Here is a 120,328-nt window from a genome sequence, read left to right on the forward strand (position 1 = left end):
CAAAGCATAGGTAACACTCAGGGGTAACAATGGGCAGACCTCAGAGACCCCAGTGGGCACAGTGATATCCTATGACCAACGGAGACCCCACTTCCCCCCCCCCCCCACAGATAAGCCCCAACACACACACACACACACACACACACACACAGTCTCCTTTAATTAACACCTTGTTTGTGCCTTCTCCTCCTCCCCAGTTTAACCAAAAATTAAGCAGCCCCTGGGCTCCTTGGGCCTCAGAGCTGGAGGTGTGTGTCTGGGGAGTGGGGGTGGGGAGATGGCCTTGGTCACTGCGGAGCCACCTCCCCCTGCTGCCCTGGCCCCACTGCTGCGGGGGCTGCTATCTGTGAGCAAACTGTCCTTGGGGTCAGGGACAGTAAAGAGCCAAAGGTCAGGTCGATGCCTCCCCCAGCCCTTCCCCCAGAGGCAGCCAGCTCTTAGGGGCAGGAAGGAGAGGGGACAGGGACACAGCAATTCAGGCGTTCAAGCCCCACAGGGCCCACCCGCCAAGGAAAAGAGACATTCAGCAAGAGGCAGAAACAGTGCCTTTAATGGTCAAACACAGCCAGTATCCCGCTTCCCAGGCAAGAACCAGACTTCAGTAGAAATTCCTCACACCCTAGACAGTCCATTCTGGTTTCTCCTGGACCAGAGGGGGGAATGGGCTCCAGAAAAAACCAAGGAGTATTCTCACCTCCATCCCTCACTCAACTCACACCAAAGAGACAGGGATGACAATGGCCAACCCAGGGGCTGTGGGAGCTGTCACAGTGCACAACAGTATACTGGTTATGTCAGTCAACCAAGATGGTGGCCATCATAGCACCCAATGTGCCAAAAGGAGATGTTATGCAGGATGGTGGCCAACTTGGTGTCTGGTACACCAAGAAGTCCACCCAAAAGGAAGTGATTGCAGCACCCAGTGGGCCAGAGAAGATGTCATTGAAATGATATCACCATCGCATCCAAAGGGTCAGTCAAGAGGATGTCAATCGCCATGTCCAAAGGGCCTACTAAGATGTCATCCCAGATGGCGGCCATCAGAGTGCCCAATGGATGGATTAATCACATCAATCAACATGGCAGTCTTTGTAGTGCCCAGTGGGCACACCAAGACGTCAACGGCAGTTATCACAGTACCCAAAGGATTGACACGATGCTCACAGAGACAGCAGTCACCACAGTAATAGACCAACCAAGATGTTAACTGATGGGACAAGCAAAGTGTCACCAGGAGGATGAACCAGGCCCCAAGCGCCTGATGGTGTGAGCTACAGCCATACCCCGCCCACCATGCTCCCACACCCCTGCTAGGATGCGTTAAGCAGAGAGCGGGAATAGACACCCTGGTAGTACACCCCAGGCTCCCCACCCTCTGCCCCATAGCCCCCAAACCCCACGTCCAGTTTAGGAGGTGCTGGTGTCTGTTCTGACATCAGATTGTTGATGGAGAAAGGGTGGTTGAAGTTGTAGGGTGCATCCAGCTTCAGCTCCCCCGGGAGCTCCAGGCCAGTGAAATAGGGTGTGGAGGAAGGGGGTGAGCCACAGTCCAGAGCCCCCACATCTTCCCCGCCAGGGGCCTCCGGCTCAGGTGGTGGAGGCTGGGGCTGCGGGGGAGAGGTGACCTGGGCAGCAGGGGTGGTGGCCGAGGCGGCAGCCCCCGCACTGTTCTTGGAGGTGGAGGTCCCGCCAGCCCCTTTCTTCACCTTCTCTTCCAGCTTGAAGCGCTTCTGGCGGCGCAGGTAGCAGCCGTTCTCAAACATGTTACCTGAGCTGGGGTGCAGGGCCCAGTAGGAGCCCTTGCCCGGCTTGTCTGGGGAGCGCGCCACCTTGACAAAGCAGTCGTTGAAAGACAGAGAGTGGCGGATGGAGTTCTGCCAGCGTTGCTGGTTCTCCCGGTAGTAGGGGAAGAGGTCCATGATCCACTGGTAGATCTCGCTCAGGGTCAGCATCTTGCCTGGCGCCTGCTGGATGGCCATGGTGATGAGCGAGATGTAGGAATATGGCGGCTTGGCGTGGGCCAGTGGCCGCCGGTAGCCTTTGGGCATCTCCTTCCCCGGCACCAGCCCCGCTCCCGGGCCCCCATACCCCGAGCTGCTGCCCCCACCACTGCTGGCACCCAGGCCCGGGAAGGTGGGCCCCAGGGGTGCCGCAGGGGCTGGGGGCGCCAGGGGTCCTGAGGGCAGTGGAGAGGCAGGGAGCCCCCCGGGGGGGTAGGGAGAGCTCAGAGGGTTCAGGGTCATGTAAGAGTTAAGGGGGGCCATGCTGGGCACTGGGGTCACCGGTGAGTAGACCTGCAAGGAAAGAGAGATGGGGAGAGGTCAGTGAGCTGCCGCTTTGCTGGTCAGCAAAGGGTTACCGGCCTCCCTGCTATGTGTCCATCTGTCTGTCTGCCTTGCCTCTTCTTTTTTTTTTTTTAAGATTTTATTTATTCATGAAAGACGCAGAGAGAAAGGCAGAGACATAGGCAGAGGGAGAAGCAGGCTCCCTGTGGGGAGCCTGATGAGGGATTTGATCCGAGTACTCTGAGATCATGACCCGAGCCAAATGCACATGTTCAGCCACTGAGCCTTCCAGGCATCCCTGTCTTCTACAAGTCCCTCCCATCCTTACCTCTGTCTGTAGATGGCTGTCTCTGGAAGTCTCTCTCTCTCTCTTCCCCATCCTCGTGTACCCCATCCCTGACTTCATCCTTCATCCCCTATGTTCCCATATATTGGAGCTCATGCTTCAAGTGGTTCTCAAAGTGTGGTCCAGGATGTCTTGGGGAATCTCCAAGACCCTTTTAGGGTGTCCAGGAGGTCAAAATTATTTGCATATAATGCTAAGAAATTATTAGCTTTTTCATTCTCTTTTTCTCAGGAGTGTACAAGTGAGGCCACCGGACATGTGACATTGCAACAGACCAAATGTAGAAGCAGCCACAAGAATCCAGCTGTCTCCTATCGAACCAGACACTGAAAAAATTTGCCAAAAATATAACAGTGCCACTCTTCTTGTTAAATGTTTTGAAATGTAGTTATTTTATTTTATTTTAATTTTTAAAAATAGGCTCCATGCCCAACATGGGGCTTGAACTCACAACCCTGAGATCAAGACTTGCATGCTCTACTAGCTGAGACAGCCAGGTGCCCTGAAATATAGTTATTAATAAAACAAAATATTTATGCAAAAAATTGTTATTTTATTTTATTTTTTTTTAATTTTTATTTTTTATTTATGATAGTCACAGAGAGAGAAAGAGAGAGAGGCAGAGACACAGGCAGAGGGAGAAGCAGGCTCCATGCATCGGGAGCCCGATGTGGAATTGGATCCCGGGTCTCCAGGATCGCGCCCTGGGCCAAAGGCAGGCGCCAAACTGCTGCGCCACCCAGGGATCCCAAAATTGTTAGTTTAAAATTACTTGGTTAGTTTTAAATTAGTTTAAATTATTAGTTTAAAATTAAGAATCTGCCTTCGGCTCAGATCATGATCCTGGGGGTACCAGAATAGAGCCCCACTCCTCCTGCTCAGCAAGGAGCCTGCTTCTCCCTCTCCCTCTGTCTGCTCCCCCTGCTTGTCTTCTCTGTCAAATAAATGAATAAAATCTTTTTTTTTTAAAGATTTTATTTATTTATTCATGAGAGACACACAGAAAGAAGCAGAGACATAGGCAGAGGGAGAAGCAGGCTCCATGCAGGGAGCCCGATGTGGGACTCGATCCTGGAACTCGGGGATCACACCCTGAGCCAAAGGCAGACACTCAACCACTGAGCCACCTAGGCGTCCCAAATGAATAAAATCTTAAAAAAAAAAAAATCAATCCATATTTTAAAAATTTCTCAGTTTTAATTTCTAATGCGGTAACTTTTTTTAAACGCAATAACGATGGATAGACATAATTTACATGAAAAAAACTGTTTGGGGTCCTCAATAATTTTTAAGCATGTAAAGAGATCCTAAAAGTGAAAAAATTGAAAACTCCTGATTTATCTAACCATCTCATCTACACGGGTACTCTCTATCACTTTTCGGACTATAGAATTACAGTTGTTTTAGATCAGAAATGTTTCAGGATATGGGGACACCTGGCTGGCTCAGTCAGAAGAGCATGAGACTCCCGATCTCCGGGATCGTGAGTTCGAGCCCTATACTGGGTGTACAGCTTACTTAAATAAATAAAAGTCTAAAAACTTTTTAAAAAATGTTTCAGTTTGAAAAAATTACATTTCAACCTAATATATATCATCTCGTTACTATGTATCACTGAATCTAAGACATCACTATTTATTTTTTTGAATTTATTTATTTATTTATTTATTTATTTATTTATTTATTTATTCATGAGAGACAGAGAGAGAGAGAGAGGCAGAGACACAGGCAGAGGGAGAAGCAGGCTCCATGCAGGGAGCCCGATGTGGGACTCGATCCTGGGTCTCCAGGATCACACCCTGGGCCAAAGGCAGGCACTAAACCACTGAGTCGCCCAGGGATCTGACATCGCTATTTGTAAGCTGCGGTGTTAATTTTAAGTACCAGTAAGCAAGGGGAAAAAAACATTCTCAATCCCTGGACACTGTTGACTGTAAAACCCATCCCATTTTCAGAAACGTTCAAATGAAAAACATGCATCTTAGCTCAGTGAAATACAGAGGCATTGCTAGGTCTAAGTAACCCTCTCTTCTTTCATCCATTGAACAAATATCTATTGGCCACCTACTTTGTGCCAGGCCCTGCTCCAAGCACTTCACAGGAAAGGTCTCCCTTTCAACCTTTACAACCAACCGAACCACAGGGGAGGTGCTATATGACACCCATTGTATAGCTGACCAAGCTGAGGCCCAGAGAGGTCGTCCAGGGTCAGACAGTAAGGAAGGAGCAGGACTCTGAATTTAGGCAGTCTGGCTCTCTGGATCGCGCTATAAAAGCAGTGACCAAGACAGACTTCAAGACCTGCCTTTACAGACCTGACAGTCTAGCAAGAAATGAACAAGATAAACACGGAAAACAGAAAGCATGGTGGGTGGTGTGTATTTACCCCTCGCTGTGTGTATTTACCCCTTCCATCCACTGTCCACCATCCTCTCTCCCCTAGTCCACCAACTGTCCTGCTCCCTTCCCATGAGGGGCTCTTGTAGCACTGCAGGGGGGAGGGGGGGAAGGTGCTGCTATATTTCCAGTAGGAGCCACCTTTGCTGTGAGTCAGTGGGTCCTGTCTCGTCCCCTGTCACTGTAAGGGTCTGCGGCTCCCAAGGTCCTGAGAGAGAAGGGAAGTGCCAGGGTCACGCAGAGTCAGGGACAGGTGACAACCAACTCTAGTCTGAATGCAGACAGAGAATCTCTCTCTCTCTCTCTCTCTCTCTCTCTCTCTCTCTCTCACACACACACACACACACACACACACACACACACACACTTCCAGGGAGTTCTTTTGTCTCTGGTCTCGAGGCTCCCAGCTGGCTCCATGTGTATCTGTCCATCTCTTTCCCCGTCTCAGTACCTCTCCGCTCCTCCCCTCTACTCCCCAGTCTCCTTCCAAGCTGCTTTTCCCAGCCCTGTCTCTCCCCATCTCTTTCTCGCCCCTCTGCCTTCCCTCCTTCTCCTGTCTCTCTTATCTCTCCCCAAACCCCTGCCGTTCCCTCCTTATGACTCTCTCCAACCCCATCTTTCTCCCCCGCACCTTATCTCTCCCTGTCTCTCTCTGCCCCACTCCCCTGCCATGTCTCTTTCTTTCCGGCACTTCTCTGTATCCCTGTCTCCTGGCCTCAGCATCACTGTCTCCCCAGAAGCCTCCCACTAAAACTGGAGTCACAGCTACCCCTCCTCTGTGCACTGGTATCCCCACCACCACCGTGGCGGATTGCACCCCCTCCCCAGTATAAGGGAAGCGGGTCTTTCAGAGCTGAGGAGAGGCAATGCACTCAGGGGCATCCACAGAGAGTTCCTAAATCACTCTGTGACCCACACTCCAATGCTCCAACCCCATCAGGCTCTTTTGTATCACAGAGGAAGGATGATTGGGACCCCATGGCTGTCCTTTTCTGGGTCCCCACCCACCCGGAAGTCCTCCTTGAGGTCTGACCTTAAGCACTCCAGCAGCCCTAATCCACCCTAGGCTTTCCCACGCCCCAGGGCTGGGATGAACCCCCAGTGTCCGGGTGTAAGCCGGATCTCCCCTGCCAGGGCGGGGCTGAGATTGGGGGGGAAGCCCTCAGGGGATCTGCACCCCCATACCAGGAGGCTGGACTTTCTCTCCTTTCATTTCCTTATTGTTTCTGGGGGAGGGTGTGACAGAGAGTCCGGGAAGGCAGTGTGAAGCCAGAAGCCTCCTCCCAGTCCCAGTCCAGATCCTGCAGCAGCCCCTAACACTCTGAGAGGCTTCAGAGTTCCCATTTCTAAAAGGGGGGAGCTCTTGGACCAGCTGATCTGTGAGGACTGGAGCCCAGTGGGGACACCCCAGGGTGCTAACTTTCCAATTTCCTTCCTGACAGGGAGCCTGACGGGGGTGTCAATCACCCCAGCAGGAGGGTGCTGTGAGCAAGAAGCAGTTTGGGGACCCTCTCAGTTCTTAGTTGCTGAGCGAGTGCAAATGTTTCTCTCCCTATTGTTCAGACTCAGGGGGAGAGGAGGTGGCTCAGCTGGTGGGAAGGCTGGGGATACCCTATTTCCATTTCCGACACCTCATATGTTAACTTTTTCTGAAATATGCCCCCAAATGCTAATCAACTCTAGACAGTCCCTCAATTTATGACACAATTTCCGTGCAAATTATTAAATTTCAGCCTGTGCCCAGATAGTGACTCCTCCGTCCTAGACCCGCACAACTTACTTCTTAAAGATGTACCCCAACCTCAGCAACACAGATTTGTAGCTGGTCTTTTAAAATCATGGCCCCAGGCTCTAACTCTCTAGGGGTTCAGCTAGGATTCCCCCCCCTCAACTCCACTACCTGGGAGCCTCCAGTTCCAACCAGGTCTCTGCCTTCCCCACCATACAAATGACACCTTCAGCAGTTCCAGCTCCAGCTCTCAGCACTCTCAATCCCTTCCCTGGTCGGCCTGCCCCACCCCACGTGCACCTCACACCTCCACAGCCCCAGGACTGGCCCCTCCCGGGCACTTTGCCAAGCCCCGCAGGCCTGGGGAACCAGGAGTCCCACCCCGAGCTTCAAACCCCAGCCCCAGAACTCAGGCACAGTGGGGGCCCCTGTAAACACCCAGATCTCAGAATCCGTGGAGATCTCAGACATTCCAGTCTCCTTCTGACTTGAAAGAAGCCCAAAGTCTCTTTCTAAGTTAGGAACCTAAATGTCTGGACCCCCCTAACCCTCCTACCCTCCCCTGCCATTTCATTATATTGACGCTTGAAAGAACCAGCTAAGGGGGAGCCCTTGCAGCAATAGGAATGGGAGTTAGACTTGGGGAAGGACTTTCCGTCTGCTGAGGTGAGGGGATTAAGATCCACTCCGCCCCCTACTCCAAGGCTGGCCTTGTCATAGATGGGACAAGAGAGGACATTAGCAATTACTGGAGATTACTGGAATGGGGGTGGTGGTGGTGTGAAATCTGAAACCCTCCAGTCTCCAACAGGGAGTGTCCCTGCTGAGGGTCTCTAAAAACAATTAAACCACTGAAGTTCAGTCGGGAGGGCTAAGGGTCATGAATAAGGACGGGGGGTGGAAATTGACCTCTCTCCTGACAATGCTGTTGCTCACATCTGCTCTCAGGCTCCCAACTCTGATCCCATCTGGGCCCCCATCTATCTGAGCCCCAACTCTTACCCACCTGTTATTACAGGTTCCCAAGCCATGTTTCATCTCTGAGTGCCTCTATCTCTTAACTCTGAGCACCAATACCTTTTTCTGACTCTTAGATTGCCACCCTCAAGATGCTTATGCCCCAACCCCAATTCTGATTTCTGCCCCCAGGACCCCTCATCTTTAACTATATTCAACCCCTGGGCTCCCACCTCGGACTTTCCTTAAGGGTGACCTTTCTTTTCTCATCTCCTTGTTCCAGGTCTTCCCTCTTCCACCCCTCTGCTTTTGGACCCCATTTCCCAATGCCCCAGCTCTGTCCCTTATCCTGGAACTCCGATTACTATCTTTGATTTTTTCACTTTAATCTCTTGGGTTTGGGGTCCCCAACACCCAAGCTTCACGTTTAAACTATGACCTGACCCTTGCCTAAATTTTTCCGTTTGAGCCCTCGCTCCAACCAGCCGAAACCGCACTCCCATGCCTCCTTCCCCCATCCCTGACTCCTACACCTGGTCTCCGTGTCTCTGGTTCCTCTGCTCCTCAACAGTAGTCGGAACCCCCATTCGATCCCACACCCCATCCTCACCCCCATTCACGCTCGCACCCTGATTCCTGCCCCCCACTTCCCGCTCCGCCATCCCCGAGGACACACCTCGCCCGCCTCCGGGTAGTAGCTCCACTCGGCCAGGTCATGGGCCTCCATCTTCACCGAGCCCAGCATCCCCCGGGCCTGCGCCCCCTCCCGCCCTCGCTCCGGCCCGGGGGGGAACCGAGCGCTTCAGATCTCTCAGCCGGCACGGCCCGAGTTCCGACCGCTGCCCGCCCGTCCGACCGCCCGGGGTCCCAGCCGTCCTGGGCGCCGCGGGAGGCGGCCACGCTTTATAGCTGGGACACCCCCACCCCCCCCCACCCCCCGCCCTTGCCCGCCCCGGGCTCCCCTCCCGCCTCCCCGAGGGCGGCGCGCTCGGCCTGGGGCGCCCCCTGCGGGATTGCGCGGAGACAGACCTCAGGCGCCGGGAGCCGCAGCCCGAGGCCGTGAGAGCTGGAGGTGGTGGAAGAGCAAGCGAGCCACGGGTGGGCGACACTGCCCATGCTAAAGTTCTCCCCAAGGGCAGAACCCTGGGGCTCTTCTGCCCCAGCGGGTTTCATTATTTGGACAGGAGTGGGCGAACAGCCAGAGCCCGGCATGACCGAGACGGAGGAAAGGGGCCTCAGAGCGCAGGCGACTCCACAGGTCCGTATGCTACGGTGAGGACCATAAGAGACCCTCGGCCCCACATTCCGATTGGACGGACTGGAAGACTGAAGCTTCCGACAGCTGGAAATGCTCCAGACCGCGTAAATGGCCAGGACCTAAGGTGGAGGGAATCGGGGACTCTGCTTAGACTCCACTGGGGCAGCAGGCCACCTCCAGGACCTCGGAGCTTCGCTGCCCGGACTCTCCGCTCGCTCTAACACCAGCCGTCCAGGGACTCAGAACCACCGTGTACTCCATTTCCCAGAAGCCTCTACCTCCCTTTCCGTCCAGTGCCTCTGCTAAGGGACTACATTTCCCTTAAGGCTTGGCGTTCATAGGCCGGAAATGAAAAGCTCCCGGGCCTCGTCGGGTAGGGGCGGGGGGGAGGCGGAAGGCCTCTCGCGCCGCAGGAGGTAGGGGAGGGGGCGGGCCTCAGTGTGGACTCCATTTCCCAGCGGCCCTGTGCGCGCGGCGCGTGCGCAGTGTCCCGGCGGCGAACGGAAGATGGCGACGGCGGCGTCTGTGAAGAGGCGCTGCTGAGGGGGCGCGAGGGGGACGGAGGTCGGCGCCGCGGTGAGCGGGGGGCGGCGTGGGGGCCCGGGAACGAAGGGAGGAGGGACCCTGACGCGGCAGGGGCGCTGGCCGGCGGGTTAGGGCGCTGCGAGGAAAGGGGAGCAGTGACGTTCGGGACCCCAGTTTCTTCCCCAGCTCAGGACCCTCCCGTGGCTCCCCAATGCCCTCGGGGCAAAGTTCCAACGTGGCCCCCAAGGCGCGTCCGCCCCGCCGGCCCCGGCTCGGCCTTTCTGCTCGTTCCTCACTCCTCACAGCTGCACTAGCCTTCCGGTTCCTCAAACTCGCCACGCGCCTTCCCGCCTCAGGATTTTTGCACATGCTGTCCCCTCTGCCCGCAACATCCTTTTACCCATTCTGCCTGGCTAACTCCCATTCATCTTTCGGGTCTCGGCATCAACGTCACTTCCCCTGCAAAGCCCTCCTTTCCCGCCCTCCGTCCCGAAATTCGCCTCTTAAACGCTCTCATAGGTCCGTGTGCCTTTCCTTCATGTCACATGTGGTCTGATTTATCACTGGACCTTTATCTGTGGGGTTTTTTGATTAGGTCCTTGATCGTGAGCTCCACGGGGACAGGGGCTTAGAGTATGTGTTGGTTATCGCTGTGTTCCCAGCACAGCGCTGGTCACACTGAAGACACCCGGTTGATGTTCGTAGAATGAATGAAAGATACTTCTGGGGTTATTTCGTGTATGGGGGGAGTCGTCATACTCCCAGGTGGGATTGGGGTAGTGGTACTCCGTAAGGAGTACATGGGGAGACAAGGGGAAACAATGGTAGTTGGTAATAGCAAAAATGCTATAGACACCCCAAATGTTCTTTAATCGAGAGACTGGCAGGAAAAAAGCTGATAACATCTACATAATAAAATATGCAACTGTGAAAGGAAATGCGGGGTTTCAGGGAGGGAATCACGAAAATACCTATACACTGTGATAGAGTGGGTTCCAGAATATATTCAGTGAAGACAAATGAAATAGAAGGTAGTGCCTATTATATGCTCCCTTTTTTACAAAAGAAAAGGGAAATGTGGATATACTTTTTTTTTTTTTTTTTTTTTTTAAGGATAAACCAAAAAGAAGAAGGGGAAGGACACAGGGTTTTTTTTTTTTTTAAATAGGTAGATCTCAATGTATGATTGTCATGGAGAGAGTGGAAAGGTTGATCATGAAAAGGTTCATTATGTTCTGATAAGGGACAGCAGAATGCTGGTTGTCAGGTGACCATGCCTCTTGGCTTGCACAATAGATCTGGGATAGAGAAGGAATTCCTTTCAGAGAGGCGGTCCTGCACAGTGATGAGGAGGATAGATTCTGCAGTCCTACTGCTGCATCTGTATCTTAGAGGCTCTGAGCCTTCAGTCAAGTGACTTTACCTCCCTTGCCTTCAAATTTCCTCATCTGTAAAATGAAGCTTAAAAACCATACCTGCCTCAAAGAGTGGGTGTTGTGAAGTTTAAATAAGTTAACATGTGGGGTGCCTGGGTGGCTCAGTTGGTTAAGTGTCTGTCATGGGCTCAGATCATGATTCCAGGGTCCTGGGATCGAGCCCTGCATCAGGCTCCCTGTTCAGTGGGGAGCCTACTTTATCCTCTCCTCTCTGCTCGTGCTTTCCTCTCCCTACCTTTGTCTCTTTCAAATAAATAAATAAATAAATAAATAAATAAATAAATAAATAAAATCTAAAAAAAAAAAAAGTCAGCATGTGTATTAGAATTGTGCCCAGCACATATTCTTAAATATTAGCTATTATTTTTCAAGCATTCTAGAGCCAAAGGGGAGGGGAGGGATCCTGAGTCCAGTAATTGGGGAGGCCCTTTGGCATTCACTCAGATATTTATTGAGTACTTACTAGGTGCTAAGCACTGTTCACATGATGGAGATCTTGAAAGTGAACAAACACACACAAGTCCTGGCCTTCGTGGAGCTTATATGTTGATGATAATAAATACTGTGTAGAAAAACAGAGTAATAGATGGAGAGGGAGACGGAATAGATGGAGAGGGAGACTGCCCAGTTAGGGCAGACGTGGAGCAGAGACCCTAGAAGAAAGTGAGGGAGCCCTCGTACAAAGTACTAGGCCTTGGTGAGGATGATGTCTTTGACTCTAAGCAAGGTGTGGTTGTGACAGGTGACAAGGAGACTAGGAAGAACACTGTTGGATACTCATTCAGCAGACATTTGTTGAATACTGTGTACAATATATTGCATTCCTTTTTTTTTTTTTAAGATTTTATTCATTTATTCATGAGAGACACAGAGAGAGAGGCAGAGACACAGGCAGAGGGAGAAGCAGGCTCCATGCGGGGAGCCTGATGTGGGACTTGAGCCCGGGACTCCAGGATCATGCCCTGAGCCGAAGGCAGACGCTTAACCACTGAGCCACCCAGGTGTACCCAATATATTGCATTCCTTTTAAAAGGTACATCTTTTTCACCCTCCTCAAATTGTCTTTAACAGTTTAAGCAACACCCTTCAGATATTTTTCAGGAGTATGTACATAAAAATAGTAGCTGTATTGATCTTGTGTTTATTTTGGTATACTAACTCATCTATTCTTCAGAATAGTCCTGGGAGGTAAACACTGTTGCCATCCCTGTTTCACAAAAAAGGAAACGGACCCAGTTCATTCTGTGTATACATACACAAACTTGACAAAAATGGATTGAGTTGCTGTATTCTGTGATGCTATAGGCTGTCACAGACATCTTTTAATTAATTAATTTATTTTATTTTATTTAGACATCTTTTTATGATAATACATTGACACTCGCCAGATTTTTTTTTATTTTTCCCCCCCTCTTCTGCTTTTTGCTTTGTCTTTTCAGGGTCTTTAAAAAATACGTGTGTATGTATATATCCCTTTATTAAGGGAGCATGTGGCAAACGTCTTCATTTTGCGTGTTTTTACTTAATAGATGCTGGAATCCACTGTTCGAGCAATGTATAGAGATTTTCCTTCTTTTTTCATCCCTCATTTCTTTTTACAGTTGCAGTCTTTTATTATGTGGATTTAACATGGTTTTTCAGCCAGTCTGCCTGTTTGAGAATGCTTGAGTTGTTAATAGTCTTTTGCTGTTAGGAATAATGCTGTAATGGATCCTTATTAAATAGTTTTGCCAAATGTGACTTTGGGGACAGATGCCCTAAAGTCTCTCCTTCCCCCATCCCCTTTTTAAAAAAACAACTCCATAGTATTCCAGAAAATGGCTGAAATGTGATTTAACTAGCCTTTTCTGTTGTGTTGAATACTTAGCGTGTGGAACTCTGTACTTGGTATTTCTCAGAGCTATGTTTTAGAAAGCTTGATGTCCTGACTGGTCCAGAGTACAGTCCAGAGGGCAATATGAGGCACTGAAACCAGCGAGGTGGCTCCTGTGTGTTCATTTGTTCAGTCATTCAGCAGTTGTCTGTAGTCAGCCTGCTATGTGTAAAGTACTAGAGGTGAAGCCTGGTACTCCACGAGGTACTGCCTCTGACCTGGGAGACATCAGTCTCTCCCAAATTATAACCCCTACATATACAGTCTAAGACAGACTCTGGGATGGGAGAGGGGCTTCAGAAGATCCCACAGGACAGGACAGAATGGAAAGGAGAGTTGCGACCTTTGTGGATGGCAGAGTGAAGGTCCACCCTATCCACAGGGTCCCAGAGCTTGGTCTATCCTCTTTTTCTCCAGGAAGTACCGGACAACAGCCATGGCAGGCAGCAGTGGAGATAGTGTCACTCGGCGGAGCGTGGCATCACAGTTCTTCACACAGGAGGAGGGGCCGGGCATCGATGGCATGACCACCTCAGAAAGAGTGAGCATAGAGAGAAGGGCTTAGGGATGCCTGGGTGGTTCAGTGGTTGAGCATCTGTCTGTGGTTCAGGGCATGATCCTGGGGGTTCTGGGATCAGGTCCTACATTGGGCTCCCTACAGGGAGCCTGCTTCTCTCTCTGCCTATGTCTCTGCCTTTCTCTGTGTGTCTCTCATGAATAAATAAATAAATAAAATCATTAAAAAAAGAGAAAGAGGGGATCCCTGGGTGGCTCGGCGGTTTAGCGCCTGCTTTGGCCCAGGGTGTGATTCTGGAGTCCTGGGATTGAGTTCCACATCTGGCTCCCTGCATGGAGCCTGCTTCTCCCTTTGCCTGTGTCTCTGCCTCTCTCTCTCTCCCTCTCTCTCTCTCTCTCTCTCTCTCTGTATGTCTCTCATGAATAAATAAATAAAATCTTTAAAAAAGTGAGAGAGAGAGAGAGAGAGAGAGAGAGAAGGGCTTAGATGGTGAGGCACAGCCCCGGTCTTTGGGCATTCCGCCCTCAGCTGCAGGGCCCACAGGGTGCCAAATTGGGTGGGCTGGCAAAACTAGCACCATCACCTGCCTCTCCCCCTCCTTCCAGGTGGTGGATCTCCTGAACCAGGCAGCACTGATTACCAATGATTCAAAGATCACAGTACTCAAACAGGTGAGGGGATGGGGTGATGCTGGGCTAAGCAACACAAGGGTAGGGGTGGGAACATGTGAAAAAGAAGATATTGCTATAACACTAGTGTCCACATTTAAGATATGCTTACTGTGGTGTCTGGTGCCGTACAAGCATGCTGTCATTTAATTCTCACAAAAGTGGGGCACCTGAGTGGCTCAGTGATTAAGTGTCTCCCTTTGGCTCAGGTCATAATCTCAGGGTCTGGGGATTAGTCCCACATCAGGCTTCCTGCGGAGAGCCTGCTTCTCCTTCTGACTTTGTCTCTGCCTCTCTGTGTCTCTCATGAATAAATAAATAAAATCTTTAAAAAAATAAAAATAATTCTCACAAAAGCTCTGTGAAGCAGGGTAATTTAGGGCCCAATTTCTACAGAAAGCAGCAGAGTCTCAGAACTTAGAATAATGAGCCTCAGGTCAGTATGCCAGAAGCTAGTTGAACTAGGACTTGAATGCTGGATTCCAGCTCCAAATCCTATGCTCTTCATCCTTATATCTTCTCTCTGCCAGGTTTCTGTCTAGTGGGAAAGACATGCAGGTTACCACACAGTGGGAACAAAGTGGACAGGGCTGGGATGTAGGAACCCAGTTTTGCTGTGGGAGCCTCGAGGGGACTGTTGACCCAGCCTAGAGCTGGGGAGTCAGGGAAGGGCTTTCTGGAAGAGCTGGAGAATAAGGAGAAAAGCAGGCTAAGTAAGAAACGGAGAGTGTCTTGAGAGGAGCTTATGCAAAGGCAAAAGAAGACATGAAGACTTAGAGGGGAGGGGCCAGGTATGGTTCAGACCAGGACGCAGGTGCAATTCAGAGGTCAGATTGCCTGGGTGAGAACCCTAGTTCTGCTCCTTGCTCATCGTGTGGCCTTGGGTAGCTGACCTGACCTCTCAGCAGTTGGAGCTGGGCATGTGCTGGCACCGGGCTTCTCTGAGGACATCTGTTGGAAGAGTTTATTCCAAAGAGCCTGGCAAGTCCAAGGACATCAGGAGATGGGTTCTCTCTGTCATGAAACGCCTGCTGAATTGTGGCAGTGTGAATGGGGAATAGAAACAGAGGAGAGTGGAGAGAATTGATGGATGAGTCTCAGGAAGGAATTCGTACAGCATTTCCCTCTTCTTTAGCCCCCTGGTGTATCATGTGCTCACTACCGATTAGGGCCCTGCACCTTATAGGGTCTTCTTATTAAAGCCTCACAAGAGCCCCATGAGTTGGTGTTTAAGATCCCTCATTTTATAGAAGAGCAGACAAACTCAGGGCAAACCACTTGCCAGGGCCATGGTTGGGAGTGGCAAAGCCAGGATTTGAACTGAATTTCTCTGCTGCCTACCTCTATGCTGTTTTTTCCTACATGCTCCTATCTGTACTGATTGGAGCCTGGTTTTATATGTGTGGCTCTCCTCCTCATCCCCAGTGTCCTTCCAGGTCCAGGAACTGATCATCAACAAAGATCCTACACTACTGGACAACTTTCTGGACGTGAGTGACCAATGGGGGAGAGAGGGTGTGAGTATAGGGGTAACGGGATGGATCCTGGTGCAGTCCTGACCCACCTTCCTGATGTTGGCAGGAGATCATCGCTTTCCAAGCGGACAAGTCGATCGAAGTGCGCAAATTTGTCATCGGCTTCATCGAGGAGGCATGGTACGGGGTGGCTCAAAGGGAGCCCCTGGGAGTGCTCCTGGTGGAGACAGCCTCTTCAGCTCCCTTCCTGGCCCTGCCCTCTGCTTCTCGGACCCATTTTCTCTCCCATGCATACTGATTGCTCAGCAAATATTTAATAAGGTCAAAATCTTGGAATCATTCATGATTCTTCTAGCTCCCCCACACTTCATATCAGTCCTTACTTCATATCAGTCTATACAGTCTTTACTGAGGACGTCCTCATATCTGTGTCCTCAGTAAGGACTGTTGGCTCTACCTTCTAAATTTAAACAGCATCTGACCATTTTTCAACCACTTCCTTGGCTGTTAAGGTGCTCCAGGCCACCATTACCTCCCACCTAGATGGCTCCAGTGGCCTTCCATCTGCTTACCTAACCCCCTCTCTTCTATTTAATTGAAGAGAAATGCACATAACACAGAATTAACTATTTTTAAATGAACAATTCAGTGGCATTTAGCACATTCACCCATCTAGTTCCAAAACATTTTTATCCTCCCCAAAGGAAATAGCAGACCCATGCCCTACTTCCTCTCTCACAGTAGCCAGAGTGAGCCTGCTAAAATGTGAATCATCTCTGCACTCAGAATTCCACTGGCCCACTGTCTCACTTAGTTTGAAACCCAGACTCCTCCTCACTGTCACCTCATCTTCTGGTGCCCTCCCTGATCTTCACTTACATCCTCCGTCCTCCCTCTTCCTCCTCCAAAAACACTGTTCTCTCAGCTTGCTGTACCCGCTCAAGGGATGCTCACCCCAGGGAGCCACCTGGCTCACTCCTTCACTTCACTCTGGTCTTCCTCAGCAAGCTTTTCCTGGCTTTGCACTATTCTTTCCAGTGTTCTCACTAGTTGAGATTACCTTGATGCTTCCCTTCCTCACAAAAATGTCCGCTCCACGAGAACAGGCCTTCTCCATATCATAGACCACTGTATCCCCGCACCAGAATGGTGTTGGCACACAGGAGGAACTTAACACATATTTGTTGAACAAGAATTTTAACGATAGTAGTGACCACATGGAAAGCTTACTCTGCTATGTGCTGTGTTAAATCCCTTCCTCTGTTTTCACCTGTAATCTTCACAGCAGCCTTGGCAATGGAGGGTTTGCTCTCCTTTTAAGGAAGGAGAAACTGAGGCTCAGAATGATAAAGTGACCTGTTCAAGCTGAGTCATTTGTTCATTCAACATTTTTTGGATGTTTTGTGACTCAGAAAAAGTAAAATATTTTGTTTTCTCTTTGTCAGGCACTGTACTAAATGCTTCACCTAGTTTGTTACATACTTCAGTCTTCAAAAATAACACCATGGGTTAGTTATGTGACCCGTTTATCTAAAGACAACACTGTGATTCAGAGAGGCGAAGTGAGATTCTTAAGGCCACACAGCCAGTATGTGGCAGGGCTGGGATTTTGACCCATGTCTGTAATGCCATTGCCACAATTTGTAATCTCCACCTTTAACTGGGAGAATTTGTGATAAATTTCCTGAGTTTGAAAATAAAATAAAATGTTCAACAGGTATGTGCCAGACATTTATGTCAGGCTTAGGAAGACAACAGTGAGTAAATACAGATATTGTTTCTGACTTCATGTAGCTGGCAGTTAAGGTTCTTTTTTTTTTTTTCCTTAAGATTTATTTATTTGAGAAAGCACATGCACACAAGCAGGAGGAGGGGCAGAGGGAGAGGAAGGAAGAGAATCTCAAGCAGATTCCTTGCTGAGTGCAGAGCCTGACTCTGGACTCAGTCCCGTGATCCTGAGATGACCTGAGCTGAAATCCAGCATCAGTCGCTTAACCGACTGAGCCACCCAGCTGCCTCGAGTTTCATTTTTTTGGCTGATCAGCTTAGTATTTAACTTCAGATTGTAGACTGTTGTAAAAATTATATTCATGATCTGAGTTCTAGGTGTGGACTTCTTGAATTTTTTTATCCATTGAACAAATATGTATTTCATTCTGCAACAAAAAATTGAGACTCTGCTCGTATGACTAGAAAGGGTCCCCCACTTGCAGAGCCCTCAGACTGAGGTAAACGAGCGAACAAAACTCACAATTGCATAAAGCGAAGTGCTTGAAAGTGATGACAGCTAGTATTTATGAATGCTTTTTGTACCATTCCAAGTACTTTACAAGTATTGATTCAGTGTTCACAGCAAGCTACAAGGGAAGTACTCTCCTAAATGAGACAGTGGGTTTGTCTGCATTCACACAATTGGCTGGCAGTCCTGCCCCTGATGTGAATAGCAGGACCCTACTGGAGTGAAAGTGGGCATTGCAGGACAAACTCAAGAGAGGCTTCATGGGTGGCTGTGAAAGTGCCAAGCATTCTCAGTTTCTGGATGTGCTGACCAACGAAACAGATGCAGTCCCTGACTCCGCCCACCTCCACTCATCTGACACACTGACCCCGATTTCCCTTTCCTTGTGGACCGCAAGCTCCCATCACATATCCAAAGACCACCTTGACCTTGGCCTTTTTTCTCTATTCCCCCAGCAAACGAGACATTGAGTTACTGCTGAAACTGATTGCAAACCTCAACATGCTCTTGAGGGATGAGAATGTGAATGTGGTGAAGAAGGCCATCCTCACCATGACCCAGCTCTACAAGGTGGCCCTACAGGTAAGCAGTCCCTCCCACCTGGGGGTATCCCAGTCTGACAGGTCTCTCTTTTTTTTTAAGATTGTAGATTTTATTTATTGAGAGAGAGCATGCACATGTGGAGCACAAGTGGAGGGCAAGGGAGGGAGAGGGAGAAGAAGACTCCCCGCTTAGCAAGGAGCCCAATGTAGGGCTCTATCCCAGGACCCTGAGATCATGACCTGAGCTGATGCTTAACCCATTGAGCCACCCAGGCGCCCCTGACAGGTCTTACTTATAGCCTTTTCAGTTATATGGGGACAAGTCTGTTAAACCAGGGACAGATCAAATTCTTTATGGGCAAAATGTGCTATTGATCTTTGGGAACAGACAACAAAGGGATCTAATATCCTGATGGTCAGGGAATTGCCATTAATCTATCCTTCCATCCATTTATCCATTCCCCAAATACTTCCTTTGTGACTCAGATGTGCTGGGTCCTACCTTTGTAGGTGCTCACAGCCCAGTGAGAGAGGCAGATGCTTATCAAAGAAGCATAGAAGCTTCAGTATTGCACTGTAGTGAGTACTATACGGAAAAGCACACACTGTGGTATGGTGTTCATTAGCATTAATGAAATGAATCCTTTTAATCCCTGCCACCATGTTGTGACGTCAGTATTGTTATTCCTTTGTCTTAAGATCTGAGCTTCTTCACTCTGGATTGTCACTGTCTGTGAACCTCGTAAAGGCAGAACCAGACCTGTCTTGCTTACCCCTGGGTCTTGTCCCGAGTATCATCTAGCATAGGGCTTCAGGCAGAGTTGTAGCTCAGTACATGTTTCCCAAATGAATTTATTCATCAGTATTATGGGTCTTCTGCGTAGTGATAGAGTTGGCCATTGATGTCTTGTCCCCTTCTCTCTATCTCCATTCCTCCTTGGCTCCCTCACAGTGGATGGTAAAGTCACGAGTCATCAGTGAGCTCCAAGAGGCCTGCTGGGACATGGTGTCTGCCATGGCTGGGGACATCATTCTGCTGCTGGATTCTGACAATGACGGCATCCGCACCCATGCCATCAAGTTTGTGGAAGGCCTCATTGTCACCTTGTCACCCCGCATGGCTGACTCAGAAGTGCCCCGACGCCAGGAGCATGACATAAGCCTAGACCGCATCCCTCGTGACCACCCCTATATCCAGTACAGTGAGTGCCACTCATCAACTCGTCCCATTTGTCAGTCACTAACTATGCTGACTCCCTCCCCCTCCTCTCCCTTTCCTTTCTTGGTTTTTCATTTCTGAAGACAGTATATATAAGACATTGATTAAGAGGGCACCTAGGGGGACGCCTGGGTGGCTCAGCGGTTGGGCGTCTACCTTTGGCTCAGGGCGTGATCCTGGAGTACCAGGATCCAGTCCCATATCAGGCTTCCTGCATGGAGCCTGTTTCTCCCTCTGCCTATGTCTCTGCCTCTCTCTCTGTGTCTCTGTCATGAATAAATAAATAAAATCTTAAAAAAAAAAAAAAAAAGAGCACCTGGGTGGTGCAGTCAGTTGAACATCTAACTTGGTTTTGGCTCAGGTTATGATCGATTGAGCCCATCAGGCTCCATGTTCAGCTGAGTCGGCTTGAGATTCTTTCTCCTTCCTCTCTCTCCCCCTTTACTCCTCCGAGTATTTTTTTTTAGAGACAGAGCATGTGCATGTGTAAGTGGGGGTGGGCAGAGGAAGAGAGAGAGTCTTAAGCAGGCTCAGTACCCAGTGCGGAGCCCAAGACAGGGCTCAATCTCACAACCCTGAGATCATGATGCAAACCAAAGTCAAGAGTTACCCAGGCACCCCTTAACAGTTTTCTTAGTTGCAATTTATAAACATATATATGTGTATACTGAAGTGTCAAGCAAAACATACAGGGGGGTGTAAAGGGAAAATACCACCCCCCAGTTCTGCTTCCCAGAGTTAAATACCATTAAGAGTGTATATGTCTTTCCAGACCTTTTCTATGCAGGGATGGATATTTTATATATGTTCATAGACCCTGTGATTATTGGCTTTTTTATTATGAAAAATAGGATCCTGCTTTATATTTTCTGTGGAGAAGTTTAGAGTGGCTTATGTTTGAATCCCTGCTCTAACCTTGGGCAAGCCACCTGTTCTCCCTGAGCCTGTGTCTCCATTGGTAAATTGGGATTCATGATTCTGGCATCTACATGGTGGTATAGGTATGAGCATTTGGTAAGTCAACATGGTTGGCATGGTCAGCTATAAACGTTAGCTATTCTTATATATTGTCTTTTCCACTGAGTAGTAGTATCTTTTTTTTTTTTTTTTTTAAGATTTATTCATGAAAGACACAGAGGCAGAGACACCGGCAGAGGGAGAAGCAGGCTCCCTCCCTGCAAGGAGCCTGATATGGGACTTGATCAGAGATCCCAGGATCACGCCCTGAGCCGTAGGCAGACGCTCAACCGCTGAGCCACCCAGGCATCCCTTTTCCACTGAGCAGTATTATCTTAAGTGACATCTTCACTTATCAAAGTCATGTTCAGTTGCCCTACAGTGTTCCATAGTGCGGTCATATCTCAGCCTGTTTTTTATTTGCTATTTTAAATAACATGGTATCCAGTATGTTTTTGCATAGAAATCCTCAAGAAAGATATCCACCAAAGTTGTTAAGCATTAACCTTTGGGGGCCAGATCAAGGAGAGTGGTGGTACAAAAGACTTTGAGTGCTTTGTCCATGTGTGTGTATGCATATCTTTGTATTCAGAGTTTCACCTCAACATCATTTGGATGATCAGATTCCTATAGTTCGATATTTAAAATCATTTTTAGTCTTTTCATTGGAATCCCATGCTTTGAGCATCATCTCTATATTTTATACTTTTTTTTTTTTTAATAAGCTCCACCACACCCAATGTGGGGCTTGAACTCATGACCCTAAGATTAGGCTTCGCATACTCTTCCTACTGAGCCAGCCAAACACCTCTAAATATTTATACTCATTACTGGACCATCTCATAGGACTCAATCACTAAGTTTTCTGTTTTCCCAGCCCTTCCCAACCATCCCAGCCCTTCCCAACCAGAAAGGTCTTTCTCCTCTTGGCCTCAGCACTGCTCTCTCCAGAGTTTAGTGAAGAAATACCCCCTGCTAACTGGTACTCTTCTGTCCCTCATTAGATGTGCTGTGGGAGGAAGGCAAGGCGGCCTTGGAGCAGCTGCTCAAGTTCATGGTCCACCCCGCCATCTCCTCCATCAACCTGACCACAGCTCTGGGCTCACTCGCCAATATCGCCCGCCAGAGGCCCATGTTCATGTCAGAGGTGATCCAGGCCTATGAAACCCTGCATGGTAGGTTGGTCCCCTCCCTGCCCTTTGTCCGCTGGGCAGTCTGTTCTTTCCTGAGAAAACGTGAGCCAGGTAGTGGGTTCCTGAGGGGTTCATCAGTCTAGTCTGGATGCAGGAGGCATTGTTTCGGCTAGATGGGAATCTTTTGGAGGCATGGAACAGAAACCTGGTTCAAAGTTGGCTTTAATATTAAGGTATGTGTGGAGGAAATGGCATGACGTCTGCAAAATACTTTAAAATATTCTAGCCTTCCCTCACCCCAACAACAACAAAAAAGAGCAGGAAGGATAAGTATCCCAAAATAAGCAAAGTGTTGATGGGTACCTGGTTATTTCTTAGTCTTTTGTGCATGTATGATGACTGAAGTGTATGGGGTTTAGGTGTGAATGTGTGCAGATCAGAGATCTGTCTCCATTTCTTGGCTCTTATTTTCTCCTTACAGGCTTTATTCTGTTCTGTGTCTCTTTCCTTGGGGTAGCAAAGATGGCCCCCGATAGCTCTAGGCTTCCATTCCATCCACTTGGTAACCCCAAGGGACAGAGTGTTTCCTTCCCAGTCATTCCAGCAAAAGTCCAGATACTGATGCCTATTGTTCCTGATTGGCTGAGAAGACATTGGCACCTTATCTCTGAGCCAATCACAAGGGATTGCTAAGGGATTGCATTGTTCTTACTGGCCCTGAGTCTCTTGCCCACTTGAACTGAGAATGGAGCCTGGGTGGTTCCCTCAAAGGAAAATGGAAGCATTGTTGGCCGAGGAAGGAGGGAAGGATGCCGGGCAGGCGAAAATACAGGCATCCTCTTTCTCTGTGGAACAGGGAAGGCTTGTTCATCAAGGTGACTGTTAGACATTGGAAAATCATTCTGGTGGCAAGACCAACGAGGCGCACTGTTGTAGCTGTTCATTTGGGGCATTGCAGAGGTGAAGGTGGTGATGATAGCTGTCCCCAGGGGAGGCATGCTGGAATTTCCAGACCAGAGATGTGGGGGAGGGGAGGCTTCATGTTTAATAAAGGGTGGGTGGGTGAGCTTCTTCTTTGTTCTAAGGTTGACTAATCCTGATGGAGACCTCTTGAGGTTAAAACCCTCAAGCATCAGCCCATACACGGGGAAGGCTACACATTAGACCTAAGAGCAAAGGAACTTTTCTAGGAGACCCTGCAACTACTGCCCAAGGGCAGTAGTACCTGCAGGGCCCCATGAGCTGTGTCCACAGAACAAAGCTCCTGCTTCTTTCCTTGTAGCCAACCTGCCCCCGACGCTGGCCAAATCTCAGGTGAGCAGTGTGCGCAAGAACCTGAAGCTGCACCTGCTGAGCGTTCTGAAGCACCCAGCCTCCTTGGAGTTTCAGGCCCAGATCACCACCCTGCTGGTGGACCTGGGCACACCTCAGGCAGAGATCGCCCGCAACATGCCCAGTGGCAAGGATGCCCGCAAGCGGCCCCGAGATGACTCGGATTCCACACTCAAGAAGATGAAACTAGGTGAGCTAAGGAGCTCGTCCAGGTGTCCCAAGAGATGGTGTCAGGGACTGACTACATTTACGATGTTCAGTTATTTACACTAAACTATGAACTTGACCTGTATTGTATTAGTTAATATTGTGTTGTAAATTAAAGTGTATAAATATGACATAGTAGGTATCAGAATAGCATCACTGAAGTGTGTGATATACATGGAAGTAATTATGAAGTACTACACTTAAGTTTTCTTTCAGAAGTACCAGAGTTCTCAGAAATATCCTCTGTTTTCTTTATAATTGGATTTTCTTTCTGAAGTAATTTCTTCTTTTTAAGTTTTATTTTATTTTATTTTATTTTTAATTTTTATTTATTTATGATAGTCACAGAGAGAGAGAGAGAGGCAGAGGCACAGGCGGAGGGAGAAGCAGGCTCCATGCACCGGGAGCCTGATGTGGGATTCGATCCCGGGTCTCCAGGATCGCGCCCTGGGCCAAAGGCAGGCGCCAAACCGCTGCGCCACCCAGGGATCCCCCAGATTTATTTATTTTAGAGAGCATACGTAGAGGATTGGAAGAGGGGCAGAGGGAGATGGAAAGAGAGAATCTCAAGCAGACTCCCCATTAAGTGCAGAGCCTGACTCAGGGCTCGATATTATGACCTGAGCCGAAACCAAGAGCCAGACACTTAACCGACTGAGCACCCAGACGCCCCTGAAGTGATTTCTTAATGGTTGCATTATTTTGTCAATAGTATCAACCATGGCAGCCTTCCTTACTCCACAACTTTCTAAATCACTGATACTTGTTTCTAGAATATTTATGAGAGAATTGTTTTTTTTAATTATTATTTTTTAAAATAAGGAATTTATTTTTATATAAGGAGTGAGGTGGAGATCTATCTCTCCCATAATTAAGTATGCAAAGCAGAGTGTTCCATACCTTAATATATTTAGTACTCATCTTAGGGCTTCTTTCATATCGGCACTTAGGAATCTACTGCATCCTCTTAATGGTGGTATAATAGTCTGTAGTGCATGTAGATCACTTTAACCAGTCCTCCTGTTGATGGACATTTCGTCTGTGTCTTTTTTTTTAAGTGTAAAGGTTGCTATAGTATGAGAGTCTTGAGTGTATGTCCAGTTATAGGACAGATTGCTAGTAGTGAGATTGGTGAAGCAAAAGGTTTGTGCATTTAAAGCTGTTTTTTGCCCACCAATTTTATTGCTGTATTTCTTTAAACTTTCTATTTTGAAGTAATTTTGAATGTGCAGACATGTCACAAGAATAGTACTGAAAGCTCCTACATACCTTTGACAAAGTGAGGCTCACAAGTCACATTCATCACTCCCCCTTAGCTTCACTAATCAGTTCCTCAGCCTTCTGCTTCATGACCTTGCAATTGCAAAGAGTCCAGGACTACTGTTCAGTAAAATGTCCCTCTGTGTGGGTTCATCTGCTCTGGCTTCCTGACTGGATCTAGGCTCTGCACTTGGAGCTGGAACACTGCCAAACTGATGCCCTGACTGCTGCCTCTGTGTGGTTTCAAGGGGGCACATGATACCAGTTTGTCCCCTTATTGGTGATGGGAGCTTTGATTGCTTGGTCAAAATAGTGTCTATCAGGTTTCTCCAGTATTAAATGCACTTTTCCCTATCATAAATACTAAGTGGGGAGAGATACCTATACTGTGTAAAAATACCTGATCCCCTTCAAATTGTGACCCAGTGTTTTTAACATCTGTTATTGCTCTAACGATCATGAGAAGCTTTCCTTCTGCATTTATTAGTTGGCATTCTGTAAGGAAGAGCTTTCTTCTCTCTACTTTATTATCAGTTAGACTTGTGGATTCTTATTCTTTGGGTTGTTCCATTACTCTTGTTACTCATTTGGTGCTCACATTGCCTCATGTATAGCTAGGGGGAGCCTTTGAGCTGGCTGATCTGACCCTTTGATTTGTCCTGTAAGTTTTTTTGCGCATTTCTAATTTTCTAGCATAACAAGATACTCTGGACTCATCTTGTACTTTCTTACTCCAGTCTTGGAATCAGCCTTTTCTCTAAGGAGCCCTGGTTGCATTTATTTATTTATTTATTTATTTATTTATTTATTTATTTATTTACTTACTTATTTATTTGTTTACTTTTTAAGATTTTATTTATTCATGAGAGACACAGAAAGAGAGGCAGAGACACAGGAGACACAGGCAGAGGAAGAAGCAGGAAGCCTGCGGGGAGTCTGATATGGGACTTGATCCCAGGACCCTGGGATCATGCCCTGAGCCAAAGGCAGATACTCAACCACTGAGCAAACCAGGTGCCCCAGCCCTGGTTGCTTTTAAGCATGAAGTAGTTTCAGAAACCAAGATCTGAGCACCGGATGTGCCCATTGCTACTGGGTACATAGAAATTCTTGATAGCCATTGCCAAACTGTTTTGCAAAAAAAAAAAAAAAAAGCCACACCACTGTATATAACCCCAGAGGTGTGTGAATGCCAGTTACCCCATTCTTACCAGTTCCTGGATGTACAGTATCCTAGGTTTAAATTCCTTTTCTTGTACATGTTGGAGTCAGGCTGCGCATCACTTTACATTTATTAGTCATTTGGGTGTCTGTGAAGTGCCCATTCTGTTCAACCTTTTGTAACTGAATTATATATGCCCTTGCTCTTGGTTGATGCTGGGTATCAACTTTTTATTACATGCACTGCAATTTTTTTTTTATTTTTTTATTATTTATTTATGATAGTCATACAGAGAGAGAGAGAGAGGCAGAGACACAGGCAGAGGGAGAAGCAGGCTCCATGCACCGGGAGCCCGACATGGGATTCGATCCCGGGACATGGGATTCGATCCCGGGTCTCCAGGATCGCGCCCTGGGCCAAAGGCAGGCGCCAAACCGCTGCGCCACCCAGGGATCCCTGCAATTTTTTTTTTTAAGAGACTGTATAACAACGGCGCCTGACTGGCTTAGGCAGTAGAGCATGAGACTCTTGATAATGGGGCTGTGAGTTGAAGCTCTACTTCAGGCCCTCCAAGCTGGGCATGGAGCCTACTTTAAAAAAAATAAAATTTGGGCAGCCCGGATGGCTCAGCAGTTTAGCGCCGCCCTCAGCTCAGGGCCTGATCCTGGAGACCCAGGATCGAGTCCCACGTCAGGCTCCCTGCATGGAGCCTGCTTCTCCATCCGCCTGTGTCTCTGCCTCTCTCTCTCTCTCTCTCTCTCTCTCTCTCTCTCTGTCTCTGATGAATAAATAAATAAAATCTTAAAAAAAAATGTATAACATTAGATCATATTTTTGCCGTTATCTACTTAAATTATCACCCTATTAAACATTCCAGCTTCAAAAAACATCTTTGTACGTAAAGCTTTTTCTCTGTATATTATACCTTTGATGTATATTTATGAGTGGAGTGTTTAGGGTCAATATCTAGAAGTTGTCAAAAAGGTGTGCACATTTAAAAGTTTGCACTATGGTCAAATTACACTTCCAGAAGGCCATACCAGTTATATTTCCATAGTCTGTACCCCTACTAACAATTGTCACTACCAGCCTATTAATTTTTTTGTCAATCCCGTGGGCTTACTGGGTTGTCTTTACATTTTCGTGATTCCTGGTGAGGTTGAGTAGTATTTCAAAGATAGAGGTTTTTCAGCAGTAAAGCTTAGTGAAATTGTTAGGTAACCTTTTCATCTTCTTGGAGTTTAGTTTGAGCAGCAAGGCTGGTGTGGCTTATTTCCATTTCCCAGATGAGAAAAGCAAAGCCTGGAGAGGCAGGTCATTCCCCAGGGTCACACGATGCTTTGATGGCAGAGCACGGCTGTGGCCCAGGTCTTGCTCACTGCACTCTCCTGCTTGCTGAGGCCCCCCCGGGGAGGGGGCAGGGACTCCCTGGGCTCCCCTGGAGGGGAAAGGGCATATTACTCACTCTGGCACCAGCATCTTGTCTCCTTCCCTCTCCCAGAGCCCAACCTGGGGGAAGATGATGAGGACAAGGACTTGGAGCCAGGCCCGTCAGGAACCTCAAAGGCCTCAGCCCAGATCTCAGGCCAGTCAGACACAGACATCACAGCCGAGTTCCTGCAGCCCTTGCTGACGCCTGACAATGTGGCCAATCTGGTAAGGAGGGAAGGGGGCTGTTTCCCACAGGGCAGGGAGGAAGGATTTCTAGTCCTTTTGCTTCCCTTCCACTCCATACTGCCCACCTCTTCCAGATGACATTGGTCCCAGAGCACCTCTCTGTTGTTTGTGTTAGGAGGGTGTGGTCCAGTGGGCCCTCTCAGTGTTGGATGGACCTTTTCCCTGATCTTTCCTGGAGATCACTTGTCACCATCCCCTGGGAGTCCCTCTTTGGATCATCTGAGTCCCATCTGAACCCACACCTGCCCCCTCCTTTGAAGGGGGCAGTCCCTCCTATCTTCTCCATCCCCTAGGGCCCCTGCCTGCTCCCTGGCTCTGGCTTCCACTCTCCCTGTGGCAGCCAGAGGCATCTTCCTAAAGTATAGGTTGTGACGCTCCCCTGGCTTTCCTGCTCCAACCCTGCTGTGGCTCTCTGTTTCCTTCCAGATAAAATTTGGATGCAGCTTGCCTTAGGCCCTCTTTGATGATGCTTCCATTAACTCTTTGTATCTTGTCCGTCCTCATCACACTGTTTTCAAATTATTCGCCTAAAGTTCTTAACAGGATTCTTTTAGTTTTATCATGCCTGCTGTCTCTGTAGTAGTGTGGAGCTCCTTTGTCCTTAATATTGTGTCCTTGGCGCCTTTTTTGTTGTTCAATCTTACCATCAATTTGTTTGTATTTGGTCATTTCAAAGAACTGGCTCTGAAATTTTGATGATACTCTTTGTAACCTCTTCTGTTTTATTTCTGTTGTCTTTATTCTTTCCTGCTGCTCTCTTTGGATATTTTACCCCAGAATTTTAAGTTAAATGCTTGGCTTAATAGTTTTTGGTTGTCTTTTCCAGTATAAGCATTTACGGATCTGATTTTCCGTCTAAGAACCATTTTAGCTGCATCCCACACATTTTTTTTTTAATTAATTTTTATTGGTGTTCAGTTTACCAACATACAGAAAAACACCCAGTGCTCATCCCGTCAAGTGTCCACCTCAGTGCCCGTCACCCATTCCCCTCCAACACCCGCCCTCCTCCCCCCTTCCACCACCCCTAGTTCGTTTCCCCGAGTTAGGAGTCTTTATGTTCTGTCTCCCTTCCTGATATTTCCCAACATTTCTTCTCCCTTCCTTTATATTCCCTTTCACTATTATTTATATTCCCCAAATGAATGAGAACATACACTGCTTGTCCTTCTCCGATTGACTTATTTCACTCAGCATAATACCCTCCAGTTCCATCCACGTTGAAGCAAATGGTGGGTATTTGTCGTTTCTAATTGCTGAGTAATATTCCATTGTATACATAAACCACATCATCTTTATCCATTCATCTTTCGATGGACACCGAGGCTCCTTCCACAGTTTGGCTATTGTGGCCATTGCTGATAGAAACATCGGGGTGCAGGTGTCCCGACGTTTCATTGCATCTGAATCTTTGGGGTAAATCCCCAGCAGTGCAATTGCTGGGTCGTAGGGCAGGTCTATTTTTAACTCTTTGAGGAACCTCCACACAGTTTTCCAGAGTGGCTGCACCAGTTCACATTCCCACCAACAGTGTAAGAGGGTTCCCTTTTCTCCGCATCCTCTCCAACATTTGTTGTTTCCTGCCTTGTTAATTTTCCCCATTCTCACTGGTGTGAGGTGGTATCTCATTGTGGTTTTGTTTTTTTTTTGTTTTTTTTTTTTCATTGTGGTTTTGATTTGTATTTCCCTGATTGCAAGTGTGCATCCCACACATTTTGATTTGTAGAGATTTCATTCTCTCTGTTCTAATTAGTTTCTTATTTCAGATATATATTTATACCTCGGGAGGGATGCAGGGAGTTTGAAGCATGCAGGGAGTTCGAAGTGACCTTTTGTTACCAATTCCTGACAAAACTGGATGGTCTCTTGTTAGGATACCTTTTTTTTTTTTTTTTTTTTTAAGTCAGTTTCTGGTTCATAGGACATTCTTTACTGAACTTGCAGTCTCTGGGCAGGGTGTCACAGCTGCTCAGCCTTCCCCCATGCTGCTCTAATGCCTGGAATCCATAGCCCGCTCCCACTGTGAGGCATCACCCTGTGCCAGTCTGAAACTGGCCCTCCTCTCCGTTCTCAGCCTCGGTGCTGCTTCCCCGAGAGCCAAAGCTGCCTCAGCCCTCCTGAAGCATCTTGTGGCATCCTTTACTTTCCTTCCTGGTGCACCACACTGCTCGTTTTCTCTCTGACTTCCCCAGAAATCTGAGCCCCACAGGAGCAGGCCTAGGACTTTTGTAGTCTCTGCCATTTCCCCAGCCTTGGCCTGGGTGGGGAACAGATCCTTGTGGAGTCCATGAGTAAGGAAAGGCTCCTCTCCCTGGGCATCCTGCAGGTACTCATCAGCATGGTGTACCTGCCCGAAGCCATGCCCGCCTCCTTCCAAGCCATCTATACACCAGTGGAGTCCGCAGGCACTGAAGCCCAGATCAAGCACCTGGCTCGGCTCATGGCCACACAGATGACAGCTGCAGGACTAGGGCCAGGTGAGTGTCACGTGGAGCTGACCTGGGCCAGGGGTTCGCACAGTGAGTGCTGGGTTCTCCTTACTGGAAAGGCATGGTGCTACCTTACCTCCTCATGGTGGTTCAAATGAAACTCACATGAGATGGTAGGTGTAAATAATTCCGGTCCCTTAGATATATTGAGTGCTTAAGATTTTCAGGCCCTGGGCTTTGAATCCAGCAGGCCTGGATTTGAGGTCTCAGTTGAACCAGACTACCTCAGCCACTTAATAAGTGTGTGATTTTGGTCAAGTTAACTGAACCTCTCTGTGACTCAGGTGTTTGCCTATGTTAACAATACAAGTGTAGTATAAATTACATACAGAGAAACACAGCTCTTCACTGTACATCTTAGTGAATTTTCGTAAAATGAACACTCCCACATAGCCACCACCCAGATGGAGATACAGATCACTTCCATCTTTCCAGAACATTCCTTCTTACTCCTATCCAGTCAGCACTTAGAGCATCCCACCTCCTGAGATAATGACTTTTCTGCTTTCTGTCTCCCTAGATTAATTTTTCCTGAACTTCATATAAATGGGATCATAGAGAGTCTGGCTTCTTTTGCTCGGCATAGGTTTTTGAGATGCCTGCATGTTGTCATGTGAACCAGTGGTTTATTTTGTATTGCTCAATAGTGTTTCCTCATGCAAATAGGCCATTGTTTGTTTATCCACTCTCCTGTTGATTGACCTGTGGTTCATGTCTAGCTTTTGACTGTTGTGAATGAAGCTGTACAAGTGTTTGTGTATAAGTGTTTTTGGGGATTTGTTTGGGCTGTGGGGTGGGGGTGGGGAGTTGTTGGGGTTTTTTTGTTTTTGTTTGAGTATAGTTGGTGTATACAAGTTTTGGTGTACATGTGCCCTCCTTTATCTTGAGTATATACCAAGGAGTGGGATTGTTGGGTCATAGGTTAGGGTATGCTCAGTGCTACTAGAAACTGCTCATCAGTGTGCCACCATGGCTGTGCTGTTTGATACTCCCACCCACAGTAAATGGCATTTCTAGTTTGAGCCCTGGTTGTATGCAAAATGAGGATAAAGAGTATGCCTGTTTCAGAATGGTGATTTGCAGACTTAAATGAGCTTTGTGTGTATAAGGCTTAGACTAGAACCCAGCACACAGGAGGTCCCTGGATGGAAGCAGAGGGGTAGAACATTCCTGGAGCCCATTTGCTACCTCCCTCTCAGGTGTGGAACAGACCAAACAGTGCAAAGAGGAACCCAAAGAGGAGAAGGTGGTGAAGCCAGAGAGCGTCCTGATCAAGCGGCGCCTGTCAGCCCAAGGCCAGGCCATCTCCGTGGTGGGCTCCCTGAGTTCCATGTCTACTCTGGAGGAGGAGGCGCCCCAGGCCAAGAGGAGGCCAGAGCCTATCATACCTGTCACGCAGCCCCGGTGAGTTCCCTGGCAGGTGCAGGACTGAGGGCCTGGGTTTTAGTGTGTACACTAAGTGCATGTGTGTGTGCATGTGTTAAAGACAGACTGACAAACAGATAAACAGGTAGGGCCAGATGAGGATCTGATTCCCGAGTCAATGCCATACCACGAAACCTTGTCATTTTCTTTTCCATAAAAATACCTCCTTATTTATATTTAAAGTTGGGATGATGGTATCTCTGAGGATCAAGGGATAATTAAATGAGTTCATAGTGATAGATAATAAAATTAGATAATCCATGGGGATCCCTGGGTGGCTCAGCAGTTTAGCACCTGCCTTCGGCTCAGGGCATGATCCTGGAGTGCCGGGATGGAGTCCCACATCGGGCTCCCTGCATGGAGCCTGTTTTTCCCTTTGCCTGTGTCTCTGCCTCTCTCTCTCAGTCTCTCATGAATAAATAAATAAAATCTAAAAATAAATAAATAAAATAAAATTTTCCTTTAAAAAAAAGATAATCCTTGAGGTTGAAAGTGAATTTGATGTAAAATATTTAGCATGATTCCTATATGCTAAATACTTTATATACTTTATACAGGATGACAACAACCGGTAGTACTACATGACATACATGCTACTGGTTGTTGTCATCCTCCTCTTCATTATTATCCAGCTTAGAGACCAAAAACTCCTGCCAGTCCCTGCCCCTCCCCAACCGAGGCCTGCTGTCTGGGCCTGATCCCAAACTCTGAGCTCTCCATTCCCCTCACTCCCTCCTCCAATCACATGGGCCCTTGGTTCTCCTTGAACAGCCAGGCAGGTCCCCACTGGAAGGCCTTTGCACTTCCTTTTCTCTCTACCTGGGAAGCTCATTCCCCTGATATTTGTCTGTCTTGTCTGCTTGCTTCATTCAGATCTGCACTTCCACATAGCCTCCTCAGAGAAGCATTTCCTCAGACACACTTACAAAAACAAAATGGCCCTCTTCTTATTACCCTGTTCCCTGCCATGCCTGAGTCACAAGAGAATTAAAGAAGCAGTATAGTGGGGGTGAGGTTCTCTATATGGCCTGAAGTGGGTCTGGACTCCAGAAAGGATGTTTTCAGTCACCGTGTCCCTGTCCCTACTCTTTCATGTAGGCTGGCGGGCGCTGGTGGACGCAAGAAAATATTCCGTCTGAGCGATGTGCTGAAGCCCCTCACAGACGCCCAAGTGGAGGCTATGAAGCTAGGCGCTGTGAAGCGGATCCTACGCGCAGAGAAGGCCGTGGCCTGCAGCGGGGCGGCCCAGGTGTGCTCTTGTCTCCCCAGCCCATGCTTCCAGACCCTCTCCCCATGAGCCTGCCTCACAGCCCAGGGAAGAGACAGCCCTGGGCTCAAACCTCCCAGGCTCTGGGTCCCAGGTGGGCTGCCCACCAGCCTTCCATGCCTCTCTTCTGTCTTCCTCCAAACGGGGGCAGCAGCAGCAGCTTCACACAGTAATGAGGAGGAGGAAACATACGGACGTGCACATCTTTTACTCAGCATGGGGCTGGCTGCCCAGAAGAGCCCTGCAAGTGAGGGCTGCTGTTGTGTTCTATCTTTCTGGTGGTCGATAGTGTTCCTCTTCTTCTGTGGATTCAGATGGACCAGGTCTAAATCCTGATTCTCCCATATGCTGGCATTGTAACCTCAGCCAAGTGACTTTCCCCCCATTTTCCCCCCCATTTTTTGAAGTTTAATTTTAATTAACCAAGAAGTATATAAAGATATCCTCTCTGTTAAAAAAGAAAAAAAAAATTTCCAGGCCATAGAGGCCCCATAAGTCTTCTTTGGCCCCCACCTGCATCCCATCTGCCACCTCAGAGGTGACCAACGTACAAGTTAGGGGAAGCCTTCAGGATCTTTCTCTGTGTACTTAGTATGTAGATACTACTTTTACAAACTCAGTTTTATTCTATGATGATTGATTCCCATATGTACCTACCCATTTTTTCCCTCCCATACAAATGAGACCTACGGGGTATAAGATTCTTCAGCTTGCCTTCCTTGCGTAACCCCCAGGTCTGCCCTGGAGGTCCCTGAGCCTGGGCAGGAAGATGTGCAAGGCACAATCATGAAGTGCCTGGGATTGCCCAGTCCCACACCAACACATACACCCACTCTCCTGTCAGGTGCGCATAAAGATCCTGGCCAGTCTGGTCACACAGTTTGACTCGGGCTTGAAGGCCGAAGTCCTGTCCTTCATCCTGGAGGATGTGCGGGCCCGCCTGGACTTGGCCTTCGCCTGGCTCTACCAGGAGTACAACGCCTACCTGGCAGCCGGTGCCTCAGGCACCCTGGACAAGTATGAAGACTGCCTTATCCGCCTGCTCTCCGGCCTGCAGGAGAAGCCAGACCAGAAGGATGGGTGAGGGGGACAGTCCTGGCTCTCCTGTGTCCTGCCTTTCTTTTGTGGTTTGATCACCTCCCTCTTCACCAGCCAAATCCAAGTGTCCATCCCAAGACTCCCTGCTCTCCCTGCTCTCTGGAGACGCATACAAGGCAGATTCCGGGTGGGCTCTGGGGCCTACTCCCTGGGCTTATTCTCAGCTATGCTGGTTGCCCTCTGAGCCTCCATTCCTGTAGATAACAGTGCCTGCTTCATAGGCTTGTTTCTGAGGTTGGCTTCTCCCCAGCCCCATCTTACCTGAATTGCTCCTGTAGCTTCCCTCCTTGTTCTCAACCTCCTGCTGATCTATCCATTTGCAGCAACCTGGGTGACATTTTAGAATGTAAATACTAGTTGTTTATCCACTAAAAACCTTCCCTGATTCTCCACTCTTAGGATAAAATACAGCTTTCTATCTGTGCTCTATGAGACCTGCATAACCCAATTCCTACCAACCTCTTTACCGTCTTTTTTCACTCTTCTACTCCTCACTTCCCCCCCCTTGAACATGCCAAGTTCAGAGCTTGGCAGTTCCTGTTTCTGTACCTGGAATGCTCTCCCCACAATTCTTTGCATGACTGGCTCCTTCTCATCCCTTAGCATCAACTCAGTGTTACCTCAAAACAGCGGTTTTTGTCCACCACATCAGAAAAGTGGTACCTGTCCTCATGCTCCATCATTCTCTCCCATTGCTGTAGTAAATGACAAAAGTTAGGAATCCCCATTTTGACAAAGGTGGGAAACTGAGTTTCAGAGAGATAAAGTCTCTGCCTAAGTCCCCCAGCTGGCAGGGCTCAAACCCTGCTCTGTTTACCTCCAGAGCTCTGTATCCAGGGGGTTGAGCAAGCTGTATGTGACGGATAGCCCTGCCTGCTCCAAGCTCCAGCAGGATTGGGAAGCTTCTTTGCCTTGCAGCCTTTCCCTACCTCTTCTTTTCTGGCAGGATCTTCACTAAAGTTGTGCTGGAGGCACCACTGATCACCGAGAGTGCCCTAGAGGTGATTCGCAAGTACTGTGAGGATGAGGTGAGGACAGCCAGCCCATCTCCCTCAGTCCCTAGAATCGTGATGCATGCAGGAGTCCTGCAGGGGGCGGGGGGGGGGGGGGACACAGGCCTGTGTTGGGGGTCTGCAGAGCACATGGCCTAGACTTGTGGCAGGGCACTCGGTGAGGGACCCAGTCCTTCTGTCCATACCAGATCTGAAGGAGGCCAGGGAGATATCCCAGAGGCACACTGCAGATGGACTAAGCTCTGGTTTCCCTCTCTTCTGCATCAGAGTCGCACTTACCTGGGCATGTCCACCCTCCGAGACCTGATCTTCAAGCGCCCATCCCGCCAGTTCCAGTACCTACATGTTCTGCTAGATCTCAGCTCCCACGAGAAGGACAAGGTACCCCTGCCACCCTATGCTGGGCCATACTCAGCCTTTCCTCTGTCCTGAGCACCTAGCCCAGCCTCTTCCACATGCCCCTGAAAGTCCTCTCTGGGCCTGATGCCCTTCCTGCAATAATGTTTTGGTGGTGGATATTTTTTCATTTATGGGGGCAAGAAGCTGCCTAGGATACATATATACACTCATCCTCCCAGGGAGAGCAGTCGCATTCTCCCTCTTACTCCACGCGTGTTGGGGAGCCCCTTTAAGGCCTGATGCTATGCTGGGAGCTGTGCTGGGACCTTGTCGGGGAGCTGACAGGAGAGGAGCTGTGTGGCCCATTGGTGAGCAGTGAAACACAGAAGTGTTTCACAGAAGTGAAACACAGAAGTGAGGACACAGAAAGCTCATGGGGTGGAGCAGCATTAGAACAACAGCACATGTAGCTGTGGCAGCCCTGGGGAGGGGCCTGACTTACCTGATGGGGGGATGAGCAGGGGTGGGGTTTAAAGGCTTATGGGGTGCAGGTGAGCCAGGACCTGAAATAAGAGTAGATGGGTGTGGCTGAACAGAGCCAACAAAATGTGCACATGCATGTGATAGAGAGGGCCCTTGACCCATCGCTGCCCAAGCGTTTTGCCACCTCCTTTCCTGGTGTCATGTGTCCATTCATCCAGCAGACCCCTCACTGCAGACTCTGGCTTGGGCCTTTGGTGCTGCTGGAGACAAAGCAATGCCCAGGGACAGTCTCTGTTCTCAGGGCTCTTGGCAGGTGATGTCTGAGTAAAATGGGATATAGCCAGTGACAAGCACTCTGGGCAGGGGGATCCTTTTGTGCCAAGTCTCAAAGCCAAGGAGAATGCTGTCACTTTCGAGGAACGAAGGAAAGCTCATTCTAGTTGGAATGTAGCAAGCAAAGCAAGAGACAGTAAGAAATAGGGCTGAGCAGGTAGGTGAAAGTGATGCAGGGCCTGATTTGGGCCAGGAAACTTCTAAGCCAGCAATCAGCCTGTGGCACAGGTAATTCAGGTAGGCTAGACCTTTCTCAGTCTTGGGCTTGTTTTCCCACTGGTCCTGCCAAGCTCAACATGGCAGTCTCCCTCTACTCCACCATCTTGCCCGCACTCTCTCTTCAGGTGCGTTCCCAGGCCCTACTGTTCATCAAGCGCATGTATGAGAAGGAACAGCTGCGAGAGTATGTGGAGAAATTTGCCCTCAATTACCTGCAACTCCTGGTCCACCCCAACCCACCATCCGTGCTGTTTGGAGCTGACAAGGATACAGGTTTGGTGCAGCTTCATCAGATGTGTATTGAGCACCTGCTGTATCCCAGGCTCTGGGCCAAGTCCTGGGAATGGAGCTGGATTGAGGCTGAGGCAGCCAGGCAGTAATAACCAGAATGAGCAGGCCTGGGGGCTGTGAGAGTCCAAAGGGTTGTCTCACCCCATCCCCAGAGGTCAGGGAGAGCATCCTAGGACATGAGGTGGTGGGTTGAGAGCCAGAGGACAAAGGACAAATAGGCAGGGACAGGGCTCCAGGAAGGGCCAGGCATAGGCCTGTTCCTTCAACAAAGCCTAAGGTCCCCGAGAATTACAGGTGGGAAGACCCAGGCCCCAGGGGAATGGACCATTAAACTGGAAGGTTCAAGGGTGCCTGCCTGGCTCAGTTATGGAACATGCAGCTCTTGATCTGGGGGTCATGATTTCAAGCCCCATGTTGGGCATAGAGCTTATTTAAAAAAAAAAAAAAAAAAAAAAAGTTAAAACCTAGAAGGTTCAGGCTATGGCGGGAAGCACAAGGCCTTCTGGGAGAATAGGAGCCCTGGCATAGCCTGAGTGCCTGGAAGACCTCCCAGGAGAGACCTTGGTTATGTGGGTTGAGGAGATAAAGAGAGTGGGGTTGGGCAGCAGCATTTCAGGCAAAGAAGTGATATGTGCAAAGTGATCTGTTGCAGGCTCTGGGGAGACTGTCAGAAGTAGGATGTGGCCAGAGCACAGAGAACCAGGGATGGGGGCCACCCCATACAGCCTCTGGCACATAGAGCAAGATGAGGCATTGAGACTTTATCCTGGGCATAGGGTAGTCATGGGAGCATGGAGCAGGAGAAGGACAGGGTGAAAACTTCACTTTGGAAAGATTCCTCTAGCTGCTCTGTGGATTGATGGTTAGAGACTAATTGGGACATCAGAGCAGAGGCTCCTAAAAGGGGAGCAGTCCCGATCTCACCCCATTTCCCTGATGATTGGCTTCCTACCCCAGAACAGTTTGCTTCCCAGGCTGCCTCCCTTTTGTTCCAGCCCCTGCAAAGAAGGGACAGACAGTGAGGGTGGGAAATGGTTAGGAGGAGAGTGGTCCCTGATTCCCCACCCCCTGCCCTATCAGAGGTGGCGGCGCCCTGGACCGAGGAGACCGTAAAGCAGTGTCTGTACCTCTACCTGGCTCTCCTGCCTCAGAACCACAAGTTGATCCACGAATTGGCAGCCGTGTACACTGAGGCCATTGCTGACATCAAGCGGACGGTGCTGAGGGTCATTGAACAGCCGGTGAGGCCCCTGAGCCCACCAGGCTCTGCCCCCCACCCCATGGGCAGGGCTGAGGCCCCAAGTCCAGCCCTTACCCTGGTATCTCCACCTTGGCATGTGCTAAGCACCAGTGGTGGCCACTCTGGGCCAAGCAAGTTAGTAGCTTATGGGTGGTCCACATGCCCCATCTGCTGATGAAAGAACAATCCTGCAGTTACTAGCCTGGAGTTGGACAGACCTAGGTTCACATTCTGCTGCTCACTTTGTTTTGTTTTCTTTTTTTTTTTTTTTTTTAAGATTTTTTTTTATTTATTCATGAGAGACACACACAGAGAGAGGCAGAGACATAGGCAGAGGGAGAAAAGTAGGCTCTCCACAGGGAGCCTACTGGGGGACTCAATCCCAGGACCCCAGGGTCGCTCCCTGAGCCAAAGGCAGACACAACCACTGAACCACCCAAGTATCTCTGCCTCTCATTTCTCACTGTGCAAACTGGAACCTCCTCGGGGAAGGATAATTCAGTCCCCCAAGCTTGTTGCAGGGGTTCCATGAGCTCATATATGTAAACATTCATGTCACTGTCACTGTTTATGAGCTGGGATTCCATTGCTTTGCCAATGGGAATCTTTAGTTGTCATTACACAAGTTCCTCCTGCTCCTCTCTCTGGAGCCACAAGGTCACCTGCAGGAGAAGCAATTCTTCTTGCAAACTGGCACCTGAAATTCAGACTGTCTACCCTTCCAAATCTGCAGCTAGACTGGAAACAATTTTTTTATATTTCTCTGTTTCCGCCTTTTTATTATTATGGAAAATTGCCAACATAAAGAAAAGGAGAGACTATGGTATGCTAACCCCCAAATACCTACCACCCGGATTCGGCGGTGTCCTCTCCCTGTTTTCAAGGTGAGCCCACCAGACTGTGAGCTCCTGGAGGGCAAGACTGCCAATTCCATGGACCATTATAAAACCTCTGTTGACAGAGGAAGGCATGAGCCCTCAAAGCCTGGCTGTGCTTCCTGCATTTCTTGCTCACAGAGTGGGGCAGGCTACAGACACAGGTCAATCCCTGATCTGAGCAAGCTGCCATGCTGGGTGCTGGCTGTCACTGATGGCTTTAGAAGCCTGAAAAGTCTTCACCAAGGAATTGGAGGGCAGGTTGGGCATTAGAGGTCGAATTAGGTCAGAGGTGACAGGGCCCTGCCTGCTAAGTAGGCGTCCAGCACTGGTGAAGGTTTGGGAGCTATAGCCAGTCTGTGCCCTGTGAGATGGGGTAGAAGCAGCACAGCTGCTGCCGCCCTACTCCTCCCCCCTTCCCTGCATTTCCTCCAGTTCTCTGAACCCCAACGCCAGTTTCCCCCGCCCCAAGGTTCACTGAGGTATAACTGACACATAGCCTTGTGTTAGTGAGAGGCATAAAACATAATGTTTGGGGATGTGTATATATTATAAAATGACCACAGAAGATTAGTTAACATCTAATTAGTTAACAAACTATAGTTTGTTTTTTTCTAGTGATGAGAACTTTTAAGATCTACTCTTTATGTCTCCAGTTCTTGCTTCAGAGTCACATCATCCCCCAGCCACCCTGCCTCTCACACCCGGGCCTCCCTGGGTTCTCCCCTTCGGCCCCCTTGTCGTCCCCACATCACCAGCCCCCTCCCCAGCCTGCCATCCCTCCCTCTCTCTCTCTAGATCCGAGGAATGGGCATGAACTCACCAGAGCTGCTGCTGCTGGTAGAAAACTGTCCCAAGGGGGCAGAAACACTGGTCACACGATGTCTACACAGCCTCACGGACAAAGGTGCCATTCCCCGGGACCCCCACCTTTCATCCTTTCCTCCATGTCCCAGACCTTCCCCACGTGCCCTTCCCAAGACCTGGCCATCAGAGCTGCTGCGTATATTGCTAAGTACATTTGAGAAACTAAGGGCCAAAGATTCCTGCTCTGAAATGGAGCTGGCCCTCCCCTTCCCTTGCACACAGCCACCACCATTTCTCCTTCCTCTTGGTGCTCACCCTCACCCCACCTGTGCCTCCTGCTTACTCTTCTGCCTGCAGTCCCACCCTCCCCAGAGCTGGTGAAGCGGGTCCGGGATCTCTACCACAAGCGATTGCCAGATGTCCGCTTCCTTATCCCTGTGCTCAATGGACTGGAGAAGGTATGGCGCTAGATGTCCAGATGCCCCCTGATGAAGATAGGGCAGGGATGGGGAGGAGGCAGGTACCCATGTCAGACGCTAGTGAGCCCATCCCGGGTGCTTGTCAGACTACAGGGTGGTCTCAACTCTGCTTTATCCTCTGTGACCTCAGCCAGGCCACCCCCTCTCTGTGCCTTGGTTTCCTCCTCTGTCAAGTGAGGATCACCACACACACACACACACCAAGGCCTAAATGTGCTTCCCCTGCCCAGGTCTTGTTCCTTACAATCTGGGGGTCTTGGCAAGCCTTAGTCTTCTCATTTGTAAAGGGGATGATGTGGGTGGCACAGGAAGGCTCAGATGGGGAGTGATGAGGGTGGGGCGAGTCAGGCCCATTGATGGGGAGAAAATTCAACCCCAAGGGACCAGAGGGAGTAAGAGGAGGGAAGTATCAGAGGGCAGCAGTTGGGATGGGGGTTGCTATCTGACCTGCCTCCCCTGCCCTCCCCCTGCAGAAAGAAGTGATCCAGGCTCTGCCAAAGCTCATCAAACTCAACCCCATTGTGGTGAAAGAGGTCTTCAATCGCCTGCTGGGCACCCAGCATGGTAGGTGACATCTTTGATGTGGTCAGAAAGAAGCGAAGCGGAACTTTTTTCTTTTCTTGGTGGGGAACAAAGCAAAGTTTACCGAGCAATATAGTACACAGCTCCTGAAGAGGGAGGATTCCCAAGAGTGTTGCCCAGAGAACTTTCAACTTAGAAAAACTACACAGTGACTGGGATGGACTCTTTTCCCTCACCCCAGGGGTTGGTGTTAGGGAGGTAGTGGAGGCTGCCCATTGCACACATAGCATGTGATCTCGAACCCACACACAAGAGCGTCTGGGACTCTCAAAACCGCACCAGCGGAGTGCCATTTCTCCTAGCTGTCTTCATGCAGCATCGCCTCTAAGTGCTGCCAATGAGCCCGTTGCCCAGCCTAGCCTGTGCTGTGCAGGGGTCTTATCCTTCTGTGGTCACAGCCCAAGGAGGAGGGAGAGAACCTGCTGGAGCACATCAGATGTTGCCCTAGGAGGGAGAGACCCCACTGGGGTGGGGAAAGGAGAGGAGCAAGGTGAAGGCCTCAGGCTGTGAAAGAAGGCTTCCTAGAGGAGGTGGCATTTTTCTTCCCCTGTTCCTCTGTCCTCCCAGGCCCATCGAAGCAGAGGGTGTCTCATCTTCATTCACCACTCCCCTAATCTGGGAGACCCAAACACACCTTTTAATTTAGATGTCCACGCTGTCTCCTTCCCCTTCCTACTCCCTCCCACTGCAGGTGAAGGGAACTCGGCCTTGTCCCCCTTGAACCCTGGAGAGCTGCTGATCGCATTGCACAATATCGACTCGGTGAAGTGTGACATGAAGTCCATCATCAAAGGTGAGGCGCTCCCCCCCTCTTCCCCCAAGTGGCCTGGCTGCTGCGGACCTGGGGAAGAACCTCAGTCATTCACATGTCCCTGCTGGAATCTGCCAAGTTGGAGATTATGCCACCTGCAACCCCATCTCGGCTCTGGACACCTACCCTCATTCCTTTGCCTCCCTCCCTTCCCTGCCACCTCCTTCCCTCCCTCCATCCAAGGAACTGGTGCCTCTGCTTTGCGCTGGCACAGAGTAGTCCTCAAGAAAGGTGGGGAGCCCCTTCCTCCCGAGTCCTGGCCCAAGGAATGGAGGAAGCAGAGCCCTTGGCAAAACAGGGGCAGAAAGACACCAGCAGAGCAGATGGAGCATACCAGGGCAGTTGTTGAACCAGGAGTAGATGCCAAGTCCGGCCTGGGCTCCAGTTGAGGCAGGAGAATGTGCCTCCAGAGGAGGGGGTTGGGGACAAACTGGCTGCTCACCTCAGTCAGCAGTTTGCTAATAGCTGCCTTCACCACTCACTGAGCACTTACACTGAGACAGGCTATCCTGAGTGCCTTACAGGCCTGCCTGCCAACACACACCACCCACTACCTGGTGAGTATACTGACTTCCATCTTATAGATGAGGAGGTGGAGGTTCCAGAGAGGTTGAGGAACTTGCTCAGGGCCATACACAAGCTGAGTGAGTGGTGTAGTAGAACCGCAGAGTCTGACGCCCGGTAGACCTGAGCTGGAATCCAGCTCTACCAGTTCACTCACCTGGGGCACGCTGGGTCTCGGAGCACCACCTCCCATAGGAGGACTGTTTCTGGCCCCAGAGTCGTGCTTTCCCACCAAGGTGGAAGCCCTGACTATCGCCCGCTCTACTCAAGACACCTGTCCTTTGATTCCTCCTCTTTCCTTTAAGAGCAGGGAGGGAGTGACACACACACACACACACACCGTCCATGACCACCCCCAACCACCGCTTAGCTTAGCATCTAGCCTAAAATAGTTCCTCCGTGACTACTTATTTCCTAGCCACCCTCAGCAAGTTCTCTCAGAATCTTTGCGGTCAAGAGAGGAGCTTGTGGAAGTCTAAAACTCACACTACAACTGAGGAGGAACGAAGGCCTCTAGTAAAAGAACAGTAAAGTGAAAAGAGTCTCAAAGGGGATCATCCAGAAGTGGCCTTTTTAAAGTTCATTTGTTTATTTAAGTAAGCTCTACACCCCACATGGTGCTTGAACTCACAACCCCGAGACCAAAGGTCACACACTGCTCCAACTGAGCCACTCAGGTGCCCCAGAAGTGGCTCTTTTGCAGGCTGTGGCCCCTTTGATGGTGTCGGGGAAGCTGGGGCCTATCCCAAGGATGATAGCCACACAGTTTTGCATACAATGTGAGGGGATTCACAGATCCCACTAACCCCTTTACCAGACCCATATTAAGCCCCAGGGGAAAAAAGAACCTTGCCATAGGTTGCCCGGGTGGCCGGCAGCGAGGTCCCTGGAGATGTCCTCAAGGCCCGGCCTTTAGAGGCCCACCTATTCCTTCCTTCAAGCCCAGGCCTGTACAGAGCCTCCATGCTGCTGAGCATGAACCTTCCAGCTACTCTCCCTACCTGCTGTTCATCCTCAGCACCCAATCTGGTGAATTCCCAGAGTACATTTCTCTGCTCAGGTTCCCGTGGTTTTCCTGGATGCGCTAGTAACCCCTTTCAACTCTAAGCTCCAGATCCCAAAGTCCAATCCTGTTTTGTACACCATTGGAATCTCCCATGCCTGATAGTATAAGCATTCAGTCATGGCATGCACTCCCCACTTAAGCCACGCTCTTTCTCTGGTGAGCTGGACCTGTCCCCAGTGGTCTGGTGCAGCAAGTAAAAAAAACTGAGTGCCTCTGCGGAGCCCTCTGCCCATGCAGTGCTGGGGACACGGCAGGGATAGAGACAGCCCTGGTCCTGCTCTCCAAGGCTCACAGACCATCTCCAGACAGTAAGAGCCCACACAGTGAGCAGGGCTGGAACAGGGCAGCCCCAAGAGGACACCGGAGCTGAAACCACAGGGGGATGAATAGGGGTGAGGTAGCAGGAGAGACCCTGACCCCAGAGAAAGGAAGAATATTTTCAGGGGCCAGCAGATGTGCTGAAGAATATTTGCAGGGGCCAAGAGATGTGCTAGCATGGCCTGGTTCTAGAACTGCAGAGGTGAAGTGGACTAGATCTTGTGGTTTAGGGGAAGGGGCCTGGTTAGGAGAGGTCAGGCTTTAAGCAGTAAAAACAACCATGCCTGGGCCCCACCCACACGGGGTTTCATAGGTCACAGTAGTAGATTGGACTTGATCTCTTGGCCTCTGGGAGGTATAGGGTCAGGTGAGCTTCTGAAAGGAAGGACCCCTCCACCTGCTATGGAGGATGGATTAGAGGGCTGGGTGGGAGGCCCAGGAGGAGACTGAGGCTAAGGGGGAGGAGAGGAACGGGGGTTGGTGTGGACCTTTTTAGGCAGAGCAGCAGGAGCCAGCCACTAACTGGAAGGGAGAAGGAAGAGCTTTCTTGGTTTCTGGTACGTTCACTCTGGCTTCTGTGCTGTCCTACACTCTCCTCTGCTCCTTTAGCCTAGATACCTGCCCTACCCCACTCTAGTCTCCTTCCTGCCTGTGTTCCTGTAATCCCTCCATCCTTCCCCTGTTCCTTATAGGAGCCCCCTCATTCCTTATAGGCACCCACCCCTGTTCTCCATTAGCCTCTCAAGGATTGGGGGCCTCTCTTCTGGCTCAATAAAGACTTCCTGGTTGACAGACTCACATGGCAAGTGGTGTTTGGGGAAGAAGGGATTCAGAGGCAGTTTCTGGGGTCTCCCCATTAGCACAATGGATTGGAGCACCGCCGATCCCACTGGTTTTGGGGTACCACGACCCATTTGTGAGGGAACAGACCCCACGGTCTGCCCTGGCCTGCCTACCTTTGTGGATCTCCTTATTCTGCCAGCCCTCCTTGGGCCCTTGCTGGCACTGGGTGTTGAACTGGGGAGCTCTATGTATGCCCACACTTCTTCTTGCTCCTTCCTCCTTTATTACTGTGCCTCCCACATGGCCCTACCCCTGGTATCTCTCCAGCACCAGCACAAATCCTTAATGCTTGGTCAGAATTGGGAGTGGACAGTCCCTTGACCATCCTGCTGGTGGACAGCATCTCCCTTCAACAAGGGGACTTAGGGAAGTTACAGCTGCCTTCCTCTCTGGTAGAGATGGAAAAGGGAAGCCAGAATGGGCCTCCAGGCACTGGCAGCCTGTCTTTCCTGCCTGAGCCTTTCCATGGGTTGTCCCCAAAGAAAAAGGGCCAGGGCCAAGGTCTGCCCACTCTGCCCAGCCATAGGGCTTCTAGCAGCTGGATCTGTCTCTTCCCATGGACCAACAGCTTAGGCTTTCTAAAGACCAGGCCACAGTGTCCCCTTGGGGACCTGCTGGGTGAGAAAGTCTCTGTCATCTGGAGCTTCAGGAATGAGGGCGAGACCTTCACTCGCATGGGCAGATGAATGGGGTTCAGGCTCTCTAAGGGTGGTGGGCCTCCCACCTCCCAGGGGTTGCTGGGCAAAGGGGATAGGCCCACTCTCCGCCTCCTCGCAGCCACCAACCTGTGCTTTGCGGAGCGGAACGTGTACACATCGGAGGTGCTGGCCGTGGTGATGCAGCAGCTGATGGAGCAGAGCCCCCTGCCCATGCTGCTCATGAGGACCGTCATCCAGTCTCTGACCATGTACCCCCGCCTGGGGGGCTTCGTCATGAACATCCTGTCCCGCCTCATCATGAAGCAGGTAACCTGCCCCTGAGCGCCGTAGTCCACTGCCTTCAGTACACTGAGGATAGATTGGAGGCAGGACCCCAGGCTTTTCCAGCCTGCTCAACCTCCCCCGCTGCAGAGGGAGCCAGGATGAGGCGAGTGCGCTCTATGAGATCAGCCAGCTCCTTTGCCCTATCCTGAGCCAAGACAGTACAGCCCAACAGAGGTCGCTAACTCAGCTCAAGGATGGCAGTTTGATGGGTGATAGGCCGGAACAGGTGGTAGGCTTCACGGACGTCCCAGGAGAGGTGTAGTGCCCCAGGCTGCCACCTCTGCACCCAGCCAGGATGCATATTAGAGGGGCCTGTTTCTCATGAGAAGCTACAAATCTGGGTTTCTACAAATACCATGATCAAACCCCTCTCACAAGCTCTCAGATTAGATTCAGCCTACAGGTTGCACTTTGCAACATCTGGCTTAGAGGTGAAATGCAGATTCAGACAGTGCTGGGTTCAAACCTTGGTTCTTCCTCAAGGTACCTGCCTGACCCTAGACAAGCCCGCACACCTCCCTGGGCCTCATGGTTAGCAGGGCTGATGTCACCCCTCGGGGCTGCTGCAAGAGTAAAATGACCCAGTGCTCACATGAATGGGTGCTCTGTTTTCTTTATCTGAGCTGCCCTGATGCCTCAGCTGCTTGGGATCAGGAAGAGAAAGTCCTCTGGAGGGCTGGAGGTCAGGGCTGTAGGTAGTAGCCAGGACTCTTGGATAGTAGGGATTTGGGCCCCATCTTGGTAAGGTCTTTCTTTCAGTTTCTGGGGTGGCTGCCTGCGTGCCCCCTCAGGACCACTCCCTCCCTGCCCCGTCCAGGTGTGGAAGTATCCCAAGGTGTGGGAGGGCTTCATCAAGTGCTGTCAACGCACCAAGCCCCAGAGCTTCCAGGTCATCCTGCAGCTACCACCCCAGCAGCTGGGTGCCGTCTTTGACAAGTGCCCAGAGCTCCGGGAGCCCCTGCTGGCCCACGTCCGATCCTTCACCCCCCACCAGGTACCCCAGGGTGTGGGATGGGTGGCCCCATGGGTTCAGCCCTTGAGGACTGGATGGGGGTGGGCTGAGGGGAGCCCTGCACTGCCACAGAAGCCCAGGGGCTCTGCAGGGTCAGGGACCAGGGATCTGGGGTGTCCACTAGGGGTCTGAGCACTCCATAGAGCCCCCAACCTGCTCTTCCCCTAGCAAGCACACATCCCCAACTCCATCATGACCATCCTGGAGGCCAGTGGCAAGCAGGAGCCAGAGGCCAAGGAAGTGCCTGCGGGGCCCCTGGAAGAGGTGAGGGCCCACAGCCCCCCACCCCCCGAGCCATCAAGGCCCACCCTGTCCCCCTCCTCACCCCAGCCATCTCTGTCTGGTGGAGGCTCCTGCTGAAAGGGATGGGACGTGGGGAAACAATTGCCCCTTATATACTCCCCGTGCCCACACCGCTGTCTGCCTCAGGGTGCTTTCTGGCTCCTTGCCACCAGCCTCCACAGCAGCCTATGACCTGGTCCGCCGCCCCCCCCCCCCCCCCCCCCCCGCCACTCTGAGTTTCTGTGTGCCATTCCCCACCCCTAGGACGACCTGGAGCCTTTGGCCCTTGCCCCAGCCCCAGCCCCGCGCCCCCCTCAGGACCTCATCGGCCTGCGGCTGGCCCAGGAGAAAGCCTTAAAGCGTCAGTTGGAGGAGGAACAGAAGCTGAAGCCAGGAGTGGGAGCCCCCTCGTCGTCGTCGTCATCATCGTCGTCGTCCTCTTCCTCCACCCGGCCAGGCCCTCCCCAGCCCGAGGAAGCCATAGATTTCCGGGAGGAGGGGCCTGAGTGTGAGACCCCCGCCATCTTCATCAGCATGGATGACGACTCGGGGCTGACCGAGGCCGCACTCCTGGACTCTAGTCTTGAGGGGCCCCTACCTAAGGTAGGGATGACAACCTCAAAACAGCAAAGGAAGAAAACAATTAGGGCCCCGGGGTGAAGGGTGTATGCCAAGTGCCCAGGGTCTTGGGAAGGGGAGGGTATAGCCCTAAGGAAGCTATGGAGGTAGGACCACACTACGCTATCCTTGACCCGCTCCTCCTTCTCCTGTCACCAGGAGGCAGCGGGCGGGTTGACCTCAAAGGAGGAGCGCAGTCCCCAGACCCTCGCCCCTGCCGGAGAAGACACCATGAAGACCCCCAGCCCCGCCGCCGAGGAATCCGGGGAACCCGAGACCAAGGGGAACAGTTGACCGGGCTTGGTGGGGAAGGGGAGTGGGTCAGGGAGCTCGGGAAGGGCGGGGCGGGGCCTAGCCGGCGGGGCTTTGCCTTTAAAATTAAAAAGATCGCGGGTCTGGGGCGTGGATGCAGTCTCTCCTCTCTACCTACCTGTCAGCTGTGGGACTGCACAGATCAAGTGAACGCCCCCAGGTGCTGGCGGGAAGACTGGCAGGCCCTCGGTCGTGGGGGTGCGCCTGCGCAAAAGCCAACCCCTGGCCCCCGGCGTCCCCGCGCGCCCTCCCCTGGTAACGGCCCGCCCCCTCCCTCCTTAGAAACGGGCGCAGCTGTAGAGGCTACCGGGCTTGTGCCGGCAGGTGGGCGACTGATCTGGCCTGCCTGTCTGCAAGCCTTCCTCCGGGAAGCTGTGACCCCTTTTGAACTATGGGGGACCCACCGCCCGACCCTGAACCCCCCTCCCAGCAACCCTCAAGTTGGAGGAGTTCCCAGACCTCCCAGCGGCGCAGTTGGGAAGTCAATCAGTTCCAGCCCAGCGTCTCTGAGGAGGTGCAGCAGATACCCCTCGATGGCCTGGACCTGCAAAGCAGTCAAGGGATCCCCGCGAGCCAGACCAACCTGCAGGGCTGGTCATCAGGGGCCAGCCTGACCCAACCGGAGAACTTGATGTATCAGTCTGAGGAAGCCCCCTTGGGTGGTCTAGAGTACCCATCCCTGAATATGGGCTTTCCCTCCGAGTTACAGCCCCAACCTTACCTGGAAGAAGGCGAGAGCCAGGCCACCCGAACGGCCAGCCTAATGCTGCAGCAACTACAGCAGGGCCAAGGCAACCTCTTCCAGCAACTGGACTCTTCCTACCAGTCCGACTTCTTGGGCCAGTTCAACATGTACCAGAGAGAAGACCTACAGTTCGACCAGGGTGCCCAGCATGGGCCCTCCATGAGGGATGACCCCACCCTCCAGTACACGCCCTCCGAGCTGGGCTTCATGCCCTTCAGTATGGAGGTGCCTGAGCCAGAGCCTCGGGAGCTAGCTGTGCAGAATGCCAAGGCCTACCTGCTGCAGACCAGCGTCAGTTGCAGCCTCAGCCTGTGAGAAGGGGCTCATGAGTGGGGAGGGGGTGTGACCCACGCAGGGAGAGGCCTCACCCACCCCAGCCCCATCTCTGCCTAAAGCTCTGGGGTCTCTTCAGACAGGAGATCACCCCTCATGGGTCACCAATGCCTGTTCCAGGGGCATCTAACTCAGACCAGGAGTCAGGGGATGAAACTGCTAACAATAGCTAACATTTACTTACCAGACATTGTGCCACCATTCACACATTAGCGCCTAGTTCTCATAGCTGAGATTAGCACACCTACCTTTCCTGTTTTATTATTTTTTTAAAATCTTTTTTTTTAAATATTATTTATTTCTGATAGTCATACAGAGAGAGAGAGGCAGACACAAGGCAGAGACATAGGCAGAGGGAGAAGCAGGCTCCATGCACCGCGAGCCCGATGTGGGATTCGATCCCGGGTCTCCAGGATCGCGCCCTGGGCCAAAGGCAGGCGCCAAACCGCTGCGCCACCCAGGGATCCCCCTTTCCTGTTTATAGAGGATAAACCAAGGCAGAGAAATTAGGTCCCATATCCAAGATGATAACAGCTAGGATGTGGCAGATGCATGTAATTTGGCTCCTGAGGCCCAATTATCCACTAATTTTTTTTTGCCTGGAGAAGGAGCTTGCCAAGGCCACTTAGCTGTCCCCATTACATCTTTGTAAAACTTGCATTCTAGTGGCAGAATGGACAATATAAAAAGTGATAGGCAATGATAAGAGCTTAGGGGAAAAATAAGGCAGGGTAAAGGGGGGGTTAGTGAGTACATGTTACAATAGCACGAGGTCAAGGAAGGCCTCTGAGGGGGTAACATTTGGTCAGGGACTTGAAGGAGAGCATCTTGTAGGTAACTAGAGGAGAGGTTCAGGTATAAGACACAGCACGTTTAAAAGCTTTAAGGCTCGCTGTGTCTGAGGAACAGCAAGGAGGCTGGTATGACTGGAACCAAGCAAGAAAGGGGCAGCAGGAAGAGACAAGGCTGGAGAAGTAACAAGACTTGCTAAAGGACAAAACTGACCCCGTGCCTCTCATGTGCAGAGCTTGCCATGGCCCCCCAGTGCCCTCAGGGATAGGTTTATGCCTCTCATAACAGCCATTCAAACCCCTATTGGCTCTCCAAACTTCATCTCTAGGTCCTAAATCGGGAGTTTAGTCAAAACATCTAGCTCTTCCCCACAGTTCCTTCCCACCCTTGGGAGCTTCCAGATCCCCTATTGAAAAGCTGTGGCAAAGTCTGACCTCTCCTTACCCTTTCCCAATTCAGTGATGGCTCTCCAGCATAGCCCAGACTGCTGTCGAAGGGTTTCCATCCAGCAGAGGGTTAGACATACATGCTTTGAAATCAGACCAGCCTGGTTTCAAATCCTGGCTGTGCAACCACTGTGTGACCTCATGACTTCAACTCTTCTGAGCCTCTGTTTCCTCAACTGAAGAGTAGGGATCGTGATTGTTTCTCAGATGTATGATTGTGGTGAGAATCCTGCACTGCTCTCAAGTGTCCAGCATAGTCCTGGGCTTGGGTGCAAGGAAGCCATTACAGTACTGTCATCACTCTGCCTCCTCTCCCCCCACAACCTCTCCCACCGCCGGCTCCAGCCACTCTGACCTCCTCAGTGTTCCTCCACTATGCCAGGCACACCCTCAGCTCAAGTCCTCTGCATGTGATTCCCAATCACATCCCCTGCAAACCATGGCAGTTTCAGTACTTTCTTTCCAATCCTTTTTACCTTTCCTTTCTTTTTCATGTCAGATTGCATTGGCTGGGACTTCCAGTACAGTGTTAAATACAAGCCTTGAAAGCAAGCATCCTCATTCCCAGTCTTTTCACCATGTTTGGAGTGTGCTGTAGGTTACTTGTGGATCCCCTTTATACAATTATAAAAATTACCTTCTATTCCTAGTTTGCTGGGCTTTTTTTTTTTTTTATCATAAATGGGTGTTGTATGTTATCAAACACTTTCTCTGCACTGGTTGAGGTTATCTTATAAATGTGTTTTAAGATTTATTATTTTAGAGAGCACACACAAGTATAGGGGGTGGGGCTAAGGGAGAGAATCCCAAGCAGACTCCCTGCTGAGCAGGGAGCCCCTCTCAGGGCCCCATCCCAGGACCCTTGAAATCACGACCTGAGCTGAAGTCATGAGTTGGATGCTTCTGACTGAGCCACCCAGGTGCCCCAACTTGTTATATATATATTAACATGATGAGTTATATTTTTTCTACTTTTCTAATATCAGACCAGTCCTGTTATTAGCCCAGTTTAATCATGGTATGTTGTCTTTTTGAGAGCAACTTTTTGCTGGGTGCCAAATGCTAATATTTAGCTCAGGATTTCAGCATCCAGGGGCCCCTGGGTGGTTCAGTTGGTTAAGTGTCTGCCTTTGGCTCAGGTCATGATCCTGGGATCTCCCTGCTCAGCAGAGTCTGCTTCTCCCTCTGCCTCTCCCCACCTGTCCCCTTGCTTGTGCTCTCTCACTCTCTCTCTCTCAAATAAATAAAATCTTAAGGGGCAGCCCGGGTGGCTCAACCATTTAGTGCCGCCTTCCACCCAGAGTATGATCCTGGAGACCCCAGGATCAAGTCCCATGTCAGGCTCTCTGCATGGAGCCTGCTTCTCCCTCTGCCCCCCCCCCCCTTTCTCTGTGTCTCTCATGAATAAAATATTTTAAAATCTTAAAAAAAAATCAGCATCTCTATTTCTAAACGAAATTGGCATGGAATTTGCCTGTCTCCTAGTTTCCTTGAGTTTTATTAAGATTCTGTTAGACTCATGAAATGTCTCAGGGCCTATATACCAGTTGCCCCCTCTGACTGAAACACCCCTAATATTTGTATGATTTGGCTCCTCACATCATTCAGATCTCAGCTTAAATGTCACCTTGGTGTGACCTTCCCTGGCCTCCCATATTCACAATGGGAAGCCATCTATCCCTGGCATTCCCTGTCCCCATTCCCTGCTCTGTCTTCACAGGACACACTATATATTTTGCCTATTGGGTTAATGTCTGTCTCCATCAACGAATGTCAGCTCCACCAGGACAGGGACAGTTTCTCTTCTCCACGAGGGTCCCCAGCTCCAGGCACAGGACCAGGCACATAATAGCTCACTGAGCTGAGCTAGTGCTGTTTCCCACCTCCCACTCCCTCCCCGCGGGAGGCAGGTATGAGCACCTGGTGAACCTGCTGACCAAGATCTTGAACCAGCGGCCCGAGGACCCCTTGTCCATCCTGGAGTCGCTGAACCGCACCACGCAATGGGAGTGGTTCCACCCCAAGCTGGACACCATGCGGGACGACCCCGAGATGGAGCCCACCTACGAGATGGCGGACAGACAGAGGGGGCTGTTCCTTCGGAGCGGCGCAGGAGGCGAGGGCGAACAGGAGTTGGAGGAGGAAGTGGTGAGTGAGCCGGTGGGAGGGGCGGGCGGCGCGACGGGCGCTGGCCGGGGCTTAGGCACCCCTGAGCTCAGGTCTGCAGGTGAGGGAGCGCACGCGGTACCCACCCAGAAACACAAACGATTTCGGTTTCATGTGCGCGCCGGGCTGAGGGGGCCAAGACCAGGTCACTGAGGGCTTAGAGTGCCAGGCCCAGGGGCTCGGGCTTTCTCCTGAGCGCCCTGGAGTGCCCTGCAAGCATCTGAAGCAGAAGACAGAAGAGCTAGTGGGCTCTGCTTTTTAGAAACCTGACTCCTGCAGCCGCCTCGAAGTGGAGACTGGAGTCTCTTACTGTCTTTTCTTTAATCCTTCCTCCCAAGAATAATCTGCTTTGCAGACCTCCTGGAGTCTCTCAGGACTGAAGTGCACCACACCCCCACTCCGCGAGTCCTTGGACTCAGTTTCCCCTTTTGTTAAGTTGAGACCCTCTAAGAATTCTTCCACTCTTGGCCCCTTAACATTTCACTATCCTCAGAATATTTAATTCCACAACTATTGCCAGAATTGGACAACAGCCGAGAAATCAGGTAAAGTGTTCTTTCCCTCTCATGCAAGAAATATTTGTGGAGAACCCTTGTTTAGATCCTTCGGATACCTCCTAGGCCCTTGCTAAGAGCTTGAAGAGCACTGTCTCCTTTCATCCCTGAAGCAACCCTGCAAGGCAAGTGCTACTTATTCCTATTTGTGGAGGAAAGACATAGGCTCAGAGGGCACAGAGGAAGCACCATGACCTCCAGAGCCCCTGCCATACACAACCTTCGTCCTGTCTGCAGCCGATGAGGCTCTGTGCTCACTTCCAGCTATGATTCTGAGACTCCAGGATTCTGGGGAAGGAACGTGCCACCCATGGGCAAGGAGAGCCAAGGTGGAAATCCCAAGTCTTGGGGATCCCTGGATGGCGCAGCGGTTTAGCGCCTGCCTTTGGCCCAGGGCGCGGTCCTGGAGACCCGGGATCGAATCCCACGTCGGGCATCCCGGTGCATGGAGCCTGTTTCTGTCTCTGCCTCTCTCTCTCTCTGTGACTATCATAAATAAAGGCCAAAAAAAGAAAAGAGGAAAAAAAAAAAAAAAAGAGAAAAAGAAAAAAAAAATCCCAAGTCTTGGGCACGAAGTTTTACCTGGGAGTGTGGTTTTAAATTTCAGATCTGGGGGCAGCCCAGGTGGCTCAGAGGTTTAGCGCTGCCTTCAGCCCAGGGCATGATCCTGTAGTCCCGGGATCCAGTTCCACATTGGGCTCCCTGCATGGAGCCCGCTTCTCCCTTTGCCTGAGTCTCTGCCTGTGTGTGTGTGTGTGTGTGTGTGTGTGTGTGTGTGTGTGTGTGTCTTATGAATAAATAAATAAAATCTTTAAAAATAAATAAAATAATAAATTTCAGATCTGGAGGCCCCACTTACTTAGAACTTCACCTTTCCTAACCCTTCCTACCCCGCCCCCGGATCTAACCCATATCTAAGGCAATATCTAAGGCAGAGGGCCGTGCTGCACTCCTGGGAAATTCTATCCTTTGGGAGGCTCTGCCCCTTTATATGTGTGTCTGGACAGGGGTGGTCCCCTGAAGGCCCCACCCCACCCCTTTAGAACTTGGGAGCTGGAATTCTTTTTTTTTTTTTTTTTTTACTTTTTAATATTTTGCTTTTATTTTATTCATGAGAGGCAAAGGGAGAAACAGAGCAGGGAGCCTGATGTGGGACCTGATCCCAGGATCCCAGGACCTCAGGACCACGACCTGAACCAAAGACAGACACTTAACTCACTGAGCCACCCAGGTGCCCTGGAGCTGGAATTCCTTTATATATATATATATTTTTAAATTTATTTAGTCATGAAATACACACAAACACATAGAGGCAGAGACACAGGCAGAGGGAGAAGCAGGAGCCCCATGTGAGACTCCATTCCAGACCCCACGATCATGCCCTGAACCAAAGGCAGAGGCTCAACCACTGAGCCACCCAGGCATCCCTGGAGCTGGAATTCCTAATGGGAGGTCTGCAAAGGGCAAAATTGTGGGCATTTGTGACATGTACATGTCTCTAAGAAAAGACTTAAAGAAATTCAGCTTTTTGTGTTTATTTTTCTGATAGAAGATGAGGCTCTCATTTCCCTTTTCCTATTTCTTCTAAATTGCTAGCTGAGATCCCCAACAGCCTTTGTGGAGTAATGCATTCTTTCCTTACCGCTTCCTTTGAAATGCCATCTCTATGATTTATTTACACCTATATGGACTTGACCTGTTTGTGGATTCTCTTTTCTTCACCTTCACTCTGTGTATGGCTCTCCGCTCTAGAACTCTCCAGCTTGCTGTGTACAGCCACTGCAACGCAGATTTGGCTATTTGGTAGCAGAAGGCTCCCTGTCACTGTGCCTCTGTTTTGTAACAGAGGCTGGTTATTCTTCCATTTATAATTTCAGACTAACTTAGGGCACACCTAGCATGGAGTTGGCTTGGGATTCCCTCTCTCCCTCTCCCTCTCCCTCTCCCTCTCCCTTTTCCTTTGCCTCTCCCACCTCTTGTTCTCTCTCTCTCTCAAAATAAATAAATGATACCTTTAAAAAGTAACTTCAGACTAACTTTAGTATTACTGCATCACATTCCAAAAACTAACACTTTACTGTACCCGTTTGACAGCATAGATCACATTAAGGCAGGAAGTAGATGATGTTGCAGAACTGGAGACAAGTGGTTAAAACAAGATAGAAGTTTCTCTCACACCTGATATTTACACCTGATATTCAAGCAGTCCACAGCTGAGAAGGTTGGCTCCCCTGGGAAGGGGCACTGAAGGCTGTCTTCTCCCCCATTCCCAACCCCCTTCCTTGTTTCTACACCAAGAGAACAGTGGTGGGGTTTTTTTTTTAAGATTTTATTTATTTATTCATGAGAGACACACAGAGAGGCAGATACATAGGCAGACAACCAGGCTCCCTGAATGGAGCCTGATGAGGGACCCAATCTCAGGACCCCAGGATCATGCCCTGAGCCAAAGTCAGATGCTCAAGATGCCTGGGAGGCTCAGTGGTTGAGCATCTGCCTTTGGCTCAGTGCGTGATCCTGGGATCCTGAGATCTTTTTTTTTTTTAATATTTTTTTAAATTTATTTATGATAGTCATACAGAGAGAGAGAGGCAGAGACACAGGCAGAGGGAGGAGCAGGCTCCATGCACCGGGAGCCCGATGTAGGATTCGATCCCAGGTCTCCAGGATCACGCCCTGGGCCAAAGGCAAGCGCCAAACCGCTGCGCCACACAGGGATCCCGGGATTTTGAGATCTTAATTGAGTCCCACATCGGGCTCCCTGCAGGGAGCCTGCTTCCACCTCCGTCTGTGTCCCTGCCTCTCTCTCTCTGTGTCCCTCTTGAATAAATAAAATCTTTAAAAAATACAATACAAAACAAAACAAACAAACAGAAAAAAAAACCAAAGGCAGATGCTCAACCACTGATCCACCCGGGTGTCCTGAGAGAACATTTTTCAGCATCATAGAAGCCTGGGTATAAATCCCCTCTCTGGCCAATGCAGTCAGTAAGGCTTGTTTCTGGCCGCAAATGCTTAATTGCATCAGGCTCCCCGCAGGGAGCCTGCTTCTCCCTCTGCCTATGTTTCTGCCTCTCTCTGTGTGTCTCTCCTGAATGAATGAATAAATAAATAAAATGGACCAAGCATTTCAGAAAAACATTTAATTACTTCATTTGGCCAAGAGTGGGCAGAGTTGGAGCATCTTGTCTGTGAGATCACTAAGAATCCGGCTTTTTCCTCCCCTCTGCTCTGTGTATGGTCCTTGAGCCCATCACTTGATGTTCAAAAAACCGTTGCTACAGCCTCAAACATCATATCCCCACACCAGTGTCCCAAAAAGGGAGGAAAGGAGCTTGTCTTTGTATGTCTCGTGCCTGGCTTGCTCAGTCTGAGGAGCCTGCGGCTTGATCTCAGGGCTGTGAGTTTGAACCCCACGTTGGGGGTAGAGATTACTAGAAAAATAAATAAACCGGGGCACCTGGGTGGCACAGCCAGTTGTGTTGACTCTTGGTTTTGGCTCAGGTCGTGATCTCAGGGTCATGGGTTCAAGTCCCCAGGTTGGGTTCTGTGCTCAGCACAGAGTCTGCTTGAGTCTCTCTCCCTCTCCTCCCCTTCCTGCTCATGCTCATTTGCTCTCTCTATATCTCAAATAAATAAGCAAACTTTAAAAAATTAAAATTAAAAATAAATTTTTAAAATTGGGAGTAAAAGTTTCCCAGAAGCCTCTCAGAAGACCTCTGCTTGCATCTCATTGCCCAGATTGAGTGACATAACAATCCCTGGCTCCAAGGGAGGCTGGGAAAACAACCTTGGAGCAATGGAGAAAGGGCTTGGGGATGGTGCTGGCTCAGCCAGCTCACAGGACTGATTGACCCTTTTCAAGCCAAGGGTAGAGATGTGGCTGGGGCCCACGGCAGAGCTGGTATTCAGGGACCCCAGTACCCATACTTCACTTTTGCCCCTCTCTCCTTCTGGCCCTCTCTACTTCACAACATACAGCTGCCCCATAGCAGCTGAGTTTACTTTTTTAAAAATACCATCCAGTTGCCATCAGGAAATCCTTTCTCCCAGATCATAGATGGGATCTTCCCGGAAACTGGGAAGAAGAAAAGAAGAAGAAAGAGTCTGGCCAGAGAATCTGGGTTCAAACCCAGTGTTACCAAAGGAGTAATTTCTAGGCAGGGTGAATGCCAGCTGCACTCTAACTCAGTCACACATTATGGGGCTGTGAGGGGAGTAGAAAGAGAAGCAGAGTCTGATCTGTCATTTTAGGTCAGTTTTCCACTCTTGCTCCAACAAACACTGGCCAAGGTGGCGAGATAATAATTTAAACATGATTGGTAAGGGCACTCCATTGCCGTGTGGACTCTGGGGGTGGTGGTGTGGATTAGGCGGGGAGGATTCTCAGAAAGAAGGTGATGCCACTGGTCCATGGGCCAGGCACACACTCCCAAGAAAGTTTCCTAGGCTCATTCCTTTATCTTCCTTCCTGTCAGCAAGGTGTCTTAGAATTAAGTTTGACTCAGCCCTCCCTGACTTGCTGGTGTCACCATCAATTAGGAAGACAAGCTTTTGCATTGTGTTTACAATTGAAGGAAAGTGCCAGAACTACTTTCAAAAGAACAATTCTCCTATTCTAAAATATTGGGCTGTGCCTCTATGGAGCCGAGATAACCAATAGCACAATCTCAGTGGCTTAATATTACACAATTTATTTCTTGCTCACATTACCTGCATCCAGAGTTAGCAAAAGAACTTTTTGCTCATCAGCTGCTTGAGATCCCAGGATGATTTCTTGATGGAGATTGCATTGTGCCACAGGCTTCCACAGTTGCAGAGTAAAAAGCGCATAGCCAACCCCACATTGGCTCTTACAGCTTCTGCCTGGCTGTGACATGTGTCCCTCTCTGTCACTGCTGCTTCAAGTATTCAGAGCAAGTGACACGGCCCCTCCCTGAGTACAATGGGGGTAGAGGTGGGAGCCTATCATTCTCCTTTGGGGAGGGACTGCAAACACTTGCAGACCATAGTATGCCTATGTCCAGCAGGCATAGGGAGAAGATGCAATAAATTGTTCATCTTTTTTTTAAAAGATTTTATTTATTCATGAGAAACACAGAGAGAGAGGCAGAAACATAGGCAGAGGGAGTAGCAGCTCCCTGCAGGGAGCCCGACGCCAGACTTGATCCTAAGACCCTGGGATCACACCCTGAACTGAAGGCAGATACTCAACCACTGAGCCACCCAAGTGTCCCAATAAATTGTTCATCTTAACACTATTCACAATTGGAGCTTTTATGAAAATGAGAATGCAATATATAAACCTTTAGGAAAAAAACCTCAGTATGCTTGTCACCAAATCTTTCACAGCAACTGTTGTGATTTAAGCATCAGCATCATATTTACACCAAACATCTGTTATGGATTGCATTGTGTCCTCCAAAAATTCTTGTGAAGGAGAAAGTATCTCTCCTCCAGGTGCTTCAGAATGGGACCTTATTTGGAAGTAGGGTCACTGCAGATGTAATTAGTTAAGATGGGGTCATTGTGGAATAGGGTGAGCCCCTAGTCCAATAAGACCAGCGTCCTTAAAGGAGGTTAAATGTGGACACAAAGTCTCAGTCATCCACTGTGTGGCTCCCACATTTACCTATTTCAGTTTCAGTCACACACTTAAGGTGGACCCATGTTGTTTTCTTATTGATGCTCTAACGAATTTAGTGGCTTAGATTTCTGGACCTGAACAAAAAAAAGTATTCAGGTTAGCCTTGTGGCCATATGGTTATGGGGGTGGCTGGACCCAAACCTCAATGTTTTCTAGTCCCAGTCCTCAACTTACTTGTTCTCACTCCCTTCCTGCCCTCACCCCCTGTTCTCTGTCTCTCCCCTTCTGTCTCCCTGAACAAAGCAGATGGTGAAGGAGGAGGCAATGAGGGCAAGACTTATCATGCCCATCCTCTGACATCATTGATTCCTGAACTCAAAACCAGCCTCTTCCCTTAATTTGCTATATGATTTAGGGTATCTGTTAAGGGTGCATTTGGCTGCAAGTAACAGAAAACTACTATAAGTGGCTGCTTTGTCCCATAGAACAAGAAGGCCAGGAGGTAAGGCAGCTTAGTGATGCCACTGGGGAGAGGCAGTTTCCACCTTTCAGCTCTACCATCATTAGGGTGTGGGACATTGTCTCCCATATGTTGCCTCATGGACCCAAAATAGCTGCTGTGCCTCCAGATTTCACATCCTGTTCCAGGCAGAAGAAAGAGGGAAGGATGAAGGAGTAAAGGATTTTCTCCTAGTGGTTTTTTGTTGTTATTGTTGTTGTCGTTTTGCCTTTTCTTTCATATAATGGACATCCTCCCCAAGGACTCGCTCCTACATCTCACTGACCAACCGTGATCGCATCAGCAGCTGGGTTACAGAGTAGTTCCCTTCTCTGGATTTTAGAAGAGTCAGGCTGGGGAGCCAGGCTTCAGCCTTCCCTCTGCCCTCCACCCCACCCCTCTGCAGGTTGAGACAGCGGTGCCCAACATCATGGAAACAGCCTTCTACTTGGAACAGGCTGGTGTGGGCCTGAGCTCAGACGAGAGTTTCCGCATCTTCATGGCCCTGAAGCAGCTGGTGGAACAACAGCCCATCCACACCTGCCGCTTTTGGGGCAAGATCCTGGGGCTCAGCCGCAGCTACCTGGTGGCTGAGGTGGAGTTCCGGGAGGGCGAGGAGGAGGCGGAGGAGGAGGAGGTGGAGGAGATGATGGAGAGCGCCGAAGGCATGGATGCTCATGGCGAGGAGGAGGGCGAGGAGGACGAGGAGAAGGTCATCGACATTATCCCCAAGCCCATGTGGAAGCCACCGCCCATTGTCCCCAAGGAGGAGAGCCGCTCAGGCACCAACAAGTACCTGTATTTTGTGTGCCACGAGCCAGGCCGGCCGTGGACACGGTTGCCACACGTCACGCCCATCCAGATCGTGCAGGCCCGCAAGATCAAGAAGTTCTTCACCGGCCACCTGGACGCGCCCGTCAACAGCTACCCGCCCTTCCCGGGCAACGAGGCCAACTACCTGCGGGCCCAGATTGCACGCATCTCGGCCGCCACGCACATCAGCCCGCTCGGCTTCTACCAGTTCAGCGAAGAGGAGGGTGATGAGGAGGAAGAGGGTGGTGCAGGCCGCGACTCCTACGAGGAGAACCCCGACTTTGAGGGCATCCCGGTGCTGGAGCTGGTGGATTCCATGGCCAACTGGGTGCACCACACGCAGCACATCCTGCCGCAGGTGAGGACCAGGGACAGCCTTTTCACCTGGGGCAGAACCAGGGGCTCCCCAGCACTGCTTTCTGCCAGACGCAGTGCTGAATAATGTGCATTCGCCCGTTGTTTTCATTCACTCTGGGGAAATCCGCTGACAGTGGCAGAGACCTTCCGGGGCCACGTGCATCTTGGTGGCCTGCATTTTTCAGATTTTTGAAAAGGTGACAGCACACACATTCTAGATATCATGCAGCAGCTCAAGCTGGGGTTGGGACTGCAGTACTGCTCAGAGACTTTATTTCTGTTGCAAATTGCTTCTCATTAGTTCAGGTTGGGGTTGCTGCCAAATGACACACACACACAAAAAAAAGTATGCTTTTCACAGCTTTTCAGAATTTGGAATTGTGGATAAGAGACTGAAGACCTGGCTTTCTCAAATGCCCGACTTGTTGGACTCTACATTCATTCATTCACTCATTCAAGGAAACACCTGCTGTGTGCTAGGAAATTTTATTCATTCATGTATTCAACAAACTTCTATTGACTCCACCTACCTCACTCCCTGTTGCAATATTTTATTGAATCCAAATAACTTTTTAGATTGTTATGACTATCATTCCCATTTCATAGTTGAGGCAACTGAAGTCTGCTCTATGCTGTGCACTTCGGTTCACTCATTCAACGAACATGAATGAGCCCTCCAGTACCTCATGGAACCCAACAGCAGTCTAATGAGAGAGGCCCCTATGACACCACTATTTCACAGGTGAACAGAGGATCATATGGGCTGCAGAATGTCAGCTCCACAGGGCAGAGATGGGAGGGGTCTCTTCTCTCGAGGATGTATCCCCAGCATCTACCTGTATATAGTAAGCACTCATTAAATACATGAAAAATGAGTGGATGAATGCACAGTTGGGAGCCACGCAGCTAGCAGATAGCAGGCGTCTCCACCTCACCACTACAGCTCTCTCAGGCTGTCCTCCCTCCCGCAACCCTGCCCATACCTGGGTCCCTGAGGACAGGGCCAGTGCCCAGTGTCCTTCCTGGCCCCTACCCCCTCCCAGAGTCCAGGTGCCGACTGACCTTCCCCTTCCTCTCCTCCCCTTCAGGGCCGCTGCACTTGGGTGAACCCTTTGCAGAAGATGGAAGAGGAAGAGGAGCTGGGGGAGGAGGAAGAGAAGGCAGATGAGGGGATGGAGGAGGTGGAGCAGGAGGTGGGGCCCCCGCTGCTCACCCCGCTCTCAGAAGACGCAGGTAATGGTCCTCTTCCTTCATACATGCCAGCCCACCAGCCCAGGTGGAGCCTGGGGAGAAAGTAGGGGTGGGGGGGACAAGAAGACTGCCGAGGGCATCTCTCTGAGCCTCAGATATTGTCTCCTCTATAATATGGGGTTGGTGACAGTGACCCCTCTTGGGGTTATGGGGACATGTCCATCTTGAGAGTCATGTCAAGCACATGGCCATGTTGCAGATGGGAGGGATATGATGTTTTGAGCCCCATGTGGGTTTGGGGGAGAGAGGAAGAGAGAGAGTTAGTGAGGCTTTCCCCCAAGGAGGCAGGACCTGAGTTGGATTTTGGAAGCCTGGAGAGGAATTTCCTGAGGTCAGGGCCTCAGGTCCCTGGAGGAAGGGAGAAGGAGAGGCTGAGAGTGGGTGAGTGGACACAGCACAAATTTGAACCCAGATCTCCGGGAGCCCAGGGCCTGTGCTGTGCCCTCTGCACTGTGGCCCAAACCAGTAGCCAACCTGGAAGGGAGATCATAGCATCTCCTGCAAGGGAGGTGAGGTAAGTATACCCACTTCTTGGGTGTGGTCACTGAAGCTCAGAGAGGTGCGGTGGCTTCCTGGGGCCAGCCACAGTTCCCTTCATGCCTCTTCCCTATCCTCCTCCTTTGCTCCCTCCCCTCTTTCTGTCTCCCCTCCAGGGGGCTGTGCAGGGCTTCAGGAAGCTCTGACCTCCCTGGTGCTCTCCATTCTCCTGCAGAAATCATGCACATGTCTCCCTGGACTGCCCGCCTGTCCTGCAGTCTCTGCCCGCAGTACTCCGTGGCTGTCGTACGCTCCAATCTTTGGCCAGGGGCGTATGCCTACGCCAGTGGCAAGTAGGTCTTCTCCTAATACTTCCAGCAGAGAAAGCCCCTCCAACTTCTTCAGAGTCAGGGTGAGGGCAGGGGGCGGGGCGGAGATTGGCAGGACCCCCTTCAGGAAGCCCCCAGGGCTGACTCCCACACTCAGCTCCAGGAGTTCCACTAAGGCTAAAATGAGAAATCCTCGGATAAGAGAATGGAGAATCAGAGAGAGAAAGGAATGGACCCAGGGTCACATAGCATATGCAGGATTCAAACCCTGGATCTCTGGCCTCCCAGCCCAGGCTTCTTGGCTATATGGGTCACAGAGCTTGAAAGGACTCAGGAGTCCACTTTGAGGTGGCTGTGGCAGGAGCAGAGGCTTGTGTCTGGGGGAGTCTACTCCTTCCCTGGGCCCCCTGGACAGTTCTTCCAATTTGAATGTTCTCCTCTACTGGGCAGAAGTCCTCCCAACCAGGATCCCCCACCAGCTGCTCCCAAAAGGTCTGCAGGCTGAAGTTACTCCTGCATCTTCCCACCTGCAGCTACACACTCACCACCCACTCACTACACATCAAGAGTTCCTGGGTCTCTCCCACCAGGCGCATCCCAGCCTTCCTGCTTAACCACTTAGGGAGTGCACCCCGCAGCCATCGGGCGGGCGCACTTACCAGCTCTGTCCACCAGATGGCATGATAAGTTTCCATAGATTTTTTTTATTTTTCCATCTCTGTGATAAACCTATACTTTGTTGGATCCTATGATGAGATTTCAAGTAATCTTGATACTTCAATTATATTCTTGGCATTTTCCCCCCTCCAGAAACAAGGAAGAATCTCGCCTGCTTGTTTTTGCCAACCCCCTTCTTCTGGCCACATCCTAATTTGCCAACATTTGTTCTTTTCTTTCTTTCTTTTAAGATTTTATTTTTTTTAATTTTAATTTTTCAAATTTTTAAAAAGACTTTATTTATTTATTCATGGGGGGGCGGCAGAGGGAGAAGCAGGCTCCATGCAGGGAGCCCGATATGGGACTTGATCCCAGGACTCCAGGATCATGCCCTGGGCCAAAGGCAGGTGCCAAACCACTGAGCCACCTGGGAATCCCAAGACTTTATTTTTAAGTAATCTCAACACCCAATGCAGGGCTCAAACTCATAACCCTGAGATCAAGAGTCACATGCTCCATCAACTGAGCCAGCCAGGCGTTCTGCCAATATCTTTCTGAAAGCAACAGATCCAAATTTGGAACTCCATTCACTCATCCAACCACTCACCCAAACACCACTCAATCATTCATCCCTCCAACTATTTTTTTAAAAAGATTTTATTTATTTGGGAGAGATAGAGAACGTACACAAGCACAAGTGGGGGGAGGGGCAAAGGGAGAAGCAGGAACAGATTCCTCACTGAGCAGGGAGCCCAGATAGGGCTTGATCCCAGGACCCTGGGATCACAACCTAAGCCAAAGGCAGACACTTACCAATTGAGTCACCCAAGTGCCCTGCTCCCCTTTCTTTTTCTTTATAAAAGACTTAGATGTTACTGTTTGATAGCTATATGTTAGGTCCCAGGCCCTTTATTGAAAAGATGATGTGTATCGTGCCTCTGAGCAGACAGAATCATAGACATTAATCATACAGCAAACACCCCCTCAGCTGAATAAATACCCTGTTACAAACTAAGTACCACTGGGGACAGTGGAGGGACCAATTACAGCTGGAAATTGTCATCTTAAGGGGATCAGAGTAGATTCCTGGGAAGAGCAGCCTTGATGTGAAATCTTTGGGAAAAGAGAAGTAACAAACAGGGAGAAAAGCAGATAGAGGACACTCTAGACCAGAGGTTCCCAGACTGGGAGTGCACAGGATCTGGTTAAACTGCAGGGTCAGGTGGGCACAGGACTGGGGTTGGGGACTGAGAGTCTGTCTTCCTTGCAAGTTCAATCTCACGGGTGAGGTTTCCAAGGAAGTAGTATATTTGAAGGCTCTGAGAAAGACCTGGAGGAAAACAACTGTCTCCAGAAGACCAAGGCTGTGATAAAGGGCAAAGCCACAGAGCCTTCATGGCAAACTCTCCATTCCCCTTTCCCCCCAGCCCCCTGCTATTCCTCTCTGCCTCTCTTCCTATCTCCTGGTCCCCTTCCTTTTCTCCCATATTCTCTTCTAATTAAAATTCTGGGAACAGGTAGACTGGGAGGCTTGGACGCACCCAGTTATGTTTGTGTTTATTATCAGTCTCCTCCTTCTAGAATGTAGGCACCACAGCAGGGATTCTTGCTTAACGTGTTCACTGCTGGGTCCCCACATCTAGACCAGCACTGTCCAACACAAATAAAATACAAGCCACCTGTATCATTTTCGATTATCTTTTCTTTTCTTTTTTAAGATTTTATTTATTTATCCATGACAGACACACAGAGAGAAGCAGAGACATAGGCAGAGGGAGAAGCAGGCTCCCAATGGGGAGCCTGATGCGGGACTCGATCCCCGGACCCCAGGATCATGACCTGAGCCAAAGGCAGATGCTTGACCACTGAACCACCCAGGTGCCCCCCCGCCTTTTTTTACTTTTTTATTTTTAATTTTTTCTATTTTTTAAATTAAAAATTTTTTTTCCAGTGCTAGCCACATTCAAGAATAAAAACAAAATTCATCTTAATAATATATTTTATTTCATCCTAAATATCCTAAATGCTATCATTACAACATGAAATCAGTAATGTAAAAATTATCAAGCTGTTTTGCACTCTGTCTTATTTTCATACTATGTCTTCAGAATCTGCTGTGAAGTTGACACTTACAGTACATTCCGTTTGATGCTACCTTTTCATCAGAAGTACTTGACCTGTATTCATTTTTTAAACGGATTTTATTTATTCATGAGAGATCCAGGGAGGCAGAGACACAGGCAGACGGAGAAGCAAGCTCCCTGCAAGGAGCTCGGTGTAGGACTTGATCCCACGACCCTGGGATCACCACCCAAGCCAAAGGCAGACGCTTAACCACTGCCACCAGGTATCCCTTGACCTGTATTCAGATTTCACAACATTTACAGTTGACATAATAGATTCGGACATGTTTAGACATTTGCCAATAACCATACTGAGTATCAGTTTTATTGCTTAAATGTAAGTTCATTAAAATTAAATAAAATCCACTCTGACAACAACAGAACACACATTCTTCTCAGGTGCACATAGAACAGCTTCCAGGACTAGACCGTGAAACAAGTCTCAATACATTTACCCAGATATTGATCATACAAAATATGTTCTCTGGCCACACTGGGGTGAAATTAGAAATCATTAACAGAAGGAATTTGGGGGAATTTCACAGATATGTAGAAATTAACACATTCCTAAATAACCAGGGGTGCTGAAGAAGAACTTGCCAGCAAAAATAGAAAATCAGGGCAGCCTGAGTGGCTCAGCGGTTTAGCGCCACCTTTGGCCTAGGGTGTGATCCTGGAGACCCGGGATGGAGTCCCACATTGGGTTCCCGGCATGGAGCCCGCTTCTCCCTCTGCCTGTGTCTCTGCCTCTCTCTCTCTCTCTCTCTGTCTCTCATGAATAAATAAATAAAACCTTAAAAAAATAGAAAATCAAATACAATTTAGGCACCTGGGTGGCTCAGTGGTTGAGTGTCTGCCTTTGGCTCAGGTCCTGGGATCGAGTCCTGCGTTGGGCCTCCTGCGGGGAGCCTGCTTCTCTCTCTGCATATGTCTCTGCCTCTTTCTGTGTGTCTCTCATAAATAAAAAAAAAATATTTTTTAAAAAAGAAAAAATCAAATACAATTAGAAACTCGGTGGTTTGGTCACACTAGCCACATGTCAAGTGCTCAGTGGTTATATGTGTTGTCATAGAGTGTGACTCTAGACATGCCTGGCACTTAGGAGTCAGTGCTCAAAAAAGATTGAAGAAGGAACACCCAAACAAGAGAAACCCTATGGGCAGATATCACCCCACCACCCACCACTTTTCAGTCATGCTGTGCCCCCAACTGGGCCCTACTTTCAATGAAAGCCCAGGCTGGGGCCTTCAAGAGAGGATTCCCAGTATCTCTCTGCCTTTGCAGGAAGTTTGAGAACATCTACATTGGCTGGGGTCACAAGTACAGTCCCGACAACTTCAACCCACCCCTGCCAGCCCCCATTCAGCAGGAGTACCCCAGGGGCCCAGAGGTCATGGAGATGAGTGACCCCACTGTGGAGGAGGAGCAGGCCCTCAAGGCAGCCCAGGAGCAGGCCCTGGCAGCAGCAGAGGAAGAAGAGGAAGATGAGGAAGAAGATGAGGATGAGGACCTGGATGACTGAAGGGGACCCCATAGCCCCCTCCCTCAAGCAGGTAGATAGCAGGTTTTCCCTTACACATTGTTAGCAATGCGTTGTTTTTTTTCACGGTTGTTTTGATTTCTGCCCATGGAGGGCAGGAGTAGAAGAGGAAGGTAGCTGCTCTAAATAAAATTTCTCCCAGCATTATGGCCTAGCTCTTCATTTGTTTGTTGACATGGCCTCCAAGTTAGGGCTATGGGCTCTGTTGGGAACAGACATGGCCCAGCAGAGTCTCTCTGTTTCATTTATTCCTTCATCTGGCCATCAAACTGCTATTGAAAGGCTTTTGGTTAGCTCAGCCCTGCACTGGGGACACAGAGGTGGCCAAGGAGCCCCAGATCTGCTTTCCTGGGGCTCACATTCTGCAGGAAAGATGGACACATCCTCCAGCAGTGACAAAGCAGATGGGGGAGCCCAGAGGACTGACAGAGCTCCTGATCCGACTCTTGAAGGGTCAAGGACAGAGTGAAGAAGAGCATTCCAAGCAGAGGGAACAGCATATGCAAGGACCCAAGGGCAAGAGAGAGTTGTATTGATGTCATTTCCGGAATCTCCATGTTTGGACATGATGTGAGGAGTTAGTGGTGAGTGATGATGTTGGAAAGAGAGATTGGCTGGAGCAGATCACTCAGGGCTTTACTTTGCCCTGAGAACAGTAGGGAGCCACAGATGGGCTTGGAGCAAGGAAAGGCCCCAGTCACATTCATGCATTAGAAAGACTTTTCTAGATGCCAAGTGGAATGTACATAGAGGGGCAGGAGGAGAGTCTGGGGAAGCAGAGACAAGGCTGATGCTGAGATGGCCTGAGCAAGAGAGGAGGACTTTGGACCAGGGCTATGCAGAGAAAGGGACTGGAAAAAAGGACTTCAAGTGACGGAATGAAAAAGACTTGGGGTCCAGAAGCAGGGGTGAAGGGAGACGATACAGATCTAGGGAGGTCTGCAGCCTGGGTGACTGGGGGCATAACAGTGTGAGCTCTCAGGTGGGGGGATACAGGAGAGGAGCAGGACTTGAAGAAAGATGTCAGTTTCATTGTGGGACTTGTTGAGTGTGAGATGCCTCTGGCACCTTCTGGTGAGAAATCTGAGAGACCACTAAGGATGGGTCAAAGAGGTTCTGTGTTGGGGCAGGGTGGCTTCAGGAGAAGTGAGGGGCACTGTCGATCAGCGGAGGCTCGTGGGATCAGCAAGAGCTTTTGGGATTACTAATCAGGACATGCAGGCATTGTGGGGACCCATGAAAACTCTGGAGTCAGAAGAGGGTGTTGGAGGACCAAGTGAGACTGTTGAAGATAGTGAAGTCATGGAGATACACACCGGAGGCTGGTGGGAAATGTGGAAATGTTTGGGGTTAACGTTAATTGGTAGTAGGTTGGATGAAAACACCCTTGGAGTTTTATGGAGACTCTGGAGATCATCGGGATTTAGGGGATCATCAAGGGTGGGGAGGAACGTCTGGAGATGCTGTCGCCTGTCGGGGATTTTAAGACGTCAGTGGGAAACACTGAAGGTCAGGAAGGTGTATGTTGGGAGTCTAAGGAGGCACTGGAATCACTGGGGTCGTCTGTGTCGTGATGGCAAAGCCAGGTTATGAACCAGGCCATCTCTTGAGGGTCCCTCCGTTGCTAGGCAAACGGTTCCCAGGGCGCCAGTTGCTAGGGATTTGTGCTTTTCCCTGACCCCGCCCAATTTCCCTCTGGGCCGCGCCCCCCAGCCAACCACACGTCGGACGCGGGCACAAACGCCACGCCCACCTTTCGCCCCGCCCCCTAGCCCCCGAACCGTTACCCGAGCGACAACCGGAGCTCATCCCGCCTTCAGATCCTGTTGCCAATCGAAGAGGCGTCGCCTGGGTGACCACCCCACCCCTTCCGGCACGGGCCCGCGGCTTCCGGCAGGGGGCCCGGCGGCGGGCGGCGGTCCGGCAGCGGCGGGGCCGGGGCTGGGCGGGGGGGCGCCCAAGATGGCGGCGGGCGGCGCGGAGGGCGGCTCGGGCCCCGGCGCTGCCATGGGGGACTGCGCGGAAATCAAGTCGCAGTTCCGCACCCGCGAGGGCTTCTACAAGCTGCTCCCCGGCGATGGCGCCGCTCGCAGGTCGGGTCCGGCTTCCGCCCAGACCCCGGCGCCGCCCCAGCCGCCGCAGCCCCCGCCCGGCCCTGCCTCCTCCTCCGGCCCCGGCGCCGCGGGCTCCGCGCCGTCCCCGCCGCCCGCAGGCCCGGGGCCAGGGCCCGCGCTGCCGGCGGTGCGCCTCAGCCTCGTGCGCCTCGGGGAGCCCGACAGCGCCGGGGCCGGGGAACCGCCCGCCACGCCCGCGGGGCTCGGTGCCGGAGGAGACCGCGTCTGCTTCAACTTGGGCCGCGAGCTCTATTTCTACCCCGGCTGCTGCCGACGCGGGAGCCAACGGGTGAGCGGCCTGCATCGTGGTGGCCTCGGTGCTGGCAGAGAGGATAGGGCCCCTTGAGGTGATCCAGAAGTGATAGGAGGGTCCCTGAATTGATATGGGGTTCTGAGATAGCCATCCTCCGTGTGACGGACCTCCCAGGGGGATGGGTGCCCCGAGGTAATGCAAAACTCTAAAAGGTGGTGGGAATATGGGAGGCCCTCTGGTTATGCGTAGGGCTTCAGGAGTGGTATTTTGGAGAGATTCGGAAGTGGTATGGGATCCTCCATGGTTCTAAGTGGTAGGGAATCTGCAGGTGATAGGGAATCATGAGGTGATGCAAGCTTGAAAGTGATGGAAAGCCCAGGGATTTTGTAAGTCCAGAGGTGTTAGGAGGGGATCTTTAAACTTTGGGACCCCAGAGGGAGAATAATTGTGGAATTGATGGGGCATTTAGAGGTGATGGAGATCCTGCAGGGGTCCTGGAGAATCATGGGGGTCCTGGAGAGAATGAGAATCTCTGAGCTGATGGGGAGCTGGGAGTGATAAGAGCCCTAAGGGGACATCCTCAGGTGTGATGGGTGTCTCGAGTGATGGAAGTCCCCAAGAAAATGAGACCCCTGGAGGTTATGGTGGTCCCCAAAAGTGATGGAGATCCTGAGAACCCTGAGGTGATGAAGGACCAAAAATGTGGAGGACCGTGAGATTTAATGCATCCACAAACTGTAATGGGAGTCCTGAGATTTAGGGACTCCAAAGTAAGGAGAATCCTGGGATGTGAGGCCTTAAAGTCCCAGGGGTTGGGGTGACCCTGTGTTTTGGAGAGCTTGGAATATTGAATTGCTAAGATCCAAGGGAGTTGCTGAGTTTATGGGCCAGGACTGGAAAGGAATTGGAGCTCAGGGACTGTGGGGACCCCTAGCCTTGATATTGCATGCAAGGGTGTCCCTAAAGTTAGAGGGTCCAACTTTGGGGGGAGGCACTGTGGTCTCCTATGGGGTGGGGGAGGGGGGAACCTTCCTGCCTGTTTTCTGGCTTTATGATTTGGGTCCCCCTTCCTGTCTGTGGTTGCCCACTCACCCACCCACCTACCCGCTTCACTCAGGGATTTCACCCTGCTTCCTCTTAGTGGTTTCCCCCAACCTCAACACCCTCTTCCTTCTTCTCAGTGGTAAAAGCTGTTAACTCCTTTTCTCCCATTGCTCAAGTCCATTGACCTCAACAAGCCAATTGACAAGCGGATCTATAAGGGCACCCAGCCCACCTGCCATGACTTCAACCAGTTCACTGCTGCCACAGAGACCATCTCCCTACTGGTGGGGTTCTCAGCCGGCCAGGTGCAGTACCTGGATCTCATCAAGAAGGACACCAGCAAGCTATTCAACGAAGAGGTGATTATGGGCCCCAGGGCCTATATTGGCTCCCCCTCCCCATTCACCACCCACACACCATTGCCATGAGACTGCAGCTGCCTGGGGAGCTGCAGAGGCCTGAGAGGGGCAGGATACAGGAGAGACGGGACAAACTGACAGATGGTGCGGGTTCACAGAAAGCAGCTAGCATGATAGCAGCGAGTGATGACGGTGGCACCTGCTGTGCTTGGGGCCTGCGCTGTTAGCCCTTTGTGAACACATTACTCCTTTGTGTTCATCCTAGAGTTAGGGATTGTGCCCATGCTGCAGGGGAGACACCGGAGACCAGTTACTAGTTGAGACTTGTTTGAAGTCAGAGTTCTTGGTCTTCAAATTCTGGGCCCTCGGGCATTGGAGTCAAATCCTTACGGCACCCTTTACTCACTGTGTGGTGTTTGGAGAGGTGACTGTCCCTCCTGAGCCTCAGTTTTACTTCTCTGCAAAATGGGATCCTCATCCCTGCCTCACAGGACTGTTATGAATTCATACGTGGAGATAACGCAGTCCTGGCTAGACCTGGTGCCAAAGGACATGCCGAGGAACGATCTTATCCGTGGGCGAGGGCTGCTCTTGTCCTCTGTCTTCTCTCCATTCGGAGGAGGTGTTCTCAATAAATATACAGAATGTACAAATGGCAGAAGGGATCGAGGGCAACAACAGTAAATGGATTAAAAATGCCCTAGCTCATCCATTCACAAAATATTTATTGAGCGTTTGTCCTGTGCCAGCTGTTATTCTAAGTACAGGAATCTCACATCTTAGTGAACAAAACAGAGGGCCCTGCCTTTGTGGGGCCTTCATCTAGCTGGATGAAGCAGACAGTTACCAAGTTAATTATGCTGTATGTCAGAAGGTGGTGAGTGCCACAGAGAAGAATCCAGTAGGGAAGGGAGATGTAGAGTGCTTGGTGAGGTTTAAATTAAGTAGGCTGGTCAGGAAAGGCTTTACTCGGGGATGGCATTGAAACAAAGACCTGAAGGAGGCAAGAAAGTTATCAGGGGAGGACATTCTGAGTAAAGGAAACAGCTAGGACCAAAGCCTGGAAGCAGGACAGCAGAAAGGCTGTGTGGCCAGAGCAGTTATGGAGGGGAGGGTGGTAGTTGGGTCCTGAGAAATAACTGGGAGAGACTTGCCTGTGGAGGGTCTGGAGGGTCATGGAAAAACCTTGGCTTTCAGATCCTTTCTTGACCAGAGTTCATTTTAGCCAGAAAACACAGAAATCGTTTGATTCTTTAAGATTTTATTTATTTATTTGAGAGAGAGCACGAGTGAGATGAGGGGCAGAGGGAGAAGCAGGCTTCTTGCTGAGCAGGGAGCCCGATGTGGGGCTTGATCCCAGGACCCTAAGATCATGACCTGAGCCGAAAGCAGATGCTTAACAGATTGAACCACCCGGGTGCCCCAATTTGATTATTTTCAAACGTTCCCAAGAATGAGAAGCAACTTAGATGCCTGGAGAAGAAGTTAATTCGTTGTGTACAGTGGGTGCCAAGGAGCTTCAAGGCTCAGTTCTCTGGAACCCTGCTTGAGAACAGCTGCCATTGGTTAGTGTTAGAGTGCCTGGTGCCAGCTTACCTTTTAACAGCATCTGTCTGGCAACAGAGTGGCAGTGGTGGCCTGGTGGCCAGTTAGGCCAGTGCAGGGGTGGTTGAAGTAGATTGGGGGGCAGGGGGAAAAGAGGGCAGGTTCTGAGTATTAGCGGAGGATTGGATATGGGTTGTGGGGGGGAAAGGAGCAGAGGCACATGAGCAGCTGGCAGGTGGGGCTGTCACTCTTGTGTCCAGCAGATCATTTCCAGGCACCTCCTGTGTGCACAGGTCTGTGCTCTGGGGCTAGACCAGTGGGCCACACTGATAAAGATCCCTTCTTTGGGGGAGCTGATGTTCTGTGAATTGATCTCTTGCTGAAGCCTGACACAGTAAAGACAGTGGACATAGTTAGATGAGGAGAGTTCTCTGGAAGGCAGGACTGTCCCCGTACTGAAGACGGGACAACAAGGCTCTGTAGAACTCCCTGTGACTGCTTCATAGGTAGCCCTGCTTCCTTGGCATTCCTTTGGCCTGGTGTCCATCCTTTCCCTCAGTGTGGGGCCCCTCTCCGAGGAGGTCCAGGCCATGTGTGAGGGCCGTTTTGGGGAGCCAGGTCGGGGAGGAGGTCTGCCAGGAGCAGACTGCCTTCCCCAACCCCCACCATCTCTCCTGGCAGCGGCTGATCGACAAGACCAAGGTGACATATCTGAAGTGGCTGCCTGAGTCAGAGAGCCTGTTCCTGGCATCACATGCCAGCGGCCACCTGTACCTGTACAATGTCAGCCACCCGTGCGCCTCGGCCCCGCCCCAGTACAGCCTGCTGAAGCAGGGCGAGGGCTTTGCCGTCTACGCTGCCAAGAGCAAGGCGCCCCGCAACCCTCTGGCCAAATGGGCAGTGGGCGAAGGGCCCCTCAACGAGTTTGCCTTCTCGCCCGACGGCCGGCACCTGGCCTGCGTTAGCCAGGATGGCTGCCTGCGCGTCTTCCACTTCGACTCCATGCTCCTGCGGGGGCTCATGAAGAGCTACTTTGGGGGCCTGCTGTGTGTGTGCTGGAGCCCCGACGGGCGCTATGTCGTGACAGGTGGTGAAGATGACCTGGTCACCGTGTGGTCCTTTGCTGAGGGCCGTGTGGTGGCCCGAGGCCACGGCCACAAGTCCTGGGTCAATGCTGTGGCCTTTGACCCCTATACCACAAGGGCCGAGGAGGCAGCGGCGGCCAGCGGTGATGGTGAGCGGAGTGGCGAGGAGGAAGAGGAGCCCGACGCGGGGGGCACGGGCTCAGGTGGGGGAGCCCCCCTTTCCCCACTGCCCAAAGCTGGCCCCATCACCTACCGCTTCGGCTCTGCTGGCCAGGACACACAGTTCTGCCTGTGGGACCTCACCGAAGACGTGCTTTACCCGCACCCGCCCCTGGCCCGTACCCGCACCCTCCCTGGCACGCCTGGCACCACGCCCCCCGCCGCCAGCAGCTCCCGGGGTGCCGAGCCAGGCCCCGGCCCCCTGCCCCGCTCACTGTCCCGCTCCAACAGCCTCCCACACCCGGCGGGCAGCGGCAAGGCAGGTGGCCCGGGCGCCACCACAGAGCCGGGCACACCGTTCAGCATCGGCCGCTTCGCCACGCTCACACTGCAGGAGCGGCGGGACCGGGGGTCGGAGAAAGAGCACAAGCGCTACCATAGCCTGGGCAACATCAGCCGGGGCGGCAGTGGGGGCAGCGGTGGGGGGGACAAGCCCAGCGGCCCCGCCCCCCGCAGCCGGCTGGACCCAGCCAAGGTGCTGGGCACTGCGCTGTGCCCACGCATCCACGAGGTGCCACTGCTCGAGCCCCTCGTGTGCAAGAAGATCGCCCAGGAGCGCCTCACGGTCCTCCTCTTCCTGGAGGACTGCATCATCACCGCCTGCCAGGAGGGCCTCATCTGTACCTGGGCCCGGCCGGGCAAGGCGGTGAGTGGCCCCACGCCAGCCCCCCTGGAGCCCAGGAAGAGGCAGGCATTGGCAGGAGGGCCTGTCACAGCCACAGCCTTTAGCCCTGAGGGTTGAGGGGAAGCCAGGGAAATCTCCAGTGTCCTAGAGCAAGACTTCTCAGATCTTAGAGTAGTGGGCTTTTAGAACTCTCCATGGCAGCAGAGAGAGGCTTAGGTAGAAGAGACAGCTGGGAGTGGTGACGACCATGGCCAGCTATCTGAAGGGCAGCCAGTGGACCCGGCACAGGCAGGTCTTATCGCTTGTCACTTGAAGCCAGATCTGTGTTTCTCCTGGAAATAGGATTTTTGAATTGTGAAACCCTTGAATGCGGGTCAAATTCTGTGGGCAACACTGAGTCTGTGGGCCCACTTTCTGGTGTGGATCTCAGACTCTGGATCTAAGCCCGTCCACTGGAGTCACAGCTTGTGGAATCCCAGCTTGGGTTCCAGTGCTGCTCCCTCTGTGACCCTGGGCAAGTCACCGCTCCTCGCTGACCTCCGTCACCTCTTAGGGAGCCTGAAAGGTGGGTGGTGGGTGGATGTATCCATCTCCTGGAGTAGCCATGGGCTTCAGGAAGGTGGGGAAGATTCCAGTAGGGGAAGCACAGGCCTGGCACCTCCCATCTTTGGAGCTCTTGTCTCAGGTGGCTCAGCTCTGCGGGGTTTGGGCTTGTACACCCAAGATGCTAGGTCTGAGGGCCGAGGCTTGGTTCCCTCAGAAAGTGGTTTCAAAACTGTAGGGCCTTGAATCCTTAGAACTTTCTAACAGTCTCAGAGGCAGGGTCGTTGGGATTTGAAGAGTCTGGTGAGTCCTAAAAGAGACCCCTCTATCTCCCTAGTTCACAGACGAGGAGGCCGAGGCCCAGACAGGGGAAGGAAGTTGGCCCAGGTCACCCAGCAAGTCAGTGGTAGAGGTAGGATCGTCCCGAGTTCTTTCCCTGTAACCCCCAAGTCAGAAAGAGCCCCAAGTTATCCCCATCCTCTCCACCCCTACCCTATCCTTTCTGCTCAGGACCAGCTGAGAACTTTAACTATTGTCTGAGAATACCACCTGTGGGGTCAGGGAAGCTAGTGGAGATGGGAGTTTTCTAGAGCAGTGGCCTGGGGGCGGGGCTCGGCCTCTGGGGGTGCTTGGGTGGACCGAAGGGCAAGGCCAGGTGGCAGCCACCTGAAGGGCAAGGCCAGGTGGCAGCCGCCTTGGGAACTCCTGGCTGGCTCCCTCCCTGGGGGACTGATGGGAGCCCCAGGCGGCCTCTAACCCTCCTGTCTCCCCTCTCATCTTCCCCAGGGCATCTCCTCCCAACCAGGCAACTCCCCAAGTGGCACAGTGGTGTGAAGCCATGGATGTCGGGGTTCCTCACCCATGTTCCCTGCCTCCTAGCCATAACCCTCCTGCTGACCTCACGGATCAATGTATTAACAAGACTAACCATGATGGATGGACTGCTCCAGTCCCTTGCCCTGCACAAATATGGGGGTCAGAGGGCCCCCCAGACTGGCCCAGACACTTGGGGGGATGTAGTGGCCTGTGTGGCCTCAGCCTTGTCCCCACCCACTGCCAAGTACAATGACCCCTTCCTCTGAAACATCAGTGTTCGCCTCCTCCCTGTCCCCAGCATGTGACTGGTCACTCCTGGGGGAGAAGCTCCCCACCCACAAGCTCTGCAATGTGCCCCTCATCCTGTGGGCAGGGTGGGGGTGGCCTACCCCTGCCCTGGCCCCCACCCTGCCCCTGCTGTTGTTTGTGCTTTTGAAGAGTGTTAAATTATGGAAGCCCCTCGGGGCCCTCCCTGTCCCCCAGGACCTCTTATTTATACTAAAGTTCCCTGTTTTCACAGTGTCTCTGTTCCCTTCCGGGAGGTGTGGAGGGAGTGTGCGTGAGTGCATGCGTGCACTTTCACAGCAGTCGTAGAAACCAGCTGCTTCAACCAAAGCAAGAGTTAGGCCCAGCCTCTCCCCAGACCAGCGCCCGCCCTGTTCTATTCTAATGCAGGAACAACTGAAGGCCAGGGAGGGACCGCACTCCAGGCACACAGCTCATACGGCCTGGGTACCGAGAAGGACGGACCCACAAACGGAGGAAAGAGTGCCCCCAGGGCCCCCTTCCCAGTTGTTTGAAAGTGCCAGAACTGGTCAGTTCAGGGGGCGGGGGGGGGGGGTCTGCCCAGATGGGTCCCCCAGGTAACTCGCGAGGTGCCCAGAGTGTGCAGAACTCCTGGCCTCCTGCTGCCTCCAGGCCTCCTGGCCCCTGGGGCGCAGGCGTTCAGAGCCAGCTGGAGATCGTGGTCCGCACCCCCCACCCCAGCACTGTCCAGCCCTACAGAGAACAACAAAAAGCCCTCAAGGCTGGCTCTCCGGAGCTGCAGGGAGTGGTGTCTTCCCGCTCTGCCCTCCACCCCCCGAAATGTTTCTGTTTCTAATCCTAGCCTGGGCAGGAATGTGGCTGTGCGGCCTGGGTCCAAGGAGCTATTTTGGGGGCTCCTTTGCCTCCCCCCGAGGCTTCAGCCAGCGGGTCACCCCTGGTCCTGGCTCCTGAGGGCCTCCCTTCCCAATTCTCTCACCACCCCTTCCCCACCTCCTGCCAAAAAAAAGTTAGTGTAAAGCAGAGGGCCTGAGGGCTAAATTTAAACCGTCCCAAAGTCTGAATCTGCGGCTGAGTCACCCGCGAAGCTCCCCTGGCCTCCTGCCCCCCCTTCCCAGGCCTCACCCCTTTCTCCCCCACCCCAATTCCAGGGCTTGAGAGGGGTGTTACACAATCCTCCTGAACCTCAATTGGCCCCCTCAGAATGGGAGGGCTCATCTTTGGCATCTGCCACACCTGTAGCTTACGCTGTGCTCCGCCTTTTTTTGGGGGGGCAGGCATAGTGCAAGAGTTGAAGTTCTCCACCCCCATCTCACACTGAAGCTTTCTGAGGGGCCCAGGAGGGGAGGGAACTGGGGGGCCTGGCTCATGAGGGGTTAAGGCTGGGAGGCGGGAGGGGGCCGTACCCAGGGGTGGGGAGAAGGGGAGGAGGCCTCAGCAGCAGCCGAGAAGTGGCCAGAGAGGCCCAGGGGACAGCTGGGGACAGGCAGACATGCAGCCAGAGCCCCAAGGCCTGGACAGGGGCTGCCAGGCCCCATAACGGGAAGACCCCGAGCCCCCGGCCCGGGGAGGGGGCCATGGTGCTGCCTGGCCGACATGTCAGCCGAGGTGCGGCTGAGGCGGCTCCAGCAGCTGGTGCTGGACCCTGGCTTCCTGGGGCTGGAGCCCCTGCTCGACCTTCTCCTGGGCGTCCACCAGGAACTGGGTGCCTCCGACCTGGCCCAGGACAAGTATGTGGCCGACTTCTTGCAGTGGGGTAAGTGCCTGCCTGCATGGGTGCCCCAGGTTGGGGGGGCGTGGGGGCAGGGCAGAGGCAGAAGATGGGTCCGGGCACAGTGGCTGATAGTTGGGGGCAAGATGGACGTGGGAGAGCCTCCCATTCAGGAGCCCAAAACTTGGCCTGGGTCCCAGGGTTGCCATGCCCCTACCCCTGTGCACCCTGGCAGGGCTGGTTGGGGTCAGCAGAGGCTAGGGCAGCCGTGACTCAGAACCATGACCTGGGAGCCGTGGGTCAGGCTGGACTGGGCACAGCCTCCCATGGTCCTCCTGTGCTCCCTCCCCAAAGTCTAGGCGTAGGGACATGCCAGGACACCCCCCCCCCGCCCACCACCAAAATGGGCCCCATGGCCCTCCACCCTGGTTTCCCAGAGCACTGGGGCAGGCGGAAGGGACGGCATGGGGCAGCTGCCAGGGGCGCGGCCAATGGGCAGGTGTTTGGCGCCAGCCTCTCCAGCTGCCCCAACAGGTGCCCAGGCACTGGGAGGGTGCGGTGACTCAGGCCCTGGGGGAGAACCAGCTCTGCAGACAGGCGCTACCCAGCACCCCCACCCCCTGGATGGAGGAGAAATAGTTTAGGGTTCCTCTGGGTGTACCCACTTTCCACCTCAGCCCTGGTTGTTCCCTCTTGTCTGCACGGGGCAGCCTTGATTCCTTCCAGCATCCTAGGGCCCCTGTTCTCCTGATTTCTGACCTTCCAACTCTCCCACAAAGTCCCTCCTGGCCAGGTCTTTCCCTGGAGACCGGTCTGGAGGGAAGATGCTTCCACCTCAGCCTCTGGCCTTGTCTGCCCTCACCCTCTCCCCCCAGGGACTGAGGTTCACTTGGTTTTCTGTCTCTCTGACACTCTGACACTCTGCCCCTGCACTGGTTCATGCCTCGGTGGCTTGCTCTTGGTCCTTGGGCTCTGTATGTCTCTGCCTTCCTGCCCTTTCCCTCTCCCTCATTTCTTGTGTTCATCTCTCTCTGATCAGGCCCCGCTCCTGTCCCTCCCATTTCTCAGATAGGAAGGTGGAGACTAAAGGCCAGGCCATTCAGCCCCTGGAAGAACTTTCTTCCCACTTCCCCCAGCCCTTAGTAACTCTCTCAGCCCTGACTTTGCAGAGCATGAAGTTGAGCTAGCAGGGTAAACTGAGGCCAGAGCGTGGGACAGGGGTCTGACTCTCCCTTAAGGAGCACTCCTTTTGTGGCCCGAGCAGCATCCTGCGGCCCCTCCCCTGTCAGGCTGCCGGGGAGGGGGAGGGGGCCCGGGTTCCTGCTGCCTTAAAAGGGCTCAACGTCTTGGCTCTCTCCTCCCTCCCCCGTTCCTGGGCCCTGGCTGGTTCTTCCCTGCCGGCCCACTCTCCCGGAACCTGCCATAGGCCCACTCTGTCTCCCCTTACTCTCCCCCGAACCCCTCCCTCTCTGTGTCCTGCCCCCCTAAGTCCCCCACCACCTCCCGGGCCTCCCTCTCCCTGTGGCTGGGTCTCTCCTCCACCTGCCCCTTCCGCCCCGCTACCTGCCCTCTTGAACATTCCTAGCTGTAGGACTTCGGGCTACTCTCTTCACCCCATCTCAGCCCTGATCTCCCCACCCGCAAATGAGGGGCAACAAGAGAAGCCCACTTCCTGGAGTTGAGGATGGAGCGAATGCACTAGAGCCCGGGATTTGGGTCCATGCTGCCTTTGTCTTCCTCTCCTGTTTCTTCCGGGGCCCCACCCCCAAATCCAGTGTTTCCCAAAGTGTGGTCCAAAGCCACTAGCATCTAAATAGACCTGGAGGTACTGGACTAAACTGAATGTTCCAGGACAGGATCAGAGGCAGATTGAGAACTCTGGGGTGGGGGGCCTGTCTGGCGCTCCCACTCCCGCGGGAGTAGGGGTGGGGCTTGAAACGGGGTGGGGGGGCAGCCTGAGGACTGGCTTACTATCTTCCTTTCTTCAGAGCATCCTTTTCCCAGAGCTCGGCTCTCCACCTGCACCCACTAGAGTCCCTCCTGTTCAGTGCGCTTCCCCTAAAGGAGTTCCTCAGGCATCCCACATTTTTCTGTAGGAGGGCAGTTTGGGGTCCCCCAAACCTCACCTAGTGTTGTGGGGAAGCCCTTGGGAGGCTGACAGTCCCAGGAGAGACACAGAGAAGAGAAAATGAGGGACAGAGGAGACCCAGGGAGGGGGTGGAGGAGACTGAGGGGCAGGGGGTGGGACGTCCTCCTGTCTCCCGGGTCAGTCCCAGTCAGCCTCGGTTCTCACCATCCCCGCCCCCCAGTGGAGCCCATCGCGGCGAGGCTTAAGGAGGCCCGACTGCAGAGGGACGACTTCGAGATTCTGAAGGTGATCGGACGCGGGGCGTTCAGCGAGGTGAGCCTGGAGTGGCGGCTGCAGGCCCGCGGAGCAGGCGACACGACTTTCCGTGCTGTGGGCGGGACCCAGAGGTTTGGGGCGGGACCTTAGAAATTGATGAATGACCGAGTTGAGAAAGCCTACACCAGCTGGGCGGGGGCGGGGCTTGAGGTCGCTGGGCGTGGCGTTAGCCGTGGGGGCGGGGCCAGGACTTGGTTGTGTCAGGGGCGGAGAAAAATCCTACGAGCCCGGGGATTGCCCCTGCCATCTCCGCCCCCCCAGTCACCCCGTTTCGGCCTTCAGGTAGCGGTGGTGAAGATGAAGCAGACGGGCCAGGTGTATGCGATGAAGATCATGAATAAATGGGACATGCTGAAGAGAGGCGAGGTGAGGGCCAGGGCTGGATGTGCAGGGCGCTAGGATTACCCGCCCTAGCTCCCGCTCCCTGCCACTTAGTGCCTCTGGGTGCCCCGCAGGTGTCGTGCTTCCGCGAAGAGAGGGACGTGTTGGTGAACGGGGACCGGCGCTGGATCACGGAGCTGCACTTCGCCTTCCAGGACGAGAACTACTTGGTGAGCCTCAGGCCAGGGGGTACTAGGGAGACCGACCTAGTCCTGAGGCTGTCAGTGAACCCTGAGGCTGTCAGTGAGGCTGACAGTGAACCAGGCGGATTCAGGGAGAGGAAGTTCTAGGCTTTGGGAGCTGCCTCCAAATGGCTGCGGGTGTCTCTGGGTGTGGTGGGAATTGGTTTTCCTTTCCTGGGATGGGAGATGTCCCTTACTGTTCTTTTCCCGGACTGATTCTGGGGGATCCTGTAAAGATGCCACTGTCGGGGGGGAGGATCTCTTACCTGGACTGGGATAACTCTCTACAATCTATATGGGGGGCCCTGGGCAGGGTATCTAGCCTCTGTACTTTGGCCACTGGGAACTCTCTGGGCTTTTTCCCCTCTCCCTGTCTAGTGACATCCTGGGATAATTAGGTTTGGGGTGTGTGTGTGTCTCTGATTTGGCCTGGGAGATTTCTTGGGCTCTAGGAGCTGGGGTTGCGGGATCTCTGCCCAGGGATGGGGCATCTGCGGCAGTCTTTGTCCTGGGCTGTTAGCCGTTCAGTGCCAAGGGGTGCGACTGACCCCCCATGACACGCCCCCTGCCAGTACCTGGTCATGGAGTACTACGTGGGCGGGGACCTGCTAACGCTGCTGAGCAAGTTTGGGGAGCGGATCCCGGCCGAAATGGCGCGCTTCTATCTGGCCGAGATTGTCATGGCCATAGACTCAGTGCACCGGCTGGGCTATGTACACAGGTGGGTGCCGCAGGGGCTGAGGGGCGGGGACTGGGGGGCGGGGCCCAGAGAGGGAAAGCAGAAGTTGCACGGGGGGTGGGGGCAGGGTACCGCAGAGGTTGGAGCCCAGAGGGGGCGGGGCCCGGGGGGAGACCTCATTGGTCCACTGGGAACAGGACCCGAGGAGTGGGGTTCAGAATCCCCTAAGGGGGGTTGGGGGGTAGGGCCCTGAGAGGCCACAATTGGAGAGCAGGGTCTCCCTAAGAGGGGAGGAACCTAGGCCGTGGGGCCTGCAGGGGTGGAGCCTGGTGAGATGGATGGGAGAGGCTCACTTTTCCCCCTCACCTTCCGTTTGCGCAGGGACATCAAACCCGACAACATCCTACTAGACCGGTGTGGCCACATCCGTTTGGCCGACTTCGGCTCCTGCCTCAAGTTGCGGGCAGACGGAACGGTGAGCAGTGCCCCGCTTCAGGCAACTCGGGCCCCCAGTGAGGAGTGGGCTCAGGTGGGGGGACCAGAAGTGCAGAGTGCGGGGGCAGGGCTGAGGCGCACAGGTAGTTAGGGTGGGGGTCCCATCAGATGTGGAGGGGGAAAGAGGGTGAGAGGCTCCGGGTTAGAACAGGCCAGGGGAGGGACCAAGCACTCGGGGCGTGGCTAGGAGGGATGGGGCCGATCCCAGCTGTGGACCTTTTGGCTCAGGTGCGGTCGCTGGTGGCTGTGGGCACCCCGGACTACTTGTCCCCCGAGATCCTGCAGGCCGTAGGCGGTGGGCCTGGGATGGGCAGCTATGGGCCGGAGTGTGACTGGTGGGCGCTGGGAGTGTTCGCCTATGAGATGTTCTATGGGCAGACGCCCTTCTACGCCGACTCCACGGCTGAGACCTACGGCAAGATCGTGCACTATAAGGTGAGCACGGCCAGAGAAACCCCTGATCTCCCTCCACATGTACTGCCAGGCTTACGTCCCCCGCCTTCCCTCTCCCTCGTGCAGGAGCACCTGTCTCTGCCGCTGGTCGATGCGGGGGTCCCTGAGGAGGCTAGAGACCTCATCCAGCAACTGCTGTGTCCCCCTGAGACGCGGCTGGGCCGGGACGGAGCAGGTGATTTCCAGAATCATCCTTTTTTCTTTGGCCTTGACTGGGACGGTCTCCGAGACAGCGTGCCCCCTTTTACGCCGGATTTTGAGGGTGCCACTGACACGTGCAACTTCGATGTGGTGGAAGATGGGCTCACTGCCATGGTGAGCGGGGGCGGGGTAGGTACCTGCAACCCCTGCTGGGCAGAGGGTATCCCCCCTCCATCCCTCACCCATAAAGTTGGGGTTAGAATAGTACCCATCTCCTCGGGTCTTGAAATCATTCCTCTCTCAGAGCACCTGTTCTGTGACCTGCCCCGCGCTGGGAACCCAGCGATGACCTGGGTTCACAGTCTAGTGGGGAACATAGACTGGTCCCCAGTGACTCCCCAGAGAGTTCAGAGGTGAGATGGGGGAATGCAGGGGGTGGGACTCCTGGATTCAGCATGGAAAGTTTCGGAGGGCTTCCTGGAGGAGGTGTTATTGGAGCTGGGACCTGGAGCGATGAGAAGTGAGAGGCAGGAAAGCACTGTTTTGTGGAGAAATCTCTCTTAGGCCTTCTCTCAATTGTGATACAAGCTATCCTGTGTGTGTTCAGCTTGGGTGCCTTGTGCTGGGTGCTGCTGGGGACACACAGGGACCGAGCCAGTCCTGGTCCCACCCTCATCCACTTACAGCCTAGAGAAGTATATAATTACAGTGTGGAGAGTGTCCCGAGGGAAGTTACAGGATATATTGAAAGAAAATGAGGGAGGGGCCACTTCAGATAGGCTCCAAGCTGGGGTGGGGTGAGGAGCAGGGGACCAGCCCTGACAAGCACCGGTCACTCCACATCTGTGTTTCTCCAGGAGACGCTGTCTGACATGCGGGAAGGCATGCCACTGGGAGTCCACCTGCCATTTGTGGGCTACTCCTACTCCTGCATGGCCCTCAGGTAGGCACTGCCCCTGGGCAGCCTGTGAGGAGTGGCAACACCCAGTGGGATTGCAGGATCAGTCTTGGAACTTGACTGCCTTGGGACCAAGGACTATTAGGACTCCAGAGGTGTAGGACCTTAAAATCTCAGACTATAAGTAATGCAAAATTACAGATTCAGTTGTAAAGCCTCAGAGCCACAGACTCAGCCTTCCAGAAGCTTCCAACCTTCCACTTTTTGATTTCTAGTACAGTCATGGGAATCGGAATTCTCAGAATCTTAGAAAATAAGAATTTCAAAAATAAGAATTTTTTTAAGTCACTCTTAAAGGAATACAAACTCGTTGGACCACTCGTATAACCGCAAGCCTTTTAGAAACATTAATTATACAAACAATACCTTGCTTGCACAAGTAAATTAGAACATTTGGACAAGGAAGAGGAAGCCCACCATCAACGATGGTCCTTGGCTCACATATGCGCACTCATACCTGACAACTGTGAGAACGTGCTGTGTTCTAGTCTGTTTTGTTACTGGACAGTGTATAGCAAATGCCACTTCTTATTCTGAATGAATGAAAGCGTGAGCCACTGGGCAGTATTCTCATGGGGTGGGACAGGACTCAGTTGATCTGGCTTCTTTGTTATAACCCAGGCTGGATGAACAGCTTTGGCTTGGTCTCAGTGAGCACCCAGGCTCATGATCGGGCCTTTGAGACCTGTTTACACGGGAGGGAGCCCTGGGCCGGAGGGGACATCCACTTTTACTGCAATTTCATATACCCGGAGAGGTTGTGACCCCTTCCCAGCAGCTGGGTATGGCAGGGGTTGGGGTGCTGATGACTAGAGTCATTGTCCTGGGGTCCCACACCCAATCTAAATACCATGTCCTTGGAGGTGGCTAGAGGTGGGTGTCCTCCCTGTCCTGACCTCCTAAGGAGAGGAGTCCGCAAAGGTCCAATGGAGAGAGATGAGCAGACCCCAAAGCATGGGTGTCTGGACCCCAGGATCTGCCAGAAGGTGCAGAGAGGCTGGCTCCCAGGGGCATGAGGCCACGTGAGTGGCAGGCCTTTACTAACAAGAAGGGGACTTGTCACACCAACCTAGCAACTTGTCCCTTTCTCTCTGCCCCTCTCCCTTCACACTAGGGGGTCTTCAGGGTCTGGCTCTCCCATGACCACAGGAGAGGGAGTCCTGGCTCTGAACCCAGGGGATGGGCAACCTCCGCAGGGGGCCCAGCTCTCCGTCCCCTGGCCCTGTTCCTCTCTCCAGGGACGAGGAGGTCCTAGGCCCCACGGCCATGGAACTGGAGGCCGAGCCATTGCCTGAGCCACCTGTGCAAGCGCCCAGCCCGGAGCCCCCAATGTCCCCACCAGAGGAAACGGTGAGTCTTTTTGAAGGAGAAGGCCCGTCAGGGACGAACCAGAGAGCAGGCAAGGGCTTCCGGGGTCTTGTGTGCTGTGGAGTGCTAAGCCCTCTTGGGGCTCACTTGACAGAAGGGGACAGAAAACAGTAGAGACAAAATTATTCAGTCAGAAATGATCGCTATGAAGAAATTAGAACAAGTCATTGTGTGGGGGAGGTGGGGGACTCCTCAGGAGGAGGAGGAGGAGGAGGAGGAGGAGGAGGATTGCCCAAGGGAAGAAACATACCCACTGGTCAGCAGACAAAGCCTCAAGGCAAAGGTTTATTCTGGAACAGGAAAGCAGGGTGGTAAGGTGACTTGTTCTAGGAGCAGTGGGAGGTGGAGGGTGAGGGGAGGGGAGACTGAAGCCCACAGGAAACAACCAAACGGGGCCTTTTGATGAGGCAGGCCTTGCCCTGAGGGTGCTGAGGGGCCCGAGGGGAGAGGGACAGGGACAAGCTGGGCTAGAGTTTTAGGAACAGCCCTTTGGTTCCTGGGTGGAGGGTGGGTGGGAAGGGCCAGGACCAAAGGCTGGAGACAGGGACAGGAGCTGCTGTTGGTTAGGGGAGGAGGAGAACTGGGTCAGCAGAGGAGCTGTGGGGTCACAGAAAGTTCTAGAGGACAAGGGAGGATCCTAGCCCAGGTCCTGGGTGCCGCAGGAGCCACAGGCAGCCCTAAGTGCGGTCACGCCCGCAGGCTGAAGCGGCGGTTCCGGAAGCCCTTCCGGAGGCCTTTTCGGCGGTGGCGGCAGCGGCCGCGGTGGAAGCCCAGGTGACCCAGGTGACCCAGGTGACGCTGCGGGAGCTCCAGGAGGCCCTGGAGGAGGAGGTGCTCACACGGCAGAGCCTGAGCCAGGAGCTGGAGGCCATCCGCACAGCTAACCAAAACTTTGCCAGGTCGGGGTCAGGGTCGGGGCTCCGGGCTGCTCTCTACCGCCAGCAGCCTGTCCCGCTCGGGTCCCGGAGTGCTCACGGCCTTTACCTCCCCACAGTCAGCTCCGGGAGGCGGAGGCCCGGAACCAGGACCTGGAGGCGCGCGTCCAACAGCTGCAGGAGCGGATGGAGCTGCTGCAGGCGGGGGCAGATGCAGGCGAGTCCCTCATGCGTCTCCTTTCCTGAGGGCAACGGGGGGAAGGTGGGCCCACGGCGCGTGTGGACACCTGGGGGAGGGCGAGGGGCCCAGGCTGGGGCACGCCGCGCCACCGCCCTCCTCCGTCCCTCCACACGCCCTATGCCTCTCTCTTCTCCTTCCAGCTGTCACGGGGGTCCCCAGTCCCCGGGCCACGGATGCACCTTCCCATGTAAGACCCCTCTTTTTACCCCTGAATCAAGCCTGCTGGCCCCTCTGCAGACCCCGTACCCCCATCCAGGCTTAGGGACCACCCTATCTCTTGGGGCTCCAGGAGGCAGACACCCTCCAGCCCCACGTCTACCAGATATCCCTCGGTCCAGGCCTCCAACCAGGTCCCCTCTAGGATCTCCCTAGATTCCTTCCCGACTCCCTCCGTTGCCTCTCGCCCCCTGCCGAGGGCGGTCGGGCCGGGCTGGGCTCGGATCGGGTCACCTGTCCCTTCTCTCTCCAGCTAGATGGCCCCCAGGCCGTGGCTCGGGGCCAATGCCCGCTGGTGGGGCCAGGCCCCATGCACCGCCGCCACCTGCTGCTCCCTGCCAGGGTACGTCCGGCTGCTCACGCCCGCCGCCGCCGCGCCCCCTCCTCGCTCCACGTACCGCCAGCCGCCTCTGCTTAGCTGCGCCTCTGTCGGGCGGGGCCCGCCGCGGGGAGGGAGGGTGCCCGAGCAGCCAATCAGCACAGGCCGCTAGGAAGCAGCCAGTGGCGAGTTCGGACAAGACTTAAGGCTTGGCCAGCGGACCAACCGCAGCTGCCCGCGGGGGCGGGGCGGAGTGCAGAGGCCTGGGGACCCTCCTCCGGGCGGAGGCGTGGCGAGTCCCAGGAGCCAATCGGCGGGCCGTGTCACGGGGGACCTGATCCCGCCCCTTTGTCCGCAGGTCCCTAAGCCTGACCTATCGGAGGCGCGTTCCCTGCTCCAGTTCGCCGTTGCTCTGGCTGCTGCCGCCGCCTTGGGCTGCACTGGGTTGGTGGCCCGCGCCGACCATCTCGCCCCGGTCTGGCGCCAGCCGGGAGCCGCCTTCGCCCCCTGAACCCTAGAGCCCCAAGCCGGAGGGTTGGGTGCCTTGGGCACGGCCCAGAAGCCGCTCCCACCGCCTCCCCGTGCGCACCGCTCCAAGCGTGGGTCTCCGCCCCAGCTCCAGCCCTGTGATCCGGGCCCGCCCCCTGGCGGCCGGGGAGGGAGGAGCCGGGCCCGCGGTCGGAGCACGGGGCTCCTGGAAGGCTTGTAACCGGGAATGCCGCAGCCGCTGCCGGGGGGATGGCACGCCGCTTCCTTCCTACGGCCTGGCTGAGCCCCGACACGGATGGGCAAACTGCGATCTAGAGGAGGCAGCACAGGGCCGGGGTGGGCCGTCAGTGTTGCCTGCCCCGCCCCCCTCGGCTCGCAGACCACAAATCCTTGTGCACGAGGCCCTGCTGTCCCCAAGAACGTTCTCTTCCCGCGGCGAACGTCCAGTGCGAGCTCAGCCCGCTCTCTCGGGAACCTTGTGCTTTTGCCAGCCCCGCTTTTTCGGGGACTCCCGCGCCCTCCTCACGTAGGCTGCTCTCGGAGCCACCGCAGGCTCCGCCTGCCCGCCTCGGCAGTTTGGGTATTTATTGACCTGTCTGTCCCCCGACCCGCTGACAGGCTCCAGGACCCCAGCGCCCTAACCCACGTTTTGGATGCACTGAGACCCCGACATTCCTCAGTATTTATTGTCTCTCCCCACCTAGGACCCCACCCCCGATCCTCGCGAATAAAAGGCCCTCCCGTCTGCCCAAAGCTCTGAACTGCGCGGTGTCCGCTCTCTTTGCGTTGCGGGAAGGAGGCTGCTCGGTGGGCCCAATCGGAAGGCGAGTGGAGGCGGCCAATGGCCTGGCGGGAAGCTAGCGGGGACGCCGAGCGGACGAATCGGGACTGGGGGTGGGGGTGGGGACGACGAGGGGCGTGGCCTCGGCCCCCGGCCAATAAGAGAGGGCTAGCGAGCCACCGGGAGGCACCGCCCCCTGTCCAGCTGTGGCCCAGCTGTGCCACCCGCTCGCCGGGAAGAAGGGGGCTGGGCCGCCTGCGCGCGCGGCCATCCTCCGCCCACTGCGCCTGCGCGGGCCACGCGCCTGGGTTCCAGAGACTTGCTCAAGAAAAGTTGCTGCAAACTTTCTAACCCGTTTCCCTCCGCCCCTTCTCCCTGCCAGACCCGCCCCCCTGCGGAGCCGGGAATTCCGAGGGGCGGAGCGCAGGCCGAGATGGGGAGTGGGGGGGCCTTCAGAGGACTCTGGAGACGGAGGCGTGCAGAAGCTTAGTCTCGGGGCGGAGGTGGCTTCGCGCCCTTAGCCCTCCCGGACGGCCCGTTACCTTCTCCGTTGTCCCGATGGGGAAACTGAGGCCCTGAGCCTGAGGCACACGCGGGGGGAGGCAAAAAGCGCGGCCTGAGGCGGAGGGAAAACAAAAGGAGAATCACGGAGAGACGGGGAGGGGGCGGGCACTCACACAGACACCGGCACCGAGACCCAAGTGGAGAGCTGGACCTTGCATTGCTGCGGGAGACGCGGGGTCGTCGGCGGGGGAGAAGATCGGGGAGCGCGAAGGGGAGGGCGGAGAGGGGGGACGGCGGGGGAGGGGGCTGGGGAAAGCCCGAGGGAGGAGGAGAAGGAGGGAGGAACTTCCCAAAGTTGCAAAACATGGCTACCTTGCCTGCGGAGCCGAGCGCGGGGCCGGCGGCCGGGGGGGAGGCGGTGGCGGCGGCGGCGACCGAAGAAGAGGAGGAGGAAGCGCGCCAGCTCCTGCAGACTTTGCAGGCGGCCGAGGGTGAGGCGGCGGCCGCGGCCGCGGCCGGGGCGGGCGAAGCGGCGGCGGGAGCGGAGGGCCCGGGATCCCCGGGCGTCCCCGGGTCGCCCCCCGAGGCCGCTGCCGAGCCGCCCACGGGCCTCCGCTTCTCGCCGGAGCAGGTGGCGTGCGTCTGCGAGGCGCTGCTACAGGCGGGCCACGCCGGCCGCTTGAGCCGCTTCCTGGGCGCGCTGCCCCCGGCCGAGCGCCTACGTGGCAGCGATCCGGTGCTGCGCGCTCGGGCCCTGGTGGCCTTCCAGCGGGGCGAGTACGCCGAGCTCTACCGGCTGCTCGAGAGCCGCCCCTTCCCCGCCGCCCACCACGCCTTTCTGCAGGACCTCTACCTGCGCGCGCGCTACCACGAGGCCGAGCGGGCCCGCGGCCGCGCGCTGGGCGCAGTGGACAAGTACCGTCTGCGCAAGAAGTTCCCGCTGCCCAAGACCATATGGGACGGCGAGGAGACCGTCTACTGCTTCAAGGAGCGCTCCCGCGCCGCGCTCAAGGCCTGCTATCGCGGCAACCGCTACCCTACGCCGGACGAGAAGCGCCGCCTGGCCACGCTCACCGGCCTCTCGCTCACGCAGGTCAGCAACTGGTTCAAGAACCGGCGACAGCGCGATCGGACCGGGGGCGGCGGCGGCGCGCCTTGCAAGAGGTGAGGGGACCCGGGCGGCGCAGGTCCCGCTTTCCCGGGGACGCGCTACCCACCAGCTACCCCCCCCATGCCCACCGCTGGAGTCCGCGCTCAGAGCTCCTGGGACACCTCCGGCTCACACCGTCGGGCGCCCCCCAGGGCGCGAGGGAGACGTGTGGACGGAGCAGGCGCGCGCCCCGGGCCCTCGCCCCGACCCCACCGCGCCTGTCGCGGAGGCTGGGAAGCCTCTTTCCTCCGCTCCGCTCAGAGCTCCGTCCCCTGTCCCATCCGTGTTCGTGGCTGGGGCGGGGGGGTGGGGGCGGGAGGCATTGAGAAAAAGGGGGCCGGGGCCGGGCCCTTGCCCCCCACCCCGCGTGGGGGCATCAGCCTTTCGGGGCCGCGGCTCTTCCTCACCCCCCAACCCCCCTCTGGGCCCAAACAGCGTGGTCCGTCGTCTGTCTTTGTTGTGAAACGTGAACCTTCCCCAGCTCCGGTTTCCCTGTAACCCAAGCCCTTCCCCTCCCACCCTGCGCGCCGGCCTCTCGCTCCCTTTTCTGACGCCCCGGGCGGGGGGGGGCGGGGGGAGGCACCGGGAACTGAGCGCGCGGCAGCCTCCGCACTCTCCCGGCGGGCGCTGGGCTGCTTTCAGCCCGACCCCGGGGCGCCGGGCGGCCGAGGGGCCGGGCGAGGAGCCTCCCGGGGCGCCCGCTTTAGCTTTTATGAGCAGGATCAGTGCTCCACTGCAGAGGCTCCGACTTGGGTGGGGGAGTCTATGACCCCTTGAAGCCTTTGGCTGCCAAAGATTGGCCTGGGGAGGAGGTGGGGCGGCGGGGGGCTTGCTGGCCAGCGGGGAACCCCAGCGATCGGGGCCATAACTCACAGTCCTTTCTCTGGCCAGCGAGTCTGACGGGAACCCCACCACGGAGGACGAGTCCAGCCGCAGCCCCGAGGACCTGGACAGGGGGGTGGCTCCGGTGGCTGCGGAGGCCCCCGCCCAGGGCTCTCTATTCCTGGCCGGGGCCGCCCCGCCCGCGCCCTGCCCCGCCTCCTCGTCCATCCTGGTGAACGGGAGCTTCCTGGCGGCGGGCAGCCCCCCCGCCGTGCTCCTCAACGGGAGTCCCGTCATCATCAACAGCCTGGCCCTCGGGGAGGCCTCCAGCCTGGGCCCCCTGCTGCTGGCGGGCGGCAGTGGCGCCCCTCCGACGCAGCCCGGTGCCCCGGGGGCCGGGGAGGGCAAGACCTCCCTGGTCCTGGACCCGCAGACCGGGGAGGTTCGACTAGAGGAGGCTCCGCCCGAGGCCTCCGAGACCAAGGAGGCCCAGGTGGCCGCTTCCGGGACGCCTGCAGAGGAGGCCGCCGGGCCGCTGCCCCAAGTGGTGCCTGGGCCCCCACCGGCTGCCACCTTCCCCCTGCCCCCGGGACCGGTGCCTTCTGTGGCCGCTCCCCAAGTGGTGCCGCTCTCTCCCCCGCCGGGGTACCCGGCAGGCCTGGGCCCCGCCTCCCCGCTGTTGAACCTGCCCCAGGTGGTGCCCACCTCTCAGGTGGTGACCCTGCCCCAGGCTGTGGGGCCGCTGCAGCTGTTAGCCGCCGGCCCGGGCAGCCCTGTGAAGGTGGCGGCCGCCGCGGGCCCTGCCAATGTGCACCTGATAAACTCCGGGGTGGGCGTGACGGCCCTGCAGCTTCCTTCCGCCGCTGCGCCAGGTACCTCTCGCCTTGCCAGGGCCTCGGGGTGGGTGCAGGCAGGGGCTTCTGGGAGGTGGGCAGCCCCTCCCTGGCACCACCTGAGTCAAGTGGTGGCAGGAGGCCCAGGCCACGCAGCCCCGGCGCCACCCGCAAGGGGGCTCGGAGAGGCCTCTGGCTGGTCCCCCCCCCCCCCCCCCCGCTGCCGCCCCCCAGAGCGTTGTTGTCTTCACCCCCACACCTGGCCTACCTCTCATCCCCACAGGAAACTTTCTCCTGGCCAACCCGGTGTCCGGCAGCCCAATCGTGACGGGCGTGGCCGTCCAGCAGGGCAAGATCATCCTCACCGCCACCTTCCCCACGAGCATGCTGGTCTCCCAGGTCCTGCCGCCTGCCCCCAGCCTGGCCCTGCCCCTGAAGCCAGACGCGGCCATCTCGGTGCCCGAAGGAGCCCTCCCTGTGGCCCCCAGCCCCGCTCTCCCCGACGTCCACGCCCTTGGCCCGCTTTCCGCACAGCAGCCGCCGCAGCCACCGCCTGGCCCCGCCACTGCCGCCGCAGCCACCAGCCTGCCCTTCGCGGATTCCTCGGCTCTCCTCCCGGGCTTCCCGGCACCGCCGCCCGAAGGGCTCATGCTGTCGCCCGCGGCCATGCCCATCTGGCCAGCAGGGCTGGAACTGAGCGGCGGCACAGAAGGGCTGCTGGAAGCAGAGAAGGGGCTGGGGACGCAGGCCCCCCACACCGTGCTGAGGCTGCCGGACCCCGACCCCGAGGGGCTGCTCCTGGGGTCTGCGGCAGGGGGCGAGGCGGACGAGGGGCTGGAGGCCGAGCCGAAGGTTCTGACGCAGCTCCAGTCGGTGCCTGTGGAAGATTCCCTGGAACTGTGACCCCCGCTGGGCCTCCTCGCCTCTCCTGACCATGGTGCTCAAGATCCAGGACGGCCTGGGAGGAGGGGGCCGCTCACACACAATAGCTGCGAGCTGAAGATGCCACACACTACGGTCCCAGATGCCCGGCTCCCCGGCCGCTGAACCTCTCCAAGCCCTGCAGGTGCCGGGGGACTCACCCCTGTCCACTCCGGCCTGGGGACACTGTCCTCGGAATCAGTGGCCTCCTCTGTTACAGCCCTCTCCTTGCTCTGTGCCCCGAGTGAATGGGGGAGGTTTGGGGGTCCTGACTCGGGGGCTATGCCCCCCTCAACCTGGTACTAGCTGTGAGCTGAAAGCCCTGCCAGATGGCTGGATGGCCAACCCCCTCGAGCCCTCTCCCTGTCACTCCTTAAAACACTATTAATAGCTCCACCACCGCTTGGAGCCGGAGGGCGGAGGCCAGACAGTCCTGTGCCCGAGCCTGACCTAGCCTCCCGGCTGGGCCCTTCCTGCTGCAAAGTGAGCAGGTGTGTGGGGAGGCCCGGCTGAGGCTCCTCCTGGACTAGAGCCCTCCCTACCACGTCCAGCCCCAGACCAAAGATCCCCCTCCCCCCTGGGGCACCCCTGACCCCGTGTCTAGTTTGTATCATAAATCTTTATTTTTCTAGGACATGTTATGCCTCCGTTTCAATTAAAATAAAGTTAACAGACAACTAGAATCTCCTGGGGTGTGGGTTACCTTCTAAAGCACTTGCCCAAAGGAGACACTGAACCCTAAGAAGGCCCACCTGAGATTGGAGCTTTCTGACGGCTGCTCCCTGACGGGGCCGGGGGCCGGAGGTCAGTTCTGTGCTGACCGCTTGAGAAGCTGCGGGTCCTGGGGCCTCTGGGTCCTGCAGAAGGGGCACCCCCGCACCTCCCAGGTTCTGAGGAAGCAGGGGACCAAAGGAGCCTGCCTGGTCTTTCTTGCTGGTAACAAGGGTTCCACTTTATTTTGTTGCAAACAATAAATAATCTATAAATAGAACAGGGGAGAGAGGAGTGGGGTGAAGTAAGAATGAACAGGGTTGAAATGGCTGGACTCGGGTGGGCGCAGCAAACCCCTTCTCTGAAACTTCACCTTGCTGCCTTTCCCACAGGGCTCCCTTCCTGCCACCTCTGCGGCTCCCAGGATGCAGCCCAGGCTGGGGAGGGGCGGTGGGAAGGGCAGTGGACTAGGCAGGGTGAGTCCCAGCCACTCTAGCACCAGGCAAACGCACACAGTAAGCACACAGTAACGGGCTTCAAGAATCCGCCCCTCTCAGCCGCCTAGGATCTGGCCGAGGGGACCTGCTCCAGGAGAGGTGAGGCCCCAGGAGGGACAACCTCTTCACAGGCTCCTGGTTGCAAACCAGAGCCGCAGGAGCGGCAGGGCCAGGGCCGGGGGGGGGGGGGGGGGGCGCAGTGGGGTCACCCTCTCAGTAGTGTTGAGGGGGCAGCTGAGAGGCCAGGTCTGGGGACCGGCGGGCCTTCTCGGCCAGCAGCTGGTAGAAGGGCTTGGGGGTCCCCCAGTCCTCGTCCTCACTGCTGGAGCTGTCCTGCTTCACGATCCGGTTGTGCTGGAGGCTGAACCTGCGAGCTTTGATGCTGGGGGCAAAAAGGGGGTGGATGGGGGGGCACTCCTTCCTTTCCCCTCTGGGGTACCTAGCTCACCCCCCAGAACCTGGGCTGACGGGGAGGTGGCAAGGGCCTATTCCTTCCTTGGCCCCCTCAGAGCAACCCCTGGGCCTCCCAGTCCCGTCTGTACAATGGGGCCGGAGCCCTCCCTGCCCCTGCTACAGGTCGATCTAGGGCTGTGTGCTTCAGGGCCCGTGAGAAAGGAGCAGGTGGCAGCTGTGCCACCGTGGACAGGAGAGGGTGGCAGGGAGGGGCCAGGAGGGAGGGCGGAGGGGTAGTGGCAGGGAAATGAGACCCAGCTTCCTGCTCTGAAACTCCCTGTGGCAGGAGGGGCCCAAGGGGTCCCGACTGAGGCCATTTGCCCTTCCAAGCTCGCTGCAGAGGTAGAGCACCTCCTACCGCCATCATCCCCGCCCCACGGATTTCATAAGAGCTCTCAACACCCACATCTTCCACCCCAGCAAACTCCAACCTGTTTCCCACATCATGAGGCCCGAGGCTCTGAAAATCAGAGCAGGAGCGAGGAGCCCCGGAGGCCCCTTTGCTCCGCCACCCGCGCCTCTGGGCTGGGGCCCCTCACCAGTATGGTCTCCGCTCCTGCTGGGTCATCACCCGCCAGAGCTGGGCCAGCTCCTTGGTGGCAGCCGTGGATGCGGTCCCAGGACAGGCTCTGGGACAGGAGGGAAGGGGTGAGGAGAGGCCTGCAGGGCAGCCCAGTCTGGGCGAAGGCCAACAGTCTGACCACAGGAGGTCCCCTGCCCTCTCGGGGCCTTGGCTTTCCTGCCTGAGAATCCAGGTCTCTTCTATCCACTGTGGCCCGAAGGAGCTCAGGGCACACGCCCTGGTGCTGAGGCGTCACAGGGGGCTGGATGAACTGGTTGTTGGGAAGGGGAAACTATGTCTTGGGGCCTGTAGGAGACCCGTATCCATGGCTCCGGGTGCCAGCGCCTGGACTTCCTGTCAGGGCACCAGCTCTTTGCTGGGCATCGAGAGGCCCCACCCAACCCCAACCCCACCTTCAGGGCTGGGTGCCTCATCTATCCAGTCAGCCCCTAGAACTTTGGCCAGAAACCTCAGAAACGAGGGGCTCTCCTCCCACCGGGTTGCTTGCTGGACATGACCTTAGGGTGACTCTTCCCCAACCCCACCCCACGTGCTTCTTGAGAATAGAGCCGAGCCAGGAGAGCAGAATGGAGAGAGGAACGAAACTTCCAGAGGCTTAGCATCATCTGAGCCCCAGGCCCAGGCCCACCGGGGGGCAATCTACCTCCTCCCCTTCTTTCAGGCTGTGGTAGCCCTTTTCTTAAGCCTGAGTTGGGTCTCGCTGCTTACAATTCATAGGCTTTGACTGCAGCTCCAGGACCAGGGGGCAGGGATGTGGCTGAGGAAGGGTCAGGGGGTCATGTCTGGAGGGGGGCAAACGTGCCAGATGACAGGAGCAACACACTCTGGGGGCAGGGAGGGGTGGACGGTGCAGGTCAGGCCCCACCCAGGGCCCAAAAGGACCCCCACCCACCGGATGTACTGCTTCCGGTTCATCCTGCAGAACATGATGAAGCCATTGACACACTTTTTCTTCATCTGGGGCTGGCAGGGGGCTTTCTTGTTTTCCTTGGGCTTCGTCGGGCCCCTGCCTGCACGGCCCTTCTTGGCCTTCCTCCCAGCCGTGGGCAGGGTTGTAGTCCGCCGGGTGGGGGTCCACGTGCAGTCTCCGTCCTCGTCACTGGAGGACGGCAGGCCCTCGGGGTCGGCCTGAGTGTCCTGGTGGGGGACAGGGAGGTGAGGGCAGGCCAGGGATGGGGAACCACCCCACCACTGCCGCGGCTGCCCCCCCTCACCTCCTGCTGCTTCCACCCCGACTCAGTGTCCGTGTCTTCAGAGCTGGAGCTGGACGGCACCTTGCTATTCTCGCTCAGTGACAGGTAGCAGTGGTCTAGCGACACTGAGGACTGGCACAGGCCATGGGGGTCAGGGGCATCTTCGGGGGCCTCTGAGGGCATCTCCTGCGGTGGAGGGGGGTGATGGAGAAAGCCAGGGGGTGTGAGGGGAGACCAAGGCATCCCTTCACATCCCCACTCACTGCTCTCCTAGGACGTAACATGAGCATCAGAACCAGCTCAAATCAAAGACCATCTCGTCCATATCACCCCTGACATTCAAGCAAATGTTCCCAGGTTCCCACTGTGGGTCAGAGAAGGGCCGGCTGAGGCTCAGGTGGTCGGCAACCCCATTCTGGGGCTGGAACTCTTAAAGCCAGAGTCTGGCAGCCCCGATGCCCCAGGCAAGTCTTAACTTCTCTGAGCATCGAGATCACCTACAGAGTGGCGGTCACCACAAAGGCTTACAGGGCTGAGAAGCACCTAGCACAGTGCCTGGCGCTTACTAAGGGCTCTGCTAAGAGTGTCCACTCTGGTCTCTGGTGCAGATTCAGTTACTCATCGGAGGAAGCAGTGGAGATGGAGGAAGAGTCATCTGGGGACCCGAGCTGGGGCGGACCTCTGCCAGCCAGGCGATGAGCCGCTGGGGAGAACGGCAGCTGGAGCTCACCCCTGGGGCCCGGTCGGGAGGCTCCTTCCAACCGAGGATTATTGAGCTTATTCTGTTTTCAGTTTCCTCATCTGTAGACTGGGGTCACAGGAGACCCTGGCTCACAGTTATGTGGGGTCTTTTATGGGCACCTGGATTTTAGCTCTTATCCTGTGCCTGGTTCCTTCCGAGTTCCCGGCACAGAGTGGGGTGCCTGGGGGCCAGCAGTGACTGTTCAAAGGGTGGGCAGATGGGGGCACAGACGGTAGACATGTCTCCAGAAAGACAAGGAGAGGTGCGAGCAGATGGACAGTGAGAGGGTGGGGGAGGCAGCTGGCTGGTGGTGGAAATGGATGAGTCAGTGAAGCAGGAGAGCGATGTGCATGGAAAGAAGGATGGACATGTCTGTGGACGGATGCCTACCTTGTTCTGTAGCGCCTCAAGCATGCTGTCAGAAAGTGAAGGCATGGGATCTAGCCACACTTCTTCAAAGAGAGCTGTCGGGGAGGGAACGCAGGATGCCAGCTGGAGTGGAAACACCTCCCTCCAGGCACCCAGGCTCCGTCCCGCGGTCCCATCCAGGATCTCCTGCTGTCCTTCTCTGGATCTCCTGTCTTAGGTCCAAATCCGGCTCACAGGCCAGGTCCCCTGGGGCACCTCCATGCTGAGCGGAGGGAATAGGTCCCTGACGTGGGCTCCTGGAGGCTTCCCCTTGCTGAGGGGCTTCCAGGACCACTGCCCCACAAGGCCACGGGGTTCTGGAGGTGGGGCCTGGATGAGATGCACCCCGGGCCCAGGGCGGCACACTTGGTGAGTATCACCATATGTTTTCTGAATGGACCAAGTGTCAGGTCCAGCCCCAGATGCTCACCTTGGGTCAGGAACTCGGTGCTATCCTCCAGGATCTGTTCTGGCGGCAGTTTTCCTGGGGAGCTGAAGAGGGAGGGGCTGAACCCTAGGATCTCGCTTGGGTGGCCTGTCACACTCCAGTTGGCAATCTGGGGAGGCCCCAAGTCCAGCAGGCTCCCTGGAAAGGAAACATCAGGATGTGTCAGAGATGACCCTCTCCCCCAGCACAGCAGCTGGCTTTAGGGAGATGATGTTAGATGTCAGGGAAGGGTGACTGTCAATTGTTCATTTTGAGTGCTTCAGAGAGGAGATTAAGAGACACAATGCCTGGCGCTATGTCATGGATGACCAAAAAACAGCAACAACAACAAAAAAAAATCAGTATCTGGTGTGCCAAATCTGGATAGACTGATTATGGTTACCTGGAGCTCTGTGTTAAGAAAGATTCTGAGGCAGTGTCTGGGCTCCACAGAAGCAATGTGTGCAGGAGCACCTGCTGGCACAGACCAGCAGGTACACTTACATACCGCTATGCTCACCAGACGTCTAGACCCTGGCCCCCTCTCCTCCCACCACGGTACTGCTCAGAAGGAAGTGCCCAGGAAGGGCCACACCCTAGCTGACAAGGAGGAGAGATGGAGTTTTGGTCACCATGGGGGCTGCCCTCCGGGGTCCAGGCAGGAAGCCAAGGGTCAGCATCTGGGGAGTCCTTGTCCAGCTCCTCACTGGAATCATAGAACACCAGCTTCTGCCTGCAAGAGGTGGAATTCAAGAGGTAGACCAGGACCCCTGGGCCAGGAGCTGCTGTGCAGCCTGGGTCGAGCCATGTCCCCCGGGGTGTTGCCCACTGTGCCATGAGATAGAGGTCCCTCTGTGCTGGCTGCTGGGGGAGTGCAGGGGGGCAGTCAGGAAGCTTAGTCAGCTGAGGCACCTGCCCTCAAGGGGCTCCAGGCCTGGGAGGAGAGGCAGCTGTCATCATGTGCTGCCACCTGGGGAGCAGGGCTGTGAGGGGCCGGGTGGGTTCCAGTTGGACAGAGGGGGTGTGGTCTGGGGGAGGACCACACTGTGCTCAACCTGAAGGGTGGTGGTTTTCTAGGTGGACAAGAGAAGCAGTCTCATCAGGAAGAGGAATCAGAGGGTGAAAAGCCCGGAGGGGCCAAGGCCATGGCTCCTGTGGAGGGTGAATATTCAGTGGTGTTAAGGGTAAGATTCATGGGAGATGGACGGGGAGGGGGCTGGCAAGAAGTTCTCAGATGCCAACTAAGATATTTGGGCTCTGCCCCATGGGCACTTGGGAGAGCTTAAAGCCATGAACTGTCATGACCGCCCCTCAGGCAGCTAGGGAGGACGAGCTGGAAGGATGAAATCGGAGGCAGGGAGGCTGGCCAGGGGCTGCAACTCTGCAAGGATGGCCCAGAAGCAAGGCTCTCCTTTGAGCCTCTGCCACCTGTATGAAGCCAGGTCCATGGTGCTCTCTCCACAGATGCCAGAGAGGATGTAAATTGAGCTCATTTCTCACTACCCCTCAGCCATCCCAGGCCAGACGCCTCAGCCTCCTCCACTCAGAGCCCTTGGGGTTCCCTTACCTGGGATGGGGCTGGGTCCTGTTGAGAAAATGGATCCTTTCGGCCCCTTGCTGGGCCTTGAAGGCACAATAGAGGCCATCACCCGGGCCACCGATTCTGCAACAGCAGCCTGTGGGGCAGGGGCCGGGGGCAAGTCGGGATGCTTACTTCTGTGCTTGGAACTAATCCCAGGAGTCACACATACAAGGGTGGAGAGATGCTACCGTCTGGCACAGCCTCTGCCTCCCTCCTAAGACCTCAGGCTGCGGGGCCTCTGTGTGAGGCTACGGGGTGCCCCGAATGATCCCTTGGTTTCTGGAACCCCATGTCCCTCTCAGAAGCTGTGAGGAAGCCAAAGTCCTGCAGTGGAATAATGTCGATGAAGACGATGAGAGCAAACAAGCGGAGAGGGCTTCCCACGCCAGCTCGGTTTTAGGCGTTGCATAGACTATTCAGTAGCCCTTTGCTGCAGGGTACCATTATTAGACCCAACTGAGACACTGAGATACCAAGTAACTTGCCCGAGGTCATACAACTGGCAGAAGGGCTGAAAAGCCCTTCCTCCCCTGGTGGGTCAGGGGCCTCCTCTGGGCTCTCACGGCCTCCTCAGCAACCACGGGAAATCTGGGTCACCTTGGACTCCAGTTCTTGCACACGGCCTGGTCCAGAGATGCTCAGGGTGAGCAGGTAGGGGACAGGATGGCTTGGGGCATCTGTTGCCTGCCAAGTGCCCCAGTCTCGCCTGGTGCTCTGCTGGGTGTCACCACACCCTTTCAAGATGGCCCAGGGATAGGAGTCACAAGAGCGACTGCCTGCCTTCCTCCGGTTCTGTGACCCACAGCCTTGCACGAGGGCCACGCTGATGCCGTCCTACCCTTCCGTCCACAATGGGGCCCGAAGGGAAGAAGACAATGGGAGAGAGGCCCAAGACAGCGTCTCTCTTGTCCACCTCGGAATCCCCAGCTGCTGGACTGGGCTCGGAAGACAGCAGGTGCCTGACAGGTAGTGTATAAATGACTAAGTTAATGGTGAGGGAAGGGAGCAACCTGAGAAGTCACAGTGGATACTGTTCTCAGCCATGTCCAGCAACGTCAGCTGTCCTCCCTTTCTGTCACCTTGAGGCAGGGATGATGCAACTTTGGGGTGACAGCAGGAGCCGGCACATCTTGAAGGGGTGGCAGTCCCCACTGCATTTCTTCCTTGCTGCTCTGGAGATAGGGTCATCCATTTCTTGGGCTTGTCCAGGGCCAGAGAGCGGCGAGGGTTCTGGGCCCGGGTCTGGTGTTCTGGGGGAGCAGATAGACAAGTGTCAGAAGGGGCCCAGAACATGGCTCAGGTTGGGGGCATCTTTGCTCTGGGCCCCACAGCCTCTTCCAAACTTTGTCTAGCCTGGTCATTCACCAGCCCTTCCCAGGTAAGCCTGGATCCTCAGTTAGAGCATCTCAACCGAAGCTCCCTTCCCCATCCACACGTTCAAATCACCTTACAAGCTCAGAGAAAATACTGATGCCCAGGCTCCACCCAAGGCCACTGAACCTGACTTTCTGAGTGTGAGGTTTAGGCATAGGCATTCTTTTTTTTTTTTTTTTTTTTTTTTAATTTTTAGGCATAGGCATTCTTTACAGTACCCTGGATGAGTCAAAGGAATATGCAGCCAAGACTGGAAATCATTGATTAGGTCACAACTCCCATTTTAAAGACAAGTCAACTGAGGCTTGCAGATGGGAAGGGACATGTGGTCCATTAGTAGCAAGACAGAGGTTGGCCTGAGGATGCTTGCTTTCCACACTCAGGTCTTTCCATCAGCCCATGCTCCCTGATGCCCTGGCCCAGGATGGATGACTGATTGTAAAGACAGTTAAGTGCTAACAGCAGCTTACAATCACTGAGCATTGACTGTGTGCCTCTCCACTCAGCACTGCTCCAGGGGTGTGGATGCAGGCTCTTTAAGATCAGCTTGTGTCCACCCCCAGGAAGCAGAGGCTCAGAGAAGGAAAGCAACCATGTCAGGCCCCAGAGCTAGTGAGATGAGGGGCCGGGAGCTGAACCAGATAGGTCTCACTGTAAAGTGCTGTTAGGGGGCTCTGGGTAGCTGACTGGCCTCCTTGGAGTAAGACGGCTCTGGAAAAGGAGCTTTGCTCCCATGTGACCTGGCTTCCTGTCCAGCCTCACTTGTACCTGAAAGCCCTGTCAGTTTCTTCTTCCGGGGTTTCCGGCAGGCTCCCTGAAGACGGGACTTCCGAGAGTGTGGGGAGCTTGAAGGGGTGGAGTGTCGCCGCCGCATTGGGCCTGAGGCCGAGTTCCGACCTGCACAGCCTGGAGAAAGAGTCAGGTCAAAAGTCCCCAAACTCATGCTGTCCCATCTCCTCCTTCCAGACCATGCTTCCCAATCCTGGGCAGAGGGCTGGACAGCTCTGGTCTCCAAGCTGACTTTACAAATGTGGAAACTGAGCTCCCAGGAGGAGACTGCACTGGTCTGAGGTTGCTCGGCCAGGCAGCAGAGGTTACAGGGTGAAAATTCAGGTTCCCACAGGACCATTCTGGGTTGGCCAAGAAGGAAGATAGACTCAACGCTTCCCAAATGCTTCCCCACCATCAGCATCCCAAACCAATTCCTCTTCCTACCTTCCACAGAGCAGTGAAGGCCACCCATCCTGGCTCACCCAGGGCCTCTCCATCAGGCCTCTCAGTTCTCCCTCATTAACCTCGCCCAAAGGTACCACTTCTGTCCACAGCCTGACCCACAGTGTAAGACCGCACTGTCTCCTGTCCAGATCACTCCCAAAGGCCTTCCTACTGACCTCCCTGACTCTAATAACCAACAACCAATTAATAATCAACCCTGCTCACTAGATATCAGGCACCTCTTCCTAAAAAAAAAAAAATTAAAAAAAAAATCTGATCATGGCTTTCCCCAGCTTTTAAAAGTCCACCAGTTTTTCTCATCTTGGTCTCCCTCCCTTAGCCAGGCACTCAAAGCCCTGCAGGGTCTGGTACCTACCTCACCTCCCCTCACTCCCACCTATGGATTTGTCATGCCAGCGACAGCGACAGCACCCAGCACATCACGCAGCACTGGATGACCAACTTGTCACAGGCACCAGGTGACAGCACTTTCCATGGGTACTAACTCATTTAATCCTCACGACAAACACAGAAAGGAAGTACAGTGACCCTAGAACAAGCAGGGTTTAGGGGAGCTGAACCCCGTGCTGTGGAAAATCCCCCTCTAATTCGGACTCCTCCAAAATCTGACTATTAATAGCCTACTGTTGACCAGAATCCTTACTAATAACATAAACAGGTGATTAGCGTATATTTAGTACATTATACGTGTTATATACTGTATTTGTACAATAAAGTAAGCTAGAGAAAAGTGAGTGTTAAAAAAAAAACTCATAAGGAAAAAGGCTTTACAGGACTGTATTGACTGGATTTATCTAAACACATCTATGTGTAAGTGGGCCTGTGCTGTTCAAACCCGGGTTGCTCAAGGGTTAGGTATACTAGTATTGGTTTCATTTTGCAGCTGAGCAAACTCAGGCACAGAGAAGTTAAGGTCACAAGACACGTGTTTGCATCAGGACCTGGTTCATGAGCCTGTACATATCGTCTTGATGCGACAGTCCCTCCAAGCACACCAACTGCCTATCTGTCCCAGACATTCCACACACATCCTCTCAGGCTTGCATTCTGCTCACTGCTGCTCTGGACTGCCGGGGCGCCCCCTGCTACTATTTGCACAGGCCCAGGTGCAAGGCCCCAGACACTCCTTCTCTGAGGTCACAGCATCTTGCACGTCTCTCTGACTTTGCTCTGCAAGGCTCTGGGATCCCTGGGGACCTGGGCTCATTCATCATGTAAGTCAGTTGGTGTCCCTGACAGCCAGGACAGTGCTTGGTATGTAGCAGGCCTGGGCCATGGTGACTGCACTCACCCCCACGTCCGCCTTCTCCATTGGTGGTGTGGAATTTGAGCAAGGCCTTGGCCACATCGATGCTTCTCTGGAGGTACTGAATGTAATGCAGGACATGCAGCAGAATCTCCTTCTGCTCCCAAAAGAAAGACAGGATTGGGCACAAGAATGGGGGGCCAAGACAATGTGAGGCTGCTGGGGAGCCCACTCCCACCCCAACAATTCCTCCATTGGCAGACATACTTCTATTCTGTTTATACCTTGCTGTAACTCAGGGAGGGATTTGTTATAGCTAAGGAAACTGAGGCTCAGAGTGGTGGTGTCATTTGCTAAGGTTAGAGAGGAAGGGGCAGAGCTAGGATCTGAACTCAGGCTGCCTTCTTCCTGGCCCAGTTTTTTCAATACATACTGTTTGGTTTACCAGCCCTGGCCCTTTGCACATGCTGTATTCTCTCTCTCTCTCTCTTTTTTTTTTTTTCACATGCTGTATTCTCTATCTGCAAAGCTATCCCCTTCCCCCGCAGGCCTCCACCTCCCCCAGACTTATCCTCCTCTGAGCCTTAGCACAGTGGTCTCCCCTTCCAGAAGCTTTCCCACCTCCCTGACCCCTCTTACGCAGGCTTGGTCAGATGTCCCTTCTCAGCACTCTTGTAATGCCCTGAGCCTATTTTATAATTATCTGTTCATGCATTATTCTCTCTCATTGACTTTGAACTAGTTGAGGGTAGAGGCTTGTAGCTAAGTGATTTCTGTATCCCTCGCTCACAGAATCAAGAGGTGGCTTAGCCAGTGATCGCTGAGGATTATCTCCTCACTGGCACTGAGCACGATGCCTTCGGCCCACCAGGCATCACCCAGTCAGCCACCCAGTACTAAGTCAGTACCAGAGACACAAAGCTAAAAAAACTACTACCCACCGAGGGCCAGGTATGTAGGGGTGAACCAGAAATGCTTTTGTTTGCCTTCATGGAATGTATAATCTATTTTTTTAAATATTTTACTTATTTATTCATGAGAGACACACACACACACACACAGAGAGAGAGAGAGAGAGAGAGAGAGAGAGAGAGAGAGAGGCACAGACACAGGCAGAGGAAGAAGCAGGCTCCATGCAGGGAGCCTGATGTGGGACTTGATCTGGGGTCTCCAGGATCACACCCTGGGCTGAAGGTGGTGCTAAACCGCTGAGCCACCTGGGCTGCCCCTGGAATGTATAATCTAGTGAGGACAGTGACACTTAGTAAATTTGTAAGTCATACAAAATTATCAATGGTGTGATAAGCATTATGAATAAGAGTGTAACAAGAGATTCTGAAATTGGACTTGAGTGTCTGGAAAGACCTCCAGCATTTTAAAAAAAGATTTATATATTTAGAGAGGGGGAAAGAGCAGAGGGAGAGAGAGGATCCAAGCAGACTCTGCCCTGAGTGCAGAGCCCAACGTGTGGCTTGACGTGGGGCTCAATCTCACAACCCAGAGATCATGACCCTAAGACCACAACCCTGAGATCAAGCCTGAGCCGAAACCACAGAATTAGACACTTAATTGATTGTGCTACCCAGTGCCCAGGCCTTTAGCATTTAAACAGAGACCAGAAGAATGACAAGAATTAGCCTGGTGAAGAGGTGAGGGAAGAACACCAGTAAGTATTTCTTGGATTGAACTGGATCTATAGAACACCAATAAAACCGTTAGTAGCAATCTTCCAAACCCTAGATGAGGAAACATAGTGCCACAGAGGGACTGGTGTGAAACTCTTCATAAGCTTGAATACTGATGGTCACTGAAACAATGTGACCTGATCCATGGAAGGAAGCTATAATCTAACTAAGGAACATGGGCAGGAGACTGTCACTTTGTTTTTGTTTTTTTTTTAATTTTTTAAAAATTTATTTATGATAGTCATACACAGAGAGAGAGACTAAGAGAGGCAGAGACACAGGCAGAAGGAGAAGCAGGCTCCATGCACCGGGAGCCCGACGTGGGACTCGATCCCAGGTCTCCAGGATCGTGCCCTGGGCCAAAGGCAGGCGCCAAACCACTGCGCCACCCAAGGATCCCGAGACTGTCATTTTGGACGGACCTGGATCCAATCTGCCACTTCCTGGCTGTGTATCGGGAGCAGGCCATTTTAGCTTTTTGAGCCTCAGTTTTCTCATCTGTGCAATGGAAATGAGAATATTTCTTGAGGCTCAGACAATTATCGTTAGGACTGAATAAATTAGCTTGTGTGAAATCACCCAGCACAGAGCCTGATACGCTAGTTGCCTAATAAATACTTCATCGATGATGGAATGAGAATACTTTCATCAGGTTCTCAAAGGATTAAATGAGAACTTTTTCTAACTCTGAAAACCGGATCACAGGATTTTCAAGAGCAGACAGACATTTTATCTCCAACATCAGGCTTGGCACATCATTGGCACGCACTAAAGCTGAAGTGTCTATAATCTGTAAAGTAATATGAAATGTTTTTTTGAAACATTATTATTAATAATATAAAGGTTTTATGCAGAACGTAATTGGATTCAGTATATTCCAATTAGAGATCAGTAATTGATGCTTCAGGAAGGTTAGCTTGTGGGCCACAGCAAGGTTTCAGATCCCAGAGACCTTCTGAAGGGAAGATCGACGGGTCCTATAAGTATCTCAGCTGAAGGAATTCACTCTCGCTCACTCATTCATTCAACAAAACACCTATTGAGTGTTGAGTGACCAAGCAGATGAGGACGTGCACCTTTGGAATGACACACATGTGACTCTTTCTGCCATTAACCAGCCGTGTCCTCTGGGTAACATGACCCCTCTGCGCATCAGTGTCCTCACACTGGAATATGAGCACACCCAGATGCACCTCTCAAGCCTTGGGGTGGGGGGGTTAAATGAGAAAAATGTATATAAAATGCTTGGCACTCAGGATCTGACACCTAGAACCCTCAGTAAATTGGGAGAAGTTGTAGTTGTTGTCTGCTCTGTGCTGGCCCCACAGATGCTAGGGATAGAGATGTTTCCAGTATGGTAGTATGGTCCTTACCCCTCACAAAACCCCTCATCTCAAGGGGTCAGAGGTAGGGCACCTGGGTGGCTCAGTGGTTGAAGGTCTGCCTTTGGCTCGGGTTGTGATCCCAGAGTCCTGGGATCAAGTCCCACATCGGGCTTCCCGCAGGGAGCCTGCTTTTCCCTCTGCCTATGTCTCTGCCTCTCTTTCTCTGTGTCTCTTAGGAATAAATAAAATATATATATAAAAAAATAAACGGGGGATCCCTGGGTGGTGCAGCGGGTTAGCGCCTGCCTTTGGCCCAGGGCGCAATCCTGGAGACCCGGGATCGAATCCCACGTCGGGCTCCCGGTGCATGGAGCCTGCTTCTCCCGCTACCTGTGTCTTTGCCTCTCTCTCTCTCTCTGTGTGACTATCATAAATATAAATAAATAAATAAATAAATAAATAAATAAATAAATAAGTCAGAGGTAAAGAAACAGTCACAGGATTGTGCCGAGGGCTTTGATGGTCAGAACGCCCAGGACCATATGGGGCAGGAGCCCACTTCATCAGTCAGGATGGCGAGGAAGGATGACACAGACCTAAGCCGTACCCTAAAACGCAAACATAGGAAAGGCAACACATAACAGCTCAATCCATTCATTGAGCGTCAGGCTGAGCATGTCGCATAGCCTTGGCACAGGTCGTGGTGACATGCTTCAGGCAGACGGGTACATGGGGAGGCTGGGGAGTGACCAGGACACAGGTTATATTTAGAACAGGAGTCTCAGGATGGAGCCTAAGAAAGGATGATGGTGGAGAGGAAGAGGGATCATTGAGACATCAGAGGATTGATGGTGATGAAAGCAGCCTGAAGCCTGGGGAGAAGTTCATGAGGTGATCATCTGGTCAGTGATGAAATGTCACCCATCACCTGAGTCGACTGTCACTCCTTTGGGGCGGGGACTGTGACCCAGTCATCTCTGCCCCCCCCCCCAAGAGTTTATTACAGTACCTATGCACACCACATACACAGATGTTTGAGGACAGAGGAAGAAATTCCTCAAGCATTTCTGAGCACCGCGGTGTTCTGCTTAATGTCTGTCCCCGAGCACGTCCATGTCCTCGACCCCAGAGGCCTGTGAGTATGCTGCCGAATATAACAAAGGGGACATAGCAGATGTGACTGAGTAAGGATCCTGAGATGGGGAGATTGTTCTGGATTAACCGACTGGGCCCAGTGTGGTCCCAGGGGTCCTGACAAGCAAGAGGCCGGAGGCCGAAGGCAGAGAAGAGGTGAAGTGAGGATGGAGGCGGAAGAAGAGCAGGAGACAGCTTGGAAGATGTTATGCTGCTGGCTCTGAAGGGGCCGTGAGCCAAAGAACACAGGCAGCTTCTAGAAGTTGGCAAAGGGAAAGGAAACGGATGCTCCCTGGGAGCCTTAGAGAAGGACCAACTCTGCTGACACCCTGATTTTAGACCTGCGTGGCTTATTTGGGGCCTCTGCCCTCCAAACCGGGCGAGAACAAATTTGCGTTGTTTCGAGCCACTGAGTATGTGCCACTTTGTTAGAGCAGCTACGGAAAGCTATGGTACAGGCCATGAGACATGTAGGAGGGAGAATCAACACAACCTGGTGGTGACCCATGGAAGGTAGGAGGCACCAAGGAGGTTAGGGTGGGGGTCTGGCATTGTTCCCCAAACACCCACTCTCTTGAGCCTTTCGGAAGGCAGGTAGCCCATTCTAGGTGGGAGTCAGTTATTCTTAAGTTCGAATCCTAATTGTCCTGACCACATTCTGAGTTCCCGGAGGATGAGGAGCCGGTCGCGGCTTCCTTTGGCTCCCCCGTTGCAACCAAAACATTCGGCTTCTGACCTCCAACAACCTTTCCAGAATTGATGATGAGTGAGTGAATATGTGACGGAATGAGAGGAACTATGGTAAGAAAACACGGCACCAAGCCTTCAAGATCTCTGAATCCCTTTATACAGTGTTCCCACTGGTGGCAGCTCAGCACAGTATAACATTTCCCCAGCAGCCACTGGGGACATACAGAGTGGCTTTATCTCTTGTTACCTTGTGGAGGTGATGCCCCCAGGACACAGGACTAGGGACCTAGTGAGGGAATTGACATTTCTTTGAGGACTGTCATGGCTCATATGTCATTCTGGCCTCAAAATATCTCTGGGTAGTAGATTTGTCTTCGTTTTGACTGAGAAACGTGACGCTTGAGAGGCTGATAGGCTGAGGGCCCTGCCCAGAGTCCGGCCGTTTCGGGCCATCGGGCTCGAACCCAGGGCTGTTTGACGCCCAAAGTGATGGCCCTTACCCCATGGTTTGCAGATCTTCCCTCTCCCACTTGCCCCTGCATCCTTTGCAAGAAAGGATCCTGAAGGCTCCTAGTGGTGGGACCACAGAAATGCCCACTCTGGGCAGGACCATGCCCATCTCAGCGTTGTCATTGAGAGGGTCTGCATCGGGGCCCCGGAGAAGGGAGGGTAAGCTGGGTACTGATATTTGCAGACCTGCTCCCCTCACCCTCCCGCCTTCTCTCCTTCAATCCCCATACCTTGGTGAGCTTCTTAATACCCGTCTTCAGGGCTACAGGCAGCAACAATGCCAGTTCATGCAGTTTGCTGGTGTGGTTTTTCCTCTGCCTCCGGGTTTGGGCCGAGAGCTGGTTTTGGTGAGGACATCTGAAACAGAAACTGGCCCCTGATTCTCAAACCACTGGCCTTAATGTTCCTCATCTCAGAGAGGCTCCACGTCCCCAGGCCCCCAGACAGAATCCTGGGCATCGTAGGTCTCATCAAATCTTGCCCATTCCCCTCCCAATCCCTTCTCTCCTGCTCCTGCCCCTGCCCTAGGTCACGTGTGGACATCCCCCTAGCTCTCCCAGCCCCCTCCCTGGCCTCCTCCAATCCAGCCTGTTTACTAGACCCAGGGTGATCTCTGAAGCTGCAGATCTGGCCACGGTTTTCTCATCTGTGCAATAGGAATGAGGATATCCCTTAAGGCTCAGAGGATTATCAACAGGACTGTGTGTGTGAAATCGCCCAGCACACAGCCTGATACTCTAGTTACCTAATAAGTGCTCCGAACCTCTCGATACCATCCTATTATTAAGGACCAAGTGTAAACTCAACATGGCTTATAATGCCCCCCCAGACCTGGCTCTACTGACCATACGGGTCTCATCTCTTACTTTCTTTGGTTCTCTCAAATCAACTGGCTCTGACTCCACTGGACAGATGAGGTACCACTGCTAAGGGCCCTCAGCCCCATGCTCATACATTTCTCTGAGAGCTGGGGAGGGGGCGTGGACCACTGTATCTCTAGCATCCAGAACAGGGTCTGGCACACTGTGGGAACTCACTGAATATTTGCTAAATAAATAAAAAGGGTATGACAGAAGTTGACTCCTGGGCTAATGCAAAACTTCCAGGATCTAATCCCTGAATTCATAATTTATAATATACATCCCCACATACACCTCTACCTCTCTCTTGACAGATGGGGACACAAAGACATTGGAGTCTCTCTCCCAAATTACAGGCCACTGCCACTACTCACATGACTCCCTTGGGAATGCCCAGACATCCCCATCTCCACCAGTCCCTGTGTCACCTTCCCTCAGGGCTCTGTTCAATTGCCACCTGTCCCAGGAAACCTCTGGCAACCTCCCTCACCCTCCTCTCCTGTTCTGAATGTCCATAACACTTTGTCACCTGCGGCCTGCCCACACCCAAAATACTCTATTGATTATCCAGGGGTGTTTAGTTCCTACTCACACCCACAACCTGGCACCTCTTCTTTGCCAGACCCTGGGTTGGACCCCATGGAAGGAGAGAGAAATCATTGTCACTGCCCTCGAGGAGATGGGGGAGCAGTGTGGAAGCTGCACTTATCTCCCTAACCAAACTCTGAAGTCCTAAAATAATTTTTCTCATGCATTCATTCAGCAATTACTCATGGAACACCTACTATGTGCCAGGAATGCTATTAGGTGAGGGGATAAAAGTATAAAAGCCAAAATCCCCTTCTAAGTGCCCACAGTCCCGTCAGGGATAAAGTCATTAATCAAACTGTCACACAAACAAACATAAAATTCCAATTAGGACCAGAACCAGCTATATAACTTGTTGGGGAGGGGAGCCTTATGAATGAAAATGTGAGGCCCCCTTTATAAAAATGAAGAATTTCAAGATGGTGAGAACAGGGCATTAAACCAAGCCTCAGGCTCCTCTGTAACTGCATGAGTCACACACCCAGGAAGTTGGCCCTGATGGAGACAAAGAAGTGCTGCTTGGTGCTATGGAAGCTTGAAACAGGTGGCTTTGAGCCACTCTATTTTTTTTTTTTTTAAGATTTTATTTATTCATGAGAGACACAGAGAGAGAGCGAGGCAGAGACACAGGCAGAGGGAGCCCAATGTGGGACTTGATCCTGGGTCTCCAGAATCATGCCCTGGGCTGAAGGCGGCACTAAACTGCTGAGCCACCCGGGCTGCCCTACGTTTTCCCTCAGGAAGTAAACCTGGCCAGAATTAGTTCTGAAAGATGAGTGGAGATACATAGGTGAAGAGGGAAAAAGCACATTTCGGAGAGAGGGAACCTGTGCAAAGGCCCTGTGGCATGAGGAAGCATGGAGAACTCAAAGGAACTAGAGCTGCAGTTTCTGGCATACAGTAAACAAGGAGTCTTGTGGGGTGAGACAAGGCTGGAGGAGATGGGGCCAGATGAGGCAGGGTCTCAGAGGCTCATAGTAGAAAAGTTTTGCTTTTATCTGAAGCCCAACAGGAAACCACAAAGGGGCTTTATGCAGGGAATGATACTATTAGTGCCCCCTCTCAAAACCACTACAAATATAGAAGACTATATATATTTGTCAGCTAAATGAAGGAATGAAAGAGAAAAAAAAACAAACAAACCCAAATCTCTGGTCTCCAGTTACCTCCTGGTTGAAACCATAATTTTCAGAGGCACGGGCATTGGGGTGCTATCTTTGGAGGTAAACGAGGTAGGGGGCACTCTTAAAGTCCTGTGTAGCCCTGATATTTACTTTTTGTACACCACTTGCCTTCTGTTCTAGAGGACTCCCTGGAAGCCCCAGCGAGAGAGGACACAGAAAGCAAGGGAAGAAAAAGCATCCAGGCTTATTAAAGAGATAGGTGTTCCCTGAGCGTGTCTGAGAAAAAGAGTTGCTTACAGTAGTCCTTGGGTGTTTACTTGGGGTTTTGGCAAAGCATTGAGAGCCTTCTATGTGCAAACACAGAAGTTGCAGGGGGAAAAAAATTTGAGGGAGGAAGAGGGTGATGAGGCATCACAAAATCTTGGCATCTGCTAGGCAGTAGTCCTAAGTAGGTGTGACCTGGGCTGTGCTCCTAGAGCGGGAGGCCTCCAGGAGCTGTACTTCCTCCCAAGGCCGTCCCTTTCCTTGCTGGATGGTTCTGGTTTCAGACAAGTTCTTTCCTCATGAGATTTGTAATTTTCACCAATCCCAGCTCTGCCCTCTGGGTCTTCAAGGAACAGGCCAGCTCCAGCCACTTGGGTCCTTTTTCTGTTTCTCTAAACTGCCAAGTTTCTTTCTGCCCTAGGGCCTTTCCTATTCCCTCCACCTGGAATGTTCTTTTGCCCTGATTGTTGTATGGCTGGTTTTTTCTTTGCCATTCAGCATTTAGCCTAGATATAACCTCCTCAGAGGGGCTTTTCACGACCAACAGATCAAACTAAGCATATTCTTGGTCACATCCCCGTATTATTTATCAAAATCTGAAATCCTCTTTCTCTGTTATAAACACCACAGGGCAGGGATTTTTGTCTAGTTTATTAATTGTCATATCATAGATTGACTTACCCTTTAGACACAGTAAGCACAGTACCTGTCTGGTGCCACTTTTAAGAGCTCATAAAAATGTTTTCTTTCTTTTTCTTTTTTCTTTATTTATTTTTAAGATTTTGTTTATTATTCATGAAAGACACAGAGAGAGGGAGGCACAGACACAGGCCCAGGGAGAAGCAGGTTCCATGCAGGGAGCCTAATGTGGGACTCGATCCCGGGTCTCCAGGGTCATGCCCTGGGCAGAAGACAGGAGCTAAACCGCTGAGCCACCCAGGGATCCCTCTTTTTCTTTTTTAAAGATTTTATTTTGGGGCACCTGGGTGGTTCAGTGGTTGAACATTTGCCTTTGGCTCAGGGCATGATCCCATGGTCCTGGGGTGGAATCCCACATAGGGGTCTGCACAGGGAGCCTGCTTATCCCTCTGTTTATGTCTCTGCCTCTCTCTCATGAATAAATCAATAAAATCTTTTAAAAAAAGATTTTATTTTTAAGTAATCTGTATACCCAATGTGGAGCTCGAACTCACAGCCCCGAGATCAAGAATCGCGTGCTCCACCGCTGGAGCCAGCCAGGCATCCTAAAAATGTTTTAATTTCTTTTAAAATCTATGCTGATGGGCAGCCTGGGTGGCTCAGTAGTTTAGCGTTGCCTTCAACCCAGGGTGTGATCCTGGAGACCCGGGATTGAGTCCCACATCAGGCTGCCTGCATGGAGCCTGCTTCTCCCTCTGCCTGTGTCTCTGCCTATCTATCTCTCTCTGTGTGTCTCTCATGAATAAATAAAGTCTTAAAAAAAACAAAATCTATGCTGATGTTGTTGTAAACTAAAACTTTAAATATGTTTTTAATGGAGGAAGGGGCCCAAGAAGGCAAATTTGCTTAGGGCCCATAATAAATTGTATGTGGCCTGGCCAAATCCCTAGCTTCTAGAATAACAACTAGCACTTAGTGTTTTCTCTTCCCTGAGCTAATCAGCCTGAGCCCTCCCTAGTTTATTTTACAGGAGCTGGAAAAGCCAGCTCATATTAAATAAAATTTATCATATTAAATAAAAGAAAACCAAGGTCCAGACCCTAACTTGCTTTAATGTGTGCAGAGATTTAAGAATAAGAACTGTCCCTGGATCCAAGGGCACTGGCTGCATCTCAGAGGGAAGGTCGGCCTGCAGGCCGTTGTGAATCCCCTGCCATCGCCTGGGCCTTATACCTCATGGCATTCTCCCTTTAAGCCATGGGGGTCTGCTCAGCACTGTGGGTGTGCCTGGGTTGCAGGGGCACCTGGGTGGATCCTGTACCTGGCACTGTGCCCACTCAGTGGGCACTTGGGCCTGCTCTTGGGTCAGGGTGGTGTCCTGGGGACCTGGCGTCCTCAGAGCCACTCCAGAGAGCGAAGGCTCCCTGAGAGGGCATCGGCCCTCTGGTGAGGAGAGGTTTCCCCTTCTCTATGTGCACTACCGTGTCATCTGTGGTTCTTATAATAAATTTATTATTCCTGTGGAAAAAAAAATAATAAAAAAAAAATAAGAATAAGAGCTGTCCCAGGGACGCCTGGGTGGCTCAGCAGTTAAAGCATCTGCCTTCGGCTCAGGGCATGATCCTGGAGTCCTGGGACGAGTCCCGCATCAGGCTCCCTGCATGGAGCCTGCTTCTCCCTCTGCCTGTGTCTCTGCCTCTCTATCTCTCTCTGTGTCTCTCATGAATAAATAAAAAAAAAATCTTAAAACAAAACAAAAAAAAGCTATCCTAAAGTGGGACATAATGGGGGACGATCCCAAGAGGCAGCATAATAGTTGGTTTTAAGCTCTAGCATTTGAATAAGACAGACTCAAATTGAAATCCCAGCTCTGCCCCTTGCTGTGTGACTTTAGACAAATGTTTTAACCTCTCTGAGGCAGTTTTTCACTCATGTCTAAAATGGAAGTGGCTAGAAAGTTGACAAATGGAATGGAAGTACCGTGTTGGATAATTATAGTTGATAAAATTGTTTTTGGTTGACCAACAGTTAATCCCCCTTGTCTGGTAATACTTTCCTTTGGAACCACCCCTCCCCCACTCTGGGTCCATGTGGTTCAGAGAAGTTGATTCCAGCCTCCTGCACCACTAGGCAGCACAGAACTAAGGTCCAACTGGGAAGAGTCACAGTGATTGGATCAGGATTGGGGTCATAACCCATGTTTGGCCAAACAGAATCAAGGGATTCCTAAAAGAGACTCTCTGCTGGGGTTTTCAGGCTAGTAGGATGTGGCCCTGGAGCTTCTGGGAGCTATCTTGCCCTCACAAAGGGAAGGCCTGCTTGAGAAGGAAGCCAACACAGGGCAACAACAGAGCCATGAGAGGCAGGTTCCTGGCAACATTATTTAGCCCTCACCCAGAACCAGCCAAGCTTGATGCCCCTGAATTTTTAGTTCAAATGACCTGATGAATCTCCTTTTATGCTTAAGCTGGTCTTAGCTAGGTTTCTGTTACTTGCAACTAAGAGTCTTTATTAATATAGTGACCCCTCCCCACATCTAGAAAGGGGGGAAAGACTCCCTCCCAATTGTTGGTAACCTCTGGGATTCCAGGAGGAATGGGCTGCACGGGACAGGCCTTCTTCATTTTCTTCATCGTGCTCCTTCTGAGCACAGTACCTAAGTAGAGAACCTGAACAAAGCAGATGCTTAAATTGGAAGTTAATAAATGAATGAAGAGATGGATGGACAGTAAGTCATTAGGGGAGATAGTGAGAATAAGATGAACTCTGGCTCTCTTTTCTTTATCCAGGCTTGGGAGGGAAGGAGAAATCTGATCGGACTCTCCATTTGCTGTGAACATCCCTTCTATGAGATTCCTAACACTTAGGAGGTGCTTGATGAATGAATATATGAATCAAAGAAAGGAAGGCAGGGCATTTACAAAACTCAGAATGTCAAAACCTGCAGGGCCTCTGAGATGATCTTTGGCGATCACCCAGAGTTCTCTCATCTTAAAAATGGTGGTAATATTCGCACCTACTTCCTTGTGGAGTTGTTGTAAGGATTAAAGGACAAACAAAAGGGCTTAGCAAAAGTCTAACAAACAGTAAATGCTCAGTAAACATTATTGTTATTTTTCAACCAGAGTTTACAAAGCTGGAAGGGAGATAGGCAGGGGAGAGCCCTTACCTGTCACTGGAACCCAGGGAACTGGCTCTGGGCCATTCAGGGGAACACAAGTTTCTGCTGGAGCCCCACATCTGCAAAGAGGGAAAAAGAAGGAATTATTAGTTACCTCTGGGATTCCAGGAGTAATTGGCCACAAGGTGGGCAGCCTTCATTTTCCCCATGTGGTTCCTTTGAGCTCTCAGAGATCCCAAGAGTCCCCAACTCCTAAGAATATGGGCCCAGAGACCAAATTCAAACTCCTAAACTCTAAACTGAAGTTCATGAATCCCAAATTGTAAATTTGGGTCAAGTCGTGATCCGCATCCAAAACTAAAAGCAGCAAATTCCCCAACTTTAACTTCAGAACGTTGGTCTTAACATTGAGATATTAGACCGTCAGACCTGAAAACCGTGGTTTGAGACTTCTAGACTTTGATGTTAAGACACCAGAACTATGACTTTAACCTCCCAAAGTGAGGATCTAAAACCCAAAAAGGTGCCCTCCCAAGCCTAAAAACCCTAAACTCTAATATTGAGATACTCTAGACCTCCAAACTGTCCACTTTTGATCTCCAAAGACAACCCCCATCGCAATCCCATTAAGATCGCAGACTACAAACCTTAACAGAGAACCCAAACCCTAAAGTAAGAAACCCAAGTCCTCCATCTCCCCGCCCCGCCATCCCGAGCAAACAACAGTCTCCCAAATTGACCTCGGGTCCAAAAATAAAGATCTCTAGACCCCTGAACACCACTTCAGACCTTCAAATTGTGTCCCTCCCAACCCTAAAATTGAAATCTCACATGTGAGTCTCAAAATTGAAGCCCCATACTTAACATGGGGACTTCAGGCCCTAAAATTTAATCCTCAAAGTCCCAAATTGTGACTCTAGGCCCTAAACCTCATACCTCATACTCTATACTGAGATTCTAGAACTTGAATTTATCCTGAGGCTTCAAACTTCCCAAATCAGACCTCAGGCCCCCAAGTTATATTCCAGAACTCACAACTAAGCCTTCTAGATCCTAAAATTACGATCTCCAGATTTCAACAGGAAAGCTTCCAGTCACAAAAGCCAACACCTTCAGATTCTAATCCAAATTATATCCAGATACAAAGCTGGAGATCCCAGATCCTATCTCATGACCCTAAAGCCCCCACACTGTTCAAACAGAGCCCTCCCTATCTCCAACTTGAGCCTAGATCCCCAAACCCAGGCCCAGCCTCAAACCCGAACTCCAGCTCTGCTGCCCCTGGCCTGCCTCGCTCTGAGCACCGGGCTCGCCCGCCTTCCTGTCCTCCTGAGAGCCCCCGAGGGAGGCCACGACCAAAGACTGCTGCTCCTGAGGGGACCCCAGGCTCCCTTCTGGCGGGTTGGTGGCGGGGCGTCCCCCGCCCCGTTCTCCTCGGCCTCTAGCACCCGCCTCAGGACGTGCAAAATGGCGTGAGGCCCCCCCTTCTGGTTTCACGCCAGCCCCACACTCGGGAGCCTGATCAGATAGCGTCTCGCGCGCGTCCCGGGAGGCTGGTGGTGCGCGCGAGCCCCAGGCTGGCCTCAGCCACTGCGTTCCCCACCCCGGCGTGGGGTGGGCGCGAATCCCCTTGGCTCGAGGCTCCTGCGCGAGGCCTGTGGAGGAGACCAAAAGTGAGCAGCTGAGGCCAGGCCACGCCCCCAGCAGTTCCCGCCAAGGTGTGCTGGGCGCGAGACTGGAGAGGGGAAACGGCAGGGTGCAAGTGGCCGTGCGCAAGCGCGCCTGGGGAAGCGCCCTGTCTTCCAGCCCGGCTCGAGCTTGGCCTCGCGCCTCACGACAAGGCCTTTGCTGGAGCGCGCCAAAGTGCCGGCCAATCAGCGCTCAGTCAGCTGCCCGCCTTTTCCGCGGGCCCCGCCCCCGCCTGGCCACGCCCCCCTCTGGCTCCAGCCCGCCAGAGACCGGGGATCCTAATAAGAAGGCGGGGTCTCCCCAACTGCCAACTCTCAGGAAGAAAGAGAGATCTAGTCAGCCTCCTTTCTGGCCCTCTTTCCACCATTTTCCTTCGCTGCATATCTAATGAGGGCCTACTGTGTGCCAAGGATCGTGCTAAAGTTGGGAATTTCGCCGCTGTCTTTCCGGTGCAATCGGGAAGGCTCACAGATCTTGAGAATCTAGTGATGTTAAAGAGCAATAAATTGAGAAAAGATTCAAAGAGGAGAGCCATTGGAATTGGCCCTTAGAAGCAGCTCTCCGCACGGAGACATATAGTCATTCCTTGACAGCAAACGCTCTATTTTAGAAACCTCTTCCTCACGGCGGCAGGTGAGGATGGCCTGGAAAATATAGCTTGAGGGGAAGGAATGTACCGACCTAGTGGAGAGTAGAGGCCCTGATGTCCAACACACTTCCGTTCAAGCCACCTTCTTGCTGTGTTGCCATGGAGAAGAGGCGTCACCTCTTCTTGCCTTAACTTTTTCAATTTTGGGATAATACTTGCCTTGTCTGCAGGGTGTCTGGCAGGTGGTTAGTATGCAGTAAATATTGCACAACACTTGTTCTGGGTGCTTGAACGAGATATGCAAAAGTGTCTGTCCTCATGGAGTTTCTATGATGTTGACTAATTCCTAATTCACGGGAACTAGTGAAAAATTAGTGGAGGTGATGGTAAGAAAATCGGGGGAAGAGATGGAAAAACGTTGGAGAAAGTACAAGGCACTGTTAATTATTATGTTAATGTGCAAAATTAACTCGATACACTTGCTCCTTCTCAAACCCTTCAGCCCTCACAAATGTCTCTGCAGTTTGCTCAATTTCTTTCCAAGGGCCCCGGGCCAAAATGGAGGAGGCTGGACTCCATCTCCCAGTGCGCCTGGCGGGGGCGCTCTCCCGCGCCTGCGCCGCAAAGCGCCCTCTCGGCCTCCGGGGAGATAGAGTAGTTCCTGTCCTCAGCCCGCCCAATTTGCTTCATTTCCCCACCTCCAAGCGGGATCATGCTGCCTTCTGGGAGGTGTAGTCCTTGGCCGCTCGGACTCCAATTCCCAGCGGGCTTCGGGGCGGGAACCCGGAAGGGGAGGCTGGAGAGGAGCGAGTGGGGGAAACCCGCGTAGCCGAGAGAGCTGCGGCGCGGGGAGATGGTGAGAATCTCGAGCGGGGGCCGGGGGCGCTTGAAAGCTGGGGTGGGGGTTCGGAACCAGGTGCGAGAAGGAGGAGGCAGGGGCTAAAGAAGGGGCTGGACGAGGAGAGATCGCTTTGGGGAGGGGTTCGGGCGGAATGGGAGCCGGAGGGAGTAGTAGAAGAATGGGGGCTGGGGAGGGGTCTTGGAGGTGGGGAGGGAGTCGAGCTTTGGGATTGATTGTAAGGGAGGTCAGAGCTGGGGAAGGGAGTCCCGAGTTGGAGAAGGGGCTGGGCGTCCCGGCAGAGGCCCTGAAAGGAGCAATTTCCAGGTGGGTAGCCTAGGGGATGCGAAAAGGCTTGGGGGTCAGGGCTAGATGGATAAGTGGGTCTGTAGGCTCCGAGAGAGAGACCAGCTTCGGATGCGGTGGGTTAGGGCCTCCTGATCGGATTGGGGGCAGGAGGGCAAGCTGAGGTGGCGGGGGAGTGAAATCAATGGTAGAGTGGTGTGTTGGTTAGGCTGCCGTGCTGGGGATGGGGTGGGGAGCATGGCATTAGGCGCCTGGATGTAAGGATAGTTTGCCTAGACTAGCCCGAGACTCCAGAGAAACTGGACAGAAGGGGGCATAGAGAGACCTTTTGCACTCTCATTTCTCCAGTGGGATCTCAGAAAGTATAGTGCTTTCTGTGCTTTGACAGTCCAGCATTCAGATCTCTTACCCTGTCACTCCTTTGTGACCTGGGCAAGTCTCCCCTCTCTGGAACTTGGTGCCCTTATCTGTGTTGCGGGAACAACTTGGAACAACTTGCCACTGAGAAGAGGGGAGGCTCCTTAAGATCGTTACCCTCCTTTGCAATAAGTCCTTAGTCTCCGGAGCTGTTGGTGGGGAGTTCCCCACCCCAGGAATGTGACTGGGTCACAGGTGCTAATGGATTCCCTCCTTATCAGGCCAACCCCAGAGGCATTTTTCTCAAAACCTGGCACTGATCTGGGCACACCCCAGCTTAGAAGCATGCAGGGGCTCCCCACAGTAGATTACAGCTAACACTTACTGTTTAGGAAGTACCTGGCGCTTTTCTTAACTCATTTAATTCTGACAGCACCCCAAAGGTATAGGTGCAGTTAGGTTGCAGAGGCACAGAGAGCTTAAGCAACTTTCCCAAGGTCATCCAGCATTTAAGTGGTAGATTCGGGATTCCAACTGAGGCATACTGGCTCAGAATCTGCTTTCACCACTCTGATTTCTCCCCTCGCCTTATACTGAAATACAATGTTATGAGTAGGGCAGAGACTCCAGAAGAGAAGTGGTCTTCAGTTCAAATTTTAGTCCTGCCATCCATTTGCCGTGTGTCCTTGGGCAAGTCTTTCGGCCTTTCGAGAACTATAAAATGGGATCAGTAATCCTAGGAAGGTTGGAGGGCCCAGAGAGGTAATAAGCACATAAGGTTCTTGGAGTAAGTGCTCAAATACACATGTGTTGTCATTTTTTGAACAGGGAGTGGGAAACAGACTTGAGAGAGAACATAGGAGACAGAGACCAGTGAGGGAGACATTAGCTAGGTTGCCTTTTCTTCCTCCCACAGGCTGCCCCCATATCTGGCTCATCTTTTTTCTCACCCTCTACCCTTGGGCTTCAAGTCGAAGGGTGACTCCCCCCCGATGGGGTGCTCAGAAACTCAATCTGTCCCCATCCCTATCCCCAGCCAAATATAAATAATTCACTTGCTGATGCCCAGCCTGGCCCAACTCCAGGTATTTCAGTGCATAGGAAATATTTCTGACAACTCTGTTTTCTCCCTCCAACATTTTGGTTATTCCAGCCGTACTGGGCAGTTTGGCAACTTTGTAATTCATCTTGAAACATTTTTGTTCATTTGTTGTGAGGCTTCCTGAGTTTATCACTAAAGTTCTCTGGCACTGATAGGAAAACTTGTGGTTAAAAGTATTGGCCTTAGATAGGCCCGGGTTCAAATCCCTACCTCTGCTGCTGTACGTCCTTGGCCAAGTTGTGTTCCCACCCTGGCCCTCAAGTTTTCTTATGCAAAATTGGGCCACATTCCAAACATGGGGCCTCTTGTAAAGAGTTGATGAGGTTAACATCTATAAAATGTGTAGTGCATATGAAGCTCTCAAGAAGTCTGAGGTCTTTTTATGATTTTTATTCTTTAAAAAAATTTTTTTAAGATTTTTATTTATTTGACATGGGGAGAGAGAGAGCACAAGGAGGGGGAGCAGCGGAGGGAGAGGCTCTCTGCTGATCAGGGAACCCAATGTGGGGCCCAGCCCAATGCTGGGATTGTGACCTAAGTCAAAGGCAGATGCTTAACTGACTGAGTCACCCAAGCACCCTAATTTTTATTCTTTTAAGAAAAAACTATGGAGCATGTGCTTTGGAACCAGAACACTGAGATTTGAATCCTGGCTCCATCACACACACTTAGGCAAGACACTTAACCCCTCTGGACCTCAGTTTCTTCTTCTAGAAAATGGGCATTCATTCCCTGAGTGCTCGCTCCACAGTGTTGATAGAGCACCTACTCTGTGCAGACAGACACCCTGCCTTGGGGAGCTCCTTGTTGTCACAACGCTGGTGGCATTCGTGCTTATTTTTCTGGTTTGGGTTTCCTCTTACTGATTCATTTGCAGCCCCTCATGCTAGCTCTGCCTCCTTGTCATTGCGTCATTACTGTCAAGGGTCTTTAACACTTTGTCTTCAGCTCTCAGTGAATTATCTGAAAGCCTCTTGATTTGGGGGAAAGTTTGGCAGCCTGTATGTCACATCTGGGTCTACTGGGGTAATGTGACACCTCCCCCCCCTTTCCTTTATTTGTCTGTCTTAGGAAATGTGTCTGCTTTCCAAGTCATTTTGCCTTTTCTGAAAATCTTCAGTGTGCTTTCAGCCTGTGCTTGTCCGAAGCTTACTCATACAAAATGATATTTTTACCATTTCTAATGGTGTATTTCTAGCAGCTTGGGTAATGCCATATGACTCCTAAAACCACAAGTTTTCTGAAAGGCTTGGCTCATCACCTGCTCCATGATGCCATCCTGACCCCTCGATTAAGATCAGAACCGCACTTCCAGTCCTCTTACTTGCTATATTTGTTTCCCCACAGTCCTTGCCACCTTGGAACTTACTAAATTTTTAATGTCCCTGTCACCAATTAGTATGTCAGTCCCGCGAAGGCCCAGGATTTTTTGTCTCCTTTTCCCCGTATATTCCTAGTGCCCAGAGCAAGTGCCTGGCACACAGTAGCTGCTCTGTAAATATCTGTTTGATTAATAGTTTGGAGACCTAATACCCACCAGTATCAAAGGAATGACCATACTTTGGTGACTGTGAGGGACCAGGAAAATAAAGAGGGTTCAGAACATAAAATAAAGAGGGTTGAAATCTTTGGTTTAGTCAATGATTTCCAAACTCCTAGGTACTAAGTCTCCCCTTCCCTTACTTAATAAGCCCAGAGCCTGAATATTGAGCCTCTCCTTGGTACCTAGCTGACACTGAGCCCTCTGCTGGGTTGATTGTGAATCATCAGGCAACCCGTGGGTGGATACTGTTATTAGCTGCATTTTACAGTGGAGGAAACTCAGGCACCAAGGGTTAAGCACCCTACCTATGGTCACACCCCCAAAAGTGGGAAAGTGGGGTGTCTGCAGGCCCTGCTTGAGTTCTGCCTGCATCCCAGATCTCTAGATCCTGAGGATTTGGATGATTCATACCGTTGGGGAGAGCCTTTGGAAAGGAAGATTTGAGAGGGAGAGAGGCCAGCAGACCCTGAGGTCAAAAACCCAAGGGAGGGATGAATCAAGATTATGGACAGAGTGGGGGTGGGGGTCCAGGGGGTGGGAGATTGAAGGAGCAGGACCAGGAACAGAATTCCCATGTGACCGTGAACCAGTGCATTCCCTGACTGCTTGCTCTGTGCCCGGCCCTATGCTGACCTGACCCTGACAGCCCTGACCCTGGGACAGAGGCACCCCAAGGAGGGAGCGGGCGTCACTCGAATCAGAGTGAGGGGGGCCAGGCATCTACTTTGTATTCCCTTCTTTCTTTCTTTGCTTTATTATTCTATAGTTGACATTGTTTCCAACTTTTTTCTTTTTAAAAGATTTTAGTTACTTATTTGAGAGAAAGAGTGAGCATGCACTCTTTTCTAGTTGAAGGGGCAGAAGGAGAGAGGGCGTCCCAAGCAGGTTCCATCCTACTACCCTGAGGTCAAGACCTGAGCTGAAATAGTCAGAAGTTCAACTGACTGAGCCACTCAGGCACCCCTTGTTTCTAACTTCTTGGGGTACACACTTAGCTTGTTAATTGCTAGCCTTTTCCTTTGTGCATTTGTGGAAACAGGTTCTCTCTAGACCTCCTGCAAGCTGTCCTCCCAGGCTCTCCTTTCACCTTTATCTGGGGATTCCTTTTGC

At 52.9% G+C, this 120,328-nt stretch overlaps 7 protein-coding genes and 1 long non-coding RNA gene across 18 annotated transcripts; 5 read left to right on the forward strand and 3 right to left on the reverse strand.

The window, feature by feature from the left end:
- Positions 1–528: 528 nt before the first annotated feature.
- FOXA3 (forkhead box A3) lies at positions 529–8,606 on the reverse strand. The gene is made up of 2 exons (XM_041746353.1): positions 8,391–8,606; positions 529–2,294 (listed from the first exon to the last, which is right to left on the reverse strand). The coding sequence occupies exons 1-2, from the start codon at positions 8,457–8,459 to the stop codon at positions 1,311–1,313; spliced, it is 1,053 nt and encodes a 350-aa protein (XP_041602287.1). The 5' UTR covers positions 8,460–8,606; the 3' UTR covers positions 529–1,310.
- Positions 8,607–9,400: 794 nt separating this feature from the next.
- SYMPK (symplekin) lies at positions 9,401–47,033 on the forward strand. Of its 4 annotated transcripts, none has more exons than XM_041746264.1 (27): positions 9,401–9,548; positions 13,224–13,347; positions 13,929–13,994; positions 15,428–15,481; positions 15,573–15,646; positions 18,161–18,287; positions 19,200–19,449; positions 21,428–21,598; positions 22,839–23,078; positions 27,019–27,173; positions 29,521–29,671; positions 30,883–31,087; positions 32,207–32,357; positions 33,220–33,455; positions 34,420–34,501; positions 34,754–34,867; positions 35,986–36,133; positions 37,232–37,392; positions 39,065–39,173; positions 39,431–39,531; positions 40,026–40,116; positions 40,826–40,927; positions 44,514–44,701; positions 45,537–45,713; positions 45,900–45,995; positions 46,278–46,616; positions 46,791–47,033. In XM_041746264.1, the coding sequence occupies exons 2-27, from the start codon at positions 13,243–13,245 to the stop codon at positions 46,923–46,925; spliced, it is 3,828 nt and encodes a 1,275-aa protein (XP_041602198.1). In that variant the 5' UTR covers positions 9,401–9,548; positions 13,224–13,242; the 3' UTR covers positions 46,926–47,033. The 4 variants fall into 4 exon arrangements, with proteins under 4 accessions (XP_041602198.1, XP_041602199.1, XP_041602200.1 ...); XM_041746265.1 differs by having other exon boundaries at positions 9,418–9,536; XM_041746266.1 differs by lacking the exon at positions 9,401–9,548 and adding an exon at positions 11,946–11,966.
- Positions 47,034–47,183: 150 nt separating this feature from the next.
- RSPH6A (radial spoke head 6 homolog A) lies at positions 47,184–65,648 on the forward strand. The gene is made up of 6 exons (XM_041746374.1): positions 47,184–47,999; positions 51,170–51,407; positions 58,472–59,236; positions 60,324–60,468; positions 61,199–61,316; positions 65,357–65,648. The coding sequence occupies exons 1-6, from the start codon at positions 47,335–47,337 to the stop codon at positions 65,592–65,594; spliced, it is 2,169 nt and encodes a 722-aa protein (XP_041602308.1). The 5' UTR covers positions 47,184–47,334; the 3' UTR covers positions 65,595–65,648.
- A 1,752-nt stretch (positions 65,649–67,400) lies between these two features.
- On the forward strand, positions 67,401–74,732 carry DMWD (DM1 locus, WD repeat containing). Of its 2 annotated transcripts, XM_041746294.1 has the most exons (5): positions 67,401–68,015; positions 69,200–69,382; positions 71,609–72,877; positions 73,737–73,811; positions 74,186–74,732. In XM_041746294.1, exons 1-5 carry the CDS (start codon positions 67,575–67,577, stop codon positions 74,231–74,233), a joined length of 2,016 nt encoding a protein of 671 aa, XP_041602228.1. In that variant the 5' UTR covers positions 67,401–67,574; the 3' UTR covers positions 74,234–74,732. The 2 variants fall into 2 exon arrangements, with proteins under 2 accessions (XP_041602228.1, XP_041602229.1); XM_041746295.1 differs by lacking the exon at positions 73,737–73,811 and having other exon boundaries at positions 67,402–68,015.
- A 1,083-nt stretch (positions 74,733–75,815) lies between these two features.
- On the forward strand, positions 75,816–86,144 carry DMPK (DM1 protein kinase). Of its 7 annotated transcripts, none has more exons than XM_041746299.1 (15): positions 75,821–76,235; positions 78,500–78,591; positions 78,877–78,960; positions 79,050–79,145; positions 79,730–79,878; positions 80,218–80,311; positions 80,560–80,766; positions 80,851–81,099; positions 81,783–81,868; positions 83,122–83,233; positions 83,951–84,150; positions 84,246–84,343; positions 84,508–84,554; positions 84,837–84,926; positions 85,261–86,144. In XM_041746299.1, exons 1-15 carry the CDS (start codon positions 76,076–76,078, stop codon positions 85,411–85,413), a joined length of 1,917 nt encoding a protein of 638 aa, XP_041602233.1. In that variant the 5' UTR covers positions 75,821–76,075; the 3' UTR covers positions 85,414–86,144. The 7 variants fall into 7 exon arrangements, with proteins under 7 accessions (XP_041602236.1, XP_041602237.1, XP_041602234.1 ...); XM_041746298.1 differs by having other exon boundaries at positions 84,841–84,926; XM_041746297.1 differs by having other exon boundaries at positions 75,822–76,235; positions 80,851–81,114.
- On the reverse strand, positions 83,509–84,955 carry LOC121485683. The gene is made up of 2 exons (XR_005986346.1): positions 84,818–84,955; positions 83,509–84,368 (listed from the first exon to the last, which is right to left on the reverse strand). It is a non-coding gene; the product is annotated as an uncharacterized LOC121485683 (long non-coding RNA).
- Positions 86,145–86,381: 237 nt separating the features above from the next.
- On the forward strand, positions 86,382–91,085 carry SIX5 (SIX homeobox 5). The gene is made up of 3 exons (XM_041746287.1): positions 86,382–87,840; positions 88,718–89,520; positions 89,765–91,085. The coding sequence occupies exons 1-3, from the start codon at positions 87,041–87,043 to the stop codon at positions 90,382–90,384; spliced, it is 2,223 nt and encodes a 740-aa protein (XP_041602221.1). The 5' UTR covers positions 86,382–87,040; the 3' UTR covers positions 90,385–91,085.
- Positions 91,086–91,823: 738 nt separating this feature from the next.
- Positions 91,824–119,590, reverse strand: MEIOSIN (meiosis initiator). The gene is made up of 16 exons (XM_041734454.1): positions 119,524–119,590; positions 115,771–115,965; positions 114,398–114,449; positions 106,429–106,555; positions 100,900–101,011; positions 99,141–99,278; positions 98,009–98,248; positions 96,984–97,092; positions 96,049–96,149; positions 95,420–95,575; positions 94,972–95,045; positions 94,519–94,542; positions 93,861–94,025; positions 93,539–93,783; positions 92,603–92,692; positions 91,824–91,992 (listed from the first exon to the last, which is right to left on the reverse strand). The coding sequence occupies exons 1-16, from the start codon at positions 119,588–119,590 to the stop codon at positions 91,824–91,826; spliced, it is 2,064 nt and encodes a 687-aa protein (XP_041590388.1).
- Positions 119,591–120,328: the final 738 nt, after the last annotated feature.

This window comes from Vulpes lagopus, chromosome 2 (assembly GCF_018345385.1).
Source record: "Vulpes lagopus strain Blue_001 chromosome 2, ASM1834538v1, whole genome shotgun sequence".
NCBI classification, from domain to species: domain Eukaryota; kingdom Metazoa; phylum Chordata; class Mammalia; order Carnivora; family Canidae; genus Vulpes; species Vulpes lagopus.

Excerpts from the sequence above, each read along its gene's own strand:
- FOXA3 (XM_041746353.1), bottom strand. The coding sequence starts at position 8,459 with ATGCTGGGCTCGGTGAAGATGGAGGCCCATGACCTGGCCGAGTGGAGC. Across the intron at positions 2,295-8,390 it reads ACTACCCGGAGGCGGGCGAG|GTCTACTCACCGGTGACCCC; the intron begins GTGTGTCCTCGG and ends CTTTCCTTGCAG.
- SYMPK (XM_041746264.1), top strand. The coding sequence starts at position 13,243 with ATGGCAGGCAGCAGTGGAGATAGTGTCACTCGGCGGAGCGTGGCATCA. Across the intron at positions 31,088-32,206 it reads ATACCTGTCACGCAGCCCCG|GCTGGCGGGCGCTGGTGGAC; the intron begins GTGAGTTCCCTG and ends TCTTTCATGTAG. Across the intron at positions 39,532-40,025 it reads TGCTCAATGGACTGGAGAAG|AAAGAAGTGATCCAGGCTCT; the intron begins GTATGGCGCTAG and ends CTCCCCCTGCAG.
- RSPH6A (XM_041746374.1), top strand. The coding sequence starts at position 47,335 with ATGGGGGACCCACCGCCCGACCCTGAACCCCCCTCCCAGCAACCCTCA. Across the intron at positions 59,237-60,323 it reads CGCAGCACATCCTGCCGCAG|GGCCGCTGCACTTGGGTGAA; the intron begins GTGAGGACCAGG and ends CCTCCCCTTCAG. Across the intron at positions 60,469-61,198 it reads CCCGCTCTCAGAAGACGCAG|AAATCATGCACATGTCTCCC; the intron begins GTAATGGTCCTC and ends ATTCTCCTGCAG.
- DMWD (XM_041746294.1), top strand. The coding sequence starts at position 67,575 with ATGGCGGCGGGCGGCGCGGAGGGCGGCTCGGGCCCCGGCGCTGCCATG. Across the intron at positions 68,016-69,199 it reads GCCGACGCGGGAGCCAACGG|TCCATTGACCTCAACAAGCC; the intron begins GTGAGCGGCCTG and ends CCATTGCTCAAG. Across the intron at positions 72,878-73,736 it reads GGGCCCGGCCGGGCAAGGCG|TTCACAGACGAGGAGGCCGA; the intron begins GTGAGTGGCCCC and ends CTATCTCCCTAG.
- DMPK (XM_041746296.1), top strand. The coding sequence starts at position 76,076 with ATGTCAGCCGAGGTGCGGCTGAGGCGGCTCCAGCAGCTGGTGCTGGAC. Across the intron at positions 84,151-84,245 it reads GCTAACCAAAACTTTGCCAG|TCAGCTCCGGGAGGCGGAGG; the intron begins GTCGGGGTCAGG and ends ACCTCCCCACAG. Across the intron at positions 84,555-84,840 it reads CCACGGATGCACCTTCCCAT|ATGGCCCCCAGGCCGTGGCT; the intron begins GTAAGACCCCTC and ends CTCTCCAGCTAG.
- SIX5 (XM_041746287.1), top strand. The coding sequence starts at position 87,041 with ATGGCTACCTTGCCTGCGGAGCCGAGCGCGGGGCCGGCGGCCGGGGGG. Across the intron at positions 87,841-88,717 it reads GGCGGCGCGCCTTGCAAGAG|CGAGTCTGACGGGAACCCCA; the intron begins GTGAGGGGACCC and ends TTCTCTGGCCAG. Across the intron at positions 89,521-89,764 it reads TCCTTCCGCCGCTGCGCCAG|GAAACTTTCTCCTGGCCAAC; the intron begins GTACCTCTCGCC and ends TCATCCCCACAG.
- MEIOSIN (XM_041734454.1), bottom strand. The coding sequence starts at position 119,590 with ATGCAGGCAGAACTCAAGCAGGGCCTGCAGACACCCCACTTTCCCACT. Across the intron at positions 114,450-115,770 it reads CAGCATGATCCCGCTTGGAG|GCCTCGCGCAGGAGCCTCGA; the intron begins GTGGGGAAATGA and ends TCTCCTCCACAG. Across the intron at positions 92,693-93,538 it reads AACCGGAAGCAGTACATCCG|AGCCTGTCCTGGGACCGCAT; the intron begins GTGGGTGGGGGT and ends CTCCTGTCCCAG.